Genomic DNA, 141629 nt, shown 5'->3' on the forward strand with positions numbered 1-141629 from the left:
CGTTTAGGAGTACATACATAGCACTATTCTACGGGTGCGAGCATGCATGTACTCGCTACCACCCTTTAAAAGGATGGGGAGATTGGGAACGTAGGCAGTTGACGAATACCAGGTCTGGGTTAGTAGTATAGGTGATGGCGGTAACGGTGGCGATGGTGGCGCAAGACTGGTGCTGGAGTTATTAGCACCCCGAAACCACCCTCAATTTAGGTGGCCCCCTTACAAATTAAAAATAAATCAAACCTCTGCGGTTTAGTTTAAACTAATATCTGATAAACATAAAATAATGGCGTCATTCTATTATAAAGCCCCTTACTTTTTTTACTGTAACTTAGAAAGCTCGTTAATAATTTTATCAATTCGTATGGACAGTTACGTCCAGACAACATTGTTACATGTAAGTATAGCCTACTATTGATATTAATATTGTTATGAACAAGATGAAATACTCAGAATTGGGCAAATTTTATTCGCGAATAACGGAATACAAATGTTCGATTGATTCGTAAACTAACTTTTATCTGCGTTTCATTCACAAATTAAAATCTATTAACGAGCTTTTTAAACGAATATTTGGACGAGCAAAGTCATGATCAAAAGGTAGTTTACGGTCAAATCCAACAATTTTGTTCGTTATTCAAAAATAAAATTTGCTCGACTCTGAAAAACCGTTAGTGGTGTACCGTTTGTTTTCGCATAAAGCCCGACCTAGATGATGGAGTTGGAAAGGGCGATGGTGGTGTGGCGACGGTAATACAGCGGCAATGGCAATGGTGGTAGTAGCTGCTGCAACGACGAAAGTAGCGACGACAAACAGCGGCAACGACGGCATTGGGGATTCAACAGAACTAGGGGAAGAGTGACTTAGATTGACGACGCAAAAGCGGGAGGTAGCAGGTAGGAGGTGAAGGTTGCAAGATATGGAAACGAAAAGAGATGATACGCGAGGACAGAGAGAGGCATCGGCCATCGAGGGGCCCTTTTCCCCACGAAAGAGACACGACAGACGAAGGGAGACGTTTAGGCTAGTGGGAGTGAGATACTCTCGACCTCGCACCATAATAGGGGTAACTGTAACGGGGCGCAAGCCCGGTATCATTGATTTAACATGCATCTATATTTTCATACACAAAGTCAAGTTTCTAGATCTTAAGAGTCCCAGGGACTTCACGGGTTCTTAAGGCGTTTCTCTTTTCTAAAGGTACAAGCGCATTTCGAACTTTTCAATTTCACCTTTCGGCGCATAGCTGATCAGACACTGATTGTAACACAATATGCGCATTTGCTTTTTAACCCTCTTGCCGTACGACGAACCTGACTCGTCGTGAGTTCTTTATATTAAGTTCTACAATAATGGAGCTACATGTGTCATTTGGTTCAATATATTACAATTAACACACCACATTTATGGGGTACCTATTCGTAAAACAAATCCGTTTTTTTTAACATTGCAAGTATAAAAAAATTCAAATAAAACTAAATAGTATACATTCGAGAATTTATAATTATAATAGTACGGCAAGTAGTTAATAGTTAGTGAAAGAGATTTTAGTCCTTTCGTTGTTTTAACGCAAATTTTCGTACAATATGTACGTACATGGATTGTATACAAAGTATAACTTAACTCTTTAAGACTTATATGTAACTTCCTTATTGTAGTAATGAAAACCCAATTGACAGTTATATATTTAATGTAAATAAAGCAATAACTTACAAAAATATGTTACCATTGTTTATAATTTAAAATTAGCCATCGTGTGGTATTTTTTAAAACATTCGCTAACTCTACAGCTCAAGCTTCTTTTTTCGTGTTTAACACATATAAAATGTTTCTCTATTTTTCCTTACAGTCTATGATTGAAGCATACTGCACAATCATCAATTTTTTTTCCAGTGTAATTTAAACACGATTGACTTGTTTTAATCACATTATATTACAAACATTGATAAAATAGTTGTTAGATAAACAAATATAAAATAAATAGTTGATAGATTCGAATCGATTCACACATGACTGCAAAGGGCTAACGGCTGCCCATATCGAAAATATGTATCATTGAAAGTACGATTGGCTTTAAAAGTTTGTTTGAACATCAAGCCCAATAACATTATCGAAGTTCTTGTAACAAAATGTGAAACTCCAGAACCTATTACGCATTAAGCAACGAAAAAATCTCCCAAATATTCAAATTTCCATTCTTAAATTTGTTTACTTGATCTTCTTGTCCTTTTTCCAGATCTCGTTTATTTATTTGAAAAATTGATGTAGTATATCTTACGTAACAATATAACACAAACATTCTTATATACTGGACTTATTAATCTTAAATATATACTGTTTTAGTATCATTATCATTATTGCTATTATTATTTATATCCGTACAACATGACGATTACTAATACTATTATTTTCGTCGCCGTCGCCATTATCATCAGCGTCGTTATTGTCAACGCTATCATTATCACCAATATTATTATTGTTGCTGCTATTAAGATTATAAAAAGTAAAAATACATGGAGATTTCATTTAATTAAAAAAGAATTCTGTCCTCCATCGTACAAATTTCCACTAAAAGATCTACACTGCCTGAGATATCATCTCGTTCACACGCATATTAATGATAGGGCGTAGCTCTTGTTGGGCATAATCTTCCGGCAATGGCAACTGGGAGACCAGTTGAAGTATCACTGTTGATTTACTTTCGTTAGATTGCAACAAACTTCTAGCTAGATGCAACGTTCTCTTTGCAATTTCCGCTTGACAAAGCCTAAAACAAAGTACAGTGGCTCGATGAATCATAATTGTCGCTCGAAGAATCGCTCATTAACACTGGATATTAACAAGAATAATGAGAAGAAGAAAAATGTTCTACCTATGCTTAGCAGTCGGACAGGGAAACTGATTAATCTTTAAGCAAAGGCTTGTCAACCGTGGTTTCAATAATTCCAATTTGTAACTTATTTCACGAGGATCAGCACCGTGTAACAGTGATTCGATATCCATAGTTATATCCATATATTCCCAAAGTAATTGTCCTTGACATGCCCATCCACTTATCGTACCGCTGCACTCTGGGGGATTCAACGGCTTCAACAAGTCACGTAGATACTCGTAATTCTCTGCGAAAGAATTTTTAAATTTACAATGATATTATACAAGTAAAACCTTTTTGGTAAAAGTACGTAGAAAATACATAAGTCCGTACCATTTATAATAGCGTCTGCGGCTAAATATTCGATAATAATCTCGTGGGCAGCATTCCATTGTTCGGCTTCAATGTAATAAGAAGCAGCTTTGTCGTATCTAGTAAAAAAAAAGTGAATAATGTAGAAATTTACTAGACGATGAATATAATCGACACGTGTAACCTATATACCGACCTTTTGGCTACGTAACTTTTCACAGCTTTGGCTTGATGAATCCAAATCGAAGGTATACCGAGCTCTTCCCTTAAAAATTTTTCACGTTCTTCCCTCACATGTTGTTCTTGCTTTCTCTTAGAAAGTTTTTCGTGCCCTTCCTTCGACAGTTGTTCCTCTTCGTTGTAATCAAGAATGTCGTCATCGTCTATTTCAACGTGACGTTCCAATAAATTCATTACAGCAGTCTTTCTTTTCTCAGAATCTCCTTTCAAATGTAACATTACAAATACGGCCCAATGCCAAAGTCCGTGCGCTTCTAATTGCGTTGCAAAGTTAACATGCGTTAAAGCGGCGACGTGCTCCGAGAGATGCGTGTAACCCAAAGCTAAAAGTACTTGCTGCATCAGCCAGCTGCAATCGAACGAAATTGTTTTAGAAAAATTTCACATACGTACGCCAAGTATGAACAGTGTAAAAAAGTGCAAATGGTTACCTAAGTCTGTAATCTAATGGATCAGATGTGTGCGCTGCCGGATTCAAAAGTTCTCCTAACGCGTGATTTCCAGTGCAAAATAATTTTAAAAGATGAAAACAGAGATCGTATATTGGTTTCCCGCCATTCAGTTCGAGTTCGTAATCGTTTCCTTTGTATTCAGGCGTAGGTGAAGCCGCATAAACATCCGTTGTCTTGTTTTCGTCGAAGGCTGCCTCGTACAGTTCTAATGCGTCTCTTATCGAAGCAACCGGGGATGAAAAATACCTGTACACAGATTGAATATGTATCAATTGTACAGGTTGATATTACTAAATTATTTTTAAAAACGAAACCAATACGATTACCACAAATGAACTGCTAATGCTCTCTTCCAATCCAAACCCTCGCAAACGTTGATGGAACCGTGTTTGCTGGACACCAGCGGTTCACCAGCGAAGAGTGCAAAAAGTTTCAATCGATCCACCGATATGCTCTCATCGGCACCGGCATCTTGCCATAATGCAATTTGTCGATTTATTAATGTTTTTGTAGGCATTCCACCGCATATTTGTGCCATCAGTAGAGCCAAGCAATGGTCCCCTACTTCTCGTGCGGCCTGGCACGCTTCCTCTAACTCGAATGCTTTGATTGATTCAATTCACCGACAAGCAGGAATAACAAAAAAACGAGAAACGACGTATTATAAATATTTGTTTGCAATTATTCTAAACACTTCTTATTCATTTAAAACTATATTCACTATTGTGGCAAGTAAAAATGTACGTTCGCTAGTATTTGTACACAATCGATATACATAATCGGTAACATACTCACCAGATAGTAGAAGCAGTATCTTTTCTTCGTTATTAATGTTTGCGGTATCCCAAACGAGAGTCTTTCGTATGACGTTTTTCAACCATTCTCCTATAGCTTCCCGTCGCGCTATCACAGTATGATGATCTGCCGGATTTTCTGAAACGCAATAAACGAAAAGATGAATATCTGATCAGTGTATGTATCTTTGTACGAAACGTGCGGCCATTAAAGTGTTAAGGGACGTCATGTTTAAAATCTAAAGCGTTAAAAAAGTTAAATTGTAGTTTAACAACCCGTACCAGGACAAGCGTTTATATCAGGCAGTGTCCCCCAAAGAGCCACACAGAGTTTCCAAACGCTAGCAACATACGCAGCAAAACTATCGACGGCAAATTGATCCGCGAATTCTTCGGCTAAGCTACAATGAGAGTGTAAAGCCAATCTCGCCTTATTAATATCCGTATCCACATCGAAGACTGGACAGTCTCCCTCTAGGTCCATTATACAGTGTGACAATTGTATTTTTAGATGACCCTCTATACTTTTCTTCAATACCATTTATGAAACATAAAAAGAAAGAACCGGATAATTAAAACCCATGAAAATCTTCGTTGCAGATGTACGTCTGAAAATAGTATTTCAAGTAAAAATTACCTCGAACGTCTGAACGCATTCTACGTTTGTCCAATTACCACCTAAAATTTGTATACGTTGGACAACTGCGGCGGAAGTTCTGTCTTCCGGCAAGCGACCGTACATGTAAGACCAAATCCGTTCGAAAGGGCTACGCAGATGTACTTCGGCCGCCTGTTTTTTCGTGCTCAATGTGAGTAGCGTTAATCCAGGTCCCCAGCTAGGTTTAAACATTCTTCCCATTTGTATACCTACGCACAAACATATATTACAAATTAACGGAGTAAAACGGGAAAAAGGCTTTTATTTGTTGGACAATATTATCGTTGCAATCATACAACCATCTACTTACCAGTATCAGCGACAGAGCGAGACTTAAGCTTATATATAATAGACTTCGAAAGTGGAATTACTTCGGAGTGCCATTTAAGAATTGTGGTCACTGGAACTATTTGAGGATCCGGGAAATGTTTTTCATAAATCGGCAATTTCATAGCAACGATATCCATCGATCGTTTCGATTTACTATCTGTAAAATAAATTCATTTGGAACTTGTGTAACGCGTGTATAGTATACGGCTTAACTTTGGTCCGACATTTCTTTTTCTATTGTAAAAAGCAAACGAGTTATTCGGACGACCTGTTTCATATCATCCAATTCTGTATGCGAGGGAATGATTGACACGATAAAAAACCCACCTGCCTTTGAAAGTATCGATTCTTCGTACTCGAAGGGTGGTATACGATGAATCGTCAAATTCGATCGCAATGTTGAATTGTAAACTGTTTTGTATTCTTGGTTCTCGTCCAAGTCCTGAGCAGTGTCGACAAAATATCGTATAGAATTTGTATGCCCAGGAAGATGCAAGACACGATTCGATTCTAAAATAAAAACACACCGCCGTAAATAAGAATATGTACGAATAAAAAAAATAAAAGAAAGAAGGACAGTTCGTCGTACGTCGTTCATAAACTTCGTTCATTTCCTCGTCGCTACCGTCGAAGAAATTGGCCTTCATAAGTTGCAATTTATGACTGTCTGTACCCGCGACACGAGCAGTTTCGCCGGTTGGGCTTACCGGTAATGCTGAAACAAGCATGTTTATCGAAAGAGAGTTAATCGAACCGGACTTAAGTCTTCGAGATCGTCTATTATTTTTTTTTTCTTTTACCTGTACCAGAATTTCGGTGAGCTTTCGCATCCGCGACAAAGTGAAGTTTGATGTTCTTCATTTTCGAATCGTTCGTTGTATCATTGATTACGGTGGCAACCTTCCCGTTCTAACAAAGAATCAGAAAAATAATGCTTGTGATAGTGCTTAGATAAGAGAAAAGACACGGGACTAGACTGTCACATCTTGAAATACAATGAATCCTGACAAAGTGTCACGAATTTTCTTTGGCATGGCGTCGCAAAGTTGTCCACATCAGTTTTTGAAACTGCTGGCTCAAAGTTAGTTATCGATGTTATCTCCGACATGGAACCAACGGTGACAGATTCAGTACGTGTAATTGAATCGACAATTACAACTATAATCGTCAATTTTTAATTATAATTGACAATTAAGTGTTTGTAATTACGAAAACCAATTACTCGCAACAATTGAAATCATCGTCTAAGGTTAATAAGGTGGCTAAAAGGTTAATAACCAACGCTGTTCGGGTTACTAATGATTTACCGAAATAGAAAAGTACAACTTTTATATTATTTTACTTTATTGTTGTAAATCTACTTTAATCGGACCGATAAGGTTCTTACAGCGTAAATAATATCGAAAATGATAAACTTTAATGATTTTCAATTAGTCAAATAATATATGTATAACTAGGAGACAAAAATGTGATAAAACAATCCGCGATCGTTATCGTATATGTATAAAACATCCAATAATCAAATATTAATCTTTTGACTGCTAACACCGTATTTGGTATGAAAAAGTAAATTCTTGTCTGCGAAGTCTGTAGACACAAGATTACAATAGCCCGGAAATCGAATTACTTTTACTGTAGTTCACCATTAGTATCGAAAGGATTAAAAAACAACTAACAATTTTACTCTTTTACGCTCAATTCTCGCTTCTTTTAATCGCTACGAAGCATACAGCGATCAATTTTCAGTTTCGATGCACTGCAGTCAATAGATCAGTTGTACCTAGCTCTATTTTCACCATTTGTTAATCACTCTTACTGTTCTAACTCTTGTTCCCAATATATACAAATTTTGCGATAATTATCATAACCACTTTGGATTAAATTTCATATACTTCTCTGTCATAGTGTCACTGCCCAGTTCCGAGTTAGTGACACTTTGACAGAATTCACTGTAAGCAATTGTGGAAACCTTACAGGAACTTTAGATTGATCCAACTTGTGCGCAGATTTCTGTTGTGCTGCTGCGGACAACTTTAGTCTCTTTGGATCGTTGACCGTACTCGCATTGTTGCTGTCGTCTTCGTCCGAATCACTTAAGCCGTACTTGGAGAAATGATCAACCTGAAACAAGGGCATACAATCTCGGTAAGAGAAGATTACTATAAAAATAAAGTACAGTAACGCACGGTTAACTCGTACAAGATTTGGGACCCGATAATGAAAGACACTCTCCTTTTCTGCTGAGTCAAGTTTCGTAGAGCTGAAGATGCTGAGTGGAAGGGATTGGGAAAGGCAAATCGTAAAAAAGTTAACCGTGCACATTTTAGTAAAAATTAATCTCCTGCGATTACCTTGAAAACCCACGAACCGGTCTCGGGTCGGTACTCGAGAAATTTAGTATCGTGTTTCGCGGATACTCTTCGTAACTTCTCCTCATATTTCATCGCAGCCAAACGAAGAGGGCTAGTTATTGTTTTATGCAGAGTCTTATCATGCGGCCATACTCGATCTAGTGTAACTTGTGCTTTACGATTTAATCCTTGCCCAACTGGTGGTTTTTTTTCGTCATCCGGATAAATGATAACTTCTTTATGACGAAAATGTACTGCAAATACAATTCTCTTATCAATCTTTCTCTCTATATTTCTATTATAATATCTAAACTCTTCGATATTATAAAAAAATAGAAAATACAATTCTGAAACTCACCGATTTCGTCTAAATTGAGACCGTAAATATCAAAGGAATCAGGAAAATATACGTTTCCATAACCCTCGCGACCAACCGTGAAATTCGGCACGACGCAGGTTTCTCCGCAAACATAATCCTCCAGCTTATCAAGTGCCGGAATTGTGTAATAACCCACGCGTTTCAGTGTCACTTTCGCCGCATTCATTTTCCAGTTCGAATTTTGTAGCGCCCAAAATGAACTATCGTCCAGTTCTTGGCTCGAATCTACAGAAAATTAAAAGAAACAAGGTAAGAATTGTCGAAGCTCGGTGTAGCAACTTGGACATTTTGTTTGAGAATTGTTATTTCATACTCGTATCGGTATTTTGGAGTGTATTATCCGTGCACGATTTATCGGCGAGAGAGTTGTTCTTCAAAGACGTATCCCCGGAATTGTTGACCTCCGAGTGTACTTGATTTGATAGATTACCATTTGAGTATGGACGCAATTCAGTGATAGTATTGTTCACCACTTCCTCGATGGACGCGTTTATCTCAGGAAACTGCGAACGCTGCTCGAATGATTCTTCGTTTGAATGATTTGTAGTTGCGTTTCGCGGAAGGCTCGATTTCAACCTACATGGCAAAGAATACTTCATTAACATACAATTTTATCGATAAAATAGTGGCACATGTACGCACCAAGTACACATAAAATAAAGGGTATAGCCGAAAAAGGGGGTCAAATGTGACATACGATGGATCCATCGATAGAGCATCAAAAAAAAACTTTCTGTGCCAAATTTCAACCCTCTATCTTGTTCGAAAGGGTAGTTATAGGGAAAATCCGGATTAGCGATTTTGTGCATATTTCCTCTATTTAATCGAGTACGAAAATTATGAAAAAAATCTGATGCATTGTAGTTACTAAGATACGTGTTTAAAAATTTGTTTCGATTTTTCGATTCTAGATTCTAGGTGTGAAAAATTAAAAGCGAAAAAACGCAGAAAATACCGATTTCGTGTTGAAGCTTTCGAGACACAAGATTTATATAATTACTGTAAATGCGTATTGTCATTGGTTATGTCCCTGAATTTTTTCAGATTTTTTGGTAGGATGCGCCGTAGTAGCAAAAATCAAAAACCGATTTTTTCAGCGTTCTTCGCGTGAGAAAGCAACTTATACTTTGAAGTTTTGTATTCTCTTTAATGGATAACTATATTCTATGGTTTTAAACAATTCTATGTTGAGTAGAACAGTGTATAGAATAAAACTGGAAATAGGCAGAAAATCGCTAATCCGGATTTTCCCTATAACTACCCTTCCAAACACGATAGAGGGTTGAAATTTGGCACAGAATGTTTTTTTTCTGATGTTCTATTGATGGATCCATCGTATGTCAAATTTGGTTCAAAGGCACATTTGACCCCCTTATTCGGCTATATCCTTTGGCATGCCTTGACGTAAAAAGCAATAAACCTACCAAGACGTAGATGATCTTCGATCGTTTGCTAATTGCCGATTATTATCTTGACTATGATTTTCTTTATCAACGGCTTCGATAGATGTATTCTCAACGTATGAATCTGTTCCATTAGTTCTTTCCTCCCCTTTGTCAGGGGATTGCACATTTTTCCCTGCAGGTTGTGAATTTTCTGCCGGTGACATTATCATCGAATTGGTTATAGACTTCGGACGTAACACCAAACGTTTCGCGTTTGGACGAGGTTGGAACGCTTCCGAAAGCGGATCCTCTTCTTCCAAACCTTCGAACATCGACTTCTACAAACATTTACGATACATTTGCAACAATTTACAATCCAAAAAATATTATTTTTTTCTCAATCAAGCTTTGTCGATCAGAACATGACGCGTAACACGTATTTGAATATTCAGAATGAACGATATAAACTTTACCACCTGGAATATCTCGCTTACCTTTGATAATTGAGCAGGAGTTACCACTTTAGTTTTGATTTTTGGAGATTTACTATCTGCTGTGACCTTGTACTGTGGACCGTTTAATATCTTAGAAGGCGCGTTCGCAGGTTTCAACAGCTCTTCCGTTTTGCCGGATGCCTGAAAAGATACCATACACATCGTACAACTTGAGAAACTTTGTTTCCCGTTTTGCATTAGAACAGTATTTACCGGTAAAAGGTTCTTCAACAACGGCGAATCGCCAAACGGCGCGGACACCAATGCCAGAATTTGTTGATGAACCGGTACTGTACCCGTGCTCTTCATTTGATTGTTCATGGCACTTTGAAACAAGGAAGAAGTGAAATATGAATTAAAATTATAAGATTGTTCGCAGAAAAAAAATTGCACAAATAAGTTCCGAAGCGTAAACAATAACATACGCTCCTAGAGACTACTGTAAAAGTAGAATTAATTTGAGTTTTACTGAGTAGTTAAGGGTTAAGTACTGTCCTCCGCTGACTTGAAGTCTCGCGGGACGGCACAGGAGCAAGGGGAGTCGGGCCGCCCATTTATCTATCTCGCTCCCTTACTCTCAGCCAGTCCACATGTGTGTGTGTGTGTAACTGCCGCGACGAATAGCGAGCTAGAGATCAATGTGTGCGTGGGAATACGTGTTGGAAATTTTGAAAGACCAACTCTACTCACTGCCGATTCTGGGGTAAGTGCCAAGAGGTCAAACTTAGTCCTCTTACTAGAAGGCACCCTCGCCATCCTCACTCCGTGGCCAGATCCTCAAGGAACAGAGTTCCTATTCTTTAAAGAGAAACAATGTCGGGTCACTTGCCTTTTCCTAACATACCCATGTTTCCTTTCAAACAATCAATCCTATGACGCCCGATAGCTGCGTGACTTCGAGTCACCAGCCATCGACAGGCATCTGGATTGTATCCTTGCAACCACAACGCCACACGCAGGCTATGTCCCTATCATAAATCGTTCGAAAACGAAATATCGTCGAGCTAATTGCCCTCGACGTCCCTTAAAAATAAACTGTCGCTAACACGTGTGTTAGAAGTTTTGCCCTTGATGGTTCTAGAGTAAGTCCCGTGCCGTTCCTCACAGTGCTCTTACCGGAAGGTCCCACGCCTTCCCCACTCCGTGGCCAGATCCTTCAGGACAAAGTCTTTAGTTTTTCCATAATCAATCAATGCCTAGACACGCGCTAGCTGGAGACCCAACGCGGTCGTTCGCTATCGCGTAGCCCGCCGCCAGGCCTGTTTAGTCTCATTCGCTCTTTAGGCCACATGTGCCCCAAAACTTTGTTATAAATCTATCGTAGACTGAGTGTCCTTTGATGGTCCTTACCTTCGACTCTCTTGGAAAATACATTTCCGCTAACACGTGTAACCCTTCTACTTCTCCCGCATTCCTTCCGCGAGACTTCAAGTCAGCGGAGGACTGTACACATTACGGCTAATCGAAAATAACAGACAAGGAAAGAATTGGACATTACCCGGCACCCAGTAACCCCATTCCAATGCCAGCTCCCACATTCGAATTGTTCCCAAAACTTGAAGATCCGAAGGGTACCGATGAATTGAATGCTGTGTTGGTTCCAGTATTGCCAAACAAACTAACTGGTTTCTGCTGACCAAACAAAGTAGAACCGCTGCCCAATGTCAAACCCGTATTCGTACCTACGAAATAAATATACATATACTTAGCATTGCATCAAAGATTGTTATAATATACTACGATCTTGTCAACTTCTACTGTTATAGTTATAACTACTGAGAACGTTTTGAAAAACAACGACATAAAAGAAAATGATTGTAATCGTTAAGTACAATAAAATCTCGATTTAACAGATTTCGTATTTAACGGACAAAATTTTACTGGTCCTTTTATCCACAAGTTACACAACGTTCGATTATTCCCTACGTTACTTAAAAACTAGATAATTTCTTGAAGACTGTGTCACCTTCACCTAACGCCTCCACAGTAAGCCGTGTCAATGTCATAACATATTAAAATAAACATGAAATATTTATAATAAATGATTCTGCTTCTGAATAAAACAAATATGGTTTCGGTAATTATTTAGATAATAGGCCATCACGCCGATTTCAATGATTGTGAAAAATGTAATCGGGAACGTAATTCTGAACAATTTTTTCTTATACAGTGAATAGTGAATAATCTTGATTAAGTACAGGATCATAAGATTCTCTACTTTTATTTATACCAAAATCGGCGGGGTGACCCATTTTATAAATAATTACCAGTTTCTTTGTTGTTAAAAAACAAACATAAAATTTGCAAATAATTTATCTTTGAACAATTCATAACGCCTGATACGTACAATAGTTGTACTATATCTACGTTATGTTTAGCAATTTTTAATGTAAAAACAGATTGTGTGACACTATTTTACAGACATTCGAATTTAACGAACAAGCTCTGTCCCCCAATTAATTCAATAAATCGAGGTTTTACCGTATAAATACAGTTAGTTCCACGGGATTCGTACCTCTCACTATTTTTAAAAGAAATTTTTTGAAATTAAACGCATAATATTTTGCAATCAATTTTTACATTATAAATAGATACACGTATAATGTTTATTTATACTAAATTTTAACAAAATTCAATAATTAACAATAAAAACATATTAATTTTAATCTACATAGCACATAACAGTCCACGAATGTATTCGTACTGTCGTTTACAATAGCTTCATTACGTTATACTAATTTTTTTCTTTCATACTTTATTGTTTCCACTGTCATGCAGTCATAAAATTCAAGAATTACTAGACATTTTAGTATACTATCACGAAAATTACGGACATTTACCTAACGTTGTTTTTCTTAAAATTGTATGTAATTTCTTTAATTCAATATCAATTATAGTCTTTATACAATTATATGCGAAGAAAAACATTCTTTATTGATTTTTGTGATGTTATATTTCCATACTAGTTTTAGTTCCAATCTATGTATCTCAGAAAATATATACAAACATTGTTTCTTAACTTTTGTCAGTAAGTGCATATGTCCACTTGCAATAAAAAACTGATCGCAAAATCTTAAATATAGCACTTAATTTCAACAAACTTCTTTTATACAGTAATGATGATTAACTTTACGTGTGCAGGATAGCATATATAATAGAACTGAACCCGAACATTATTTAACAAAGAATGAGAATGGTTGTAACAGGAGAAAGCGAGATGAACATAGTAAGTCTCACTTCCTTTCGTTTTACCAATTTTCTTTCCTTTTATGTTAGGTTAGGTTATGTTCAGCTCTGGACGTTGAGTGAAAAGGATTTGGAAAGGAAGTGGAATCGCGTCAAGTTAATCACGCATTACTGTAAACAGCGAGGATTTGAATACGTACGAGACTGACTGGAAGTATATAAACAATTTACCCAGTCCAGTGGAAGGCGCAGAAGCAGAACCAAAAGAGAATCCAGACGTCTGTCCTGCAGGTTTAAAACATGTATTAAACAATGAAGTACCAGAGTTTTGACCAGGAGTGAAACCTGTTGTAGCTCCAAAAGTCGATGCCGTAGTCGAACCGAAAGTAGGTGCTCCAAAACCTGCAGTTCCGGTAGGTTTAGCACCAAACAAGGTTGTGCCTGTATTGCTAGCGGGTGTTTGACCAAAGCTGGCGAAACCAGTACTGGATGACGTAGGCGGTGGATTGAAAGCCGATTTGTTCTGATTAAATAAACCAATATTCTGTAAATAAATAAATAAATACCTTAATGTTGTACATAAATTAAATATACATTAACATATAGTCCTTATTATTCTTATTTATTTTTACACTACCTGGTTCGGTTGCGTTGATCCGAACGTAGATCCGAAGCCAGTGTTCTGAGCTGTATTAATGCCACCAAAACTCGTACCGGCCGTCTGGTTAGTATTGCTGGTTGCAAAGAGTGGTGTCGGTGCCGCTGCTGTAGATAAAGATTATTTGTATTTTCTCAAAATAAACAACCAATGTATAAGTACGGAAACTTAAATGAATACTTTTATGTGACAAACAAAAAAAATTAATTTTTCTTTTATTCGTCACTTACAATGAATATTTAAAAAATGTAATACTTACTACCAAAGGGTTTGGCCTGTGTATTACTACCGAACAGACTTGTGCTCGGAGCAGAATTGAAAGCGAAACTATTTGTAGTTGTTGTCGATGGTGTCCCGAAGCTTGTCATTGGCTTTCCAAACAAACCACTTGACCCAGACTGAGTGGTCGTTCCAAAACCGCCACTTATTCCACCGAAACCTAATGCAAGTTTTAAACGAAAGCATTATAAAACAGAGAAACAATATACAAATATATTGTACTTTGCACAATCGTTCAAAATTTTAAATCGTTTAAGAATAATCTCACGAATACATAATAACTAATTCGTATTAGAGTAGTTTACCCGTCGTTGCAGTATTAGTACCTGCCCCTGCATTGCCGAAAGGTGAAGGTTGTGCAGGCGAACCAAAAATTCCTGTACTGGATCCTGAACAATTAAAAAGAAAAGAATCAACATACATGAGTGAGTAGCATGTAGTGTACAATCAATCTACACACAGGAGTTCCGAACGTTCTCGGGTATTCCGAGAAAAATTCTTTATTGTTTATCATTCACGTATATTACCTTTTCGTCCCACAGAATAATCCTCGAACCGTAATTCTTCGTACGATTTCGATTCGTACTCTTTCATCGATGCGATGCAATAGTGTCTTGCTGATATGCTATGAGATATACCATTTTTCGACATAGAATCCGTAGTGATGGTGGGAGTAAATTTAACGACAGTGCCGGTAACACTTGTGGTGGCGACATTTGTATTGCCGAATCCTTACGCAAAGAAAAATGAAAAAAAATCAATAAAGCGTACAGTTTCTTTTTCAACTGTACAACGATAATGAAAATTATTGCAGAAAAGAATATTTACCCGACGTCGTGCCAAACAAATTTGTATTTCCAGTGGTATTAGTTTGTCCAAAAGGAGTGGTCTGTTGAGTCGGTTGTTGCGGTTGCCCAAATAAATTTGGTCCAGATGTTGTGCCAAAGCTAAATCCAGCTGGCTTGTTTGACTGTCCAAAAGCTGAAGTTGCTGCATTTGTACCAAACAGACTTGTACTTGGAGTTTGTTGACTGCCAAATAGATTGGTATTTGTATTGGTTGTTCCAAAACCTGCGGAAAAAGTAGAAGAAAGTGTATTCATATACATGTTGTCTCTTTACAATAGTGTTTTCCAAAGTAAATAACTTAAACGTTTCTTTCTATTAGAGATCTCCGTTTCACGTGTATCTAAAATACTCATATACACGTGTTGTTTATGTATCTGTATTAAAATCCGTGTACTTTTAATACACGGGTATTAACATATCCGAGCAGACGGCGTTTGTAATATTTCGTAATATTGCGCAGTATTCTCGTCATACAATCGACATAAAATCAAGTGTTCGGATATAGCGCATCGTATGAATCATTGTAACTTCCTTCAACATTGTAACAAATGCACGAATGATGAATAAAATTTCATTTGCTATTCCTTACTCGATTAACGCCCAACACTGACAGATACACGTATACTTCGATTCTACGTGTATCTGTATATTAAATAGTACGGAAATTTTAACACATATATATTAACTACATATGCGTACACGTACATGTATGCATTAGATATACATTGAAGACTTTCTATGGATACATTGGATGATAGAGTTTAACGACTGTACGAGTGTTTTTCTTGTATCATTTCAAACCTATCGCATATCTGAGATACAGAGTTTTTGTAGGGAGGTGTCTTTTGATAAATTTGGAAATCATTGCTCCATGAGTAAAACTGTCCTTACAGCTATAACCATCTGTTTAAAAAAATAACTGGTAGATACTATGATTACACTTGAACGTTGGTTGCCATTTGTCATCCTTGGTCATTTAAAGAATTTAATCAAGTTGTAAATTGTAGCAAATTTAACAAATCCCAATCGTTCTCTATTTCGACCATATCAACAATTCTTTGAACTATGCTAATTTTGGAAATGAACAGTCAAGAATTTGACTAAACATCAAAGTACATGCATATCAAGCATTCATGGGAACAGACTCTACAAATTTGTATCCAAAAAAACAGTCGATGAATCGCTAGCTACCTCCAAAAGATGGCTGAGTAAATGCAGGTGGTGTTGTAGTATTGCCGAACAAGCCACCCGTGGTAGAGCCTGTTGGCTTTGAACTAAAGAGAGAAGTATTACTACTACCGAAGACTGGTGTTGCGCCACTGCCAAAACTCGTTGTAGCTATCGCTTTACCAAACGCTGACTGCCCAAATGGACTGGTTTGTGTTGCATTATTGAAACCGGCTAAAACAGAATACATGGTAAAATATATAAAACAAGAAAAAGAAGAAGAAATATTTTTATTTGCTTACCGAACGATGTATTTCCCGTTTGCCCAAACATGTTTAATGTTTAGATGGCTCCTATTTACTTTCAATACTTAATACCACCTAAAATATGAATATCGAATAAAAAAGAATTCATTCCTGCAGCTTACTTGTTACTTATTTCCAATAAAAATCAATGCTGTAAACAGTAAACGAGCTTCTAATATCCTCGTGCTTCTTATTATTCGCAACCTCAAATCGAGAAAAAGTAAGACGCAAAAACGCGCGATACGCATACATAATAACATAGGTCGTTATTTTTTAGAGCAACAACACGATTATGACGACGATTAAACGGTTGTCCGCGCACCGATATTCATTATAATTACGAATGACATTGTTGTCAATATTTTTGAAAACATACCTGTGGTCGTTCGTTGCATCCTTGTCGAAACAGTTCTTAACGAACTTCGCACCTTGCGAAATTTACTCCGATAGAAAATAATTACTTGACAAAGACAACCGCGTAAATGAAAATTTCGATCGCGTGTACCAACGACTTTTGACATAAAATAATACGAATAAACGTCGATTTATCGGTCCGAGCGATTAAAATAGTAATTTCCGATTACACTCGATACTTCGCTACAACACGAATCACATACGCAACATACGTAGTAAGATCGTAACTCTCGAAAGTCGATCGATACTCTGGCGGTGCCATCATATGTTTTTTTTCTAAAAATGAAATGTAGGGGACCCCAGTTAGAACGTTTGGAGATTGTTCTCAATTCTAATTGGCTAATTCATCGCTTGTTCAATAATTTTAGTATTCCGTTTGGGGAAAGCAATCTCTTTTGACTTGGGCAAATGTATTAGTAAATAAATCTATTATTTCAGTGCTGGTATACTTTAACCAACAAGATGAGCATGACCACTGCTTTTAATCAAAGTTAATTGTACACACAATTGCACGTTTCTATGTCATTTTCTTAAATTAATAATTATTATTAGTAAAAATTAGAAAAATGCCGTTTATGTACTGTTAAGACAGGAAAATCAAAAGTTAAACAAAGGATTACATACAAACAAAATGTTATGGACTAAATAGGCAAATAAGATCGGCCTTGTTATATACAGCTACCTTCACAAAAATTTGTCCTGCTTAAATTTTAATGTACAATCTGTAAGTTGTACGGTTAATGTAACATTTACATTTGTATACCTAAAATGTTTTTATTAAAAAGAAATTCTAATTCATGAATTAGAACAAATTTTTGTAAACCAACATCCTGACAAGCAAATCCGTAGGAGAAAGCTAGCTTACGAATTAAAATTTTCTATTTGTTATTTTCACCAATTTTTATGATTAGGGGTACATTGTATAGTAATTTCACCGTACAATGTTACAAAATAAAAAAACGTGGCAAACTGTCGAAAAATTAATTGTAGTATTTAAAAATTGTTATAAATAGTAACAATTGTACACGCGTGCATAAAGTATAGTATAATACATAGCGCATATATAAATATTTATTAGGTGAATATCACTCTGTTAGTAAATTCCTATCGTAGTCACGTGATCTGTTTACTCGACTCTATCTTTAAGTTGAACGGACAATAGATAGGTAGGTAGAATGCATTTGTTGGTAGAAATAATGGCTGACTAGTTCTGTTATCACACATAGAGGGAAACGATCGTATGGATTTCATTCACGATTCGAAGCAAACAAAGTTACGCTTTGCATTGTATTAAAGGCATCGATATAAAGATCTATGATTTTGATCGAAGCGAAATAGTTAGTAAGGAAGTTAACTAGTTAGTCGGAATCTGAAAGCTTATAAAGTTTGGAGGAAATTTGAAGTTATGTGTACGAACGGAAAAATGTGGAAAAAAATTTGGTAAAACACGAAGATTTATCGTGCGAATATTTATCAATCGTTCCAATGGAGAAACATTGCTTAAAGAAGGAAAAATACCTTCGGTCGCTATGCGACTTGGACAATGCATTTTGTTTTCCTTATTCGAATTGATTATACTTGGCCAATTACTTTTTGTGTTTCATTAAATTTTTGTATATTTTACTGAAAAATAATACCCAGCATCATGGTACATATACCAAGTGCATATACATACAATTTTTGGGCAAAGTCACCCACAGAAGTTGTTGAATTGACTTGTTTAATGCCAAATGGGGTTGTTATACCATTCGAAACTAATCGTAACATTACTTTGGCCGAAATAAAAGAGGTGAGTTGCATGTAACGATATATGATAAAAGTAATGATACGTTTCTTAATTGACACGAAGAAAGATAATTCTGAGTTGCATTAACAGAGCAAACTTATACATAGGATCTGTGGGACGAGGCCAGTAAATATCCCCTGCATGGCACGTTAAAAGATGCTCCGTCCTATGTATTTTCTTGCATCAATTCCAATGCAGAGGCAGAAGAATTACGAGATGAAACCAGACGCTTATGCGACATAAAACCATTTTGTTCTTTGCTTAAAGTTATAGAGCGAGAAGGTGTTAAAAGTGATAGGAATCTTGATTCTCAAATTGGTCTTCTAATTGGGAAAGGATTGCACGAGTTCGCAGCATTAAAAAATTCAGAAGTGAACGATTTTAGATGGAAAATGCGAGTATTAGGAGACGAGGTTGCAATGCCGAGGCGGAAGAAATCTTGGACAGATATAGTTCGTTCTCAATTTCCTACAAGATTAGCACCAACCGCTGCAATACCAAAAAATATTGAATGTCGATTGAAAGACGGAAATATTGTTCTTGTTACAAAATTTGAAAACACAGAGGTAAGATCATAGGTATATTAATTCATTAATACTTTTATTTTCATATACAAAGTAGTAAAAATATCTGTAAATACTAATAGCTACAACTGTACATTTAAAACTTGAAAGATCTAATCACAATCGAGTGTTCAATAGAACGCGAACGATTGTTGCTAATTATCAAAATCAAGCAATAACAGGATCCAGTCCTTGTTTGTATTCTTTTTAGAACATTTTTTCTTATCACTGTTACCGTCTCTAGCATGTTCAAATTCACATGATTCCTTTATTGTAGTGGTTTTATATTCTTTTATATCAGTGTCATTACCTTTTTATTTGTGCTTTGTTTGAACTGTTTCATTCTTAAGCAATGTATTCACCGTTTCAGAAGTTAATACTGGTAATTGGTTACAATTTTCGGGTTGTTTCGATTCAGGTTCGTCGGCTCTATCATTGTTCTGCAAATGCATTAAGTCCTCAAATTCTTTCAAGAGAATCTTACATTCTGTATTGTCTCTGCTGCCTAATTTTATTTCGGATTGTAGAAAACATAGTCGACCCTAAAAAATGAAACCACTGTTCAAAGTTACCTTTACAGACGCGAATTTCATAACAAAAGATAATTACCTCTAAAGAGGAAACTTTATATCGCCAGTATTGCAGTTGTTTGGCAATATTCAGTTTTGTTTCTTCTTGTATTAATAATTGCATAGAAAGATCTTCGATCTTTATACGAAGGTCGTTTGACTCCTTTGTTTTAGAATCCAGTAGCGATTGCAAGTACCTACAATTTTAAAGAAAACTTGTGAAAGTACCAATGAATGTTGTAATACTTCAAAAATCGACATTAGTCTTACGTAAAAGACGCGTCGGTACAATTCAGATGTTTTGCATCATCATTTTTCTTGATCTCAAATTTTAACTTGCTTTCAAGGTCTAATACCCTGTTTTTATATTTTTCAATCAACTCGTCTTTCTCAGTCAGGATATGATCTGTATCGGTTTCCCATTTTCTAAATGCTGAAACTTGTTTCGCTCTTAGCACTTTAATTTCTGCTACTTGTGACATACACATACGTTTTATTTGTATATACTTTTCATGTAACGTTTTCATTTTGCTCATTACATTTTGTCGACGATCTTCCACTTCCGCGAAAAGTGAATTGCCTATGAGTAAAAGCGTTAAGTGTCGTTAAACGTTAAATCTCGAAAAAATTAATGAATCAAATTATTTGTTCATACTCGCCTTTACATGAATTATGAGTAGGATAAATTTCAGTGGACTCTGCTGCTGCTCGTTTCAGTACAAGTTGTTCACGAACGTGTTCCAAAGCTTTGCTTTTTTCCGTTAATTGTTCTTTAACATCCTGTTCATACGATACATTTCATATTTTTATCCCTCATGCTGTTAAAAATACTAATATTTTTAAAAATTAAAATGTCATTGACTAGTTCCTTACTTGAAAGATATGCTGTAATTCATCGTATTGTGCTTTCAAATCATTAACCATTTCTTCCAAATGTTTGGATTTTTTTTCCTCTTCGTGCAACAGCACTGTAAGTTTCTCAACATGATTCTTAAGAGAGGCATTCTCCGTTTCAAGAGAAATATTCTTCAGATCGTCTACAATCGTCTCGCTTTCAATTTCTTTGTATCTATTAATGTTCTGGTGCAGTTTCTCAATTTCTGTCGTCTGATTCGTTAAATTTGATTCAAGACTCGAAATAATATTTTCGTATTCTTTAATGGCAACACGGTGTCTGGAAAGAAAAACAAAGAAGAAAATTGTTAAAGAAGGCTAACAGGTGTTTCTCAGAAAGTAATTTACTTTTCTTCCGCTTCAAAAATAAACTTTTCTTTTTCGGAGATTTGTCGATCAAGAGAACTTTCGAGCGTTTCGTTTATTTCTTGAACGTCGCGTAGCATTGTTTCGTTTAATTCCAGTTTCCGTTTCAAGTCATGAATTTCTTGACGACATTCTTCGTATTCAATTTTTAATAGACGATAACGCTCACTGATTCCTTCTGTATCTTCGGTGTATTCTTCATTAATTTCCTGTTTGACAAACTGTGGCGTCGACATTTTCAAAGGTTATGTTTCACTTTAGAATCTTAAGATTTCACTTGAAATCCTAAAGTACGACTTCATTCATATGTATTCTCAGACGATAACTTTTCTTCCGTTACCAGTTTTCCCTCTCTTGTTAAAAGGACAAAAAATCGACGGGAAAAAAAACAAATATTTGGCAAACATAACGTTCAACAGTGATGGGGAATTTCTTTTCCGCCTAGAATCACCACATAAGTTCTATGTTAACCCGCTGATTCTCCCACTAACACGCTACGGCTAAACGCCGAGTTAATTTTGTTTCACTTTCCCCTTAGGCGACGTGTCAATACATTTTTATTTAAAACGTTTGAATAAAATCCATTAAAAGAATGTAAAGATATGTTTTAGTATTATTCCTTAAATTTAATACTGTTGGTTCCTAGGAATTGACGCCACCTAAACAAAATGTAGTATCGATGCCTAGGGACCGACGAAGTGTTCAACACTACAACAATGCACGGTTGACTTTTCGAAAATTTGGGACCCAATAATATAAGTTATGCGTGCAGAGCAACGTATTTTGCCCTGCACGCATAATTATAATGATTATATAATTAATTATACTATATTATTACAATAATTATAATTATAACTAAATTATAGCAAGTTTCGTTTCCTTTCATTTTATCGGCTCCCTTTTTTTTTCCGAGACACTGAGTGGTAGCGATTAGGGGGAGGAGAAAAGGACGAATTGTGGAAAATTAACCATGCATTACTATATTGTTGAATAAAGAAATGAAAGAAAGAAATAATATAATTTTTGAACGAAAATAAAATTTAATTTTCATTATTTCAGACGGCCTTCACTTTTCAAATATCACATACCGCAACGCCATATGAGTTATTAGGAAATATTTTAACTAAACGAGCAAACACTTTAATGTCCGAGGGAAACTTGGAAGATTTTACTTTGAAGGTTTGCGGACAGGAAGAATATTTAATAGGAGATTATCCTTTAATACAGTTTAGTTACATTCAGGATTGTTTAGCAAAAGATGTTACTCCTACGTTGGTTACGTTAAGCAGAAGTAGCGTCTGTATTGATCAGGAAAATACTGTAGAGAATGCGGAGGCGGACGCTTTGCAACGTACGAGGCCTTCATTCTCTACGCTGACTCTGCGTAAAAAGGGTAAACATATATCTGCTTGGAAAATAGAGGAACCATTTGTTTTTATAGTTAATGGGATATCACGATTGAACTGCGATGCTGCTCATCGTACTGTCGAGGTACACACGTGCTATACCAAATAATTAATTTTTGCATCGATCGAGCCATAAGAGCACAACTTTGTTTCTTATTCTTCAACTTACATTTGTAATATTTGTTATATTATTCTTTTTCTGTTCTTCAGATTGGGCTTCAAGCTGGTCTTTTCCACGGCGGAAAATCTCTGTGCGAAAGTCAGAAGACCAAAGAAACTGTTGTTAGCTCTGATGGTAGTTGCGAGTGGAAAGAAACTTTAAGATTTGACATAAAGGTGCGAGATATACCACGAATGGCTAGGCTGTGCTTTGTTCTATATGAGATTAGTAAGACTGCAAAAGGACTTAAGAGTCGTAGATTGGTTAAAGACACCAAACAAGAATTTTTTATAAATCCATTATGTTGGGCTAATACAACTATATACGACTTTAAGTCTCAATTAAAAACCGGAGCAACGACTCTTTATACGTGGACGTATGCAGAGGATATGCAAAACGATGATCTCTTGCATCCTCTAGGAACAGTAGTGTCAAATCCTCACATAGATAGGGCTGCTGCTTTGATGTTAACGTTTCCAAAGTAAGTTCCGTAAAATGTCCCGTAACTTTTCGTTTCTTCCTTCCGTCTTCGAGTCATATTATTTTTATTGATACAATTTAGTTACGGAAAGGACAAGTCCGTTCTTTATCCAACTCCTGAGAAAATGGTCGAATATGCGAGAAAGTTGCGTGAATCGTCCGCCGAACGATCGATTCAAGAAGAACCAGATCAAGACACGGACGTCGGTAAGTTTCAACAACTCGAACAACTTCGATTATTAGCGGATAGAGATCCGTTGCACGAGCTTCACGAGCAAGAACGAAAGATAATGTGGACTTTAAGACATCATTGCCTTGTCGAAATTCCCACGCTTTTGGCCAAACTATTACACTGCGTGGAATGGAACGATCACAGGTGAAAATATAAATATTCGGTATAGCAAAAGGAACAGCTTGAACGAGAAAAAGAAGACTGTTTTAATCCAATTTTCATTTTTCGACATATACAGGGAAGTGGCTGAAGCGACGGCGTTGGTGCAACAGTGGCCCAAACTGCCTGTCGAAAAAGCACTCGAATTGTTGGATTATGCTTATGCCGACCAAAATGTTCGAAGTTTTGCCGTGCGTTGTTTAATGGACGTCAGTGACGAAGATTTAAGTCTATACTTATTGCAATTGGTGCAAGCATTGAAGCACGAAAATTACTTATCCTGTGATCTGACGGAGTTTTTGCTGAGACGCGCCCTTAACAATCGAAGGATTGGCCATTTTCTATTTTGGCATCTTAGGTTCGTGCAACGTACAGTGACTCGCAATAAAAATTGTATGCATGATTTTTAATGATCTTTCTTTTTTGTTTTCTAGATCAGAAATGCAAGTAGGCGCCGTATCCGTTCGGTTTGGTTTAATATTAGAAGCTTATTGTAGAGGAAGTCAGCAACACATGCGATCGCTATTCAAACAAATGGAATGCCTGGGTAAATTGAAATGTGCTTCCGAACTAATAAAACAAAAAAAAGACCATCGTAAAGCAGCGTTACAAGGTTTTCAAGAATTCATTCAAGAGCCTCACTGCCAAGAAGCACTTTCGAACGTTTTAAACCCCTTAGATCCAAGTTTTCGATGGAAACGCATTAAGTGAGTTCCATCTATATAATCGCAGTTGAAAAGTGTTTAATCATTATTTTCCATTGTGCATCGATAGTATAAATGGACCCTGATTCGTTCGATGAGTTAATTTTCGTAAATATTACGGTTTGCAGAATTGAGAAATGTAGAGTGATGGATAGTAAAATGCGACCGCTTTGGTTGGTTTTTGAAAATGCCGATCCGTTTGGCGACGATATTTATTTGATTCTCAAACACGGGGACGACTTGAGACAAGACATGCTTACGCTTCAAATGCTACGAATTATGGATAAATTGTGGAAGAGAGAGGGACTAGATCTGCGCATGAATCCTTATGGTTGTATATCGACAGAAAATAGAGTCGGAATGATCGAAGTGGTTCTAAACGCGGAAACGATTGCGAACATTCAAAAAGAAAAAGGCACGTTTTCGGCAACGGCCGCATTTAGGTATGATCGTAAACAAATTGCAATTTTTGCACGTTAGACGTAGAATCCCCCCCCTTCTGACGTTCGAAAACGTGTTTTCGTTTTGTTAAACTTTTTCTCGGTTATTTTATACAGACGAGGTTCTTTGCTCGCTTGGCTGAAAGATCATAATCATACTGAGGCGGCATTGAACAGAGCTATTGAGGAGTTTACGTTGAGTTGCGCGGGTTATTGCGTAGCTACGTATGTTCTCGGAATTGCGGATAGACATTCGGACAATATTATGGTGAAGAAAACTGGCCAGCTATTTCACGTCGATTTTGGCCATATACTTGGACATTTTAAAGAGAAATTTGGATTCAGGCGTGAACGCGTGCCATTTGTGTTGACTAATGATTTCGTGCATGTAATTAACAAAGGACAAACGAAGAAAGGTCAAGCAGTAGAGTTCCAACGATTCCAAAGTCATTGCGAGCAAGCATTCCTTGTCCTGCGCCAGCACGGAGGTCTAATATTATCTTTATTCGCTATGATGATATCGACGGGATTACCAGAGTTATCGTCGGAAAAAGATCTTAATTATTTAAGGGACACATTGGTACGTTGACCCCTTTTTTCTTGTTTTTTTTTTTTTTATAGTTTACCAATATTTCGATACATTTATAATTTTTGCCTCATAAGCTTTAAACGATACTTTGCAAATAGTAACTTCATCTCGGTTGAATGTATACTTTCCAAACACGTATACATATATGCATTCTTTGGAGCGAAAGGGTTAATATACTTATGTAAAATTTCTTGATACGATGAAAAACTTCATTGTTTGGATCTTTGGCGTTAGGTACTCGAGATGTCCGAAAGCAAGGCGCAACAGCATTTTAGAAGCAAGTTTGACGAAGCTCTCTGTAACTCGTGGAAAACTTCGTTAAATTGGGCGTCCCATAACATGTCGAAAAATAATAAAACGACATGAATGGAGTGGGATCGGATCGAATACAAATGACAACAAGAAAAAAGCCAGAACAAAAAGACGGAAGGCGGGCAAAATAAGACGGAAATGAATTTAACCAACATGCTGAACGAATATGCGCCGTTGCATCGTCATCACGTTTAAACAAATAAAATAAGAATCCGAATAGACAGGGATTTCTATGAGAAGAAAGAAGTAAAGAAAAAGAAGACTGATTTGCAATGGAGATCTATCGTTATTGGTCACTAACAGCAGTTGCCTTTTTCGTTGTCGTGTGGTAAAAACACGTGTACGGGCGCGCATACACGCACGATTATTCAAACACTCGCTTCACCTGCCCTTCCCTTCCTCCTCGCCATTCCTTCGTCATTTTTGGCAGAGACGAAAAACGAAAGCGAAATACGTATACGGTACATATCATTGGTCGACATTGCGGATTCTTGAAAAGAATATACGCGGACGTTCGTTTGCTAGAAATGTTTCGGGGCATGTTGCCCGCATTAGATGATCGCAGTGTCCTGGCTGTGCCGATATAGCAACTCTCCTAAAATCTTTCGATTGAAATCAGAAATGCTCGAAAGCTGACAAAAGAAAACAAAATGTGAGAGAATCCTAGGAATTTCAAAACCCTGAAATACTACTGTATTGATAACAATAAATGAAGTTATTCTTCATCATCTTTTTATTGCGTCACTTCCTTCTCGACGAATTTAAAAGCTTGCACTGAAACAAATTCTAATTTTTATTCATCTTTCGAGAATACGTACAAATTCTTTAAATACAAAGTAAAACATTGGCTCAAAAAGCAAACTTTTTCGAACATGTGATACGTGGTGACTGATAATATAATTATCTTTTAAGAAAACCCAATTTTGCATTAAACAGATCTTTTTAGAAGTTTTAAAAACTTCACATTGTTTTTAAGAAACTACAAATTTATTTTTATAATTGTTTATCCGGGATAGCGCGAACGCAGTCCCGACTAACAAAAATTCTACGCCCGAGATATCCACATTAGGGATATTCGCAGAGGTCAGCCCAACCGTAGTGCAATGGACGAGCCTCGCCCTGGAGGAACCGCCTTATTGATCACGGTAACCTCTACGCCAGGTAAGTATGTTTTCCTCCACTTCTCGGTGAGGGTTATAGTCTATAGCGAGTACTTTTAACTGCGAGAAATTCCTTCATCTCTTTTGCACCCTAGCGGCAATTTCGTATGATAGCTTTGATATACGTATGCCATTTGGAATAAGAGTGGGGAGTTGGACACCAGCAAGGTGGGGATAGATACGAGCGACCTCTTGATGTATCTAGATTAGATAATCTAGTATTAAATATTCAACAATAGTCAACATGGCACGTCAGCAGCAAAATGACGTTGACGAGCTTTTCAACGTGAAAAACAATTTTTATATTGGCAATTATCAGCAATGCATTAACGAAGCACAGAAAATTAAGGTTTGTTCTTTTCAAGAATATTTTCTACGAACGCTTTTGTTCTTAACCTTAAACTTTCCAGTAGATCCTGCTATTTTCAATCGACTTCATCTTTCGCGTTTCATTACTGTCATGTTGTTTCAATTTTTCTACGTTGATTCTTATTATCGAATCGTGTAAATTTTATATTTTCTTATATACAGCCTTCTTCATCGGAGGTGACAATAGAGAGAGATACATTCCTCTACCGTGCGTACATAGCACAACGAAAATTTCGCGTTGTGTTAGATGAAATTAATAGTTCGTCGCCGTCGGAACTGCAACCGCTTAAAATGTTAGCGAATTATTTTGCAAATCCCAGCAACAAAGAAACGATACTCTCGGACTTACAGCAGGCAACAAATCATATCAATTATGATAACCACAATCTTTTGATCGTCGCCGCGACCATTTATTACCATGAGAATAATTTGGATGCGGCCCTCACGGTGCTCCGCGATTCTGAATACCTGGAATGCCTAGCTCTGAAGCTAACGATTTATTTGAAAATGCATAGAGTAGATCTTGCAAAGAAAGTATTGAAAACTATGCAAGAACAAGACGATGATGCAACTTTAACCCAGCTGGCCCAAGCATGGTTGAACACAAGCACAGGTGCTGATAAATTGCAAGATGCCTATTATATTCTTCAGGTACATGATATTTTTTGTATTATAAACAATTTGTGTCATCAAATACTTTCTTTTAATGTTATTGTATCATTTCAGGAAATGATAGATAAATATGCAAGTACAAGTATCATGTTAAATGGACAAGCCACTTGTTTCATCGGGCAATCTAAATATGAAGAAGCTGAAACAATTCTACAAGAATCATTAGAAAAAGACAGTAATAATCCAGTCACTCTGATCAATATGGTTGTCCTTTCCCAACATTTGGGAAAGCCACCAGAAGTTGCCAATCGTTACTTGAGTCAATTAAAGGAATCACATGCAGAACACCCTTTCATTAAAGAATATACGCAGAAAGCTACAGAATTTGAAAGGCTTGCGATGCAATATTCTTCATATGCCTAAGTGGATTATGTTGTACTACATCATTCCATGGATCAAGTATTGCTAAAGGGTATGGTGCAAACAGTTACACCTCCGCTATTGACAGAAGAATGCTTGTTCCTCGTACATTTTTGTTCAGTTGACTTTATATGAAACAAAAACATTTTAAATAAACAAAAAGAATATTTTGGAAAAATATACAAAGTCTTAATAGAATACTTACAATAATTTGAAAAGAAGTGATATTAATAATTGCAAAAGAGGTGTCTGTAAATATGTGTAGTTGTTGTAACATATACATGAGTTTTTATAATAAGGTTTTCCATGATAGGAAGAATTAAAGTATTATTTAATTTTTTATTTAAATAAAATAATTTTACTGTTTCGATAATGTAATCGTAAAAAGCATAAAAATTCTATTAAATTTTTATTCTAAACATTTTCTCATATTCATAAATAAATAATACAAATTTTAAATTCATTTGTAAGTTAACTTTCATTTATGTTTCCTTCGTAAATTCACTTGTAAATTAGAATTTTGTTAACGGGCGAGCGAATCCGCAGCCAAAAAATAGTTTCCAAATGAATGTAAAATTATTCGTTATTCGTAAATACATTTTGCCCAACTCTGCTGTTATTACTGTTATATAGAGGAGAAACATAAAAGTTGATGTTTTTAGAAACTTTCGAATGCTAATAGAAGCACTGTACTAAAAAGAAGTTAAAATCTGATATAATATAAATAAATTCGTTGAACATAAAACTAAAGATTTACTAGAAGTTGAAAACGAAAGCGTGTTGAAGAATTCTGTCGTTCCTTATAAATTTATTCTCGTTTCATAGAACGATTTATGAAAATTTTCATCCTGTTTCGTTATGTTCGAACGAGTCAGAATTTTCGTTAGTTTAACTAATATTTAAGAATGTTATTCTGAAAAAACAATATATAGAAAGCGCCCATGTATTAGATTACCATTAAGGGACCGTGAAAAAAACAAGACTAAGAACGACTGGCGTAAATTGTCCACAATTGTTTTAATTCGTCGAAACGATAGGCAAATTTTCTCATGGCTCCTTCGGTAAGTTCCCGATCATCTGCCCGTCTCGCCATCTAGCATCGTGTTTCGTAAATGTTTAGTGTCAAGCCGAGAAACGTCTATTACGTCGAAGAATTCGAAAATTTAAACGGGTAGGTTTCGTAGTTAGTCGGAATGCGTTAAAAGTTACAAGATCCTCTCGCGAATCCCAAGGACGTGTTTGTCGTAAAATTAATACTCATTATAAAGGATCGCGAAAGAAAGTTATCAGTGGATTTCGGCGGGAGTACGACTGCGACCAGCACTATTTTAAACGTTCATCGTTCCTGTAATTATTCGAAAGCACCGAGGGAACGGGTCGCAGCTTCATCTCCTTTGGAAAAATATCACGTTAGATCGAACCTGATTCTCGCAACATGGCGACACGATATAGGTACATGATTATTTCCCGTTAACGTTGCTCGACACAACAATGCTTTCGGCGTTAACGTTTTCCGTTAAAGTATTTTGCATTTTGTTGTTCTCTGTCATCCACGTCGTGCGACAATTCGTACAATTTTCGAATTCTTTGCATGTGCTGTCTGGTGCGTTAACCGCGCGACAGGTAGACTTTTTTTCACGCGAAGTACATTTTGAACGTAACCGACCGACTTTTCCGTGTATATTTGTTACCGTGATCGTGTCGTGCAAGTAACGAGTTGAAAATAATGTTCTAATTATACGGTGTTGCGTTATCGGTTTAACGTAACCTAACTTTTACGAAGTCATTTGGTATGCAGAAACCGTAGACCCACCGACTTTGTTGAATCTCCGTTGACATTCAGAGGCTTTTATGTTATTTTCCAGGAACGCGCTTCATAAATTATAAAGCTGTACGAGCTACAGAACATTTTGGAAACGAGAATCGTACACTATCGAAAAGGCACAACGCCCGAACAAAAGTACTGTTTACCACTGGGATTGTACGGCAGTAAGCAACGATATAATCGGAGAAACAAGAACGCACGTATTGGAGATAATTTCGTTGTTGCAGGGAAATGAGATGCGGTGAACAAACAGATACATGGTTCATATTTAGTTCTCATGTCAAACTGTTATCGATTTATATATTATTTATTTAACAATTAATTAGGAATGTATCATAAGTTTTCCCTGTTATTTTTGATATTAACGAATGAAGTCGTATCTGCACCGTAAGAAATATAACAGGGAAGAAACGTTTGAGTATATTTACGATAGATGCAGAATTGTCAGTGTATTAATTTTATTTTGTACTTTGATGTAGTGTAAATTGATGTATATAATACTTGGTATATTCATACGTTATTGTACACGCGTTGATAGTAAAGCAGTTAAGGGTTATAGAGTTTCTTATAGATTTAAATAGTGAATTTTGTAGCATTCTGTTCATTTATATTGACTATGTATCACACTATGTATCCACCGCAAATAATGGCGCAGATAATGGGTGGCCAACAGGCAAACGGACAGTGTCCGCCAGTTCAAACACATGCAATGCACCTTCATGGTACAAGCGTGTTCCATCAGAACGAATATACAAAGTATCGCTTGGATACATGTACACAGAATAGACATCAAATGATACAGGTATATTTTCGTATCTGATAATTAGTATTTTGCTCGTTGTTTAAATTTTCTCAAGTACAAACAGTATTCTTGCAGACAGGATCTTATCCATTGGAATTATTACAATTAATGGGCGTCGAGCTACCTTCTTTGCGACGCGTAGAATACGTGCAGTCGAATAGCAGTGTACCTTCAGGAAATTGGCAGAGGTGTGCAAATACACCAAACAGTACGCCTATAATGCCCTCTCCGCATCATAATTTTAGACCAAACAACAACTGTTTGGTAAAAAAATCAAATTGGTATAGTAAAATTGGTAAAAGAAATTCGTTTAAAGATTCGTTCGGAAACAATGAAAAGTATGGCAGTGATAGTGGGTTCAGTTCTCGTTCTCCGACACCAAATAAGTATCAAATCGATAGTAGCCAAACGGAAAGTTCGGACGAACGAGATTCTACAAATTCTTCAATAGAACAAAATATGAAGTGCGTATTGTACGTTCAAAATGAAATGACGTAATCGTTTGATGTTCTAAATTAAGGAATTATTTTATTGTAGGAAACCGCACAAAGTACAGTCAGACAATGTTATAAATAATAGAATAATGCAATATAGCATAATTTCTGACACTCCTAGCCATCAGTTTTATCAGAATCAAAGACACGTTAATTGCTATTCCGCTACAATGGCTTCATCCAGGTTTCAATTACAAAATTATCAGAATAAAAGAAGATATCATTCAGGTACATTCGCGGTTACGACAAACGAATATGCTCGCACACTCGTTTTAGGAGCAAACTGTACTTTCAGGGAGGAATAGTCCACCACCTCAAAGATTACAACGAAGTAAAAAATATATGGGATTGGTATCACCAAATTATAGTTCATTCCCTACTTGTGGAATTGCCCCAGATCGATTTCTTGCTAGATCACATTTAGTCGAAGTAACCCACACGCCCGATGAACTATTGAATGGATCGATTTGGGATAATCTTTCGAGAGATGTTTGGGCCAAGTTTATGTTTAATCAACAGACTGAAACTGTTTATAGAAACAAAATGATGCTCTGGAGATATCTTTACGTTTATATTAAGGTACCATAATTTTTAATCATCTTTATAAACGTGAAAATAGTGGTAATATATACTTGTCTTTTCAACTAACAAAGAGTAAACAAATAGCCATACAACTTGGTTCAACTTTATTCTATATTAATTATTTGTTATTTATAAACGCAACTCGCTCGAAGTAATCAGTTTCAAAACGTTCAATGCATTTAGACTACATTTCCAAGATACGGATTATTTTTGGTCGGATCTACGATGAATGGTTTTGGATCAGATAACAGCGATGTTGACATGTGCCTTTTGGTAAGGCATACAGAAATGGATCAGAGAAACGAAGCTATTGGACATTTAGAGCAAATACTGAAATGTCTTAAAAGATGCGGTACGTGAAGTGTCGAATTCTCGTATACCTATGCTTGTCACGCATAATTAGAATTAATAAAACAATATTTCCATTATGACAGGTTTTATAGAACAGCTGGAACTTATACAAGCAAAGGTACCAATTCTGAAGTTCCACGATTCGATACAAAATTTAGAAGTTGATTTAAATTGTAACAATGCCGTCGGTATTCGGAACACTCATCTGCTCTACTGTTATTCTCAAAGTAAGATTACTGTCTACAAGGCGAGGCATTGGAGACAGATCATCAGAATAATTAGCTTATTTTTGTTAGACGAAAATGATTCGAACGAATCTTGCTTGGTTTCAAAGGGAACACGTCTTTTGAAATTGTGCAATAATCGTTTGATATGGTTTCGGTCTATTGCTACAAGTAAACGAGCAAATTAATTCAGACGATTTGCCTTAAGTTGCTCTTCCAAAAACATTTTAGATAAAAGAAAAATTCAACCCAGACCTAACTGCTCTAAATATATTTACAGTTGACTGGAGAGTGAGACCATTGGTACTTGTGATCAAACTTTGGGCTCAATCTCAGAATATTAATGATGCCAAAAACATGACCATATCGAGTTATTCTTTGGTTCTTATGGTTATTCACTTTTTGCAGTGTACGTGCATTCTTTTTCAGATCAACGATTGTTATTGACCTCGATGTGATTGCTATTGTTCGTTGCTTACAGGTGGTGTCAACCCACCCGTTTTACCTTGTTTACATTCTCTTTACAAGGGAAAATTTACACCGCACACGGACATACATTGCATAGATATCCTGGAAAAGTTGGACATTCCAGCTTCTGTACTTCGGCCTAAAAATTGGCAACCGTTGGGGGATCTGCTCGTAGAATTTTTTAGATATTACGTTATGTTTGAGTAAGTAAAAAAGAATAGCGTATATCGTGGTTTATTTCAGCTAACAGTATCGTACTAATGACATTTTAATCAGTTTCAATCAATACGCGATATCGGTGCGTTTGGCTAATAAAATACCGATAGAAGAATGTCGAAGGGCGCGGTCTTATAAAAATGATCCTCATCAGTGGAAGTATTTGTGCATCGAGGGTGAGTGTTTTAAATAACAGAAAATACCCGTTATAAAAGTGATTATGCAGCGTACGGCTGAACGTCGATTATCGAAACTGCTAGAGAGACAAATTCGTTTCGATAATTGATCCAGGAACTTACATACTTCCAAGGAGTATGCAAGACCTCAGGTCACCGATTTAATGGAAAAAAATTCAATAGTTCAGATATTTATAATTAATGACATCAGTATAATGTCTTCTTTTTTTTTATCTTTCAAATTAACCTCTTCCCGTACTATTTAACTCGACGAAATCCGGGCCCAAACGGTAGGCGTCAACGCGCGGTAAACAGACTGATTCTAAACTGCTTTGTAACTTTGAACACACATACGACATTTTAACAAAAATAATTTTTTATTCAATATGTGCATGTAGAATACAAAAGAAACAAAGTAGTTAGTATTATCTACAATCTTTTAGCTTTTCAAAACAAATTTAAGATTTGTGATATCATTATTATTTCGCTTGGTACAATTCTTTTTCATGTAGTCAGTTTTGCACCGCAACTAATTTTTAGTAAACATTTCAGATTTTGGTACACTTAATATTTCGTCCATAAACTTTCAACCTTGATAATTGCTTCAATACGTTTAGCTGCACTTAATACTACAGTTTTGCAATATTCTGGTGCAATAGAATCGCATCAATATAACGTTATGAAATCATTATCTAAAGATATAAAGAATAATATAATTTTCCAATTAAAATTGAAAATTGAAATTGTACATACAATACAGAGAAAATGTAATGAAGTCCCTGCATCTTTCCGTTAACTTAGGCTGTTCAAAATTATTATCTTGTCAGGATAAGAGAAGATTGACAAGATAAAACTGTTAGAAAGCGATGTTGAAAAGGAAATTAGTAAGTGGACATCTCGAAGAGCATTAAAAGAAGCCAATATTACAGCAATTAAGAAGAAACAAAAACCTATCAAAAAAAGAATGTTAAGGCCTGTCTGAATTTTTCAAGAAAACATTTAAGCTGGAATATGGAGCAATGGAAAAAAGTAATTATTTCCAGTGAATCAAAAATCAATCGAATTTCATTGGATGGATGTTGTTGGTGTTGGAAAAAGCAAGACGAACCTCTTATACCACGTCATGTGAAGCAAACAATGAAATTTCGTGGTGTCACTTGTAGTATGGGGGTGTATTACTGTGTGTGATATAGGATCACTACATCGAACAGAAGGTACGGTGAACCAGTATACGTATAAGGATATTTTAAAAAAGAATTTACCAGAAACAATTGAAAATATGCCAGTATCAGAGTTGATGTTGCATTCCAACATGACAACGCTCCTAGACATTGTGCGAACAGCGTGAAGAATTGACTGCAAAGTCAACTATTTCAAACCATGGAATGGCCTGCTCAAACGCCAGGCATAAACCCGATTGAAAATGTCTGGGCATACTTAAAAATGAAATTATAAAATAAATGTAATGCTCCCCCAATAACGATAACTGATTTGTGACATAGAGTGCAAGAACAATGGTATTCTATTACACCAGAGTATTACGAAAATGTAGTATTAAGTATGTCTAAACGTGTTGAAGCAATTATCAAGGTTAAAGTTTTATGAATGAAATATTAAATGTACCAAAATCCGAAATGTTTACTCAAAATTAGTTTCGGTGCAAAACTGACTACACGAAAAAGAATTGTACAAAACGAAATAATAATGATATCATAAATGTTCAATTTCTTTTGAAGAGCCAGAATATTGTAGATAATACTAAGTATTTTGTCTTCTTTGTATTCTATATGCAAATATTGAATAAAAAATTATTTTTGTTAAAATGTCGTTTGTGTGTTCAGTTTTGCTCCTTACTGTATAGGAATCGCGACCAATTCACGCGGCGTACTGATAGGAACTAAAACTCAATCACGATCGTCATTTGCTGTCCGCGAGTCTGGCTCGTGACATTCATGTTTGGGCCAAAATCTTCATTGCGAGTCAGACTCGTTAAAGTACGGGAAAGGATTAATTACCGTTCTTCCGCGAGAAGAAGGCACAGCGTGTTTACATCCCCACTCCTGTTGCAATCCACTAGCTCACAGGTATTGGTCGAAAACGATGACGAAGATCGGTGACAGCCAATCAGCGGACTGCAGCAAGAGTGGGGATGTAAACACGCTGTGCCTTTTTCTCGTGGAAGGACGATAGGTTTTACGTAGTTATAGAAAGTCAAATCTACTATTATACAAAGTTTCATTAAAATTGGTGGCTTCAAAGGAGTTGCGTTCTCCTTGTTAGACAATATTTGTGTGTTTATAGAACCATTCGATCTAACCAACACTGCAAGATCGGTTTACGATCCGGACGTATTTGCAAGGATCAAACATGTATTCGATTGTACGTACCAGAATTTGAAGGATCATCACGACTTGGCTAGAATATTCGTCAAGGTGGATTCTGCTTCGCCCTATATCGTAACGTAACCACGGTTTCCAGGCTAGTATAGAAGTACTTGTTATCTAGGATAATTTTATATTCGAGAGCAGTTTATTTTTGCAATCGGCCTCTTATCAACCATAATCGGAGGCATACTCGACTGATATATCCTTACCACCGATGTATGAGATGAAAAGTACAATGGGGTAGTCTTTTACGCTTATCTCGAGCTAACGAGCTCATAATCTTGTGATAATAAGCCTGTGCTGGTACGCACGACGGCTCACTTGTTCCGTTATAAGATCGAACATTTTTTCTCGTTTCGTTTCCGTTCTATTTACCTTTTTTTTTATATAAATGTGTAATGTCACTCATTACATAAATTTTTATGCGGAACGTAAATGCAACTTCGTAATCAAAAAAGAAAAAAAAATAGAAAAAAAAAATGTTAAACGATGTATTCGTAAATATTCGAAATTTAACTTTACACACGTATCGTAACATGTGCAATAGCGTTCGTAGATATGAGAGGGAGCCCTGAACGTAATTGAGAGTCGGGACCGTGATAAAACCGCGAGATTAAAACGCTTTTTCATCTTACGAACATCATTGATTACCTTATTCGGAATTTGTTCAATTTGATTTCGATGCGTGTTTTTCCAACTTTTTCTAATAACAATATGGTGCCTTACAATCGTCGGGCTACTTTAATCGAACTATTAAACATATGTAGCCCCTCGATTGAATATGATACATTGAAAAGAAAAAGATCTTAACAGAATTTCAGTTCCTCTTGACAATTACTTACGGTATAGATTAATATCTGCCTAAAACATCGAGGAAAATATCATCTGTATTTAAAAAATTGAAGAATGACGTGTCAATGAATTTTCGTTAGATCGCAAAAAGAGGTACTTATTCTTAATTGAAACTTGTAGTGACCTTAAAACTTATATTTAAAACGTACTCAAAAAAAGGAACGAAAAAAAAAAAAATTAAAAACGTTAAAAAGAAAAAAAAACAACTATCATTGTTCGAAACAAATAATAAAAGAAAATTTAAAAAAATTCTAATTCTATGTAAATCGACAACATCGAAATTCTCTTGAATTACACGTATCTCACTTAATAAATAAAGAAAAAGGGAAAAAAAAATAATCAAATAAAATTAGTTTATCGAAAGAATACAACGTATATTTTGTGGTGATCGAATTTGATTACCTATATCATGTGCCAAAGTAAGAAATTAATTTTGCCTTTACGTGAAAAGATTTTATAATATGTGAAGTCTGCTCGATCTGTATTTCAAAAGGAAAGCAGGCCAGTTTAACTATGCATTTGAACAATTCTTAAAATAGACTGAACAGTACTTGGTTATGTAATTAAATTTTTGCAATGTTATTTCCCGAAATAGTGATCTGCTAATGAAAGTTCCTAATTTAAAAAAAAAAAAAAATTTATCTGAAATCTCTAAGTTGATTTCGTTTTTAGTCTCGTTTCGACTAGTCTTCCGTGCGCTAGAAACATAATGTAATCTGTTAAATAATATTTAAAGTAATACTTAGAAAACAGGAGGCTGTGCTGACAGTATAAAAATTATTTAGTGCAATACTCAACCTTTAGGCCTGTAGAAATAAGTAGCAACGCCTGAATTATAATTCAGCTACAAAACTGTTGCTTCGTTAAAGATCATTTCCATAAATTTGTAAAAATTTGTTGGTTTCTAGATAGCGTTAATAACTTATATTATTCCAGAACAGGCCTAATATATTTTTCTAATTCATTATTTACTTATTTTTGTAACAAATGTAGAAGATGAAAAAATTAAGTACCTTCCTTCGCACAAACTGAAAATCTTGATTATCTCCCTCCCCCCCTTTTTTGTCAATTACTACGCACATGTAAGACTAAATTTTAATGTAATAATATCAAACTTTTGTAATTTTCATTTTGCCGTTAAATAAAAACTATTTATATACAGTAGTGCACAGTTCAATTTCAGCGATCTGTCTTCACTCTTCCCCCGCCATGTAGGCAAAACCTGATCTAAAGAAGGAAAGAGAATCGATTAAACGTAAAGAAGCGAAACGTGCACAGTAAGACAAAGATGCTACAAGAAAAATCATACAATAAAAAAACTTTTTACATTTCGCAATTTTCATTTTATCATTTTAGAAATCGTATCGATGCATCGCTGGAATTTTTGCATCGATAACGTTTTTATAAATATAACATAAATGTGTGGAATGTAACGTATCGTATATTGGATGATTATTTTTTGTCATGACAGCATCTCTTTGAATCTATTCTTTTTCTTCGTTACGTAAAATATATTAGGTTTCGAATTTGATGAAATTCAACCGTGCATTACTGTACGTACAAATTTTTTTCTATTAATCGACAATTTTATTTTAGTAGGTAAGACAATGATGAACCGATACTTCCTTCAAATTAAATTTATTCGTTCCATAAGATTTCACAATGAATTTCCATATTATATTCTGCAGTTAGCGGTGCGCGTTGGTCGGAAAGAAGAAAAGAAAACAATTTTCTGTTGTATAATAATGTTCTTTTTCTTTTTCGTCATTCTCAATTTATTCTGTGATCGTTTCATTACCGCGAGAAGCCAGCACAGACAGAAAGTAGAAAACAAAGTAGCAGGGGTGTAATATACGTACGAGGGTAAAAAGAAGAACGAAACAAAAAGGAAAGCGTCTGAATAAAAAAAAAATTAAAAAAAAAAAAAAATTAGTAGATAGAACGATACTTTGGTCAGTACATTAGAACGAGTAAAATACCTTGAACGCTAAACGGGACTACTCATATCATTACGGATGATGAATAACGTTCTTCGAAATTCAGACAATTTCTGTATATTTCAAGAGCTGCATCCAAAATGGTCTCGGCATGACTGTATCGTTAGTAGTCGGAATTAAGCTTCCTCCTCTTTTCCCCCGTATGCTCAGGGAAAAATCATTGTCCTCGATGTTATCAACGCACATTAAGTAATCTCTGTTTTACGAAATCTGTTCGTTAATGAGGTTCTTGTCGGTCATTTCGACTGGTACGTCCTACCAAAGAGAAACACAAACCGCCGAATCAAATTTGTTTCTCCATTATTATTGCGCTTTGTCGACCCCTGCGGTAAATAAAATATATACACGTATATGTACCGGTCTGACCAGAAAAATAGAAACTAATTAACGCGATCGGAATTAGGTCGGTAGGATTCCTTTATCGGGTCAGCGTGAAGTCAGTTTCACGCCAAGCCTATGAAGAAAATGGTATTCCCTCCTTCGTGATGATGCTTCGAGTGTCGGCCTCGTACCGTTACACGACAATTCCTTTCGGCGACATTTCCACCCGACCGATGTTTTTCGTCGGTAAAACAAATCCCGTGTTTATGTTACCCCCATCGTGTGATCCTGTTCTCGATGATCCTGTTCACGCGTTGTTGTCGCTTCATTCGTGGTTAACGATACAAAGGTTATGATCGAAAGTGGTGTACGGGCCGCCAAAAACGATTCCGGGATCCCATGGAGTCTCTATAGGCGTATTCGCTTTCATCCTTTTCTTTTTATTTTCCTTCGTTTTTTTTTTTCTCGACGTAGTCGTTCCCACGACTACAGTGGAGTCACAAAGGTATTTGAACGCTTGCAACGATAAACTCTAATCAACAAGATATATAAGTTAAATCGAATGTTCTTAATATTGTTCCGATCATAATACGATACGAGTATCGGAATTATACCATTGATAGTACTGTAAAATAACAGCCACAGCATTGAATCAACGAATATTTCTATGCTTCGCATTACAATTCGAACAGACCATTTTTAAATGCGAAAAACTGGCGTATCAATCGACATGTTAGCGAGCAACGAACGAATTGTTGTTTTTCTTTTACTCTATTATAGAAAAATAAACATTTGTTCTTAATCGATAAAACATTATTCGTTGTTGTTTATCTGGATAAAAATGCACTTTGAAAAGAAATTTATCATGTTTTCGTCTCGACGCCATCGAAGAATGGTTATAAATTTAATAGCCAATCGTCGCAAACAATTTAAGATTAATTTGAGTAATTGATTCCGACGAATAAATTTGTATCGCGTCAATTGAAGTTTCAAATCTGTCTGGTATGATAACGGTTGCACCGTGTATCGTAATCGTAACAATATTTCGAAATATTCAATGCAACTTACGTACCTTGTGTATTACAATCTGTGGCTGTAAGTGTTCGAACACTTTCGTGCGCCATTGCACCTTCGTTGGGAAATTGGAAAGACACGTAACGTGTATCGATATACCAATACATTCTGCGATCTCTTTCTCTCTCGTTATATTATTGCTGGCTGTGGATCGTTCGGTTCCGAAGGTCACGGATGCTTTCGTGCCACCTGTGCCTTTGATTTCCTTGTTCTTTTATTATTATTTTCGTAGAGAGAAGATTCGTGCAGTTGTGCGTTACAAATACTACGTTGGCACACTTGTCGAAATTTGGTCGAGTCACGAAGCGTTACATGTCCCGTATCTTCTTTTTTTTTACTATTATTATTATCATCGTCTTTTTTTTTTATTTTCCATAGTTTTGACATTTTTTTTGTTTGTTGTAATTATAGCGTCACTCGATCCCCGCGATAAAACGGTCCGTTCACGATAAGCGCGTGTCACGGTGAGTTGGTGGTGTGATTGTGTGTCGTCTCCCAGTCTTATCCCATTTTTTCCATTGGGCGTGTCGCCGCACACTGTTACATTCAGCGGTGTTGCCATCCGGTTCCTTCCCGTCTGAAACGTATTTTGGTTTTCTTTCTTGTCGTTTGGTTTTCCTCCCTTGGTTTTTTTTCTTTTTCTTTTTTTTGTCTCGTTTGTTCGATGTGACGGTTATCACGGCGACGAACTCCCTTTCCGTTTTGTTATTGCTGGTTGTTTGCTTTTATTTCGTTTGCTTTTTTTTTCCTTGCTTGCTTTAAAACCCTCTTTAACGCCGACGACTGCGTGCATAAATACCGTACTCGATCGCCTCGAGCCGTTTTACCGTTTCGCGCAGTTAGTGATTTGTGGTTTGTTGGTTGAAGAAGAATTGGTCGAACGAGCCTTCAGTCGCTCCCGCGACGCTGCATAGCAATTGCGTTGCTCAGCCGTACGGTCTCGGCTCAGTATGGCTGGGAGAACTGTCCCCCGGCTTGTGACTGCCCAGACTGATAGAAACCACTCCGATCGCCTTGGTAAGTCGAGTCCTGCGACAATAGACCGTCCATCTGCGACTGGAACTCCCCGACCGCGAACGAGTCCTGGGACAGCTCGGCCTGGCTCAATCCGGGTTGAGATAAACTGAATCCCGGCTGTGACATGCCCTGCGTGGTGCCTTGCGTCAGGGGCAGACCCGGCTGACTGTACGGTTGGGTGTTCTGCTCGGTTTGGCTCAGCTTGCCCATTCGCGGACCTTGCTTGTTCTTGGAAAGTACGGCGCCCCGACGATTACGTTGATTCTGTCTGGCCTGCAACGCCTGTTGATGCTGATTGTAGAATCTCGGCGGTACGTGTGCCATGTTCATGAACATGCCCACGGGCACCGGGACGTTGTTCATCGCCGCCTGTGCCCTTTCCGGGCTGATGTAGCTGATCGTGTCGTGCGTTCTGCTGAATATGTCTAGAGGCACGTTTCTCTGATAGTATGGATTGTGGTTCTGCGTGCCGTTTACCTGGGTGCCAGATCGATCGTACACGGAACCCGGTATCAGGGCCTCTCGCGCGTCGTACATCGACGTGGACATGAAGTGCGAACCAGGATTCGCTGCGTTGACGAGCTTCTTTGGTTTCGCGAACTGGATCATGGATTCTTTCAGGTTATTCAACGGACCCTCTACGAGTACCTTTTGTTCCTTGTAGAAACTGAGCAGATGGTTCCAGAGCGGTTGCTTGGACAATACTTTCGGATTACCCACGATGATGATTCCGTATTTGGCACGGGTCAACGCAACGTTCAAACGTCTCGGATCGTTGAGGAACCCGATACCCTGATGCTCGTTGGACCGTACGCACGACATGATTATTATGTCCTTTTCTCTGCCCTGGAACGCGTCCACGCTGGCCACTTCGATCTCTTGATACAGCTTCGAGTGCAACGAGCCTTGGTACTGCATGTATTGGACCAGATACGCCCTCTGTCCCTCGTACGGCGTGATCACGCCGATCTGTTCGGGCTTGACGCCGCAGCGCAAGAAACGTGTGGCTATCTTCTCGACGTTCGATGCCTCGGTTCGGTTCAAGTACGACGTACCGCTGCCGGCAATTTCCTCCTGTCCCTGGGTCACGTAGAAGAACATAGGCTTGTCGGGCGCGGGCCACGGAAAGTCGATCTTCAGCAGTTTCCTCTCGTCGGCGCACACGCCATTTTGTAACGAGCCCTCGTAGAAGAAGTTGGACGGGAAACGCGATAGATCGGGATGCATTCGGTATTGAACCTCCAATCGGAATGGTCTGATACCGAGAACGACCAGTCTCTCGAACAACGATTGCGACAAACCAGCTCTTGCGGCTTTCTTGCACATTACTACCGGGCCTAGTTGGCAGTGATCGCCGACGAGAATCAGCTGTTTCGCGCCAAGTACCACAGGCACCATGCACTCAGGTTCGGTGGCTTGCATGCTCTCGTCGATGAGGATCGAGTGGAATTTTAGTCTGTGCAGCCTCGGGTCACCGGCTCCCACGCAGGTGCAGCAAATCACGTCCGCTGCCTCCAACAGTTCTTTCTCCGCTGCCTTTTTCAACAGTCTGTATCGTTTCTCGTCGACGCTGGACAGTTCACCGGTCTCGTCCTTCAGCTGTTGCAGCTTCTGCAGCTCTGTGTTCGTTTCCATGTTCTTGATTTGATTGTGAAGAGCCAAAAAGCTCACCGGCGAATCGATAGCCTCGCGCGACTTGGCGCAAAGCCTAACCACCTTCAAATTTGACTTGTGTATCTTTTCCGTGAGCTGGTCCACGGCCGTGTTCGATGGAGCGCACACCAATACTGGTCCACCGTTCTGTTTCACCAGTTGGTATACTATGGTGGCGCTGGTTACGGTTTTACCCGTACCGGGCGGCCCTTGGATCAGGGACAACGGTCTCTGAACTGCGTGCTTCACGGCATATACTTGAGACCGATTCAAGTCGGGTAAGTTCGGGGCACTAAAGTGCTTCGGAAGGTGACAACGGAATAGCACTTCCTCCACTTCGTGTCCCAGTAATCTGTGATATATGTAAGCGGACACGGAAGTATCGTCCACCGCAAATTTCCGTAATGCTAATTGCATGCTACAATGGGAGAAAAGATTATGCGTTATACATTATTGGAGGTATATGGAACGTCTTACCTAAACCATCTAAATATCTCCTCCACAAAAATAAAAAAACTCGAGTCTAAAATACATAGCTTATTTGATAAAAACTTTATCAGTATTGGTGGAGATATTTAAGTGGCCTGGTATAGGTGAGACATCCTGTAGAAGTTATCGAATAATTTTCAATAGTAACAAAGAGTTCCTGAACAATATAGATATTTATGACGATGTGAAAAATCTCATTAAGTCAAAGTAACACCTTATTTTAAGATACGCGCGCGAAGACGTTAACGAAATTAATAAATGAAAAATGGCCACCGATTTGCCGATTTTGTTAGAGTTAAACGAAACTAGAAAAATCTATGATGACGTGATCTTCGTGTGACCTTGCTTTGCTGCTTTTTCTTAGTTTCTAATACTGTTCAATTATAAAGCCAGATAGAAAGCATAAAACATTTTATTTATTTAAAAAAAGTGTCTAGTACTAAGGGAACTCTCGATCTTCTTCAGTATTAATTTTCATTATTTCCTAATCGACACTTACCGGTCAAAACTGGTACTTTTCCAAATAAAGTCAACGACAAAGTTGCTCATACATTCCGTCGGAGCACCGGAATTATTTTTCAATTCGATGCCTACTTCCTCCCCGTAATTGTCAGGAATTTTTATCACGTGCCCAATACCTGACCAGGGCTTGTGAAGTTCACCCAAATATCGAAGTCTTAATTCATCCCCGTGCATCAGTTTCATATCGCCGTCAGTTTTCGCCAACATAAAATATGCGATCGTCTTTTTGTTCAGGCCAACATCCCACCGGACTTCGATGTTTTCTTGAGTTTGCGATTCCTTCAAACGTTTATCGTAATCTGCTTCGAGCTTTACCAAAGGACCGAATATGTTTTGATATTGGTATCCGTCTTCGTACCGCAAGAGCACTTGTTGCGGTTCTTCGTCCACTCCGGGCTTTTCAAGGTCTTGGAAAGTCGCGTCCACGTTATCGCGCCACAGTTCTTCCAATTTGTTAATCTGTTGAGCGGAAATCTGTCTGGCTCGTAATTGTTCCTGTTCGGACGGAATTTTTACCAACCACGCTAAGAAGCTACGATCCTCGATCAGTGGTTTCCATTGTTCTTGATCCCTAGTAAATTTAAAGAAAGCATTGAAAGTTACAAAACCTCATTATATTTCTGGTTTTCCTTTAACGCGTTGATTGCCATTGGTAGTAAAAGATTAAGTATAAAAAAATATAATACAATTTTCAGGTTTCAGCAACAGGTAACAGCACTATGGATCGAATCTTTGATCGATTTATGGACGTATAAATAACTTGGAAATAATTTTCTTTTTGAAAGATAAATAAAGTACAGACAACAGAGAATCAAAAAGACACGCTTACCAGTTCATGTCCTTCAAGGAACTTTGAGCCGCACAAGGTTGCCTGCAAAGTAACACAACAACGGAATCTGCCTTTGCTGGAATAAAGCCAAGAACAAAGACGTTCCTGACAGCACAAGAGTAACATTCCAGAACAGTTTCTCCCAATGGACCGTCTCTGTAAAGTAAAAAAATTATAGAATAGAAAATTATTGATAACAGTGTGTAGTAGTAAAACTATATAGAATAGAATGCAGTACCTGTGCAGAGTGACTTCCTTGTGTTTGGCTCGAACAAGGTGATTAATAATATGTGAACCAGATGTGTTTCCACGTCCGTTACAGAACCATTTACGACAAACGTTGCACATAACAACGCATGATGCTTCATGAATTCCACAGTATTTACATGCATGTTCAGGCAAGTCACGATTGTAATATGCCTCCTCTTCTTCTTCCTCAAACTGTAATTCGGCAAGACTCTGTGCTGTTCCAGATATCTTCAAATCCAAAGATGAGCCAACACTGGTTCCATTAACCTGAATAAGAATTGTACATATGGTAAACGTACTAGATATTAACAAACAAATTTTATATTGTTACTATTATGTTCAGCGTTGCCATTTCTTTTGTCAAGATAATACTCCCAAAACCATATTTTTAACGTTTTTTTAAGTAAACCGATATAGACCATTATCGTTAGCATTCCCATGTACAGTAAAACGCTAATTATAAAATAATGTAAGCACGAACTAAATATACAATTCTTGCAAATATTGAGTACATTATCTATATGAATAAACATGAGTTGTTCGTCTAATATAATCTACCGTTTGCCCGTAAAAATAAGTAAATACGAAACTAAAGCAATCATAATACGGGCCGATCGTCTTGCACAACAATGCGAAACAAAATTCTGCGCTTGGGTATCACCTAACCTCTTGGCGTCGAAAAAATCGTTGGAAAAAACCGATTACGAGGAACAGGAAACACGTTCACGATTCGTTGGGCATCGAAACGAAATCGTTTTTGGGACAAAGCTATCGCGGCCAAACGACACAGATTTCGAGAGAAAAAAATCCGAGTCACGAAAGCAAGGCGAAGGCGTGAACTTGCGCCAGCCCCACGTCGTACATTGGAATTTACAACGAGCACCGTAAACGAACAAGGTTAGGTGGTTGCGAGCCGCATGATTGCGAAAAATTGAAAGATCTCCGGACAACGGGCAATGAAGAAACGAAAACGCAGGGTAGGTTAGAAGTTGAGCTTAAGGGAACATATGACGAGTCAAAAAACCAACCTGTACAGGCTGGCTAGGTTGACTTTGTACAGCATCGTGCTGGGAGGCCTGAGTTTGACTCGGCGACGGTAACGTGAAGTCCGTGAAGTCGAATTCACTGCCCTGCGTATCGGCTCCGATCAAATCCGCTTCCTCCGTGTCGAGGAACGTTAGGGTCTGACTGCTAGGCCCGTACGCGTCGACGCTCATCCTGGTACGATACTCGTACGTCCTTTTCGTGTCCCGCGATGGATAGACTGCACCGCGGTTCGTGTAATCAGCGAACACCGTAGCCCGCGATAACGCCGCAGCTCGAGAACGCTCGCGAAACAAATCTTAAGGGTGAAACGGAAACCCCCAACGTGTACGAAGTGAACGGTTAACACTTTCGACGAAAGTGGCCCAGAGAATCCTACGCCATACTTTTTCTCGCGCAAGCCTCGCGCCCACCAACACCGACACGAGTTACACACAACTAACTTTTCTTCTTTGCGCTCGTCGCGTGTTACGTCATCAGCTGATCTCCAAGTGCGTCGAGAGAGAGAAGGTTGGAGACTCCGGCGATTTCCCCGCTCAAGATACGTCGATTGGCGGCTTTTTCGCGATTCGATCCTCCGTGCCGATTCCTCTTGAAAATATTTATCGGTCAGGAGTATACGATAACGGATACATTGGATCAGGCACAGTAGATGGCGACACCGATACACAAGAGTGAACCGTAGACCGTTGGCGGGAAAAGCACATACATATGCAGTATGCTAGGCACACGCCTGACCTTCCTTATAGAGGGAATTTTCTCTCATTTATACGATTTATTCAGAGTTGCATGATTTTTTTAAAGGAATTTATTCACAATTATACGAATTATGACGGATACTGTCTGACATGAGAGAGTTTGTTTAAAACAATAATGATAATGATGAAAAAATAACCTTACTTTTTTTTCCATCTTTACATCCTTCTTAATTCCATGCTATCCCAAATATAAGTGACATGGTGGTTAACGTGTTAAGACAAAATAAAGGGGCGAATACTTCGATGTCGTGTTTCACTCGACAACCCAATCATTGTAGTATTTTTTTTTTTATAAATTATCTAAATTCGACGATCGTTCGATCCAACTGAAGGGATTTTCAGGCGATGGGAAGAGAAGGAATATGAAAATTGTCTTACCGATTAATTTATTGTCGAGTTTTTGTCTATTTACGTGCATACATGAACGTAATAGTAATCAAAACCCTATAGCTACAATAAAAATAATAAATACAAAGTTTACTATATACAAAACACTTATCGATTCGATCTTCTATTAATTTTTCTGTATCATCTAGTAGCAGTTCGTGAATGTTCAATACAATTCGCGTTCGATTAAATTACTTTTATAATATTTATATCGAATTTATAATATATCTCTCAAAATAATACCTCCTTGACGCGCGCGCGCACACACACACACACACACTCAAATCGTGCAATATACACAATGAATCTCAATTCGCTTCCAAATATTTTGTGTATATTTTACTCACTCTGTTGCATCTGAAGTCGACCGTTATAGGTTAGTGTTATAAAAATGATTGCAGCAATTAATAAACTCTAATACTTAACATCATTGTACTACTGTTTAAATCCAACCACTGAGAAGAAATAGTAATCGAAATAAGCTAGTTTCATTTAATTATTAATGTTTCCAGATATACAACAATTTTACATCCAGACATACAACGGCGCGGAATATTCCACTTCCTAACGCAAATGCTTGAACTGTATCGTTTGACGCGGGAGATTGTTGTTGGTAAAAAAAATGACGCGTCTAATTGCGACATATAAAAATATTTATGAGATCAGTCTTGCTACGATACACCGATTACAACTAATCGATTTAGGTCTGCTCGATCGTGTATGTGTTTTGAACACGTTTGATCGTTCTTACAACGTGTAAAGCAAAGTTGGTCAATGTTACGTTGAATTCTTTCGACCGTGCAATTAATGATCACGATTGAGATATGAAATTAGTCGTTTCATCTTCAATTGGTTCGTCGATTGTGAGCAATAGATCGTAATGTACGTAATAATTTATCTCACGACGACTCTGTACGTCGAGTTACAACGATGGACGTATGGAGGCGCCATATTGTCGTTCCACACAGCCACGTTGTACGACACATATTTGCAACAACCCAACGCACTTTACAATTATCGTTCGAACCAATTGTAAACTACACAACCTACAATTTGTCTTAGTCACCTACGTACACGTTTTGCACTCCAAAATAACCCTTTTGCATCATATACAAGATGAATTTGATTTATAAAAGGGTGAATTTGATTTGCAATAAGATATATATGATCTGCAAAAGGGTTAATTTGGAGTGCAGAACCAGTATGGATAACGTGGCAGTCAAAGTATTAAATATCGTTGAGTTTCAAATAAAAATTATGGCGAAGGAGAATTAACGGTTAATTTCTTCAATTGGTAGAGTTAACTTCAGTTACAGATACTAATCGTTTCAGATTATTTCCGTCGTATAGCCGACGCCGATGGCAAATAATTCAAAACAAACTGTTCTTCTCTTCCAACCGAGTTTATCGCGGCTCTATAAATTTTTATATTTGAAGAACAGTATCACGATAAATAATAAACCATATTATTCCCCTAAAGTCCTAGAAACCTTGTACTCCGCATCGTTAGCAGCTCTTTTTTAGCTCCCTTTCATCACATTACAAAAATGGCACTTGTCTGTATTCTACCAAGGCCTCCATTCCTCATTGCTAAACTGTATTCGTTGCCTATGGTGGAGAAGAAGATGAATTCCAATGAAAATCTTCTTAGAATTGGTTTGAAAACCCTGGGTCATCGATCCTGAATCATGAGGTCCTACACAAACGGTCACCGACCGACGAAATATGTTCTTTCACAACTGCCGATCGTCTCACATTCGTGCCCAATAGACGTCGGAAGAAGAAGGTTCAACGAATCTATAGTCAGTATTGAGGGTTCGGTGAATTCCTCTGGAAACTGGTCTGCTGGTTCTGTTGTAACGGTCCCGCCGGGCTCGGTCTGCCTTGGTCACGGTACTGAGGCGGTCCAGGTGGTCCATTGGGCTGTCCAGATGGTCCAGGAGGTGGTCCGGGCACTTTGTTGTAGTTGCCTCGCGTAGATCCTTGGTAACTTCCGTACGCCGAGTCGTCGCTGCGCCTGGAAATATGTCCGTACATGCTTTCAGGTCTTCTGGAGTTGGCGGCACTGTCAGAGGTAGCAGTCAGCGTGCCGTTTTGGTGTTGCGGCTGTTGTTGTTGCTGTTGCTGCTGTTGTTGTTGCGGCGGTGGCTGTGATTGCTGCTGCTGTTGCTGCGGATGGTGATTCTGTCCCGAGGGCTGGACATTTGGTCCCGATTGGGGCGAGTTCTGACCACCCGGAGGAGGGGCAGGTGCGCGTCCGTATATACTAGATCCCGTGGACACGCCGTAGATCCCATTCTCGCGGGTGCTCAGACTCGTCGAGATCCCCCTGATTCCATAGATGCTCTGCGTGCATTGTTGCAGTTGATTTTGCATGTTCTGATTCGTGCTGTTGTGATTCTGCGTGCTCTGAGCCTGCCCGGTTGGCACTGTTTGCTGTTGACTGCTCTCTCTGGAGTTCTGCGACCCTGTTTGGCCGATTCTGATGGGGTACAGGCTCTGAGCGGGCACCAGAGGTCCTGGTTTCGGGATCATCAAACCGTCCCGAGTCCCGGTGGTGGACTTAGCGTACACGCTCTGCGAACGATTCAAATTCGCCCTGGTCAAGGGCGGGGATTTGCAATAGAGCGACTTAGTGCCACCGTAAATCGATTCGACGCGTTCCAGGGCGGACGGTGGTGCGCTGTAGATCGACGCAGATGCCCCGGCTACTGGACGATAAGTGGCGTACGCGCTAGGGAATTTCGGTCCGGACGGTTTGTCCAGATCATCGTACGTATCCTCGTCTGACCTCATCGACGAGTTGTCGCCATCGTCCATGTCGCGCGGATCTTTCGTCCGTCTCGGGCTCAGCACATACTCGTGCAACAGAGCAGCTACCGCGCTTCCGGACAACGGTCCCACCCAGTATACCCAGTGATTATCCCATCGGTTGGTCACGAACGCTGGACCCAGAGCTCGGGCAGGGTTCAGAAATGGACTCTAAAAATAAAACGGACGAAATTAGTTGTTATCAGTGCACGGGTCTCGAACACAATCAAGCCTTACTTAATAGAATCTCATCCATCCCTTTCTAAAAACGAGGAATATAATCACAGATCTCTGGCCACACAATATATTTGTAGTAAAGAATTTTTTTCTCAAAAGTGCGTAGGATTTCGGGGATATGTGTATTCACCAAAAATGATTGTAATTGATCCCCGCAATCGAAAATAATTTCTTCAGAACGATTTGAAATTTTTTAATTTAATTCTTTAATAACTTTTTAACGAAGCCTCAATCAAGAAATTGATATTCTTGATTTTCGTCTTATATGGGAAAAAATCAAAAACAATATCAGTCCCATAGGTTTAGTCGGAAGTCGATCAGCATTAACGAACGAGGACTCTCCTCGGCTCAGGGTACAAGGCGCCTGGCCGTTTAACGCGCATAACCGGTGGTTTCGCGTTCGTTTCTCTTTTTTTCGAGCCGCATTGTACACGTGTTCCGGAGCAGGTGGGATCAGGATCGGTTCTCCTCTCTTTTTTTTCATCAGTCTTACTCTGGCCCCGTCTCTGCGCTCTTTGGCAGCCTCTCTCGGTCTTTCTCATGGGCAACTGCAGGTGCTCTTTAAAGACGCAAACGTGGATCCGATTCGAAAAGAGATCGAGAGACGTTTTGGATGTAGACCGGTTGGGAGAACGAGGGAACTGTACAGGGGGATAAAGGGAATTCGTACTGGAGACAGGGAGGAAGAAAAAAGGTAGCTGCTTTTATAAACGCGCCGATATAATGATTTTTTTCAATGGTCAGTCCATACTATGATTGAACGTGATTCCAAGGAGAAGCAGCTTACCGAAACCAAGGTGGCCGCCGTGTATGCTGCGGCCAACATTCCGGCTGGTTTTGAGGTCATGGAGATTGATAGCGACGGTTTGGTTGATTCCGAGGTAAAATGGGCTAAGACGATCAGCACCGAAAGCGCAAGTTCCACCAAAAGCCTCTCGATGGCGCCCCCGAGGCGACCCGGGGACGTCAGGGTTTGTGTATTGGAAGGAGCAGACACTCTGCGAACAGAAAAAATTGTTAATGTTAAAAAAAGGACCTATTTATTGACAGCTGCCCAATCACTGTCGTCTTAAACTGTTTTATTTAACACTAGATTTACGGAACCTGTCAATTTGATAGATTTCATCTTTTATACTTAAAGTTACGATAGGAATGTATATTCTAATTAATAGAAAAACCGCGATAAAAGTAAAAAGAATTTTCAATGAAAATATGTGCAATCAATGTCCATAAATATAGCGTTAAAATACTTATAAAGTTATACGTTCAAAGAATCTAACATAACCTTACAAGCATAGGACAGTTGTAAGAATTTTAAGTCGATTGAAACAGGTAAAACAACGATTTTTGGATCAAATTGTTTTAGCAAAGTTTCGAATATAATAGATTGAGTTACAATGAAAAGGATTATTGATCGGTTTTCCGATAATCGAGCCTCGCATATGGCATTCGCCGTGACAGCGATATAATATACGATGATTTTCCTATTGAAAGTTACGCCAATAACGATACCAGGCATAAAAGCCCCCTGCGGCAAGTTGATCCCTGTGGTGTAATGTTTATATTAGCCGGTGCATCCTCGAGCCCCTGACACTCGCTGCCACGCCCCTCTCCTTTGGTCGTTTCTTTTGCATAAAACCTCGTTAATTTTCTCGGTTCGTATAATCATACGGGGTCACAGACAGGCGACCTTCCGTTTCGCCAGCATTGTCGGCCACGTTGGGCAGCGATTAAAGGTTAACAATGGTCACTTTGGGATTCGTGGTTTGGAATTTAAACGATTGAAAAATACACAGTATGTCGGAAAAATAATGGAACTTTTCAAATTTAATGAAAACTGCTGAAACAATGTGTAACCTGAAAGCTGTATATTTTCTCTACAAAATAAAAGCATCATTATTGGAATCGATTAACGGATTGTCAAGTTATAACGATTAAAGTGGCAGTACCTTTTGTCACTTCGTCGCAGAAACACGATGGATCAAAGAGCAAATATTAAATTTTGTTTCAAGTTCGGGAAAATTTTCACAGAAACATTTCAATTGATGAAAAAAGTTTATGTTGATGATTGTTTATCCCGTACACGTGTGTTCGAATGGTATAAACGATTCCAGAACGGTCGTGATGCTTTGGAATATGACCCAAAGCCAGGCCGGCCAGAAAAGAAAAATCGCGATGAGTTGGTGGAAAAAGTGCGTGAAATGATTACCTACGATGCGACTTCAAGTGTGAGATGGATGGCAGTGGTATTAAATACGACTAAAGACATGATTCGCGAAATTTTGACAAAGGACTTAAACAAACGGAAAGTCTGTGCTCGATTTGTTCCTCACGCATTAAATGAGGACTAACAGATTGCTCGCGTTGAACATTGCAATGATCTTATTAAAACAGCCAGACGGAATTGCACATTCCTGGAATCGATTGTGACTGGAGACGAGACTTGGTGATTAAACTACGATCCACAAACAAAGCGCCAAAGTGCAACGTGGAAGTCCCCAGACTCTCCGAAATCGAAAAAATTGCGATTCCAGAAGTCACGAGAGAAGACAATGTTGATCTGTTTTTATGATTCTAAAGGTATTATACTTTGGGAATTCGTTCCACAGGGTGAAAATGTCAATGGTGAATATTATCTGGGTGTTATGGAGCGTTTGTGGGAAAAAATCGTTCGAGTGAGGCCCGAATATCGAGCGCCAGGAAGTTCGTGAATTTTTGATGAAAAAACAGGTTTGTGTGCTCCAACATCCTCCGTATTCGTCGGATTTATCTCCATGTGATTATTTCCTATTCCCAAAACTCAAACTGGCCATCAAAGGAACGTTTTATGACAGTGTTACACAAGTCCAAGGCGCGGTGACAAGAGTCATTGAGGCGATTCCGCAAAATGATATAAAAAAATCTATGCTGACACTAGTCAAACGTACCCAGCGGTGTATTGATGCAGAAGGGATGTATTTTGAATAAAAAAAAATAATTTTGGCAAAATAGCTAATTTTCTTTTTTTAATTTAAAAAGTTCCGTTATTTTTCCGACATACTGTGCTGAAGTTATAGTCTGCTGAAATGAACCGCACGCAGGTATAATAACTGGACGCGAAACTTCAAAGCTGTTTTTCTCGAAACTACATTTTTCGGCACTGCGTATGTGATAACAAAATAACTATTCAAGATATCAACATGAAATTTATACAGTATCTTTAGAACTGGTCTCCCTATAGCTTGAACTAGAATAATTGCGATATATGCAATACTTTTTCTTTTATTAACAAAAAAGCAACCGAATATATGAAAATATTCAGTATTTTTTTGTAAAATAGCTGCCATTTTGCCATTTTTTGTTTTTTTGAAAAGATCCTAGTTCATGCTATAACCACACTCATCTATATTAAGAATATCGTTGGTTTTTGGATTTTGGATAACTTGTTCGCAAGATATCACATACGCAGTCGAGCACCGTTCGTAAAAACTGCTGTTTGTTGATCAACAAAAGCAGCGTAATCAATAGATACATATTATGCGTTGCAAAAATTCGTAAATATAGCTAAATATATAATAAATGTATCTACAAAATCAGAAATTAATCGCTCTTTAGTAGCCCGTAAAAAAAATCACAAAAAAACATATTTTTCGTACCTACAAGGTACAATGGCCCCTTAATAGAAGTATTGCTCTTTGTATGTATTAGAATGTAGTAAATATATAATTTTGTCCAAAAACGATAACAATCTCGAGAATCCGAATCCGTCCCTGGTAACAATACGCTGTTACGCTCTCAAATGACATAATCGTCGTTAAGTCCCGAAGAATCGATCCTGACGGACGACAGAACGCCGTTCGCTGAACAATAAAACAGAAAAAGAGAGAATAAAGATGTTGCTTATCACGGTGATGCTTGTAAAAGAAACGTGTGTTCTTTTTCTCTCGTTTTTACCCTCGACGCGACTACGGTTGTTCATGGACGGCTCAGTTAATCCCAATTGTGCGGTCATGATCTGCATTTCTGATTTCATCAATTCGCTCTCTCGCGACGCGCGTTCGCATAAGGCCTCTCGAGGACAGAACGAACGGGACAGGGGGGAAGCTTTCATTTGCATCGATCGTAGACCAAAGGAGGGGGAGAATTTTCGCTGATTGCACGACACTACGATAGGATTTTAGGGGCACACGTAGCGATCGTCCCACGCGAAACGGCTCGTGATCTGTCCAGGAGGGTCGAACTCTGTCCACAGGTGCATCATTGTTAATAGTTTCAGAAGTTGTCCGTCAAACAAATTGAAGGAAAACTGTTCGTAAAATTATTAAGACTGTTCTACTTTAATCAGACCGGTCAATTCTTGGAACTGACTTCGCGGAGTCACGCTTGTCCCGGGCAGGGTCAAGTGTGTTTATGTTTTTAAATCTACGGCGAGATATCGATCCGTCGCCTTATATCTCCTTCTCATTCGCACTCTCTAAAAGAAAGAGTTACGGAATTTCCTGGAAGATTAACCTCCGTCCAGCTTAGACCAGTTTCGGTCCCGAATGTCGACCAGTATGTATTCAAGACACTGTTACTACAGGATTTTTTAACAAGGTCACAGAACTTTTATTTGTCATAGCGAGTTAGATAAAATCCACATTACAACATTGCAAATAATTATTAAAATTCTATCGTTCTTATTGGAAAACCATGTACGTATAAATTGTTATAAACAAAGGTTTACTAACAATCCGAGTAAAGTTTTTTATTGTTGTCGGAATCACTCGCTGTATAAATACTTTTCACACCGTAGAAAATGTTTCGCGAAGTTACGCGACGTCATTTTGTCTTTCAGCGATTCTATTTGTTGCAATTTTCAAGCGTAGCTGGAGCAGCGCAACACGCTTGTCGCATGTTTTTCCGCTTTTGTTTTCCGCGCGGCCGAGACTGCAGAGGGTCGTGCAAAATGGGAATCTGGCCTGCACTCTGCGCGGTAAAAGGCAGATGAAAGAAGAAAGCGTTCGCTTTTCCGGGACGGAAAACGGGAAAAGGTACACAAAAAAAAAAAGAATAAAAAAATAGTACAGAATTCCGTAAACTCTGAAGCGTACCAGAGATTAAAGCCTTTGCCGTAGATCCGTGTCGACGTCGTTCATTGACGGTCGTTGGTTTTGATCGACACAAAATTCCCAGATGAAACTTGGCCTCGGAAGCTGAATATCCGCGGGAAGCTAGAAGGTTCGAGTCACCTTTCTCGGTGTCATCGTCACACGATATTTACTCCTCTCTCACGTACTCGAGGAGCCTTGGTCATCGAAGCGTGAAGCGTTCGATCACCGGAGAGAACGTTTAATTTTGCGTGTGTGCACTTGACTCGAGAGCAAGCCCGCGTGCAACCTGTGCCCCAAATTCGCACGGGGGTACGTGAACCCCACAGAAACAACCCCCAAGAGGCTCGAATGTAACAGGGAATAGGAGGAGGGGAATTCGCGAAGCTTTAAATAAATTTCAATTCGAGGGAGAAGGGGTGTGTATCACTTTCACCAGACCTCTGTCGTGTTTAACGAGCTATTGATACTTCCACCCACCGCCGCCACTTATGTGGGGTGAGCAGTGCGGTGCACCGACCTCCCCAGTCCCGTCCGACGACTTGGCGAACCGGACACCCTCCCCCTCCTCTTCACCCTTGTTCCCGAGCCGGCTCCCCTCTTTTCCAGCAAGGAAAACTGACACATGTGAGGCGCGCCGAGGCGAAGGCAACGAGAGATCCACACGTGATTCCATTATAAAGTCTCGCCCTGTGGGAAAGTTCGGATGCCCACGGATGGCTGTGGTTAAACCCGAAAATTAGGTTTTACGGTCAACCGCCGGGACAAACGATCGATTGTGGGAAGCTTCGCGAGAAGAGTAATGACGCTTGTTCGCGTGTCTGGACTTCTCATGTTCTCGCCGGGGTTATTCCGTGTCAAGTCGAACAGTTTTTATTAGAGATCAAGATTATCACTTCGGATTTTACCGACGTTTAAATATAGTTTTTAGTAACGTTTCAACCTATCTCAGAGGATCTTTTAAAATGTTTAATGTTTCAGTCGCAACGAAGATCTAAGAATACCTAACTAATATTATTCATTAGGTTATGTTTCCTTCTATAGCAACCCGGTAGGTAGCAGTCGGACTTGGGCAAATTTTATTCGACAATAAATCTGCGGATATAGTGAGCAGACCCTAGATCACATTCTGTGGGACTGCCCCCTGATGAAAGAGCAGAGGGAAAGTATGTTAAGAGACCTGAAACACAGCACCTGGAAATCACCTCACCGCATTCAAACATATCTGCAACAACCCAACATTAAGGCGCTCCTTATCATTGATGCGTTCCTACTCCACCATAGACTATCAATATAATCTAGGCATAAGTAGTAAAATAAATACAAATAACCTAAGACTGACTAGGTTAAATAGGTTAATACTTAAGATGTACATACATTCATAAGTGCAATTATAAAAAAAAAAAATGTATAGTCAATGTACCAACCAAAGGGACACATAAGCCTGAGAGGCTTAGCTGTCGTTAATAAAAAAAAAAATTCGACAATAAAGACAAAAAATAACTCGTTAAAGGATATTTTAAACCAAAAATCTTGTTCTATTACTTTGTCGTCACCTTCCATTTTTCTAGGGAGCTCACTAACGAGAAGACAGAATAAGATTGATTTCTGGGTATTTTTCTCGGGGTACCGTGCAGTTTCCTGCGCAACGTCTTACCGTCCATAGAAATCCGTCGCGACAATGCACAGGATTCTTTTAAAGGGTAAGACCGAAAGCAGGTCGGATCAGAATTCTATCCTCTTCGCTGAATGGAAAACGTCTGAAAGAAGAGGGGACAGGAAATGCGTACACCCACGAGGATCCGTTTCTGCGTTGCGACGAACGCGTCGAATTATTCTCTTTATTTTTGTTCCGACTTTAATACTGGTGATGTGCACGTAAGGGGAGGGGGGGAGCTGGCTGACAAATAATCACGAAAAAAACTCGAAACATCTTACTTACATGGAACTTACAAAATTCTTAAAATAGATCAAAAGTAGATATTCAAACTTGGAGCGATATAGATCAGAAAATAGATTTTCTTTGGACAATGAAAGGGGGGCTCAGCTCTTGTAGTCCCCTTCCCTTTATACCCAGCGCTGTGTACAGGGTGTTTGGCTACTAATGGTAATCTTTTAAAAGGGTGATTTTATAGGCAAAAATAAGGCACGGAAGTTGAATTATTAAAGAATATAGAAAGTTAACATTGATATGTTTCCAGATTCGAATACACTTTCTTCCACAGATAGGAATATACCTACAAACCAAACAATGGCAAGGTTATAAACGTTGGAAAATCTCTAATAGCTTTTAAATCCTTCGAGAAAATATCGGAAATATCAAGAATCGCCATAATTTCCACGGCTTGTTTCTTTTCCTCGACGTCTACATACAGTTAGGAACAAAAGTATTGGCACACCTGACTCTTCATTATAGAAACGCATATAAATCAAAGAAAAAACACAGAGTTAGGTTAATTCTTTTTAGTAATTACAACTATTAGGTTTATAGTTTGAGAATATTATAAATTTATTTATACTAATTTATTACAAAATAAAAAAGAATAATAAAATGCACATTAATGGCAGTTTTGAATGGAACAAAAGTATTGGCACGCTTACAAATAGATGGTATATTATTATGTATTTTATATAATTTAATATTTCGTGTGTAATCCCTTATTGTTTATAATGGCTTTCAATCTATTTGGCATGGAATGCACTAGTTTTTTTGTAATTTCGGGACTTATTTTATTCCATTCTGTCATCAATATTTCTTTCAATCGTTGTCTATTTGTTATATTATGTTTTTTAATACATTTTCCTAAATGAGCCCAGAGATGTTCGATCGGATTTAAATCTGGGGATTGCGGTGGGGTTGGTAAGGAATGTGGGGTATTAAAAACTATCCATTGCCGTACCAAATAAGCGGTATGCTTGGGGTCATTGTCCTGTTGAAAGACATATTGTCTCCCAAGATTTAATTTTTCCACGCTTTTTTTTAGATTATTTTTTAAGATATCTAAATAGACATATTTGTCCATTATATTATCAATAAAAACAAGCTCACCGACTCCACTTGAGCTCATGCAACCCCAGACCATCACTCCACCACCCCCGTGTTTAACAGTGTTCTGAATGTTCTTTGGGTCTAGTTCGGTATTAGATTGTCTCCAAACTAAAGTGCGTCCATCATTTTGAAAAATATTAAATTTAGACTCATCAGAAAAGAGCACTGTATCCCAAAACTCGTTTTCTTTATTAATGTAATCATTTGCAAACTTTAATCTTTTTTCTTGATTAATTTTACTTATAGTAGGCTTTCGTCTAGCAACTCGCGATCGGTATCCTACCTTGTTTAATATTCGTCGAATAGTTATTTTATGTACTTCTTTATTAAAACTTTCGTTTATATTTGCCGCTATTTCTGACGCAGAACTAGATGGTTTTCCTTTTACAATATTAATAATTTTTCTCTTTTCTCGTGCACTCAATTTTTCAGGTCGACCACATCGCGGAGCACTTACAAAATGTTCTGTGTTAGAAAACCGTTTAATAATACTTCTAATTGTAAAACGACTTCTATTAACTATATTTCCTATAGACGAGTATGAATGCCCCTCATTAAACAAATGTAAAATAATTTTTCGCTCAGCAACAGTCGTTTCTTTGCCTTTGCGCTCCATTTTGCACGTTTTCACGTTAGATTTTGTAAACAATTGAATAACGAGAAAACAAATAAATGCTATCGAAATCAGGGGGTTTCCCGAGAAGGAACAATGTACCAACCTTATAAAAATTTCATTCTAGATCCTAGACAAAAGCATTTTATTTCAATGTGCCAATACTTTTGTTTCATTGAAAACTGCCATTAATGTGCATTTTATCATTCTTTTTTGTTTTGCAATTAATTAGTATAAATATATTTGTAATATTCTCAAACTATAAACTTAATAGTTATAATTGATAAAAAGAGTTAATCTAATCCTGTGTTTTTTCTTTGATTTATATGCGTTTCTATAATAAAGAGTCAGGTGTGCCAATACTTTTGTTCCTAACTGTATGTCATTCCAGCCAAACGTATTCGTAGCGGATCGACGTCTTCGAAGACGGAAAACATCTGCCTCCATCGCGAGCCCTTCGATCCTGCCCGAAAGAGAATCATTTTTATGGGGTCCCAAAGCTTCTTTGTGACTGCGACTTACGCTACGATGCTCGAAAGGACCGCCGAGGATTCCTTTTGTGCAACATGTGGCTGGCACGTGTTTCCCCGTAGAAAGGCACGACGCACGATTTATATAGGATCTATACAGAGAAGGATCCGCAACGATCTTCGACCAGCTGCCCGGAGTTTCTTCCTTCGCCTAACAGGTCAATAGGATTCTTTCATCCTAGAATCGCCACTACGTATCCGTGAATAATCGTTATGGGTTCAGAACGTATATACGCATCAAAAATTTTGCTTATTGTTCGACACGAGTGCCGTCGTTCTATTTAGAATTCACCATGTGTTCGAAGTTTTTAAGGTTATGATGATTCAAATCTTTTCGAACATGATTCGAAGCTTCGATCTCTTGAAAGTCTTGAGTTTTAAAAGTCTTGAATATCTTGAGTTTTTAAGGCCTTGATTCCTGTTATTGCTTTAAATAAAACATAGTAAATAAGAGGTCGCTAATTGGTTAGTAATAGGGCCACTTATGCCGATCGAAGCATGTAGATCGAAGAAAGTAGATCGAGAATAAATGTTGTAGGAATTCGATGTGTTAATATTTGTATCAAATTCTTGAACGTTGAGTATAAGCGAAGAAAATAGCGAACTGGTTAAAGCTGCATCCTTCACCTATCCACGTCAGGAAGCTAATTCCGTCCGGCGCTAACAGCCGTGCTACGCGTGCATCTAATCGTACACCCTGCGATCAAGGAACGGGAAGATTCTCGAGACCGAACACGTGGTTGCGACCATCTGTTGGCATCCTGCTTCGTCCGACCCAACCTAAATCGGCCCTTTTCGGACCAGAGGTTCCTTTCTTCTGCGCCGAACACCAACGGTGTTCGACCATCGATTCTTCTGTATCCTTCTTCTTTTTATTAAAGAACGCCAATAACGATCGAGCGATGCATATGGCTGGACTCAAAAATCCAAAAACGCACAACGAAGGGTAATATATTAGGTGACCCCGTATCTGCCAGCTCGAGCGATGTTTTTTGTTATAAATCATATTAAGATTGAATAATTAGTCAGAGCTTCGACGCATCTGTAACGTAGAAACCAGGCTACAAACGGTTCTAAAAGAAATATTATAAACAGATTGGAACACTTCGTCATGTTTCTCACGAGATTCTATGCCAGTAAAGTGCCGGTTTGAGGCTGGTTTACACAACTTTTTCCATCGAGTGGTCACGAAGTGTGCACGGCGGAGGCGTAAATTTTCCCAGCGCCGTAACAAGCTCAAATATTTAGTTTAAAACGACCAAACTCCCTCGAGCCAGAGCTTCAAGAAGCGACTGAGAAAGACGGGGACGGAACGCAACAACAGCCCCCCTCCATATGTTCTTCGCTTTTTTTGTCCCTGGTGACAGTTTATTTTTACCGACGCGAAGAGGTGTGCGCGACTCGGCCCACTAGATGCCGCAGAATATCGCATTCGATATTTCCCGAACGCCTGAAATAACGTTACGAAGGAGGATGGGGAGTCGAAGAGGACCCCGGCGAACGGCTGAAGCTGTAAAAGCGGGAATCGCGATGCTCGGCTGCTTTTGTGCGGACGACGGTAAAAGGTACTCCCAAGAGCAGGTAAAACATTCCACCGAAAACGGTTCTACCCGACCCACCTGGCTTTCACGTTGCATTTTCGACTGAATAACAGTTTCTCTCCGCTCGCATCGGTATATATTTGAGGTTATGTTCGAAAACAGCCTTCGATCGTACGAGCATCCTAAGCGAAACTAGTAGAACAAAACTTTTTTATGAAAAGAAGAGCTAAAATTATATTTACATTCTGTTCCAGAAAATATTAGGAGATCCTGCCAAAACCGTGTTTAGACGGAACATCTTTGAAGAAAATTCGTAGAGACGACCTATGGTCCTCGGTCCATTCATAACGGTTCTCGAAATCCCGGCTTAAGGATCCAATATCGAGGAGCTTTCCGAGAAAGCTTGGGTTATTGCGTATCGACTACGAACATCTCCCTCTGCCCAACTGTAATATTTCTTACTTCGAACGAAGAACGTTGATCGTCGTAATTTCAAGCTCAATATTTTATCGACGTATGATGTCAAAATATTATTCAAAATTTCATTTATTGTATAAATTTCTTGTGTCCGGAGGGGTGAAATTCACAGAAAGAAAGACGTCCAACGCGTGTCCTAAAAGTTTCGATATAATCTGAGACTCTCCTTGTTGGATCTCGGGGCAGAAGAGTCTGCGTCACGGGCGGTTCCGAGGGCAGGAAACGCGCGGCGGTGGCTGCTCCTTCGCTGGACATCCGGCCCGCCACGCGCACCGCGTGTGTCTTGTCGACGTCACAACACACCTGCTTCCTCACAGCTGTTTCCTCGGTCCGTGGTGGCAAACTCCCCTTGACAAATAAGTTTATACCACAGCGTCGTTATCCCCTGGACTAATGTTATTTCGTCGTGGAATCTCGGCCGGCCTCAACGCTCCGTGATCTTTTGCTTCAATTTCGCGAACGATGGAAAAAGGTGGGCGCGTCCGTTGGCTACGTCCAGACGCGTAATTTTAGAGCCGGAGATACCGATCTTATAGACGCGACCATATACTTACGGACACTTGAAGAATTCAAGTTTTATATGCGGCATTGAAAATAGTAGTTAATCGGAAATTTCTTGTATACGTAGTAAGTGTGAACCCCTCGCTTTAGATAATAGTAGAACTCTTACGTATTTTCGTATGGTATTCAAATTTTAAAATTTTCATTATTTAATGTAGTATTTTCAGCAGACCTGTACCTAACCTTCAATTAGTGACGTGTATATACATGTATTATGTCCGATAAAGTGTCTTTCGTTTCGTGTCGTGACATCGTTAAGACCTTCGGGTGAAGTGTAATGGGGAAATCTTGTAGCCACAGTAAATTCTTTACGGATAGTTACACTCTCGCGGTTTCTGATCCTTCCATAATCTCCCACCCCCCTCTCGCCGTTCTGGCGTGGGTTCGTTTTACGATTTATCGGCTCGGTTCTTTTCCCTTTTTCCCTTTCTTTTTTTCTTTATTTATATTCCGGGGAATAGGCCGAAGTGTCGCTATGGGAGCAACGAAACCCTCGGGGGTGAGATGCAAGGATATACGTGTTTTACAAACGCCACTGTTGCCTGACCTAGTCGCAACAGATGCAAGAATACGCCGACAGAGCTTTCTCCCTTTCTCTACCGTCGGACGCTCGGTCTGTCCTTTTGCTTCCGCGGCGTAGTTTTTTCTTTATGGGGAAAGGGGGGCAAAGTCCCCAGAGACGTTCCTGGAAGGGATGACGAACTCGGTCTGGTTAACTAGAGTATTGTTCGATTATTATTTCGGTACATATCGCGCACTTGTTGTCTCTTTGTGCGGTCATATGGTGGCTCGAGGGTGATTTCACCCTGGCGATGACGGATCTGTCACTGGTAGATGCCTCAACGATATCCAACTTGGATTTGTTTAACGTTTCGCGTGCCAGGAGCGAGGCTCAGCAAATAATATCGACGTTAAACCCCGTTTTTGAGAATAAAGAGAGGGCGAAAGAAAATTATTATTGGATTAAGACACAAATACTGTAAACATTTGTTTCTATTAATATTCGTTTGGTGACATTCCAAACCTAACCCCCAACATCAAAAAAATGACGTGCCTTGTTTTCTAAAATTTCTTATCACTTTGATTGAAGTATATAAACGATTAATTTTATAAAATGCATTTCTTGTTCTTCTATTCTAAACAGTATTATTAAATTTAAATTTTTCGTCGAAACAATAATCGCCACACGCCGCGTCGATCTTTTCTTTTTAGGTTAAGCTCTGCTTTCGCTAGGGAAAACGTCGTAACTCTTCCAAACGGTAATGGACGGATAATGACGTTTCGGGGTGCAGGGTTCCTGCTTTTTTCTGACTCGAGAATATCGATGAAATTGTTTGGGGGAACAGTCGATCCGTTATAGGGGCGTTATTTCATTCTACGACCCCTGTATAATATTTGGGGAGGAGGGGTACAGGAGCTTCGATACAACCTGCGCGAACCTGTGACCTCGGACAGGTTGAATAATTCGAAAGCAACATTTTAAAAACAGTGACGGCATATCTAGACTCTTTCAAAGGCGAAATTATGAAAATTAATCCGGTTAATTTTTAAATTAATCCAAATACGGTCATGAGAGTGAAAAAAATTAAGACACAGCTATTAACTTTTAAGGAAGAACATCTAAAGTGGCGAATGTACATTTTGCCCATGACAAAATTGTCAACAAAGCGTTTGAACATTTTGAGATGCATCAAGAACAAAATTTCGTGTTTTAACGACAGAAGGTGGATTCGTGCAAGAAAGAAAGTGTGTTTTTGGACAGTAAATTTCTAAAAAAGAAAAAGAAAAATCTGAACGTCAAAGGGTTAAACGTCGTTGAATAAAATGTTACTTTAGCGTTTGTAGAAATGAGGCCCCTCGAAAGGCAAACCTAACCTCTGCTCGATTACGTGCTTGGTTGCATTGTTTCAATTTCTGGATATTCCTAACCTTCGAGATACTATCTGGTCGAACCGTTCCAGTTGAATCGGGACGTCGCAGACGATAATTTCGTGGCGAGCAAGTGGCGGGCAAAAGCGAGACAAGGAGGAAACAAGAAGAGCGAGCAACGCCGAAGAGGAGACGATAGGAGAAAGGGAGGACAATGATCCTCGGAAACGCAGGGAAACATCTGCTCGGCTCCGGATCACGGCATGTCCTCCTTCAATGAACCGATCGCGTCGTGAAACTTGTCCCACCTCATAGGTGGCGTGCATAGGTATTCATTATCTTCGTCTTCGCTTCGCTCGTACGGTCCTTTCCCCGCCTCTCCCACCGCGCGATCTTTTTTGGTCCACGAAACATCTGCGGCAGCTGCGAGGCGGTGGCCTGTCGCAGGAATCGAGGAACGAGGCAGGTGCTCACCTTCGAAGAAGCTTCTCTCTTCCTCCCCTCCCCCGCCCCTACCAATTACGCGTGCCTTTTTCTGCCGTCTCTCCCACTCTTCTCACAGATTTCTTCGTTCCTCCCGTCCAACCTCTCCCCTCTCGTCTCTTCTTGCCGGCTACACGCGCATTCGACCGCTGGTCTTTTGGACGCTCTGGCCTCTCTTTCGCCTTCATTGATAGGTGGGTACCCGTTGAACGGGCAGGAACAATTAAACGGTCTAATTTAACCCATTTGGCCGATTCATATAATCCGTTGTCGAACACGGAACAGTTCAGTTCGAATAAAAAATAAATATAAAAATTATAAACTGTCCATTATGAATAGTTCCGTGTTTCTGGCGAACTATCGCGGAAGCTTTTATTTGCCCGGCTATTTTTTACGCCCTGTACATTGCTACCAACTTCGTAGATACATTATGTTTCGAGGTTAGACGTAAAGCTGCCCGAACTTTCGAATGAATCCAAGTTATCGACCGCCGGTGTCGTTTATTTTCGCGGGAATCGTACTTTATAAATCGCGTGTGCCTGCTGGCAACGACACGCATCGCCTCCTACTTTCGTCGATATTAGCGTCTCTATTATTAATTCATAAAGCTCCTATGGTCCATAATTCCTGGTGAACCGAGTTCCTGGTCCGATCATCGTGCACGATACGTGAGATACGGTGAAGAAGCGCTCTCGAGAATCGCCCGCGGCTGCGTGGAACTCTCGTGCACGTGCCTCGATTTCGCCCGTGGCTAAAAGATCGCCACGGTGGCGAGAGAAAAATGAAAAAAAGAAGGGAACGACCGACGACTCCCCGAGTACCATCACCCGTATCAATACATCCGTATCTCGAGTAGGGACGTTGAATTTTTGAAGGTATCGATTATTGCTTCCAATCGGAAAACAATATTTTTTTATTGGATAGATTGTTCTCGACAGTTTGCACGTAATAGTATTGGAAACTTGCGAGAACATTGGAGAAACTGCGAAAAAAGCTTTAAGAACCACGCGTCCTTCTTGGATTCCATTATCTGACAGCTGCCTTCTCGGGACGCCTATCTTCCTTTTCTCTCCGTATCGAACGTCTTCCGTGTACCGAAGGACCGTGTTCTATGTACGGACTGCCTTTTTCCCCCCATCAAGAGTCCGTTTTAACGTAACACGAAGTTACGACTTTTAATGACGTCGCATTGTCGTCGTCAAAAATTAACAACTTAACTCTTTAGGCCACGCTGGGATTAAAAGTGTTCCACCTTTTTGATGCACCGTAATGCATGGTGGGACATTTTTAGTCCCACCTCGAAGTACTGCAATAGCTGCATGCGCATAGGTTTATATTTCGTCTTATTTAGGTAAAGCACTTGGTAATACCTTCAACAAATGTTACAAATGTATTCACTTGTGTTGGCAACATTCAACATGCCAATACAGGTTCATCAATTGTTGCAAGCGGAAGGTTTATTGCGACAATCTTTTTTTATGTTTTTACATTATGTGATACCTTTATTAATAAAAATATACCAATTTCGTTTAATTTAAAATGCAATAAAATTTCTATGCAACATGGGTCTATTTTATTATCTGAAATCCTGTGCCGCAAAGAGTTAAACAATATATTTCTGAACAACAAAACCACTTTTCCCCGATAAAAATGTTTCAATAAAGCCAAACACGTATGTATAAATTTGTATAACCTGCACGCGTGATTTTCAGTGTTGGGTTCGAAACGTTGAAAAAGTTAACCGTGGATCGCTGTATAACAGTTTTTAAAGAAAATCACTTACCCGTAGAGCATCGCAGCGCCAGCTATGCCGCCTCCGCATTGTGCAGCGATGTACAGAGCAGCACGAAGCAGCGAGATCCGTCGACACAAAGCGAAAGACACCGAGACAGCTGGATTCACGTGGCCACCTGCGTGTCGAGCATTTTATCATTTTATTATGAGTTTACCAATCTGTACACCCGACGCATAAAAGCAACAACAATTACAGAATATTCTCTCGACTCGACAGTATAGCAGAACCCACGAATTTCGTTCATTGCATTGTTTTTAGAAGATTTAAAACGAACCACGCCATCGGTGACTCACACTGGAACGTTAAGCCATTTGATATTTAGGTTATGTGTAACTAGAACTAGCGATGGGATTTGGAACGCTTCGAATCTATATATTGGCGAAAAAATCGAATTATGTACTTCGAATCCGATTCAAAGCCTCAAGTCGTGATCGTCTTTGGAAGTTTTCATCCGTAAGTTCAATCAGCCTTATTTTCGTGCAGTGGTCGAAGAAAGCATGTTATCCACCTCGCACGTGTTCATTTACCGACTTGTTACTCACAGAATCGATGTTCGCGGTTTAGGTTTCTTTACAGAATTTATCACACCGTTTTTATATTTTCTGGATCACCAGCTTCTTTCAAGAATTCGTTACAAAAATTAGCACCTAATACAGATCTCACTACATTTGTTTAAATGTATGTATTATTATTCGTTTTATTGTGTTTTGATTTTCACATTTACTCTTTAGTTACTTACTTTGAAGTACAAATTAATAAATTCACTATCTTTATATAACATTTCTTTCTTCTTTTGACCTCTAGATTAAGTTCTTATAGTTTGGCGAAGAAATCACGGGACACTCTATATATATATACAGACTTGTAAAACAAAGGCATTTAACAATAATAATAATGTAGCTCTTTAAACATCTCGAGTTGAGGCCACAGCAGGGTTGATGTCGCCATCCAGGCGTTAAAGTCGGAGGGCACATTCTTGTTACAGATCATAATCGGTCTGTACAGGGTGATTCAAGAAACTGGGTCGGGCTGTAGCTCCAAACAAGGATAAAGAATATTGTATGAAATAAATATTGTACGTAGTAACGTGGACTACTATTTAAAAAAATTAACGTGACCTTTAAATACCCTCCACTACTCTACCTACAAAAACCTTTTACACTAAACAATGTCCCTCCCTTTATATCAAGCAACTTTTATACCAACGATTTTCAGTTAAATGAACCACACTGTATATGAAAGCGATGAAAAACACAATGTTCGACTTCCAAATAATACTAGAAATGATGTTCGATGTTAAACACTAATTATGAAACAGGGTGCTATTAATATTAAAGAGTAGAGAGATTGGAAATACTAGAAATTTTCTCACGTTTTGCTTTTGGAACGAAAAGTTAAAAAACTACACGACCAAAAACTTTTGCACGTTACGGTGTCTCAGTTTCTGGAATGGCCCTGTAAGTAGACTCAGACGCGCGGCTCCATTCGTTAATTAAGCGTATTCGTCGGGAGGGAAGGAATAAATGCGATCGTGTTTCGCGTGGACTGCAACAAAACGTTAAGAGACTACGCGGGCGGGTATAATGTACACCAAGTATACTTGCCACACGTTCCGATAAACCCGCCGCGCGCTATATTTCCATCGACCGCTATAATCGGTTAACGAGCCAATCGAGAGAGACCATGAGGGCCGCCTGTAAACGACGCGGCAGAGATCTCTAACGATTTTCTTATCCAAATAGTCGTTTAAAAACCATCGTCGATTGTACATTTTTTCGTTCAAAAACGTTCCAACATCTCAAACAGGAGTCATAAACGTGATAATTCTGGTAATCGAGGTTCTACCGTACTCGTGACTGCATTTAATTTAACCCCTCTAGCGATAGATTGGAATTTCGATTATTCAGAACATTTTTCGTGACTCTTAAATTTTGCGGATTGGTCTCACAGTCCTGACTACTTAAAGACACATACGTTTCCTAGTATAGGGAACGAGATACGCAATTTTATTTATTAAACAATCGTATCCGAACAAAACGAGGGCTCGGGCGTGACATCTGTGCTATAGATTCCTTAGCAAAGGATACTTACCGCTAATATGACCGAAGATCATCGAGATCGCGGCGATCGCGAATCCGGATGCAACCGCGGTGGCCAGGACGCAGAGTCCGCTTCCGGAGACCACAGAAGACGCGGCCGCGCCGGACACGACGAAGCTGAAGAGGAAGGTGGCGAAACACTCGACGGCCACCGCTCTCCAAAGTTCCAGACTGCGAGCCTCGATCGACATAGGCGCCTTTCTCTCAGTCAGCTCGGCATTGTTCTCCTTTAGCGCGGAGATCCTCGTCAGGAGGGTCACGATGTGAGCATCCAGCTCGCGCGATAGCGACTCCGTGGTCATTCTTCGACAATTTAGCCTGAACGAAGCTCGATAGAGAAATTCGGTTTGCCGCGTGCGTTGTCGTCGTTCTCTTTTATCTTTTTATTTTTCAACTGCCGTTCAAAGCATATTTTTTCAACCGTATCACTGTCGGAGTGCACCTCGAAACCGTACAAAGTCTCCTCGTCACTGGTTTGTAAACCGCACACTTCCACGGACGTTCGAATAGTTCGCGAGGCGAATCGCGCGATGGTCGACGCGAGAGCGTGGAACACGAGATTCGTCGTGTCGCAAAGGGAGTAAGACGCAGCAGGGCCGATGTTGCCAGAATGGCAACGCGCTCTCGAGTGACAAGCCGATCCTCGGACGAAACAAGTGGGCCCCGGACTCCGGCGACCGCCTGCACCACTGCGCCGCCCCCACCCTTCGACCTCCATCGGTGACCGGTGCATCTGTGCCTGCAGCTTGAGGAACACGAGCGCCGACTGTGAGCCGGGGATGTGGTTACTCCCCCACCCCTACGACCCCAAACAAAGAGACTGCCAAGGGAGGACTTTCTATCCATGGCGAAATCGACAGGTAGCACATATTATTTTGTTAATTGTTAATTAAATGAATTTCAAGGTTATGTTATAGCAGGTACAGTCAGCCCCATAAGTATTCATGGCCTCACTACTTATAAAAAAATTTATCCAAACCACGTGTTGCTTTCAAGATTTTATGCTAAGGTCAAGGTCATCGGAGCTACAACCTACCAAATTCGATGGCTCTTATTGGTAGAAATCCTTTTCATTCCCATCGCTGCCTTCAAGAACAAAAACAGAATTATTCTCAAAACGTTATCGTCGCATCTCGTATGCAAAAGTTAGGCGTATTGAACATTTACACGAATTGTGATTGAAGTAATTACGTTTATCGCAGGATGTCTGTCTTATTCCCACGAGCTCAGACTATTTCAGTTCCCACAAAAAAGGGATGTACGCACGACGGGACACGGACAACGAGCATAATAGCGTCCATTTAAATCAACATGGCGCGAACGTCGAACAAGCACGGATGGTGCTGAAAATCGCGTTCAACTTTGCCTTTCCTCTTAACTCCGCGTTTTTCAAAGTAACGAAATGAAATTAATTTCTGCTTAATGATCGTTATCGGAAAAATGTTAAGAAATAACTGTTATCGTGGACGTACTTTCCAAGAGACTTTTCTAATTTCATAGGCACCATCGCAACTCTCGTTTACCTTTGTTCTGAGAAGTCGACCCCGCTGTGTCATGCGTGACGATTCCAAAAGAGGATAATGCAACAGCCCGATGTAATTAAACACCGTCGGCTCTTTACTGGGACTGTACGCGCATGTAAGTAAAGTCGAGCGGGGAATGGGTAATAAATCCACCAATTGCTGTAAATTGGAGAACTCGCACGAGGGAGGACCGACGGATAAAAAAGCTTTTACTTTGTCCTCTTACTGGCCAGCCTGGAGAAGTTCATCGGATCACGCGCTGCAAAGCGGGTGGTTGTCTCTATTAGCGCACCATTAAGCGAACATGCTCGCTCATGGACTAAATATTAAATAACGCAACTTAAAATTCAACTGGACAAAATTAATATTAATTTTTCGAACCTTTTATTCAGGTCCAAACATTTATTCAAAATCAAAGTATCATATTTTATAGAGTTGTAATCGAAATAAAGATTGGTGAGATTCTCCCGATGAAAATGAATCCAAACATGGCATGTTCCAGTTTATATCTATTTTCGGATATTCAAAGTCATTAGTAGAAAATCTCGTCCGATTTATATGGTGTTTGGTATCATTTTTATCAGGAAAGTCTCACCAATCCATCGATACTATTATTTTAAAGGTGAAATGAAAAATGTAGGAATTTTTATTTTTATGATTGAATGATTCATCGCAGTACATGGCGGTGTTCCTTTGAAGTACTTGAACTTAATCATCGTTGTTCGACAGTTTATTTCTTTTTCACTTACTCTCACTATACCTATTCCCCTTCCTTATCGAGTGACTCAATCTCGAAACGATTCCTGGAGTAAAACCACTACACTACCTTGCTTCGCGAGATATTCAACACTAACCACCGATTTGCTTAAATTTAAACGAACATTACTATACGTACATAGCCGACAAAATAAGACTTTGTAATAGGCTTTGAATATATGTTTTCATACACAATCTAAGTAATTTCAACAAGTAAACGCAAATAAAAGTAAAATGCATTTTTCTAACCTTTAAAATTTTCCTAACCCAGATCTAACCTCGTAAAACTTTGGTTCCTTATCGTTGGACCACAATATTAAGTCTACAATATTTTCATCAACTGTAATATAATATTTTCGTGAAAATGGTATCAAAATTTACTAGTGTACAAAGTTTGAGTTAAATCGATGGCTCAAAAATCTTGCACTCTCCCTGTTAGTAGTATTATTATCCTTATTAACATCACGGTTCTGAAATAAAATCTGCGTGGGTCCAAATGGACCCGGCGTCCGCTGAGCGAAGATTAAACATGTCTTCCTCTTTAAGTGGTAATCTAGAGTTAAAGCCAATTTCTTGTACATAACCTACATAAAGACGAATAGTGGCTGGAGGCGATCGTAATCGAAAGAAGGATTATTCAGCAGCGAAAGCGAAGTACAGTATCATTGATTATCGCGTTATTCACGATCCGACACGCAATCAATTTCGACGATTCTCGATAACCAGTTTGTTCTTAATTTATAACGAGTTTTAAATGCACCAGCGTTTGAAACTCATATCGATACAGTTGATCAACAATAAAAAACATTTCGTCGAAACGGATACAAAATAAATAAAAATGATAAATTTAACTCCCATGCCAAGAGACGAAAAATTCCAACGATACGATTGCGATGAACATCACTGATCTAATCTTTGTCAAGTAAAATCATTCTGAGATAAGCGTGGCCATCGCACGAGTAATCTATTACAAAATATATAAGGTGTACAAACTGTTACCATGTACGATTTATTCTTGCTCACAAAATCTAAACCTACATACATTATAACAATTTTCAAGAGCTGATTTACAGATATTTACGATCATAGGAAAAGCGATGATTTTATTTATTAATTAATGCTATCCGAATAGTTTTCTCAATGATTGAAGATACTCACGATAAAGAGAACACCCTATAGATCGCGTTCCACGATCGTTTCAGCAAGTATTTATTAGCGCGTGGGCGACCGATCACAGCGCGTATTTGCACGCGAGTGTAACATTACCGTTCAGTGGTCGCCGGACGCTAGACCGGGCAACATTTCTCTCGTAAACAATTTTTACGAACTGATCCATCCTTCGTGCAGTGAACCCGATCTCGATCGCTACAAGCACGCTCGTACGCTCGCCTAAAATGCTGCGAGTGATTCCTTGCAATACACGGAAACGAAATCGACACGACATCTTATCAGCACGATTAATCGTCTAAAGTTAGTGCCCGATAGATTAACCAGTGTGTAACATAGTAGACGAACGCCGTTTCTTCGCTTTAACACTTGGCCACATTAGCTATACATGAGTATATGAGTGACAGGATTTTTCACTAAGGAACTAAATAAATTAATTCTCATGAAAACGAATAAGATTCGTGAATTTTGGCGAGGTGACAAAAATAAGTGATAGGGCAAATGTAAAATTGCGTAGTTACGATCGTTCAACGCGAGAACCGACAACGTTCCGAATAATTGAAATTATAAGAATACAAAAGCAAATATCGAGTCCTCGAGTTGGAAAGATTTAGGGAGAGCGACGATCGTTTTCAAACGTGACAGGCTACCCGGGGTGTTGGCCCGATCGTGATCCTCGTCGATTTCGTAAGCGCACGTGTAACAACTTCACCAATCCCGCCTTCGACGTTCTCTTTTTACAAGCAATCGTGCACCAACTACTCTTACCAGCGCGTATATCTTTCCTCAATGAACGGTGCACGTCTACTCGTAAAAGTTTTACTTTCGTAGGCGCCTTTCGCTTTTCCCTGGTTGGTCGAGAGTTTCCTGGAAGACCGAGTTCCCTGGTTTTACGCGCGCGTGGGGAAGTGTCACGCGTCCACACACGAACAGACCACACCTGCCTTCTTGGTCAGTTGTAGAGAAACGCCACAGTCTGCACGCGGTAAGATGGCCGTGTACAGGTCGCGCTCGTTGTTTTACCGCGTCTGTCTTTATCTGTGCCTCCTTACGGTTGTGATACTGTGTCAGGAACAACTACCGCCTGGTAGACGGTACTATGGCCGCGACGGTGTGTATGTGCCACCGAACGGCTCGGATCACCGAACAGACACTTATATTTATAAAGATAGAAGGTACGGGTACCGTCCCAGTTACCTGGATCCTGTTTACAGAGTACCCGTCAAAGCGACGGAGAATCAATTTCATTACCAGGTAAGCCGAACAAACGGATAACATAATGCACCGAACATCCTAAGAAAATTAGTGACAATGCAGAACTACGTACGAGTCGTTCGAGAAAATATTGGGTCGCCCCGTGCGTAACGTACGAGGGTCGATTAATACTTAAGATCTTCGATCCCATAAAATATGTATCTGACAAGTGAAATTAATGAAACTAATCTGAAAACGAAGTAAATTTATTGTACTTAAAACGTACATATTTATTTTTCTACGTAATCATCATTTAATACAACATTTTTTTAAACATTCCGGTGCACTCTCGAATTGCATATAACAATCTGAATTTTGATACTCGATGGAAAATGTTGACTTTCGGTGGTACCTTTTTCAACTTCGGGAACAACCAGAACTCTGATAGTGCCCACCCAAATGGAATTATACAGAGAGTGTAACATTCCAGAGTTAAAAATTGTATTACCGATCGTTGTTTGGTATGCGACTCGTATGTCGAACTTATAATTAATGACACTTATGCAATGATGTTACACAGGAAATTGAACATTTGCCTGTTCAGACTAAATACTCGAGACATGATCAAATATAGGTTAGAATTTATTTGTATCATCATTAATCGCACAATGGCGTTGTTAAAGACCTTTATTATCAATCAACCCTCGTAGCTTTCTTCGGTACATTCGGATAAAGATATAGTCGATCATGAAAATATTTGGACAACAGTGGTTCTCAGACAATGGTAGACAAAACCCTGACAATGACTGAAAATGACTGGAAACAACGTTATTTGTAAAACAAGATCATTTACGTTAACTAATATCTTTATAAACGAAACGAATATTACAACTAATTTTTTATTTAAATCGAAATAATACAATTTCACTAGAACAAAACTGTAAGACACTGTTTTCAAAAATGAAGAATATGTATATGATTAAATAAAATTATCACATTTCTTTTATGTTAATAATGAACAGACACCCTTTATTTTGTACTATTTTGATCATTCGGTCCTACGTATAGCATGATGCAATGAACGAAAGAAAAGTACATTAAAACTGCAAATTGTTATCACATTTTAGGACACAACTTCCAGACTTCCTTTGCCTGGAATACTAGGTGGTTGGAGGGAGGATCTACAAGGTAAAGAGCGTCCTGATTCCAAGAATTTGGATAGAGACGTGACTGTTTCTACAACTTATGGACAGGTCCAAGGATTCAAAGTTTATTTGTACGACGATCCGCAAGCAAAGCACAGACCTTGGAGTTTACCAGTTGAAAGAGTTACAAAACATGTTAATGTATTTTTGGGTATTCCTTATGCCTTGCCACCTATAAGGGAAGGTCGTTTCAAGCCACCCAGACCTCACAGAGGTTGGCAATTGTTGCAAGCAGTCGATTGGGGGCCAGCATGCCCTCAACCCAGCATGTACACCGGTGCTACTAAAGGAATCAAGGATGTAGACGAAGACTGTTTATATTTAAATGTTTTTACACCATATATTGGTTCTGGATTGGCTCAACCGTATGCAGTAATGTTTTATATTCATGGCGGTGAATTTACTCATGGAGCTAGTAACTTATTTCCTGCTCATATGTTGGCTGCATTTTACAACGTAGTAGTCGTATCGATTAATTATCGATTAGGAGCATTAGGATTTTTAAGCACAGGAGATGAAAATAGTCCTGGAAACTATGGAATTTTGGACCAAGCTATGGCGCTACGATGGGTATACGATAATATTAGAGCTTTCAATGGTAATCCCGATGCAATAACACTTTTTGGACCTGATGTCGGTGCAGCGAGCGCTGGTTTGCTAATGGCCGCGCCTAGAACCAGTGAAATGGTATCCAAAGTGATAGCTCAATCAGGTTCTGCATTGGCAGATTGGGCAGTTATAATAGACAAATACAGAGCGCAAAATACGTCCAGAGTATACGCTGAAATGTTGGGTTGTAGCAAAGAAAGCAGTTGGAAATTAGTACAGTGTTTGAAAGACGGTCGATCCTTTCTTGAATTGGGTAATTCCGAATTGAAACCGCATATTGGAATGTTTCCGTGGGCTCCGGTGTTAGATGTTAATTTCACTGTACCTAGCGATAATTGGTACGAAGACTGGAGAGTATCCGACTGGCGTTTCTTTGCGGAAACACCCGAGGAAAGTATTAAAAATTACAGATTCAAACAGAACTTGGCGTACATGGCCGGCGTAACTACTCAAGAGGCAGCGTATATTATACGTACGTAATTCTTAATTCCTCTGGCGCATTTACGTTGCAATTACTCATTTTTTTATTGTTTTTTTTTTTTAATTTCAGATAACAACATCACGTTAGCAAGGAATCAATATATAATAGATCCAGAATTATTCGATCAAAAAATTTGGGAACTCGTTCTTCGGTACAATTACACCCTCAATCCTCAAGGCGTTTACGAAGCTATAAAGTATATGTATACGTATTGGCCGGACCCACAAAATATTACACACATTCGCGATCAGTATATCAACGTAAGTTTCACAAACTGTGATTATAATCGCATTTTTGCATATAAATAATGTCACGATATGTATCTAGCTGCTATCAGATTTCCATTATGTGGCTCCCTTTGACAAAATTGCGAAGCTGTTGGTGGAGAAACGTGTGCCTACTTATTTGTACGTGTTAAATACAACCATAGAAGCGTTAAAACTACCGCAGTGGCGTAGAGTGCCTCATAATACTGAACTTCTTTGGCTGACAGGCGCACCATTCATGGATATTGGTAAGCATAGAATATTTCAACCTCTTTTCCAGATATTGTATAATCTGCTAAGTATCCTTTTAGAATTTTTCCCCCAAAAATGGAAATTGAAACGAGACATGTGGACGGACAACGATCGCAACATGAGTCACTTCTTTATGCTGGCATATTCAAATTTTGCAACCTATGGGTACGTTTGTTAATTAGAGACGTGTGGGTAACCGATACACCCAACAATCTCGGATAAACTGATGCTTTCGGGCTGATTTGTGCTATTCGAGATTTTTTAAATGGAGATCGTACTACTGATCATGTTACAGAACTCCTACACCATCGCAAATTCTGGGATTACACTTCGACGTTGCTAGGCACGGACAACTGCGCTACCTGAATATTAATACTACTTTTAACAGTTCAATCTTATTCAACTATCGACAAACCGAAAGTGCCTTTTGGTCTGTTTACTTGCCAACTGTTATCGGTCGTTTAGTGCCTACGTATCCTCCTGTTACCGAAGTAAAGGCATTATATATATATGTATACATGTATGTATATACAGGGTGTTCGGCCACGCCTCGGAAAAATTTTAATGGGAGATTCTAGAAGCCAAAATAAGACGAAAATCAAGAATACCAATTTGTTAATGGAGGTTTCGTTAAAAAGTTATTAACATTTAAAGTTCCGCCCGTACTGAATTTTTTTCTTGAAAATGTGCAAAATTTCGGGGGTATGTCTATTCACCAAAAATGATTGTAATTGAACCCCGCAACCGAAAATAATTTTTCCAGAACGATTTAAAATTTTTGAATTTAATTGTTAATAACTTTTTAACGAAGCCTCCATCAACATATTGGTATTCTTGATTTTCGTTTTATTTTGGCCTCTAGAATCTTCCATTAAAATTTTTTCTAGAAGTGGCCGAACACCCTGTATATCTATTAAACGGAAATTGAAAATTTGTTTATCTATTTTGATTCTATGTTCATTGCAGTATTGGTGGGAACCAAAGCAACCTCTGCAAATCGCGTTCTGGTCAATTTCTACGGCATGCCTACTGTTGATTGTACTTTCTGTAGTATGCTGTATGCTTTGGCGCAATGCCAAAAGGTAAGAAAAGGTAAACAGAACCAAAGCTCTTGCTACATTTATCTGTAGTGCATGCGGGAGATGGTTCTGGTTTTACAATCGAATTACATGAATTTTATCTGGGGATTTATGGGTCTAATCCGTTTAAAAATTCATGCAAGAATTTTATGTATTAATCGTACTTCTGTTTATAATTCACGCAGCAAAACCAAGGCTGCCAGAATATACGCAGGTAATTCAAGCACTGATCGTATGGTGTCTGGTATATCATTGTGTAATTAGTTGCACAGCTTCTAAATTTTAACAGATCGTTTCTCTAACAAAATCATAAAGTATGTAGCTTTGTAGAATATTCATTTTTTCTTCGGATAGGGCCCTGAAATTCCATTTCGTCTTGGATCCCATGAAGGTATAATACGTCGCTGCCAAAATTTTTGGCAAGCACATTTATGATACATTTCAGCTACATATTCTATTACTTCGTTTTTTTATGTGACACACAACGCACTATAGAAGTGAATTTTTGTCACTCGAAAGGCTGCAATATCTTCACTTAGCAGTTATATTTCACCGTTTAGTTTTTACACTTATCGGGAAATAAGATAAAGGGCTTGTTTATTGACACTTTAAACTGTTCTACTTTTATTCTATTTACTGTTAGTTTTGGTAAATTTCTTTACTGTATCTTATGGTTACGTTTTCAGACAATCTGATCACTACTATAGCGGGGACATCTTAATGGTACGAGATGACGAACCTTCGGAGGGAATCGAGAATCTGACGCGCGCTTCGAAAGAAAACATTTATGAATATCGCGACGCGCCGACGGTGAAATCCAGAACGCCGCGGCAAAACGAGGTAAAGCTTCAGGATCGATTGGCACAAAACCGGAAGTTCAGTTCGACACCGTCGCTGCGAAGCAATTCAAACATCTCCCTGAAGGATATGCGTTCCGACGGATTCGTAACGAGTTCGCCCAACGGCCATCCGAAGTTGAGCAAAGCTATGAGTCAATCCACGCTGTCTAAAAGCAAAAGCAAGACCCAGCTAGTTCAAGGTGTCCCGCAGACAGCTGTATAATAATAACTTTTCATTGTGTACCTTCCCACCATGATTGCCTTATTTATTTAAAAACGCAGCTTTCAAAGATTTTCAACGAATTATAAATCTAGTTGGCACTGACGAACAATAACACTGCCCAACACGAATTTTGTTCTGCGATATATACCGGATGTTTTTAACAAATCTGGAAGCAGAATTGTTCTACATTGCGGAGCATAACAAAAAGAAATCGCCTATTATAATATTACGACAGGTTAAGGAACGCCCCGTGTATCCGGGATCGGACAAATGCAAACACGACTGAATTTAATATTTTAAGGTTCAGTTAAATATTTAATCCGTCCATGGAAATGTCGTTGTTGCACGTATGTAGATACTTTTATTTTTATGTACCACTGTACATATTAATACTTATTTTGTACCATTTTTATATTGATTTTATTCTTATAAGGATCGACGTTGTGCCTTGTAGGATATATCGGACATCATACGCCACAATAGTAATATATTACACGATTTATATCTTTTGTTCACCATAAAAGAGATAACTATGATATATCTAAACAGTATATGTGTACACACTATCGTTTATAGTATTATTAGAGAACACGCCGTAGTTGTAGTCGAACCGATCTCATTATTATCGTTGTCACAATTCCATTGACATAGGTTCAACATTCGAGCCATTCACAGTATCTGATTATAGAGATATATATTGTTATATCTTGCAAGAGATTTTATATATATATATTTTTTTTAGCGTATAAGATTCATTTCGTACTGAAAGAATTTAATTGCATTTAACGTTAAGTCGCGAAATACGTATTATAAATATTACAGTATCAAAGAACACCATTAAATAAGTTTTTATAAATAAAATACATTTTATAAGCAAATTCGAGGTCTTTGATCATTCGTTACCAAACGAGGGGCTCGTTTATATTGCGGCAACGTTCATTGTTTTGCGTAACTGATTAGGCGTCAGAATGATAGCATATTTTAGGCTTTTATGAATAGCCATGACCGTAAATGATAATTCCAATTCTCTACGAATTAATGGCCAAAAAAACGAAGAAAGATGGGCCCGAAAAAGGTATTAAGCAATGAGTTCGAACGCGTTAGTGTTTCCAATTTGTCGAGAATTCTCATCAAAATTAAAACCATATTGCAAAATTTATATTTCGGTGGCAAAACGTTATCGTTCAACAAAAATTGTTGTAAATTACTTGCCTTCTTTTCAGCGAATTCAAAAATATGAAATTCCTTTGTCAATGTCCGAAATTTGATTTCTAATTGGTTTTACAATTTTAAATTGGTTTACTTACTCGTATTTTGAACCACACACAGAAACGTTCGGCCAAAGGCAAGGGGCGAGTAGACCGCGAGGAGCAAACTAAATACAAATTCGATCCTCTGGGCCTGGAAATTAAGTATCCTGGAACAGCGATATTGCTTTTACAATGCCAAGAGCAGCCTATACTTTTAGCTGCTGCTGCAGCACTCTCGAAATATGGCAGCAAATCGCAGGGAAATCTGGAAATCCTATTCGACCTTGAGATCGTTTCGAACGTAATCCCGTTGATCGATCACGATGATCTATTTACTCGAAGGTTACTCGATTTCTAACCTACAAATTTATCTTACGAGAAACAAACGTTGATTAGCTTTCGATTGGCTACAAGTTCTAATGATTTAATCATTTTTTAATGTATCGCCACAACGCGTAGATTCGCTGCAAAACTATTGGCAGAGATGGTGTTTATTCCCAATGTCTGTAATTTTCTGTTGGACTCCAACCATTACATTCCACACTTCGTAAGAGTTCTGATCAACGATCAGGACGTATTCATGCAAGAATTCTCCTCTGGGATATTAGCAGAAGCGTCAAGGTACATGTTCGGCGCAGCACAATTGTTGAAACAATGCCCAGACATGGACTTTCTGTTCGAGAGGCTTCAGTCCCCGGATCCCGACGTGAAGAAGAACAATCTGGAGATTGTGTACAATCTGTTGCAAGATTCAACGGGAGCGAAAGCGATCACGGAGACAAAGGTTTGTTTGAAAGACCAATTGTGCAAGTAATTTTGTAAATTCAAAGTCTGAAACTTGCTAATTCGTCGATGAAACTTTTTTAATAAAACTTTCAATGTCGTAGTTTCATCGTTAAAAGTAAAAAAGTTTCATTGTTGCATTAGTATTGTATATTGTTCCACCGATATTCGAGCTCAAATGAGGTTATGTGATTCAACCATCACGCAACGCGGCGCGTCAAAGGGAATCCCCCTCTGTGGGGAGGAATGAATAACAGACAATTATACTGTAGAATCTACAGTGTAGATTGCTTTTTTCAGCTATCCAACTTTCATTCACTTTCAGAATTTCAGTTTTAATCTTCTGTACGACCTCTTCGATTCATCTTATCGTCAAATCCAAAGCTTAGCGTTGAATGTGGTGGGCGATTTGGTCAGCAGAAATCAGGACGATCGCTTGCAGGAACTCTTCAGACGATCGAACGGTCTTCAGGCTTTACTAAAGTTCTTAAATGTAAGATTCGATCTCGTTCGTTCCCGTATCACTTGATAGTACGTCTTTCCTAATTTAGAACGAAGAATGCGTAGACCTCCATTCGGAAGCACTCAGAATTCTCTGTTTGGCTTCCGATAATCCAGCAACGATCGAATTACTCGACAATATCGGCGGCATTAAACGGCTTTTGAAATACATAGAAGACACACCGAGCTCGAAATTTTTCATGGAGGCTCTTGCTGTTGCTGTTCGCTTGTCGCATACACCGTTGGGCAGAAAAGTAACGTGTATTGTTTATCGAACTGGAGGGAGGAGTGCGTAGATGAAATTTTGTAGTATTTAGCAAGCGCAGGAGTAATATTTTTCTTGTACTGTTTTAATTCTACTACTTATCACGGATGTAGAAATTGTCTTCTAAATAGGTACTTGTGGGGCTCATTCGCCTCCCGTTTTACGGTCCTAAATTCATACGTAAAGTTTTCCGGTTTAACCCTGAAATACTCTGTATATACATTTGGAAGGTCAGTCGAACGCTTGTGAGAAGAACGATCCCTCTCGTGGCGAGTATGAGAGGCGATGGACCCCATATACTGTTTAACGCTTGCACCTATGACTGATTCACTGTTCTATTCACTTGGAAGGCCCTGCACACGTACGGGATTGTTGATCATTTATTGGCAACATTGGTAGGCAACATGCACCCTGATATCTACGAGATGGGTTGCCACGGTATTGGCATGATGACACTTCACAACGAAGCAGCTAAAGAACTGACTGCAAGCAATTGCGCGAAAAACATTTTAGGTATTTTAGAGGCTGACATTTTCTTCTAACGATCATCTACTTTGCTAATTCGAAAAAGATTTACAGACATATTGAAAAATGAGAATTTGAAGTGGACTGCGAGGCAAGCAGCCATGTTCGCCCTGAATCAGTTACTAAAATGCAACATCGAGAACTGTCATGATTTTTTGAACATTCATGGGCAGGTAGATAAACGTCTTAGGCAATCACGATCGTTCGAACGACTCTACGACCCTCTTTTAAATACAGAATATTTTGATGGCCTCTTAGAATTATCTTATATGGCTGATGAAACAAACTACGGGGAAAGTACCAGTAGAAATCCTTGTTGGTGCTGTAGAGTGTCTAACAACGATCGCAAGAAACCAATCATTAAGAAATGTAATCGTTAATGGGGACACGATAGACACAATATGCGCAACTTTCGAAGTAAACGTCTGGCATTAATTTTACAAGACAAACAAATGTCGAATAACAGCTGCCGTAGATGTATACCAACACTATTATGGTATCCCATAAGTTTTTTAAAATTCAGAGTATCGCTTAAAATGTTGTAAGAACTTACTTTCAAAAGAACATACAAAAATGACCGCTATAATGACTCCTTAAGAGTTATTTAATTTCCGAGTACAGATCTGACGTACAGACTTGCTATCCTATGTACATATGTCCGTCTTTCTTGGCGTTCGTTCGACAACTGACAAAGTGAGTCAAAATTCGCCATTTTGTGGTGCCAGTAGCGCTACGCCGTTATCACAAATCGCGATTTAAGTATAATAATTGCTACAATATTAGCCCTTTGCACTCCACTGGCAGCGCTATGGCGACAAACATAATCCGTACCATAGCTCAATTCGAGTTTCATTTATGATAACACAAATTGAATTTAGGAAATATATGAATAAAATTTTAATTATAAGTATTTATACATTTTTGTGGGAGAAAAGAATATTTTTTTGTTTTTAGAAGTCACGTTACAAAATTGTTATTGGCATTGCTACTTGTTCATATTAATAAGGACTGTCAGAGTGCAAAGGACTAGTTCAAGTTCAAGCACAATATACGACACAAACTTATGGGATAATACAAAAATATTCAAACTAAAAGGTGTTGATTATCGGTTATCAGTTGGCGTGTCCGTCGATGAGCGAGTATAAAATCGCCTGCTGCAACGCTTTGTCCATTCTGTGCGTTAATAAAATTGGAAGGTCCGCTTTCCTGAAGGCCCACGGTCCGCGCAGATTATATAATTTATTATGTGACGTAAAGTCGATCCCGATAAGAAACGCAGCCGTTCAGCTTATTCAGTTGTTATGTACGGATCCGATTCTGGCGGACACATTCGTTCAGGCCAGATATTTAAACTTGTAAGTTCACTTTGCAAACTGTAATATTTATACGGAACGGGAAAATGTGATTTCAGGACTGAATAGTTCGACAAACGAACCCTTACGAACAAGAACGAAAAACACGAACTAAATGTGAACACGATGTCTTGGAAATTCGCCGGTTGCTATCCTCGTCAGTTCTCGGAACTAGCTTCTCGCTTGTCCCAGCAACAGACTGTGTTTACGTTTTTTATATCTACCGTGAGATATCGATCAAGTTTCGAGGCCAGTTTCGAGTTACGACCCCAAACGTTGGCCAGTATTCAAGCTCTTTAGAATATTAGTTTTGCTGATTTTTATTAAAGCTACTTTTCCACTGATAAATTTCGATTGCATAAATTCAAACTGCATATCTGTAACCAACATTCGGCTTGACGAAAATATTGTTTGCAATCGATGTCTCGTTACAAGGAATCGTTTGGCATCCAATTCAGCCCCAAATCCTGCAAAGTCCAAAAACCAAGTATCTGCGATCTAATCGTTACAAATAATCGATGAAAACGATGTTTTAGCATGATAAAGAACCGATCGAGCGCAAGAGCCATTCCTTCATGGGACACGTGCATAGAGGCGCTCTTCGACTCGCACCTGCCGATCAAGTTTGCTTTCACTGGACGACTTTCACTGCACGACATTACCCAAAATGGATTTTACGTTCTCCGAAGGAACGTTTGCCCGTACGACACCATCCATAACCTTTACGTTATACTTACAAGAAGAATGCCAGACCTTCGAGTCGTGCCTCGATATTATTACTCCTAACTTTTTCTAGGTCTACTTTTTCTTCTATAACACGTTTTGATGTACAATAATCGTAAACAAAATTGTCACAAAGAATCATAGCTTCTATAAACCTGGGATTTAATCGTTTACAATGAAAAATCCTAATACTTGAAAAAATTGTAAACAATGCTACTAATTTTGCTCGCTTTATCTCATCGTCGATCAGGTTTCCAATACTGGACGATATCTTTCGGTTCAAATTCTGTCCGCTGGAGCCCATTTACGTAGTGAACAGTGTTCGGGACCATCGATCAGGCTCTCAGGAATCATCACTGAATCGATCGGTCTCGGAAGGTGAAAATCTTCACTTACTTGCAGCGTTTGATCGACGCATATCACGTTTTCTCTCTCTCTCATAGAATCCGCTTTCGCGAACGTAGAAGATCTTAACCGCGGTGGAAGATTCTTGTCCGGCACGATCGAGACCTTAACGACGAATTCGAAGTACGATCGTCTCCAATGCGACACTTGCCTTTACGATTACGTACAACTATTCAAGTGCAAGCTTTTCGCCGCGGAGTCCAAAAGCGTGTAAGTTTTCACAATGGTGGCCGAACATCCCTGTATACCAGACAGTCTCTGTCTTTTATTTTGAACTTTAAAATTGATTTATACAAGTTCTAGTTTCAAGAATTACGTAAACAGAGTACATCCAATCTTGTAACGGAATTTTGAAATTATGATGTTAACGTACGTTTCAATGCAGAACGGAAACGAAACCAGGATTGGCGAACGTGAGTTTCGTGGCTTCGCGCGCAAAGATGTTAGCGAAATTCGTCGCTAGGCAAATGTCTGGACCGGATCCTTTGATCGGATGCGTGGACCATCAGCTGGAAATACATTTGAAGGAAATCAAACGCTCCATAGAGACTAGCGTGATACCATTGGGATTATTGCGTGTCGGTTCTTACCTTGAAAGAGCTTTGCTTTTTAAAGTGATCGCGGATAGGGTACATCTGCCGGCTGCTTTGGTGCGGGGAGAATACGGAAAAGCTTGGATCGAAATAGCGGTGCCTCAGGTAAAATGTTAAATCGTCTCGAGGTTTTGCACAATAGTTAATAGCTTCATCGCGAAGTCAACATATTTTTACATTCGTTAGATATTCGTAAAATAAAATTTAATGGGTATACGTGTGGGGTCACCTCCCGTACTCGCCACCAGAGGGCTATGATCTTGTCTCTCTCGCAAGCGCTCGACCGACCTTCCATTTCTACATGTACCATGTATTCTCGAGAAGAAGGCACAGCGTGTTTACATCCCCACTTCTGTTACAGTCCGCTGGCTCGCCTACGGATCACAAGCAGGGATCGGTATTGGCCGAAGACGGTGACGAAGATCAACGACGAGTCGTAGCGAGACCGAATGAGACAGAATAATGGCAGCATCGGCGTAGTCTTCCAATGGAAACGTTAGCTATTAACGAACAGAATGATTTCCTCCCTGTTTAGATATTACCATTGATTCGATAAGTCCTCGAAGAAATTGTAATGTAAGAAAACGTAAATGTTATGCTAGTTCTAATTTTAACGTGATTACTTTTTGTGTAAATTGTAATTAAGTAAAGTTTATCTAGATAAAAATGAGCTCAAGCGGATTTATATTATTTATAATAAATACAAATTAATTCTTTTTGCTATAAATGAATTTCAAAATATTAATGATTATTAAAGATATTAAATTAAATTCATTTTTTCATTACGAAAAACTTATCGAATCAATGGTAATATTTAAACAGGAAGGAAATCATTCTGTTCGTTAATAGTTAACATTTCCATTGGAAGACTACGCCGATGCTGCCATTATTCTGTCTCATTCGGTCTCGCTACGACTCGTCGTTGATCTTCGCCACCGTCTTCGGCCAATAGCGATCCCTACCTGCGATCCGTAGGCGAGTCTGCGGACTGCAACAGGAGTGGGGATGTAAACACGCTGTGCCTTCTCGTGGACACATAGTACACTCGTCGACCGACTTCCTAATATCCTCTCTCCTTTCCTTTCCCGACTTGCAATTAGATCGTACGTCAAAGGGACGAATGATCTTCATTTTTAATGACTGCACAGGTGGTAGGACCGGTCGAAGACGTTACGTTCGACGCTTACATCGACAGAGACGCTTCTTGTCCAGAGTTCGTAACATTGCAATCTCTGCAAACGACTTTGCATAAGGAAGATCCAGGCGACGAAGCCGTTTCGGTTCACGATTGCGAAACTGTTTTCCCCACGAAGCTAATGAAGCCTAATTTTATCGTCGACCTGATGGATTCGCCTGGAAACCTAATCCCAATAGGCTGTCATCGGGCTAAATTGTTGTACTACGAGACGCCGCAGCCGATTTGCAAGAAAGTATGCCCATGATTGACGCAGGATCGTGGATTAATAACAGAAAGTCTGTGCAAAGTATTTATTTTCGTTTAGATAAATCTATCACAAAATCGATTTGTTGAATCTCACTCTTTCTCTCTCTCTCTCTCTCTCTCTCTCTCTCTCTCTCTCTCTCTCTCTCTCTCTCTCTTTGGATTGTAAAAAGTCGACGATAGCTTACAAAATTATTCAGTAACAAAATACAAATATGTTATTTACACTAGTAACGCGTTCGTGGATGGAAACAGTATCGTAATTGATTAAGTCAACGCGTGTCTATTTCCACTGAACCGTACGACACAACTGAAGAAGCCAGTTTACAGTGTCGCTGAAATAAATTACTTTCCGATAAAGTACATTCGTTAACACATTGACTGCGAAGAAAATTTGATTAAAACGCTATGCTTGCAAATTCGTATTTACGGAGACTATTTTCTTCATTACGACGCGTGTAATATTTTTACGAACTTTCTATCGTTGCTCTTAATTGACCTGTGTATTAATCTAAAATCAGTAGGCGGAACTTGAACGTATTCGTAGTTAATAAATCACTTTCTCCTTAGTGGATTATTATTTACTTCCTAATTAGAAAAAAGACCGTACGTTGGTGCCCGTAATACTTGCTATACACATACAGTGCTGGACATAAGTATTGGCACAGTACTTAATTACATAGACAAATATTTATTTCTACTAAACAAAATTGAGCGACTTATTTCGCTCAGAAGATATTAAGCTGTTCTAGTTTGGCGGTAATAAGATAATCCTGTTGAGTTTTCAATAAAAAAATTAAACGATTTTATTGAAAAATGGCCGACCTTCTAAAAGTTGATAGCCACGGGCGCCGGTTGAATTTGCTACGATGTCGTTCATAAATAGCAGTCACTGTGTTAAAACGTTCTGCCAACTTCGCATCGCGATCTAATCGCGATAAATTCAACGAATTGCAAATTTGAATCACTGGGACGTGAAAAACGGTAATGTTTTAGCGTCTCCGAGTCTCACCAGCCCCAGGAAGCTCTTCTCCGCTTCGAGGAGGGCATACCTTGACGAACTACCCACTTCCTTCAATACCAAAATGTCATTTTTGTTCAAACGCGTCACCTGGGCCGAGAAGCAAGACTGACTGAAGTCCTTATCCCTGCCCGAATTATAATTCTAGAAAATAAAATTTTCGTTTCTTTCTACCAAGGTCCATTTATATTCGCGTGGGCGAGCCCGGGGAACGAAACGGTAAAATAATGTTTATTTTTGTTATTTAATTCTGAAATCTAATATTAAACACTTTTAGGAATCATCTAATCTTTTCTGTTCGTTAATAAATACTTATTAAGTTGATTAGTTATTTAACCCTGTAATACAAGGAAAATATTTTATTCATGGGGGGAGCGCATATTGTGATTAAGAAAATATTTCTATCAAGTATTCTTATTAATTAACACGTTCACTGGCTGTGACCTGTATACGGGTCACGGGCACCATGCTTTTGGATACGCCGCTAATAGACCAGACAGTGAACGTGTTAATCAAGACATTTCGCTTACCATGCACTGCAAGATCGGTCGATTGTTCACCTCCAAGTGAAATCCAGCCTCGAAGTGCTCGTCCATGTAATGAATCTGCGCGTACACCAGGTACAAGCCGTCTTTACTTATCACGAGACTTCCGTTGTCTTTCATGTCGAAGTGTTGATCCATGCGAAGACCCTCCACCCAATCGCTCGCTCGCCACGCCTTGAACACCCTGTCCTCGTGGCGGACTCTCGAGCTTCCGGTGTCGTTCCTCCTCCTCCCTATCAGGTGTTTATCGGCCCCGTAATGGGCGGCCAAGATTTGTCTCGAACCGTGCAAGTTCTTTCGAAGCCTACGAGGGGACTTCTTCGACTGACGTTCCACGCTTCGGCCTTCCGAATCGTTCCCATCGGCGACAAGAGAACCACGAACGTCGTCCAAGACCGAGTGGGTGTAATATTTCTTCGGAGGATGCCTGCCCCGAACATCGACCGACCTGAACAAGACAAAGAAGCGGAAACGCTCGAGTCACGTTCTCCTCTTACACGCTGTCCGCGACCACTTAACGACGGTTAACCGAGACGTGTGCAAGCGCGATATACTGCTTCAAACTGTCTACGTAATTCGGTGGTCCTTAAGTTTTTTTTTTCAATTTACATTAATTGATATTATTCCTTTTAGTGCCGAGCGAAAAACGGATGCCTATGCGAAGAATACCGAGCCAATTTCACGAATTTGCTATGGTTAGAGAAAAAGCTCGTTAAAACCAAACTAAAAATGATATTTAAAAGCAGCATATTACGAAATAAAGAAAGAATAAAGTAATGGCAATTGCATTTCAATATTCATTGCAAGTCATATAAATAACATAATTATAAAATATGATAAAAAATATAGAAACAAGTTTCTCTTCTACAAACAATATTTACACGTAAGAATAATCATTGTTTGATCACAGTTTTATGTAGGTCACGTAGTATAAAGTATAAGTATTTGATTTTCAATGATTTTTTAATAAATAACCAATTCAAAATATGATATAATTACAAAGATATATGAAAAAATAACAAGCAATGCATATTAGAGACTGTTTCAGAGTTTACTACTCTGTAAACAATTTTAAGATATAAATTTAGATTTTTTTTGCAAATATATGTTCCTCGATGTCCACAAATTCAGATAAACCAAAAATCATTACAATACCTTAGTTCCAGTGTTCGGCCATCCCTGAGAAAAATTTTAATGGAGAATTCTAGAGGCCAAAATAAGACGAAAATCAAGAATACCAATTTGTTGATGGAGGCTCCATTAAAAAGGTATTAACGTTTAAAGTTCCGCCTGTACTGAATTTTTTTCTCGAAAATGCGCAGGATTTCGGGGGTATGTCTATTCACCAGAAATGATAGTGATTGACCTCCGCAACTGAAAATAAATTTTCCAGAACGATTTGAAATTTTTTAATTTAATTGTTAATAACTTTTTAACGAGGCCTCAGTCAAGAAACTGATGTTCTTTATTTTCGTCTTATTTTGGCCTCTAGAATCTCCTATTAAAATTTTTCCCAGAGTTGGCCGAACACCCTGTATAATATGACGACTCCAGAATATACGTTTCCGCGACAAAGTAGCGTTGAGTTGCTGGTTCGCCCGAACAAAAAAGGTGTTTGGTGCTGGGGTTGAACCCAAAAATAATTTTTTAAATGCTTTTGCAATTAAATTAGACCCTTTATAATGTTTTATAAATTTTTTTTGAGACAGAGCTATCTCCCGATGCGTAGAATAAGGCACCATCGCATATGCAATGATATATACTTTTCGCAAGTGTAACGAACGACGATATATCGTCGTTCGGCACTAAAAAGATTAAGCTATTGAATTTCTAATAATAGTGCAGTAATAATAATAATAATGATAATGATAATAGTATACACCTAGTATAAGAAAAGCCTAAAAAGTATAATCAGAGAAAAGTCCCCGAGTGCAAAAAGTCAAACGAAGTACACAACTCACGTGTCATGTTTGTCTCCAACAGTCTTGTCCTCCGAACTCTCACGCGAGCTGGAACCAGACGCGATTAGTCTCCTCGAGCCGTGTTTGTGCTCACCAATGGAACGTTTGCGTTTAAAAAACGCCCTCCATTCCAAAAGGCGATCCCTCGAATTATCCGCGCTAGGAACGTCTCGTTTCTGTTTAGTGTTGTTCTTCTGCGCCTCGACCTTGTCCTCGGTAACTTTTTTCGCGCGTTCCTCCAGGTGTCGCTCCTTCTCGTCGTTCTTATGGTTTTCTCGCACGTTTTTCTTCAATTCCTGGCGATGTCTGGCCTCAGTCTCACGCACCGCTTCCAACAATTCCAACAATCCCATCATAGCCTTGTCGGAGCTCGGCTCAGGTGGAGTCGGTACAGGCGCGATCGTCGACAAAGAATCGGGGATGTCGGACGATCGTGCACTGTACGTGGATGGCGTGTGGTAATCGAGCAAATAATCGTGAGACGACGAACTATCGTCGTCGGTATAGTCATCGGTATCGTATTCCGTGTTGTCGATGTCCATCTCGCCGTCGGCGCTGTCGTCGTCACTGGAATCACCTTTGTACAACTATGGGGAAATGATTTATAGTAATAAACTAACGCTTTCGAATCAACGGAGATCTGTTAACACGTTGAGCGCCACGCGTATTTCTAAGACAATCCCGTTCAGGCCACGCAATTTCGGAAATTAGCAGTCCATCTTACAAGTTGTGACAAAGAAAACATTCCACCGAGCAGAATTGCAAGAAGATCCAAAAAAGAACACAAACTCCAAAGAAAATCGGGAAAAGTCTCTGAAGTTCGAAAGTACTGTAAATTATGTTATGACAAAAATGTAAGAAAAGATGGTAGAGAGATGGCAAGGAGAAAGACCAAGCGTGTTGTAACATTTTGTAATACTTGTGAAGGAGAACCATTTTTATGTTTGCCATGTTACAATGAATCCCATTAATCCTGTAATGATACCAAATTAAGTAAATTTTCTGTAATTCCGTAATAGTGTAAATTTTATAGTTCTCATGTTACACGCTGTCAGCCACCGATGGGTGACGCGGCCTAAACGGAAAGTCTAGTGTCAGCCACCGATGGCTGACATGGCGCTCAACGTGTTAAAAAAGACTAAGAACTATAACAATTTATTATGTTTCTATTCAAAGCATAGCTAGGAATTAATTGACAGTTTTTATAAGTCTAGCGTAGCAAATCACTGGTTGAAACAGTCGATGTGCGTCAGTGTAGCGCGAACGATACTTCTAAACATTATAATTTCACGGTGAATCGCATAATTCACGATAACGTTCATACATCAAGCGACATTTTCCACGTGCAAGTTTATCTGGGTCATCGAACTGTTTTGTAATCAAACGCAGACACGTGACCTGCGTTTATCTCTGACCTCTAGTGTCATTCGTCCCGAGTGATGACTCTATTTTTCTGTTTGTTATGAAAGATCGTTGTGTAGAAAGTAACGCGCGGCTATCTTGTAATTAATACCTATCTTGAGCCTCGGCACGTGACCGCGATTCAAACACATCGCGTACTTTGATCTAACGTCTACCATCGATCCCGACGAACTTTGAAATTATTCTTCTTCGCTGCACGATTCGATTCGTGAATACTTTTATATTGTATTCGTTTATTCTATGTCTTTGTCGCACAAAATATACCGAGATTTGGCACAGCTAAGTATTGTACTAAACCTAACCTCGAGGTTCATGTACTGGCTAGGGCTGATTCCAGAATGATAAAGAAACACACGCATTCGCCTTCTTTCTTTAATCCCCGAAGCTGTCCGAAGCGTCCAAGTTCACATACGCGTGCCTGTGCATTAGTATGTGTAAATGGAGGGGCAGTTCTCTGATAGAACCGGTCCGCCGCATCATCTCGGAAATATTGGCGCCACGTGCCTTCTTGAGTGCACAAAAGCTGCGCGTGAAGAATGGCCCGAGACCTAAATGCATCCCGATACACGTAACGTCATTTACAATCGAATGCATAACCTCGTAACGTGTGCTCTGTCTCTATCGTTCTGATCGTAACAATTCATACTTCACACCTCCAACACGCTAACACGTAGTTCATTCACTTCAACGTTTACCCACTCTCGCAATCGTGACCGTTAACGATGCAAATTACCATCAAGTTATTGATATAAATTGATGTCTGAGCGGCTGATGAATCAGCCAATGGAACGTTTTATAACGACGACCGTCCCAGGTTCTACGACGTCCCTTGCCAATAGTAGATCGCCCAGAGAGCAAATAGACAGGCATTTCCATCTTTGAGGAAATTCTTTCCGCTAACAAAGTTTGGAACTTTGGTCTGCCTAACATTTGGGCCAAAGGACACGTTATATTATATTTTATTCTTACTTTCGACTTTCTACCTCAGGGTTTTCGTTTGGAATTAATCGTTATGCACTATTTGGCGACCGAGCCCACACAAACCCTCACTTAAACCCTCTACTTTCTCTGAGTCTTCCCGCGTTTCTGAATATCTCTTCGTTTGCTATCTATATTTCTTTCCTTTTTATCTTTTTCCTTGCTGTGTCAGCTATCGATAAACTTTGTAATGCGTGCAAATGTACATATATTGTATACATGGTTAAACATATAAATCGAGGAAACGTTAGTAACCGTATATATTCATAACCTCAAATCTTATTTGTATTTAATATTATCACTTAGTTTATTGAACAATTTGATTTCTTAAAAGATTAAGGGTCAACAAAATTTTGAATAGTAACGGCTCACCTGCTCTTCGAAAGCTCTCAGCCCGTCCAAGAGATCCTCCTCTAGAAACCGATGCTTCAGACTATCGACATCGCGTTTCAGCTCTTGGATCTCACCCGCGTTAACCAATGAGCAACGCAGTCTCCACGTTTCCAGGCCCAGACACAGGAAAGCGATCACCAGAGCAGCAACACTCAGTATAGTGTTCCTATTAGGCCGGAAACGGTGCTTGTTAAAGCCTTGCTCCAGCTCGGACTGCGAAATGCTCAGGTTCTCTCTAGAGAAACGTAAGAAGGAGCGTGTTTCCTCCTTCATGTGTACGTCGTTCATCAGCTTCTGTTTAATCTTCGCAACTTTCGTCTCACCTTCGGGCAACACAGTAGTCATTTCGACCGGAATAAACACGCACGACGTTCGATCGAAAATCCCTCAAACGACACGTCGAATTTCGTTCGAAAACACCGTCGAGCGCAGGTATTTTATTCTCTGGTAAGATTATTCTGCTCGAAAAGTACGAGAATCGAGTTTGTTTACGTTCACGACGCCCATCGCTGGAATCAGAAATTCTCACGACTCGTGGTCGCTTGTCGATTCGTGATCGACGCTCATCGCGTCTTGGAAGAGTGTTTCGCCGATGTCATCTGCCCTTTGGCATCTCTTCGTCCCCCACTCGTATGACACAATCGTTAAACGGAACAGCAGCGACTGCGAGAACGATTTCGATTCAAGGTTTCTTTATTCTCGTTCGGGTTCAGTGTCACGGAAGAAACACGACGATAGTCTCACACCGAATCCAACGTAAATATTCTCCGTTTAATCGCGGTAGCCGATTGTTCACCTGCTTGCACAATTTCCTAGGCTCGCGACGAATCAAGACGTTAAATGTCCCGCATACTGAGCTCCTGGCCCTCTTTAAAACCAGTCCGGTAGGTTTTTTCCCCTTCGGAGAACTGGGAGCAGGACCGCAGCCAAGAATATTGAAGGTTCGACCCTTTTAGCCCCTTACCTCTGTCCGTCAACCCCTCCAACCAATTGTTCCTAGTATCCTTCTCCTTTTCTTATTCGCCCGTTGCTCTGTGCGACGTGCATGCAATTTTGTTTGGCCTTTTTCTATTCTATCAATACACTGACGAAATTTAGTAGCAATTGGAATTCGAGAAAAAACGACGTTGTTCGACTTAATCGATAGCGCTGGACAGAGATTGTTGGAACGTTCGTATAATAAATCGAATAAGAGCGGAACGGACGGATGCACCGTTTTGTATCTCGCGTCTCGTGCAACTCGGACACCAGGAGGAAAAGAAGAAGCGACCAGCGTATCCCAAAGACACGAACGTACTGACTTGGTCGCACGGAACGCGTTCGTGTTTATCACAGCAGCGCCTCGCTTCTGAGTCTCGTCAGTGGCGTGAATTCGGTGATCTGTCGCAAAGATGTATTGCATTGAACGAAAAGTTCGTGCATTTTTATCCTAAACAAATTCGACAGTATCGTTTTTTTTAAAATCATAATTTCCATTAGATTTTATTACTTTTTCCCATGACTCTCCCATTACTTATTCCTTTTCTATCGACGAAATATAAAGAACTTATCGTTAAGCATTCGTTTGCTTGTTACAATTGTTGGCAATAAACTTCTGAATTAATGGTCTGATTTGATTTGTTTCACGGATCATGTTCCGTGTTATTTGATATCATATTTATAGACACACAATATCGTATTCAGTTGCAAATTAATCGAGTTTCTTGGGCAACGATACGGTACCAGAGACGGGCAACATTTTCTTCGAATAATATATGTACATATACTCGTAGATAACCTACAAAACTGGGTTGAAACCTGATTTTTAGATTTGCGACACTCGAATATGAAACTCTCGAAATTCAGAATTCTTAGTGTTTTTCTTTTTCTTTCTACGAAGTACCTATTTCGTCAAGAATTAAGATATTACTAAATTTTTTTGTTAGAAAAAAAATACGAAGAGGTATCAATTAAAATAAGTTTCAAATTTCGACACAAACTTGATTGTATCAATATTAATTAATTAGAAATAAATTTATATGTATCGAATATAACGACAGAAAAAGCAACACAAATCTTCAATATCCTGAAGTTTGACGTAATTTTCAAGAAATTCCACGAATGGAATTTGCACGTCTGTTGAAACTCTACGACCAAAAATTTGAAATTTCGTATCTAGAGAATAGCACGATGAAAGAAATGACACGTACTTTCGAATATCTGCAATCGCGACGTAATTTCTAATGTATAAATAATTTATTATATACATGTGTGGATAACTCTTTTATTTAAAAATCATCATTTTGTTTGCCTTTTAAATAGGGCGGTATATTTTATTTATTTTCTAACAGAGACTTGTAATTAATGGAATAATCTACAATTCAAGGTTGACCAAGATTGTTCAAGGCTAGCAGTCAACTTCGACTCTGGTATTTATGCATATTCAAAAGACCATCAGATTTGTTAATAATGTAAACGGTACACGAATTTTTATTTAGCCAAGTAAAGTCACGGGAAAAAATCTAATAATGCGTACAGAGAATAGTTAGCATGACGCAAACAGATCAGCAAATAGATCGGCGTCCTTGTCACGCCATCTTCGATTACACCTGCTACGAGAAAAGGATTATCGTGCAACGAATGCCCATAAAAATCAATCCACAACCACGAACCGTTGCTTTTCCCGCCAAGACACAAGTGCTTGTTTCACACTGCCAACTAGAGGTGCAACTAGATATTTATCGAGGGGGCGTTGTTTTCTTAAACAAAATAGTAAATGTATTGTTAGCAGGACATAACGCTAAGAAGACTTTTGAGAGCGGTTTGAACAAAAAATTTGTTAACTAACGAAATGGCTCTCGCTGTTAGATTTCTTTGTCGGGAGACATTTTCCTGTCTTACGATTTTCGACGAAGCGATGTTTCTTGGAGAAATTCCATTCCGTCTGTTCTCACGGGACCGTTTCGCAGGGAGTGAGAGTTCCAGGACTAACCTCGTATCAAATTCGGGCTGCTCTGAACGTCAACCGAAAGCATTCCGAATCGGAGATAGCTTCCGGTGCAAGAACAATAACATAACACGAGCGCTGACATCAGTGACGATAAAATTCCAAGTCGCTGGATCTTTTCGTGGAACGCCCGCGATCGGTGAGAAACATGGTTAACGGTGGCCATTCAAACATCCTCGTTTCTAGAGTTACAGCATACATTACGACGCAATATTAACATGTTCCGTACCACGTGTACCACCGGTGGTACACTCAGACATATTTATTTAATGCGTTGAAAATATATGTTTGTGACAAATTTAATTCTGTAAAAAAATATTTCTACTAATAGATTGCGGCACTATACAAAATGCAGTATAGAACAAAGCACATAAGTTTGTTTAATTGTTATATTTACAATAATTAACCTCTTCACGCCATTGGCCACATATGTGGGCGCATTTGTTTTTTTTTTTTATAATTATAGTTACTGTCAATAATAAATAGACCCAAAAAAAAGAAAAAAAAAATCGTCCCTGAAGAAGTTAATAATTATATACAGGGTGGTCCACGCAATTGTTTCAAGTCATAACTCCGTTATTATTGCATTTACGAAAAAATGCCAAAGGATAATGGTTGATTTTGTTAAAGCAAGAGATACATAAAAACGGCTTTTTCGGGCAATCGCTACAAAACGTCATTACTCTTATAGTTTTTTGTCTTGCTGTTTCAGTACCAAATTGTTTTACATTTTATTTATAGCAAGAACTGCAACGTTGTCTAACTATCCTCGCTTTGCCCTCTTGCTTTTTAATTTCATGTCCTTTTCTAGAGTTTGCCGCAATTTCAGAAGACAAGTTGTTGTTTTCATCCTCACAGTAACATAAATAATTAGCTAATCGTTTTCTATATTCTACTATTGATATAGGATTCCGTTGCTGAGTATTATACAGGGTGTTCGACTACTCCTGGGAAAAATTTTAATGGGAGATTCTAGAGGCCAAAATAAGATGAGAATCAAGAATATCAATTTCTTGACTGAGGCTTCATTAGAAAGTTATTACAAAATTAAATTAAAAAATTTCAAATCATTCTGAAAAAATTATTTTTGCTTGCGGGGTTCAATTACAATCATTTTTGGTGAATACACATACCCTCGAAATCCTAACCAGTTTCGAGAAAAAAATTCAGTACAGGCGGAACTTTAAAGGTTAATAACTTTTTAACGAAGCCTCCATCAACAAATTAGTATTCTTGATTTTCATCTTATTTTGGCCCCTAGAATCTCCGATTAAAGTTTTTCCCAGGGATGGCTGAACACCCTGTATAACATCTAAGCATTTACAACTGACGTGTTTAAGAGAAGCTCAAATACTAGTTTTTTATACCATTTGACAGTTTTGCGTAATGGACTACTATATGCTGTCATTTGATCAGAAATATCAACGCAACTCTTGGCTTCATTGTAATCAATCACAAGTTTCGGTTTTACGATATCATATCCTTTTTTTCTAACAATAGCTGTCTCTGCAGAATATTTTATTTGCCTCGTTTTTTATTTAAAACAAATTCGAATGCAGTAGGTTTTTTACTAGTCGAGATGTTTCAAACAGACTGACTTTTACAGTTGAACTGATCGCACAAGTGGTACTTACACGTCGTGATAACTACTCTAAACAAGGTAACTGCTTATCGATTGATGATATAATGAAATATTGTATGATAATATCACAGACGAGGTATACGACCTCGTCAGTGATAACTAGACTGCGGATGTTTATGCATTTATGGGAAATTTTAATCCTCAAAAAACTACAGAATGCATTTAATATGCAAAAATATAAGAAATACTTAAAGTAAGATACGAATTATTATATTTAGGGGTTGAGACAGCCCTCTGCGAAGCTTCCGTTTCATTAATTCTATTAATAAAAATGTGAATTTGCATAAAGATCCGCAGTCTAGTGATAACATATCAATCTTTAGTCGAAATATCAAATGACCTGAACGACAAGTCAGGCAAAAAGGGCATGGCACGGCACATGTTAACAAGCATATGAAAGCACGTAATTTAACCTGTAGGAAGGCGATTAAACGGATCGGATCAAACGAATGAATTAACACGTTCGAAAGTAACAATTTCATTCACGATATACGGCTTATTTAAAAAACAGTCGAGGACGTTGCAGTAATTGTGGTTAGGTTGCCACGTGCAGTCGAGGCACTCGAACGTGCCGTATAACGTTGTAAATCGGGCAAAATAGGAATACTTTTGATATCTAAATCGATTTACGTAATATGGCGCGTCAGAGACAATACGATGACGTTAGAATATACTGTATATACATTACATTACGTTTAAGGGAACGATGTGTTCGAGACAAGTAATCGTACGAATAACAAAAGGATATCTTTCCTTTTCTATTGGGTCAGATTTCGTTTAGCTCGCGACGCCGTGTGGAAGGGTTAATGTTAACCGTGCATTGCTATACAGGGTGTTCGGCCACCCCTGGAAAAAATTTTAATGGGGACTTCTGGACTTCAAGTATACCAATTTGTCGATGGAGGCTTCGTTAAAAAGTTATTAACGTTTAAAGTTCCGCCAGTACTGAATTTTTTTCTCGAAAATGCGCAGGATTTCGGGGGTATGTCTATTCACCAAAAATGATTGTAATTGACCTCCGCAACCGAAAATAATTTTTCCAAAACGATTTGAAATTTTTTAATTCAATTGTTAATAACTTTTTAACGGAGCCTTAATCAACAAAATGGTATTCTTGATTTTCGTCATATTTTGGCCTCTAGAATCCCCCATTAAAATTTTTTCCACAGGTGGCCGAACACCCTGTACATGTATTTCTGAAACTGTAGAATCACGACGCAAACGCGATCCGATGGGGCGCGGTAGCGGTTCCTTATTTACTTAACAGTTTCGACTTTTTATCCTCGATCGCACGTCACTTCCAAGAATGCTGCACTTGATTTTCCCGTAATGGGCGCTCCTTCGAGCGTCAAGTTTCCATCGTCGAACATCTTTACTCCTTTAGTACGCAGACTCGTCGAACTACGCATATTTATAGAATTCATAGAAACAGACTTCGGTAAAATTCGAGAAGAATCGCTACGGTGCAATTAGCTTTCAAAGTACAATGGAATACCATTTGTCGGAACGAACGGGTGTCTTGAGTTGGCACGCGTGTTTATAGCGCACCGAAATTTCTTCCCTTCCTTTTTGTTGCATTACATATCGTGTCTATATTTAGCCACATAGTTCCGTCGCTCTGAATTGGTGCAGTGGCGTCGATCGATGTTTTGCGAACCCGTCATCGCATCTGCCACATTACCTTCGATGTATCTGGTTCGTATTATCTCGTTGAAGTAAGTCTAAAGTGTAGCTACTTTAAAACGATCGTTACTCATGCGAGAAAATTGACGCAGGTTATTGCTCGTAGCATCGCCTATGATAATACGTGGGTGTTGTCAGAGGTTGACATTGTTTGTCTGTTGACCTACCATATGCCATAACAATTGTTTCTCGGAAAGTTGTACAAATTTGAAAATTTATGTACTTTACAAGTTTACGACAAAGACTTTTCTTTATGTTATTAATTTTGTTCTGTATTTGTATATACCCAAGATATTCTAAATAACGATATACATAAAAAACAAGTGGTACAATTTTTGTAGCAGTTATAAATGTTCATGTACGTAACTGACGAACTCGCAAGAAAGTCGTGGAAACGACGAGTAGGCAGCGCCCACGAAACTGCGGAGAAAGGCTGAATTAAATAATTGGCAGCAAGCTAGCGCCGCACGCTTCGTGTTCATAAAACCGTAAATTGATTCAGATCACGAATTTTCGTCTTCCTACACGGTCGTCACACGAGAAGCCACGATTGCACCGTTTAAAGTACGCGCAGGAGCCATTATCGCGCGCGATGACTAATTACGATCGCAATTGTGGAATTTCTGATAATGAGACGTTCGTTGCGAAAGCAACGTGCAGGCATTCGACGTTCATGGGCGTGTAAACTACTTCACGAAATCGTTATGAGAAATTTCACATTTTGTAAATTATATTTATTATTTTCCTCTCTATTTACTAGTCTAATCCGACCGCGATAATTCTTCTGCAAGAAGTAACCTCAAATGTTTGGTTAAAATTGAATAAATGGTTTGTTCATCCTTTTATTCAAATAAAATTTTTTTCGTTTTCGATAGACACGTTTTTACTCGAAACGAAATCCCAGCCACTCGAGCTCTTCAGCGCTGTTTCAAACACTTGACATTCGCGCCTAACGTATGATAAGTTTATTTGTGCCCAACACACTCGAGATGTTCGTGCTACGCTACATTTATAATACACGCCACGTGCAGCTCGGAAGCGATCGGAATTGCATATTTAGTTTAGACCGTTATAGGAGAATGGATATTCTACAAGGCTGTGCGTTGCAAGCAAAATTATTATCAAGATCAATGGTATATTTTTTCAAGAATTAGATAAAATAATTAGTAGAATTCATTCTACGATTCAGAAAATTATAAACGATGCGAAGGAATGGTTCGTTTGTCGATAAATTTTTTTTAATTGAAATGGTTCGTCAAAGAAACCTTACGTATCGAAAGCAAATCGACAGAAACGCTCGTCTATGTGTTAAATTATAATATTTTTTTTATAACAGAAATAAAACAATTTTATAAATTCTATACATTAGTTTTCTGTTTTCTATTACCCCTTAATTGTTTCTTAACATTTCATTAATATTACTATCAAAATTTTTGCAATTTTTGTTCAAAATAGTAGTGTTTTTACAGAAATTTCATTCGCTGTATTCGTCGATCAAGTACTTTCCAAGATACTTACAATTTGCTCATCTCTAGTTGCAAGAAGTTTCGAATAGGGGAAGATAACGTTCGATGATGGTTCACGATGTTCTTTATCGCGACGATATATACACAAAGTTATCGCCCGTTTATATCAATGCGTTGTAGATCGAAGTTACCAAGAAATCGCGAACAGGAGAATTCGTCCGCTCCTGCGAACGTGGAGTTGAACGAAGCGAAAGAGAGAAAGGCGAGCATAGTTTCTTGCCGCCTTAATGTTGGCAGCGCTCGCGCCAAGAGCCGCCAAACCGGTCGAGCAGAGCCGTCGAGACGCCGAGAGACGTTTGGGCTGCGTGGTGCCTGGGTAAACAAAAGATGGTACGAAACGGCGTCGTGTAACGCGACTCGTGACTGTAAAAGGTGTCCCGACGGCGACGCTGCCGAGAGTCAACGCGACAATCGATTTGCAAATCGATTATCCTCACCTGTTGCACTTTCGCGGTCGCCTCTGTTGGAGAACCGAGAGAAATGTCAGTCAGGTAAGTAAAAGTTCTATTAAGTCTGATCATCGAGCATGCACGCAGAAATATAACGTGTCTTTCATTACGATTCTTGTCGGGTTCTGTATTTTACTTACTTTAGTCTAAAAAAAAAAAACAACAACAAAGATTCGTTCTGTACGAAGCACAAGAAATAAGAATTTATGAAGGCACTGCCAAGGAATTTGATCGGGGCCCGATAAAATTACAAATTTCAGTTTCAATCGTGACATAGATTTTGTGTTTCTTTGTTTGGCGCCTGTGATACATCTACGCGCGAACGATCATAATCGAGTCAGCAAAGTTGCATGGTATGACGAATTGAATCGGCTTTATATGCACTTCCTATTTTCGAAATCGTTTAGTCGACCGTGAAGCCTCTTTTCGATTAGTGTATCGTGATCGAGAACGCAATTCCATTACTGTCTTCACATCCTTTCTCTTAGTTTCGTGTAAGCCGCTTCGAACACGTGGCAAACGATCGATCAAAGAATAACTTGTCGGCTACTTTAACAACTATTGGTAAATGTGACAATTTTTTTTTCTCTTTAGAATTTCAAAAAAATGCGCCGCTCTAATTTAACCCTTTTACTCTTGATTTGTTCGTGTGTTTCTCTCAAATGTTATTTATCTTATGATAGAGATGTATTAAATACAGTAATGTACGGTTAACTTACACTAAAATCGGCACGGTTAACTTTCCATGATTCATTCTCCCCCAATTCCTTTCGGTTAGCATCTCGAGCTCGACAAAACCTGAAAAAGAGATGCCATAAGAAAATTAATAGTTATGCGATAAGACGAATTTCAATTTTCTGTACTTTTCATCAAAATGTACCGGTAGTAAAAAAATAGAACTAAGGTGTTCCACCTTCCAAAACGAATTTTAACCTAAATGTCTACGAATCGCCGAAACAGAGATGCAGGAAACGTTGTTGTATGTTACAGAGCGTCCGCGATGTGATAAAATTTTTAAACTAGTCTACAGCGATTGGTCGATACGATCGATGGCCACGAAAATCAAAATGGAACATGTACGAAGCTACATCGATCCGCAAATCGGTAATCCTTCGAAAAACACGACGAACCTTATCGAGTGGAACGTAGATATGAATGTGACCATTTCGAATGTGAAGAAATCAAAGTTGTTCCAAAGATCGCGCGGTATCGTTCTCTTTTTTTTGGTGATTATTTTCGCAGTTACCCTATCGCACCTCAGAAAGGAAGTGCGTGCTTTGCAGGCGCAGGTAAGGCCACGCGTACCCTACTAGTGAGCATCGCGACGCGAATCCTATGCAGAAATAAATGTTTCTAGATGCAATCTGTGAACGTGAACTTACTAGTACTGATGTCCAAGTACGACAGGCTGAACAGAAGCTTCAATCGAGCATGGAGTCAACGATCGGACAAGATTCATCAGCACAGGAACATGCACGACGTGAAACGGCTCCTGGATGGATCGACGTCCATCTCGAAAGTCGTCGAAATATTCGACGACGTTCGTAACGCAAACAATCGAAGCACGTACACTTATAACCCCGTTGCCCCGTATTTAAATTCGAACAAAAATTCGAAAGACAAATACTTGTCCAGGGACGACGTTCATGGTACGAATAATGAAAACGATATACCGATTACGAAACCGTTGACAGATGTAGACGACTACGACGATAACTTCGACAAGGATGAAACTAATTTACGGATCGAAAGAGCGGTACTGACGATAGAAAAGCAAAATACTACGAGCACGCAAATTAATACAAACCGGGACGTAGATGTTTCACACGATAACGACGATGACGATGACTACAACGATCACGAGTTAGATATATGGAAAGAACCTCGTACTGGAAGGGCAAGAAGGGACGAGAGAAGAGGTAAAAAACGGAGAAAGAACAAAAGGCGGCCCAAACGTAGTCACAGGCGATTGGGTATCTAGCATTATTCAGTTAGCATGCGTATTCCAATCGACAGGAAATTCAACATTGCAGAGAAGATTATTCGATTTTAACCTGAACCTTTTCTTGGCGTTCTTCTCATCAGGGATTGAAAAGGTTCTAAAAATAATTGTCTCAAATTTCGATATATCACCGCAATTGAATCAAAATCGATATTATAACAATTTTCAATCCCTGTTCTTAACCCCCTCCTATCGCATTGAATAAATGCTTCCTAGCTAAAAACACGAGTTTTTTTCACCGAAGAATTTTTTATTACGATGACCGTTAATTACAATTTTTGATGCCAAAACGATTATGCTTGGAAGATTGTTTTTATTAAGAATTACAGTCCAATTGATATCTTGTTATCGATGTTTATCCATAACATGTTACATAACTTTTTTTTTCATAAGTCAAAAAACAATTCGGTCTCTAGAGGGTTAAGATAATGAATATTAGATGAATCTTTCGTAAAAATTATACCAATGTGAAGATTTTACATTCGAATAGAAAAGAACAGGTTAAGTTTGGATTTCTCTTATATGTATGCAGAGTGGTCCATCCTAAACAGAATATCAGATTATCTTTTACACTATTTCTTCTACGATTTTATGCATACCTGTTATAATAGAAAGTTCTGTTTCTGGTGAACCCTCTATTATATTGCTTGCAGATTACTCTGCCAAGTCTTAATTATTTGTGCAAGCGATAACATGTATTTGATTAGTTAATGATATTACGATAATAGTAAAAAAATACAGAAACTATAAATATGTTTTCCATGTTAATCAGGACCACTGGTGGCAACGTTTGTTGGGGCGATTCCTGAGCAGCATGTCACAGACACAGGTATACACATAGAAACGTATTACTTGGATTAATAATTAAATGAATTCTTGCAAGGCAAAAAAATGCTTGGCTTTGTACAGTAACAAATAGTTTCGTTGTCGTAACACAGTAATAAAACACTATAAGTTCAGTTTACGAAAAGTATGCGGTTGGCAAACTGTTAATTTAGATCGAATGATAAGATTTCGCTTCACAGTTTACATTGGTCCGTGGGTCAAAAGCACAAAAAACGATACTCAGTTCAGTCTGACCAAATTCCATTTAGTCGAAGATAAAAAGTCCATAGAAGTTACAGCGACCGGTTTATACATGATTTCTGCACAGGTAACAATATTAATTTTTCTTCGATTTTAACCGTTCGTTCTATTCTGTTATTATTTTCGTTCTGATGTGCTTTTGAATTGTTTTCCCGTAATTTACGACACGTTCGTTGCAGATTTTTTATTTTGGCGAACCGACGAATTATTCATACTGGATACTTTTAAGTTCAGAAGGCAAATCTAGAACACAAAAACTCGTCAAATGTTCAACATCGTCTTCGACAACGGCCACGGAAGTGTCGTGTTATACTAGCGTAATCACACAATTACAAAGAGGCGACAGAGTTCACATACAACAGCAGGAGAAAGACAGGTAAAATTTCGATGCGAAGTTGACTAGTACAAATTGATCTATAGCTTTGCTTCAACTCTTTTAGATTAATCAATATGCGAGAAGGGCACAGTTACGTACAACTCGTACTTTTGTCCAACAATATTCGTAAAAAACGTCTACGATGAAACAATAACGATACAAATATAAGCTGAAATTGTGCCATGAATAATTTACGCAAAAATGATTACCATTTACTTTAATTCAGGGACTTGCTATGATTTTCATACCGGTATTGTGCTAGCAAAGCTATACTGAAACCGAAATAAATACCGGTATTATTTCGTCAGAAGGTAGTAAAAATGGTAGTATTTATTTTGGTTTTGGTATTAAAGTAATTTTAATACTATATCGGTTTCGATATAAAAGGCTGGTAACATGATTATGCAAAACTAAGCAAAAATCTGTGAAGGTGATGATCCTCTCAATCCTTTTGACATTAACATTGACTATAGTCATCTATCGTTCCACTCTCGTAGTATTCTACCGATGACTATAGTCACGTTAAAATTTTACACATATTACTAAACAATTTTTTAAATTTGATTATCCCACCATGTATGTACTAAGATTTTACATTTATAGACGATACAATTTGAACAAGAAACTAATAATTTAATTATAAGTATCAGATCTCAACGAATTTATCGATGTATAGGTATGTGACCTTAAAAAATCGCTTGTTATGTATATAAGTTTTATGAAAATGATAAAATTAAAAAATCATGCAGTTACTTTTTGCGAAAATATTGTTTTTTAAATCCGATGAAAATTTCTTGTAAAAATAACTTTCGAATACGAAAACACCAGCCTCTCTTTTTCTTTCATTTCTCTTCCCGTAAGCGAATCTCAGATTTGATGTACAGTCGTTTTAAGAATGCATAATGGATAAGAACTGTACAAAAGAATAATGTTGGATTGTAAATAAATTAAATGGTGCTCATTTTCTTTAGTATGTTCTGGACTTTATTAGGAATTAATTGAAATTTACACCGACATTATACCTTTGTACATTTAGCGTTTAGTTTAAGAACGAAAAAACAATTGACGATGTGATGTTATGTTTTAAGAGTCAATAAGATTTAATGCAAGTTAATGCGTCATTACACAATGCCAAGATATAACGTTTTCGTGTTGTTACAATATTATTAGGATCGAGGCCATATTGTTGAAAAACTATTTTAAGAAGATTGTAAAAGTAAAGACGTCGCATAGAATATATTTTTCAGTTTTCTTTTTTTTTTTTACATTTTTCATTTGTTTACACTTATATTTCGATGTTAATGTCAAACACAAAATATAAATAAACGAAGCAGAAAAATTTTCACACAATACTTGATGAATTTTAGATCACGAAGATTATTCCGAATGATTTATAGAAATCGTACCTTTCTTTTTCATTCGTAAAAATATATTCTTTAATCGCAGATTATATCACAGTTGTTTTTCGAACTTGTGGATCTTATAAATTCAGTCTTTTCGAACGTAAGTTACTACCTTTCTACGAATTTCTCCGTTCGAAATGTAAAAAAGTCACTGGAATCCTCTTGAAAAACAACGTCGATGCCAGTCATGTGGCAGATGTTGCTCGGCTTCATTCAATGGTTGCATGACGGCACAGTTGTTATCAACCTACAGAAATTAATAATAAGAAATTAGAAAATAGTAACAGATAACAAAAGCAATAAAATCTTACGGATACCTTAACAGCTATTGCCTAATGCGCTTATATTCAATACTTCAATCGTTATTATGCATTGTTATTACTTAAAAACATTCTTTAGACTTTTCATATAGGTATTCAGTACATTTCTTCCCTGTTCTTTCATTTTCTCTTTGATTAAGGTTACGATAGATTGTACTCGGTTTTTTATCGAATTGATATTCACTTTTAAAAAATTTTAAATAGTATCTGTTTTCGATCGTGACCTCATTTGTTAATTGTTACGATATGCAATACTGCAGGTATCGCGTGTATAAAGCGGTTCAAAGGTTATGAAAGGAAAGATTTATGTTATTTGTCAAAGATATACCAGATATATATTGTGTACCTAAATTATGTAAAAGCTAAAAAATTCTATTGATTGTTTGTATCCCTATTGAAAGCAATATATTTTGAATTGGTTGTTGAAATTGCCTTCTAACATTTTTCAATGATTCCACTTTACACTCGATAGATGCAGATCTATATGTAGAATTTATCCTTGCTAACATTTGTTTTGTAATAAGTTGATAGGTTCTTTTTTTTTTTATAAAAAAAAAAACGGATAGATTTATATTTACTCACCTGAATATGGGTTGAGGTTTACTCGAACATTTGTATTTTTTTTTTTTTTGTTTTTTTAAATATATACGAGCGTAATACATGTTAGCATAGGTTCTAATTTGTTAACTCTTGCGTGCTTTTCCATGATTACTTAACATTTGTTCGCATTTTTCTTTAAAACGTGTTTTCTCTGTTTGCATATACACATATATATGTGTACATATGCACGTGGCGTGACTGAATTTTGTACACAACAGATACATATATATACTGACGCTTATTATTTACATCGAAAAAGAATTGTGACAATGTTTCGAATGAAAAAAATTAGGTGCACCATAAAAAAGATCAAATACTATTTAGTACAGATCGACTCTTTAGAAAATTAAATTAAAGGATTCTAATTAATAAAAAGTACTATGATACTCTCAGAGTTGGGCATTATTCGAACTGGTTTCGAATAAATATTTGTCTCGGACATATCTTCTTTTCGAATACATTCTATTTGATCGAATATTTTATCCGCAGTAATAATTATTTCGTTATCCACAACGAATTACTGTTACTATTTATTCGAATAATTTTGCAACCTTTACTCGAATAACATTGGCCAACAGTAAATATGTATTTTTCACTTAAGTAGTCGACTCTAGTCCCTATTTCGATACTACTTAAGAAAATGAAAGTTACATTAACCTATTGGGTCTAATTTTTCATGTCACCAAAAAAAGAGGATATCCTCTCGGGTTTACATTCTGGATAGCCGTAGTACGATAATAGAACTACGAGTGGAGAGGAAGCTAAATTCCTAAACTAGTTAAGAAAAGAGTCACGGTGCAAATAATGATAAAAGAAAACTTCAATTTTAGGGGCGCTATATTAAATATGCTCAGACATTTATGCATTAATAATTATTTTTCATGTTTATCCGTTATCCGTCACCCAAATAAAATTTTGCCCAACTCTGGATACTCTAAAAGAAACATTTTTTTTTTTTCTAGATTTCATTTAAATATTTCGGTACCTGTGCCATCGGTCAATAATAAACTTTTTATCTTACAGTCGTCATTTATTCGTATAATATTGTATGTTTATCAGAGTCGGTATCTCCTTGCTGGTAATGGAGGGAAGGTATTCTCTCTCTTTCTTTCATTCTGTTCCCTAAGTATCTCAGGTTGTTGCTACGCCTGTGAAATAAACTTAGTTTTTGTCAAGTTTTTCATACACCTAGAATTGTCCACCAATAGTTTCTTACACAAGAATTTCATTCTGGACAGATATATATATATATATACTTTTCGAACAAACTATATACAAGAAAACAAAAAAAAACGTATAGTTTCTTCTTTGCTTTTTCAACGAAACAACAATCACGAAAGAATACGCCTCGATAAATGTCGAGAATCGTTTCTTTAATAAAATCTCATACCTACGTAAATTGTACGAAATACAGATTTGTGCTCTTTTTAAAACGGTTGAAATCGTTTAAACGCACGTCTGGTTCCTACGGCAGTTGCTGGTTTTCATATATTTAATCGCTAGTTTTCGCTAAGTTTCATTTCAAGTTCAAGTCCATATACTCTTGTATGTTGAAGGTGAGGAAATAATAAATGTAAAAAAGTATTATTGTTTTTTCTTTCTTTATGATTTTTTGTTTCAATGTTCGTTTTCATTTAAATCGTTACTCTATTACTTACAATATTTAATCGATTTACTATATCACTATGCTGATGACATACGACAATGAGTTTAGTACAGTTTAGATAATCATATAGTTATTCATATAATAAAACGAAATACTGGGTCTCATTGTCTGCCCTACATAATGGTGCTTCTACTCTAATGTACACAATTGGCTGGGACAAGTTTATTTAGCTACGTTTATGCATGTTCGATCTTTGGACAATAACACTATTTTTCAATCTGATACAAACAACTAACCGTTCTCGTGAATCGTTAGAGCATTTTCTTTTGATTGTCTCTGCCAGTGTGACATTTCTACCAATATGTATTTGCTGTTCGAACACCTTTCTTTAAGGTAAGCCTCCTACACGTCGTGTTATGAAAAATTTCTTTTTAGGGTTCTCTCCAAGATACCAACATAAAACACACAAAAAATACTTTGTGTCACCTCTAAAGCAGAGCGTTGGCGCGTCGTTCGCGCCGACCTGCGCGCCATAATTAAAATATACGAAATGAAACGTCGCAACGATAAGACTTGTTTTTTTTTATTGCATCATAAAAAATTATTTCAGAATGTCATTAGAATCCGATAATCGCACCATCAACGCATAAAAGAGCAATACGTTCCGATACAAGTTAACGTCTCTTTCTCGATTTATGTTAAATGTATAAACAAAACACACCACAAAATACAATTACTTTTTACTTCCTTTTACACAAGGACGTACGACATATCGTTTTTGTATTTCTCATTTTGTTTCTCTTTCTCTCTATACACCTAGAATTCTTTAGCAATAATTGAGCTGCGTTCGCAATAATCGACTGTTCAAAATGACTTTACAAATAGTGTAAACATCTTTGTATCTTTGCTATTACAATGAAGACGATTAATACGATTTAACGTTAATCATTTCACAATCGCAGATTATAGCTTGAAAATGTACTGTACACCAAAAACTAAACTTAATCCTAAACGAAGTTTATTAGACAAACATGACGAAGTAGATGCTATACTGCTAGTCAAGTATAAAACGCTCTTGTCATTTATACTTTGATCGTGATTAAACGATAGGTATATGATGCGCCTTCAAGCGCAATTTATAACGAATCTTTTTTTTTATTCTTTCTTTACCCTTGGGCGCGACAAATATAGGATTAAAATTATCGAAATCTCGTTACGGTGCATTCTGTACTTCTCTTCCTTTTCCTCCATAATGTAAAAGTCGCTCTCTTCGTTCAATTATTATCTATACTATTTGTGTGATAAAGACAAATTTACATTTGTCCGACATTTTCACGCGCCGGGAACGACTCTTTTAAATTTGGAAAAGTGTGGATCTAATATATAAATTTAAATAGTTGAACGTGTAATTTAATAACGTCGCTGAGACTGGGCGTTTTGGTAACCAGCACTGCCACCTGCAAACAACCATAGCTCCTCCGTTCAATCATTTCGTAAGTATAATTTCGTTATTTGATTCTGTATTTTAATTCTACGCTTACATACACGTTAACTGTTGCATAAAAATTTATGAATATGCACACGTTATATATTCACCTTTATTTTTTTTGGGCGCATCTTAAAGTTTCTTTTTTCTTTTTTTTTCAACTATCATGCAATTTAAATTTTGTGTACTGTTCTTAAGCTTGTTTTCGATCTAATGTAAGTATAAGTTTAAACCAAAATTATTTTTAATAGAAACATCTGTGTCTAATAATCGTTGATAACTCTCATTTTTTGTTCGAATCTGCATAGTTCTTATCACCGAAAATTATGAATTTTCTCTCTGCACTTTTGTAGTTTCTTTTTATAAAAATATAGTAAAAATAAACCTGCGCTAACCGATAAACTTTTGCATTTAACGTTAAAACGTCTTTTGCATTTGTTTCTCGTGAACTCGTAAATTGAAAATTTTTCGTACGAACTTCGTTCTCGTCTTTTCAATTATTTCAGTTTCATTGCGTTAACGAATACAACCGTTCTTTTCAACGGTATGTTAGGATACTGGTCCCAAATTAGGAATGTTCGATTCTGTAATCAATTTTAATTTGAAAACTCATTTTTTTTTTTTTTAAATTATCCATTACAATTCGCATATACTTTTTAATCGCACCTCCATATTTATATTTAACACGCTACAAAACAAGGAATGGAAATTGTGAATTGATTACTACCATTTAGTCACCACACTCGTTCAATGGTAGTGAGTTTAAAAATAGTAAATATTACTCGGCTGCAATTGCAACCATAACATTGCCTGTTTTTAAAAATAAGCAATTCTGCTGGAACAATAATTCTCTACCATTAGCAAATACAACGATGCTTAATCGTGGATAAATAATCTCACTTATTAGACTGTCTCAAAAGTTCGAGCATAAAGAACTAGAAACTCCATTTAAAAAGTCAAATCGATTTTAAGAATCGACACTCGTCTTGAAACGATCGATTTTAGCATCGAACATCCCTATTTTAATTGTCTTATTCACGACAAAAACCTGTCTTTTAGATGTTAAGAATTCTTTTGGATTATGAATTGTACTTACCATAATCCTGTTTTCCATATACACCGTCCTGACTCGCATAATCTGTAAGTATAACAGACAAGGATTATAAATCTGTGAACTGTAGATGCTTCATAGTGAAGGATGTATGACTTGGACGAGAAAGATCTGTAATCTAATAAATTTAGAATTATAGTCATACGTTTACCTCCGCGAAAGTAAAGATTTAAACGTTATTGGATTTTTTTTTTAATTTTTTTCAGGTGTAAAAATACTCATGACGTAGTGTCGGTCTGAGGTGAAGTATGGCAGGAGGCAGTGCTGCAGTGCTGGTGTCTGGATGAAAATTAGCCATTAATGTCCACGCTTCCTCGTGTCTTACAAACTTCTGTGTTCTAATGCCAGCAATTGTAAAATGCAACTCATTCGAACCACAAGAAGATTCAAATGTACAACTTTTCTTTTTTTTTTTAAACAAACAAAAGAATTCTTAGTTGTGTTTGGTGTGATCAATAACTGTGACGAAACACTAAATAACACTGGGCAAATAAATTGTAAACAATAGTTCATATTCTTTATGATTAAGCTATTTTTCTATTTATTTATGTATAGTGAAATAGGAAATAACGAAAGAAAATTAATGAAATTATATGGATTTTAATTATTTCCTAAGATTCTAGTGCTAGCACTTTGTTTCATTTGAGTATAACGTCTGTACGACGAAATATACATGTACATTCCGTACTAGAAAGTCCTACAATTATTTACTGTTTCGTCGTTTGAACAAAGAAAATAAAAATAAGACTCTAATTTTATTCGTGCATGCTTTACGAAAATAAATCCAATTCCCCAAATGGCAAAGCATTTTTCTTGTCTCTTTCTTTTCGAAATGATACCGAGGTCAGGATTAACAAAATGTGGTGTAAAGTGTGGTGTCGAACGAAAAAACTAACCATAAGGTTGCGTCGAGTAACCACTCCTGTTGGTCATAGAAGCGGTATTAGACGATTGGTCATCATAAGGATTAACAGGGGCATAAATCGAACCCCCGCACCCTGCTACTGTCACCACTGCCTCCTGCTGATAAATGGCTGTGCATGCAGTATTATCACATTAATTAAATTACGATTTTCAACGAACGAGTCCGACCTCTTTTTACTTTACTCGCAATAGGGTTATGGAATGTTAACGCTTTTAAATGACAATGATGGAAATTGGACAATTTTGAGTCTACCTGGCAACGGAATTTCTTTACAGGATATATTTGAAAATGTCAACGACGAAAATTCGCTTATTTCTTATAACGTGATAAGTACATTATGGACTTTTCAAGGCCTATAGAAACAAATCCAGTGAGAAATTTTCGTTGCCAGACAGGCCCCAAAATTGGTAAATTTCCATCATTGTCCTTTGTTTCATAAACATCGCTTATAATAGCTCCGTTCGAAAACACTTAAACCATGCAAATTTCGCCACCTTGTATTATTCATACAATACCAACCTGATGGCGGTGCTTTGCCATAACTATAGGGATCACCGGCACTGAAAGCTCCTGCAGCAGGTACAGTAGGTGCTCCACCGTACCTATTATCAGCGGCTGCCGATGGTGGATAGCCCTGGATAAAAACACCACTTACTTTATACGTATTCCATTAATCCCAAATTTCGTGTAAACCGTACACGATTAAACAGGGTGTCCGGCCATCCCTGGGAAAAATTTGAATGGGAGATTCTAGAGGCCAAAATAAGACGAAAATCAAGAATATCAATTTCTTGACTGAGGCTTCAATAAAAAGTTATTACAAAATTAAATTACAAAATTTCAAATCGTTCTGGAAAAATAATTTTTGGTTGCAGGGGCCTATTACAAACATTTTTGGTCAATAGATAAACCCCTAAAATCCTGCGCATTTTCGATAAAAAAAATTCAGTACGGGCGGAACTTTAAACGTTAATAACTTTTTAACGAAGCCTTCATCGACAAATTGGTATACTTGATTTTCGTCTTATTTTGGTCTCCAGAAGTCCCCATTAAAATTTTTCCCAGGGGTGGCTGAACACCCTGTATTGTAAAAAACGGAAGTATTTGATCAAATGAAATGCTTAAGTAAATAATAAATAACATATGAATAATTTATGAATACTCTAAACACCAAAATCTATCGAATTAAACAAAGACCAGGAAGGAACTTGCGTAAATGTTTCTTATTATTCGTATACGAATGTAAACGACATTATCGACATATAAAATAAGTACAAAGAACGAATAACACACAATTTAAATTGTTAATTATTAACATTTTTAAATAATTTTCGAAGAAAGTCTTCATTGGTAGAAACGGCCAAGTAAACTAATCTATGCTCAAAGTTTCGTTCCCACAATCGTTAACGCTATTTTACCATTATTATATTTAATTCTAAGTTAATTATATTTAAAATTTTAAGTTACAATTATTTTCTAAATTGAATCACTTTTCTTCGATAATTTTATTTTACAAACAAGATAATTGCAATGAATAATAAAAGGAAATAATAGCTTGCTTATACAATTATTAAAACTCATTTCAGTGAAACACTATTACTTTAAATGTTTGATCCTGTCGATGGATTCTCAATTGGGAAATATTAATCCTTTATGGCCGATGTTTACATATACTAGATTATATATACTTTAACTGTTTTGGACCTACAACAGGAAATTCTTTAGAAACCCTGCCATATTAATTTATACATTAGACAAAGTAATTTTTAGATATACAATAGATTTCTGCATTTTCTCAACGTTCATATTCCAAAATGTCTGCCAACAATAAGTTAATATCGATCACAGTTACAATCCTACCATGGATAAAATAGAAAACACTTTAATAAAAATAAGAAATTAAAGACAATAATAATAATTCACCATTTCTTAAACAATCCTAATTCAAAAATGTACGAATTTTTAGTTTGTAACATTTATTACGAATTATGTTATTTCTGTTTAATTATTATATAGAATGTCCAATAATTATGGTACAACCGAGAAGTGGGCAATATTTCATGCAAAAACAAATTATGGAAGAAACAACTTTAAAAATCTTATCAGACATGCATGCTACTAAGTTTCATCTTTGCAGATCCACGAATAGGCGAATATAAAGCTTGTCTGTGTATTTATCGTAGAATTGGAATCGAGACGCGATAACTTGTCGATCAGAGAGACAAGATTGAGTCGAGGTTACATCTTTAGCTTGTTTGCCTTCGTATATTTCAAGGACAAAAATGGAGGACAATGAGAGAGCAATACTGCATATGTATTCCTAATTGTATTATATTTATAAACGTCTTAAATGATAAATGCTTTATCATTATTCATGAAATCATCTTAATTATACACATTTTATTTTAAAAATTTGGTTAGATTGAGCTTTACACTTACTAGGAACGTCCGAGAATGTTCCCAGCCCCTCTGCCCCCTCCATGATTTTGATGAAACGTGGCATGTTCTTAGAGCTACCAAAAATAAGGGCTACGTATTCTTTTTTTTTTGCTGTGGTAACTAAGTTTAAGTAGAGTAACTATCTTCCAAAATTTCATTACATACGCTATCTTGAAAACTATTCGAGATAAAGGGAAGTTTTTTAATCCTTTCGATACTAATGACGACTATAGTCACCCACAATTGATCACCTGCTCTACCTTATCAGGGAGTTAATCATTAAAGTTTCATACATATTATTAAACAATTTTTTTTGTTACGTTCTCTCTTCGGTAAAATGTATGTTCAGTTTTGTGTTAAAAAATTTGTATACCTTATTTTTGGACATTCTGCAAGCGCAAAAAGTCTTATCAAAATCAGAGAGGGGGAAGCACTTCGCGAATGTTACTTCTTAATCTAAAGCACGCAAATTGTACAGATTTTCAAAGATGTTTTTCTCGCCAATATATAACGGAAGGTTACAACAGAAATTTTCATCTCTACTTCGAATTTGTTTCTGCACAAAAAAGATACTAATTCCCCGATTGCGCTACGAGATACACTTGTTATAAAATGGTACGAGATACGCTTTTAGGTTTTCTTGTTAAACCGTATTCAGTATTTATGGAACATGGAATTATATTCTTTTTCTACAAATTTAATTTAAAGATAACGACATTTATTTTGTAGAAAGAGGAATTCAAGAAACGACGATCTTACATCTCCACTACATATCGAGAATACTTCTTTGCCGTAGTCCATAAATACATGTTTTATTGTAAATAGTTTTTTTCTTATTTCGAACATGTAAGAGTTCCGTTATTATACACGTGTCCAACATATATATTTGTAACTTGTTCATTTCCATTTCTGTGTATATTGTTTAAAATGTTACAATTTGAATTTCTCTCATTAATGTTTCATAATTTGATTATTATCGCAGAAATGCTTTTACCGAAGAAGGCTGAAATTACTGCCGAAAATATTACATTATTATAGACATATAAAGCTTGCCCTAAGACTAAAATGAGTTTTAATGATTGCAATAAAGGCATGTTATGTAATAAAAATTATACTTACCGCTGTTTGGCCGTAATCTGGTGGTTGCTGATAACTTTCGTAGCCTTGATACGATGACTGGGTGTAATTCTGTGATCCATAACCGCCGCCATATCCCACTGCTTGTTGTTGTTGTGGCTGCTGTTGTCCTCCACCGTAGGCACTACTAGTACCACCGTATCCACCTTGACTGCGTCGTAGTATTTCAGAGGTTGCAAATTTAATGTTTGCTATTTTCGATCTTTTACAAAACAAATTTAATCGTAAAGGTAATAACTACCTGGGTGCTTGAGTTGCATAGCCGTTCGCGGGTTGTGAAGACGGTTGATCGAATCTCGGTCTTTTGGAAGGTCCACTGGATCCTGGTGGTCCACCCCCGCGTTTCGATGGACCGCCACGTCCGCTGCCTCTGCTTCCACGATCGCCAAAACCTCCCCTACCTCCTGGACCACCCCTACCCGATCCACCTCTGAAAATAATAAACGAAACGAATAGTATCTATTACTTGGCTCAGAGTATATTTGCATGGCCTAAACAACGTTCAAGTTATAACGTCAACGTCATAAATACGTCGTGTCAATGCTAGTTATAATATCAAGTCATTTGGTAAAGAGTTTCGGTGCTATAATGTAGCACTTAGGACAATAACTGTATTCTGAAATTCTCGTATTCCAAACTCGAAGAAATTTAAATGATTCTTCTTAACTTTTAATAACTTGCAAGTGAGCATAGTGCATTAATTTGTACCAAAGAAATTAAAACTATAGATAAATTTTCAAAAATTTAGTCGAGTAAAGGGTATAGCCGAATAAGGGGGTCAAATGTGCCCTTGAACCAAATGTGACATAGGATGGATCCATCGATAGAGCATCAAGAAAAAACGTTCTGTGCCATATTTTAACCCTCTATCTTGTTTGAAAGGGTAGTTATTGAGAAAATTCGGATTAACGAATTTCTGCCTATTTCCCTTATTTAATCGAGTACAAAAATTATGAAAAAAAATCTATTGCATTGTGGTTATTGAGATACGTGTTTGAGAATTTTTTTCGATTTTTCGATTCCAAATCCTAGGTGTGAAAAATTGAAAACGCAAAAAAACACAGAAAAATACGGATTTCGTATTGAAGCTTTCGAGACACTAGATTTCTATAATTACTGTAAATGCGTATTGTCATTGGTTATCTCCCTGAATTTTTTCAGATTTTTTGGTAGGGTGCGCCGTAGTAGCAAAAATCAAAAACCGATTTTTTCGACGTTTTTCGCGTGAAAAAGCATCTTATACTTTGAATTTTTGTATTCTCTTTAATAGATAACTATATTGTATTGTTTTAAACATTTCTATGTTGAGCAGAACAGTGTATACAAGAAGAAAAGCAAAAATAAGTCACGGAAAAAAAGTGCTATGCGCGATATATTGAGAAGTATCCACGATATTTTCAAGAGCCGCGATGGTGCAGTAAATAAGATGCTTGACTGTGAGACTGCTGCAAACTTTTTGACGCGCGTTCGCGCCCTGCTAATGTACATTTTTTTTATTATACTAATTTTGTTTTTTTTTTCCAATTTCTAACTAAACGACAGTGAAAAACTATTTGTTTATTAATATTTAAAAAATATTTTCACCTAAAATATACCCAAAAACAATTATGGAGCAGTTTCTATTCCATCATTTCTCTAGTATTTGCTTAAATATCCCACTGTTTAATTTGTTCTACGTTAAATGAATATACGTAGTTAGTTTTAAAATCGCAAACCTTTAATAAGTTTGAATAGTGGAAGAAGATTCTTGAATAAAAAGAGATACTGCGAAGAAGCAATGAAGCCACCTGAGTCTTGGGTTAAGCATTACGCATCACCTTTGTTGAAATGTGGACATGTGTAACGGAACTGGATAATAAGGGAACAATTTCTCGTCTAAAATAAGTAATTTAGACTGCCAATAATAAATATTTTTAAATATTAATAAACAAATAGTTTCTCACTGTCGTTTAGTTAGAAATTGAAAAAAAAAAACAAAATTAGTATAATAAAAAAAATGTACATTAGCAGGGCGCGAACGGGCGTCAAAAAGTTTGCAGCAGTCTCACAGTCAAGCATCTTACTTACTGCACCATCGCGGCTCTTGAAAATACCGTTGATACTTCTCAATATATCGCGCATAGCACTTTTTTTCCGTGACTTATTTTTGCTTTTCTTCTTGTATACACAGTTCTGCTCAACATAGAAATGTTTAAAACAATACAATATAGATATCTATTAAAGAGAATACAAAAATTCAAAGTATAAGATGCTTTTTCACGCGAAAAACGTCGAAAAAATCGGTTTTTGATTTTTGCTACTACGGCGCACCCTACCAAAAAATCTGAAAAAATTCAGGGAGATAACCAATGACAATACGCATTTACAGTAATTATAGAAATCTAGTGTCTCGAAAGCTTCAATACGAAATCCGTATTTTTCTGTGTTTTTTTGCGTTTTCAATTTTTCACACCTAGGATTTGGAATCGAAAAATCGGAAAAAATTCTCAAACACGTATCTCAATAACCACAATGCAGTAGATTTTTTTCATAATTTTTGTACTCGATTAAATAGGGGAAATAGGCAGAAATTCGTTAATCCGAATTTTCTCAATAACTACCCTTTCAAACAAGATAGGGGGTTAAAATTTGGCACAGAACGTTTTTTCTTGATGCTCTATCGATGGATCCATCGTATGTCAAATGTGCTCCCAAACCGAATGGAACGAGCCACGGGTCATTCGATAGCAAAAAATAAAAACCCTGTGTGCAAATTTTTAACTTGAAATCTCGACCGTGGGGGTAGTAATGGGGTGAAAACGAAAATCATGTTTTTGTACAATTTCTCTTGACCTATTGAGTAAAAAAATGTAAAAAAATTCAAAGACATTTCGGGTACCGGGGCACATACTTTGGGAGATTATCAGATTTTTTGATTGAAGAACCAGGTAGTGAAAAATAAAAAACAGCAGAAAATGCCGAAAAATGCCGATTATGTATTGAAGGAGGCCCGGAACTACTTTTAAACTTTTACAGTAAACAGGTATTACTATTACTATTATTCTCAATTTTTTTCAAATTTTTCATTTTGGTGCGCCGCAGTGAAAAAAAATAAAAATCGAGTTTTTCCTCATTTTCTGCGTGTTAGAGTAACTTACACGTTGAATTTTTATGCATCCTTCAATATATAAGTGTTTTGTAGACTGTTTAATGTTTCTACACTAAGCAGAATTACATAACAATTGAAACAAATAAAATAAAGCCAACCGTTGAGCGCAATATATCCTAGAAAATCAACGATATTTTCAACGGCGTCGATGGCACAGCGTTAGAGTGTCCGACTGCTGAACCGCTGGAAGTTCTTTTACCGTAGGTTCGAGTCTCTCTTCTGGACTTAGTATTTTTTTTTTCAAATTCTAACTATATAACAATGCTTTATATTTATTTAGAAATGTTCTGAAAGCATTTTACAAATATTTTAACCTGAAATATGTATAAATATAGTTTTGGAGTGTTTTTTGCGTTTTTATTTTTTTTGTCAACCACGATTATTGTTTAACATCTCTTACACTGAAATTAATGTGAAATGTTAGTTTTCAAATCTCTTACCTTTGACTATTGTGAATGGATCGGAGCAGAAGATTGTATATTGGCTTACTATTACTTCTTCTCGCCCTTCGATCAAGCAGATCTTTCCTTCTCGTTCTCTTTCTTCGATAAATATGAATGTTTGCTGCGGCTTTAGTATCTAACGTAGGCATGTAAGGGTTATTATCCTTTCCTTACTGCTGGTTTTAAAGGTAATGGAAACATTTGTAGGACCAACCTCTACGGACGATGCCAAGTAATTATGTATAAATCCCATCGCATACAGTAGCTTGAACTGAGTAATTAAAAAATACATTGTGAAACCCGAACGCGACAATCACCCATTGACCTGAACGGTCTGGGCCCTCACCCAACGAACCTTTATTTCCTTCGTAATGCAGGTAGGACAATTAATCATTTTTCCCCGTGGTTTCCATCGAGCAATGATACTTCATTCAAAAATAAGTATGAAACGATCAAACTGGTACTTAAAAATGGGTTTATTAGAAAAAAGTATCATTGGCAGAGAGTGGGTTAATAGATTTGGCGTGGAATGGCCCTCACATGTCTACGTTAGATACTGAAGCCATAGCAAACATTCATATTTATCAAAGAAAGAGAAAAAGAAGGAAAGATCTGCTTGATTGAAGGGCGAGAAGAAGTAATAGTAAGTCAATATACAATCTTCTGCTCCGATCCATTCACAATAGTTAAAGGTAAGAGATTTGAAAACTAACATTTCACATTAATTTCAGTGTAAGAGATGTTAAACAATAATCGTGGTTGACAAAAAAAATAAAAACGCAAAAAACACTCCAAAACTAAATTTATACATATTTTAGGTTAAAATATTTGTAAAATGCTTTCAGAACATTTCTAAATAAATATAAAGCATTGTTATATAGTTAGAATTTGAAAAAAAAAATACTAAGTCCAGAAGAGAGACTCGAACCTACGGTAAAAGAACTTCCAGCGGTTCAGCAGTCGGACACTCTAACGCTGTGCCATCGACGCCGTTGAAAATATCGTTGATTTTCTAGGATATATTGCGCTCAACGGTTGGCTTTATTTTATTTGTTTCAATTGTTATGTAATTCTGCTTAGTGTAGAAACATTAAACAGTCTACAAAACACTTATATATTGAAGGATGCATAAAAATTCAACGTGTAAGTTACTCTAACACGCAGAAAATGAGGAAAAACTCGTTTTTATTTTTTTTCACTGCGGCGCACCAAAATGAAAAATCTGAAAAAAATTGAGAATAATAGTAATAGTAATACCTGTTTACTGTAAAAGTTTAAAAGTAGTTCCGGGCCTCCTTCAATACATAATCGGCATTTTTCGGCATTTTTTGCTGTTTTTTATTTTTCACTACCTGGTTCTTCAATCAAAAAATCTGAAAATCTCCCAAAGTATGTGCCCCGGTACCCGAAATGTCTCCGAATTTTGTTACATTTTTTTACTCAATAGGTCAAGAGAAATTGTACAAAAACATGATTTTCGTTTTCACCCCATTACTACCCCCACGGTCGAGATTTCAAGTTAAAAATTTGCACACAGGGGTTTTTTTTTTGCTATCGAATGACCCGTGGCTCGTTCCATTCGGTTTGGGGGCACATTTGATCCCTTTATTCGGCTATACCCTTTTATTAGAAATTAGGAATCGGTCATTTTGACTGTTTCAATAGTTCTAGTGTTAAGGCTACTGTAAAGTTTTAAAAACACGTTGTAGGTTTGAAAATCCGTCCAGTCGAAGTGACCGCTATAGCAGTTAATTATAAATCGAAGTCTTGTAAGAATAGTCCCTTATGTGTACAACATAACTGTAATTATAAACTATACCTGGAGCCTCTGTCCATCCTTCCTCGTCCTAAGAAATTACTACTGCTTCCGCGACTGTCGCCCCTGCCAAAATCACCCCTCCCTCTATTACGAAAACCGCTGCTCCCTCCTCTGCTACCGCCACGTGGTGGACCTCCCATTCCTGGTGGTCCACTACCACCAGGTCCACTGGACATTCCTCCTTCTGGTGGACCCCTGAAACGACAAAATATACGACGCAAGTTAGTGTATAACTACACACACGTGCTTTGGTTCAAGATTCATTTATGGTAACACAAACCGAATTAATAAAACAAATGAATGGAATTAAATAAAGCGTAGGAATTTCATTAATAAATTGTATTACTACACTACCCATGGTTATGTTTATTAAAAATCAAAACTGAATTTTTAAGCAAAATCGACAGGGGGTAGGTGCTGAAATTTTGGGGCGAAATTGAAAAGTTTCAAATCATTCTGGAAAAACTGTTTTAGGTTGCAGGGGTCAATTACAATCATTTTTAGTGAATAGACATACCCCCGAAATCCTATGCACTTTCGAGAAAAAAATTCGAGTAGGTGTCTATAAATTTCTCGGTGAAAAGAAAAAATTTCAAATCGTTCTGGAAAAATTATTTTCGATTGCGGGGGTCAATTACAATAATTTTTGGTGAATAGACATACCCTCGAAATCCTACGTACTTTCGAGAAAAAAATTCATTACCGTAAATATAATCTGTGGCCAGAAATGTTGACCGGAAATTTCATGCGTATCTTTAAAACGTCATAACTTTCGAACGGATTGAAGGATTTTAATGTTTCAAAATATAATAAGCTAGTTCTAACAAATCGACTGTAATGAATTGTCATAATTTTGTTCAAGGTGTTATTTAAAATAATTAATTAATATAATAAGCGATTGCTTTAATATACTATACCCAAGTGGAAAATGTCTTCCACGGGCCCTGACAGGAGGTCCACCTCTACCCCTCATTCCAGGTGGTCCACCTCTCATACCACCTCCTGGTCCACTACCACGACCTCCGCGCATCATGCCTCCTCCTCTCGGTGGTCCACCTCTATTGAAACACAAATGCTTTAGATTACGTTTCATTTTCATAAATATGATAAAAGCTTAAATTTATTTTTCCGCAGCAATGTCGGAATTAAGGCAGACATAATTCAAACAACGGTTGAATTTACATAATTACATCTATAAATAAAGATAAAGTTACAATCATGCACAAATTTTTCTATGTATGGTTAAGTAAAATTACATATTTTGAGGTGATCTATGATGTAATTATTATTAATAATAATTATATATACCTTCCTCTATCTCCAAAACCACCACGTCCCCTCATAGGACCTCCTGGACCACCACGGCTACGAAACCCAGCTCTGCTAGCTAAAGATCCTTCCATTTATAATTATGTCTGAAATTTTAAAGAAAAGTTTTAATTTTTGTTGCTAAAAATGAAGTTTAAAAACAAAGAATAAAAATAAATGTAGATGAATCGTTTAATAATTAAATATTCTTTGAAAATACATGTGGTTGAAGAAAAGCTATTATTTTGTAGTGTTCCAGAGTTTTTATTAAAGAAGACAGATTAAAGAAAAACAATGCATGGCACAAGGTATATCGTTACAGATTATTTGTATTGCACATAAACCAACTATGTCAATGTTTTCAGATACTATACACATACAATACATAGTTTTGAATAATAAAGCGAAATTAATACGTGTATACGTGTTTTCTACGAATTTTTATAACAAATTCATGTAATTCATAGCGCAAAGAAAGTATACACTCCGACCATTCCTACTTTTATAAAACCATGAGAGCATCGAAGAAACATTTCCTCTATCATCGTACTTTGCTTTAAGATTAAGAAACAGGGTACACTACCGAACTTTTCCATTTTAACTTAACAAAGAGTCACACTACATCGCACATTCTATATCTTGCTGTATGACGCTACGTGAAACGATCAAGCTAGCCAGCGTTGTTTTTCTCTATGTGTTATTTTCGTAATAAATTAAAAAACACGGATACATCGAACAATGAATTCAAACAACGATAATGATTTCTTGCCATCGAACATTACTTACGATTTATTTGTCGGCAAACAATCCGTTCGTAAATGAGGAACGCGCCAATCTTAGACAAGCCAACAAGGAAAATGGACGCCGGTTCCCGGAAAGAGGAGCATCGACCATCGCCACTCAAATTACCACAACGCCATTACCGGATATCCTCTTTGTTAAGGAATATTTTCACGAAACCTCGCAACTTTACCAAATAATACCAACACTTTTGTATAAAAAATCATATTTAATTTAATTCGGATGAAACGAAAATTATGAATACATATACATTATATTTACAAGCGTGTAAAACAAAATCTTTCGTGTGTGATGCATTGTTTTGAATTCCTATATTAAACGGTACAACAATATTACTACGCAACACTAAACAATATAAACTTTCATATTAAATCAACGATTTTCAACCTACATTAACTGCTATGTATCTAATAATACGTAAAAGAAATATGTCCACCCCATTTTCTGAAAGTCTTCATTTATTCGTAATATCTTAGAATAAAGTAACGTTTAAAAAATTATTTAAAATTTAGAACAATAATTGGTTATTTGTTTTATTTTTTATATTTGTTCATCAATTTCTGTTTGTTAAGATACATTTTCACGTGGCAATAAATTGTCGTGACTGTATAGTAGTTTTTTGATTACGTTTATGCAGTCGGGTACTATATAACATTTAATTACTTTCAAAATGACATACAATAAACTAATTTGAATATCTGTTCGTATAATTTATGACACGATAAAGCTTGTTACCGAAAAATCAAAATTGTCACGTTATTGTCATAACAGTGACCACGACAACCATGACGATAAAACCATAATGTTTCACAGTGAAACTTTCACCTCTGACTTTCACTGTCACGATACTAGCGACACCCGACGCCAAATCTAAAGTTGATTTAATTTTTTAGTAATATTTTTCTCTAACATTTCTTCCTACTTTGTATAGGAATAACGAATCTGGGGAAATTATGACGCCATTATTCAACACAGCGATTTTATATATTTACGTCCAGATACTTCGACACAGCTGTTGTGTATGATTCAACTGATCTCTTCTACGGTTAGAAACCTAACCATTATGACGGCACATTGGGACAATTCCCCAGCTCAACAGCACCATCTATGTTACTGGCGGTAGCCACTGGTCAGAGATGCCAGAAAAGCACCGCCGGGTGCACACGCACACATGCCAGATACGCGTACGTGAGCTCGTGGAGTTTCGGAAAGTCGACAAAGGCAAACTGACGCATGCCCTCTTTCTCGATTCTCCGAAGCCGCCCGAAGTAATTTCGGATCGCCTCGTGGGAGTCGAGAGAGAAAGGCTCACATTTGCCTTCTCGCTCTAAACAACTGAAATCCGACCTCCCGTCAACGGCATACGATTTGGATTCTCGAGCCGAGATTCTCGACTGCCCAGGCATTTTTACTTTCCGACCTATGTAGGCGCACATAAGCAAAGTACCCATAATGAAAAAAAAATTTTGTAAAATTTATTTTACGGAAATACACGTTTTAAGACCTCCTGATCATATTTTAATTATTGAAAAAAAAGACATTTTTTTTTATTCCCATGTATGAGCACACATATGTATATTATTAATACGATTTTTGAAAATCAAAATACTTTAAGATTGAAAATTAATAAATTAAAATGAGATTCCACTCTTTACCAGTATTGTGCACGCTGTGGTATTTTTCAATAAGAAGAGTTCTTACTTTTATAACATAAACAAAACAGTAGAATTAATAATTGCAGAAATTAATTAATAATGATTTTCCTCGATTGTTTTGAAATAACCGTATCAATTGGTTATGACGAACTAAATAGAACTAACTAGAAACAAAGGAAAAGTGATCCCGTTTGCCAGTTTAATACAAAGTATGGGTTGTATCTTAAATTTTAAAAGCACATAGTCGAATATTTTTAAAGGTACAAAACATAGCGTTTCATTGTAGAACAGTAACATAAGTTAGCAGGTAATGTCATAAAACTGTTTTTCCCAGCTATATCCCTTTTTACCTGAAGTATAAGGTAAAAAGTACGAGCTACAAGGTACGACTATCCGAAAATCGTTCACATTTTATCAATGTAAATGAAGCGGCCTTTCCATCAGAGTTAAATACAAAATTTTGTAATTTCTGTGAAAACAAAACTTTCAGTAAATGTACGTGGTGCTTGAAATTTTTATGTTTTGACTGTTTTTGTGAAAAGTACCATCCAGATTCATGTACTTCGTACATTGAAAATAACATATGTTAAATACAATTTAAAAAAAAAAATATTCGAAGTGTAGCAACGATTTGAATATTCGCGCAATTAGAAAAGAAATGCGTGCGCGCGCGCGAGAGAAGGAAAGAAAGAGAGAGCGTGTGCGCGAGGTGTATAAATAATCCGCGAGCGAGCGGGCTCGTTCTTCTTCTTCTTCTTCTTCTTCTTCCTGTTTTCTCCTCGCTTCGGCAGTCGATTGTATCAATAAAATATTTTAGTGTTTTGTTAAAACGTACCCCGACAGAAGGTCAGACAAAAATATAATGTCACATTTAGTGTACGATTAAAATATGATTGAAAAAATAAAAAAAAAGGATTTGTTTTGGAAGGGTTTGAACCTGCAGAGTAGAAGAAGCTCGGAACTTGCAGGCAAATACCTTGTCATTCACGCCACGCTCGTTATTGAATGTATTTCTATTTCTGAAGATAAGGATCTGTAATAACTTTAATAATATCTCAAAGTAAAACCTAACCCAAAATCGGGTACCATTCCAACTTTTCCTTGTTAGAACCGAGTTTTCAATTTGTCTTAGCGAAAATCGTAATCACATTTTGCACATTATTCTAAAACATTTGTGGTATTCGTTTTCAATGCGATTTAAGTAAGCATGTAATGTATAAGATTTCATTTAATTTTTTCTTTTCTAGAGAAGATAGAGAAAAAGTTTATATAATTTTTTTTATATAAAATTTAATTCGTCCTAAGATTTATATGAAACATTTAAAAGATTTTTTATACATTATGCCTATATATCGGAACAACTATGAAACAAGAGGTATAATCTGTAAGGAGTGTATGTGTGTGGCTAGGAGAACCGTTATCGTTTGCGTCGATAGGAGTGTTTAGTCTAAGCTAGAGTAGGTATCGAGTGAGGTGTTTAGGTTTAAGCTGAAATACGTTTTAGAGACTGCGTCTCGAACGTGCGTTTTGTTTAGATCATTATTATAAGATAGGAATAAGGAAGGGTCGACTTTGACTGCAGGAACGTCACTCTGTATCGAACGTTAGTCGAGAGCAATCACAGTTTTACGTTTATGATCTTTTACGTTTACGTTTTATGTCTTTCTTTTATGTTCTTTATGTTAAATAGTTAGTAAATATTAAATAATATAATTACATCGTTACGATTAGTGTTCACGTATTTGAATCCGTCCACACGCCTTTGAAATGAGAACATAAAACTTAAATGTAAAGTTTCATTTAAATTCATTCAGCTATTTATATTCAATCGTATTAATAATATACATATGTGTGCTCATACATGGGAATAAAAAAAAATGTCTTTTTTTTCAATAATTAAAATATGATCAGGAGGTCTTAAAACGTGTATTTCCGTAAAATAAATTTTACAAAATTTTTTTTTCATTATGGGTACTTTGCTTATGTGCGCCTACATAGGTCGGAAAGTAAAAATGCCTGGGCAGTCGAGAATCTCGGCTCGAGAATCCAAATCGTATGCCGTTGACGGGAGGTCGGATTTCAGTTGTTTAGAGCGAGAAGGCAAATGTGAGCCTTTCTCTCTCGACTCCCACGAGGCGATCCGAAATTACTTCGGGCGGCTTCGGAGAATCGAGAAAGAGGGCATGCGTCAGTTTGCCTTTGTCGACTTTCCGAAACTCCACGAGCTCACGTACGCGTATCTGGCATGTGTGCGTGTGCACCCGGCGGTGCTTTTCTGGCATCTCTGGTCCCGAGGTCGCGGTTTAGGGAAAAAGGACGGTGGGTTGGTGCCCGTGGAGCGCTGACCGGTCTGCTCGGCGAGGCGCGCAAAAGTCAAAACTACTAAGTATGTTCGAAAATAGTTTGGCATTCGTCTTCGTCCCGACTTTTTTGAGCCCCATCCATCCGGATCGTCTTCGATCGATGATCCACCCTCGAACCGAGTGGTGGTGGAGGTTACGCGGCCATGTTGGAGCGGGCGCGCGTGAGAGAGAGCGTGGGAGTCGAGAGAGAAAACGAGGCTAGCAGCCTAAGCAACCCTTAAGAAAATTTATGACCCTTGTGAAAGTAAACGAAACTCGAAGCGAAGTGTCGCGAGGCCCTGCTGTGTGTCAAGACCATTGAAACTCTTAACGGAAATAGCTAATTTGTCACGGTCCGTAATAAAATAAAGGAAAGAACGACGGAAAACTAAGATTCGACGTGATCTTTAGAAAATAAACTAAGTATCTGAAAAGAAGTGCCTTCCTTTCTCTCTACCTTCCCCAGCTTGATCGCCCACGTTGAAAAACATACAATCGTATTGTTTATTACAATACGCTGGTCCGTTTGGATTTCGCTCCTCACTAAAACGCAGTTACATGACTCTGCACTCGACGGTGAATAATCGGGTTACAATTAATTCCCGTTGTAGCACTATGTGCATTAAACCTACGTTCACGTGATAGCGTAACACGTGTGTTTTTGTAGATCCTCTAGTACTTTAAACTTTTGCATTATTCTGTGCACCATAGGGAATAAATATATGTATAGTTGGTTACTATAAACAGACAAGTCGCGATTGGTCATGAGCCTGGGATTTAAATATTGAAATCCGTTGCTTGTCTTCTGTGACACAAAATTGCAGTTTGTATTTCGGGAGAACGTTAGCCAAATATACATCTTCTTGTGAAGCGCAAAATTAATGTGCAAGCAATCCTGACTGGAACGCGAAGTTTTACGCTTTACGTGCCACCGAAATATAAACGAAAAAAATATAGTTCGAGATGTCGAAAGAAGAGAAAGAATGCGTTATTCCGAGCGTGATAGTCGACGTAAACTCGGGGAGAAGTTATATTAAAGGTCGATTTTTCGGAAAGGTATGCACGTATTTTTTTAATTTTTTGTACATCTTTGTTAAACTTCACTACTGGTACTTTTACATATATACCACAACCTATAGCACTTGTTGCTTCAGCTATTTCGAACCAATTTAGAAATTCTTTGCATAAAATGTATTTTGTAAAGAATAGATTTTAATACCTTGTTGTCTCGCATTAACGCTAATAATATATTTAAGGAACACTAAACTAAATTTAGCAAACAAAGTTTAGTGTTCCTTAAATTTTGCACGCCAGTGTATATACAATGTAAATGCTTGAAACAGTATTATTTGAGTTCATTGCATATACGATAGGTTGACAAAAATTTTAATATACTACATTTGCATGTACAATTATTAAGGCATGCATTTGAAAAATTATTGCACGAATTTTAATTTTTTCCAATTTGTATAAAATATTTTATGTTCACTATAAGCAGTTCCTTATATTATTTTGTAGGGTGGGTTCGCAAAGTGCTATGAAATCAAAGAATCGAAGACACATCGTGTGTTTGCTGGGAAAATTGTGCCAAAATCGCAAATTACTAAAAGCAATCACAGAGAAAAAATGACACAAGAAATCTCTATTCATCGAAATTTGAAGCACCAAAATGTTGTTGGGTTTTATAGTTTTTTCGATGATCCTCTGAACGTGTATATAATTTTAGAATTGTGTCGCAAAAGGGTAAATGGTTTTTGAGACTTATTAACGCTGTTCAACACAAATTTCGTTTTCTTATAACCACTAGGTGATTCTTGTAGAACTCCGTTTTCCAAACTCAAGTCTGGAAATGGAATTGCTGTATCATTCTCAGTTTTGAAAAAACACGAGTTTTTGTAAAAACGCCCAATTTTGGGCAAAAACGAGGTATTACGCGAAAATTAAAAACATCAGCAAGTTCCACTTAGGCTTAAAAAATAGAGGAGAAATTCATGAATATGCTATCTCGGCTCGGCAGTGCCGTAGCTACATACAAGCAGAACGCCAGGCAAGACGTAAGCATTTCTAAATGTGTTTGTGGAAACGCTGCAGGTAATTCTTCACTTTATACATTTCATTTTTGATCCACAATCTGGTCATAACAACAAAAACTTTGTTGGTTCATAAACAATAAAATGTGCTTATTTCTTTATGGCTTCATATTAAAAAAAATCATTCATATACATACAATGAACATCGAAATTGTTTAGAAATGCAAATGATCGAAAAATGTTTTTTACAAATCCGCAAACAGATTAAAAAATCAAATATGATTAACATATACAGGAACTGGGAGCCTAAGGTACTATCGATGGTGCGTCGATTATGGCTAGCTACGGCACTGTCGAGTTGTGGTAGGCTAACGATGGCTACGCGGCGGCAAAATGCTGCGCATGCGTTGCCAACGAACATTTTCTCGGCTTATGACTTTTGAAAACGGCTTCTACACTTCTGTTGGACAGTTTCTTCCTCAGAAATGTCTGCAGAATCAGATCCTGTGTATAGTTTTCGTGTCACATAAAGAACTCTTCGTAAATATGCAAAAGTATTGTGTAGAAAGTACATACCTCGACACTTCTTTAAACTTTGGCGATCATTTACAACCGATCAAAAGCACAAAATATTATAACTATCGATGTCAGCATATTCAGGAATCTCTCCTCTATATTTTAAGACTAAGTGGACCTTTCTGATATTTTTAGTTTTCGCGTAATACCTCGGTTTTGCCCAAAATTGGGCGTTTTTACAAAAACTCGTGTTTTTCGGAAACTGAGGGTGAGACAACAATTCCGTTTCCAGATTCGTGTTTAGGAAATGAAGTTCTATAAGAATTACCTAGTGGATATTGAAAAACAGAAAAAAAAATTTTATTTGTAAAACAGTGTAATTAACATCTTTTCAAAACAATGTATGTATTATTAAAGTAGCCGTTATACTTTACAGTCAATGATGGAATTGCACAAACGCAGAAAAGCTCTGACAGAGTGTGAGACTAGATATTATATGAAGCAAATTTTAGATGGTGTGCATTACTTGCATCAAAATAAGATAATTCATAGAGATCTAAAATTGGGTAATTTATTTTTAAGCGACGATCTGCAAGTTAAAATAGGTGATTTTGGATTGGCCACTAGATTAGAGCACGACGGCGAACGGAAGAAGTAATAGCTCTGTTCTTTTCTGTAAATATTTAAATCATTGTATCCGAATCATTACTTCTTTCTTTGTTAACAGGACAGTCTGTGGTACCCCTAATTATATAGCGCCAGAAATTTTAACCAAATCTGGCCACTCGTATGAAGTCGATGTATGGAGTATCGGATGTATAATGTATACTTTGCTTGTGGGCAAACCTCCGTTTGAAACTTCTAGTTTAAGGGAAACCTATGCTAGAATTAAACAAGTTCAGTACATTATTCCCGAACACATCAATACAATTGCTATGAATATGATCTCTAATATGTTGCAAGGAAATCCATCTAAACGTCCAACCGTAGGCAAATTAATAAAAGACCGGTTCTTTACTTGCGGTAAATGTCATCAAATTTTTTTTAATTATTAAGACGTTATCATCGGGACAAAGTATGGTATTAATCGACATAACTATCAATCGATTTATTCTATTATCAGTCAGTCGATTAACGATCACTCACTTCACTTTCGAATTGTAAATTGTTACTTGGATCAGAGTTTGTCCAATTCTGCATTAGAAAGTCATGCTAATAATTATTTTAAAATGTGCCGCAGGTTACATGCCGCAGAGCTTACCGCTGTCATGTTTAACTATGGCGCCTCGATTAGATATGTTAGAGATGCATAATCAACGTAAACCATTGACTGAAATGAATACTAATGTAGAAGCAGAAGGACCGAACTTCGTATTTAGAGTACCTAATAGTCCGGCACGCAAAGTAAAGCCTGCGGATGGAGCGAGCGAAATGCAAAAAATGAATCCCGATATTAAAACGATGCTTCAGACGTTAAGAGAACAGCTGTCTGCGGTACTAAAGGCTAAGCCAAATAGGGAAATGGCAGAATCGGAAGGTACACTCATCCAGGGATTGAGCATTATTATCTCATTTTGCATGGATATCATTCTTTCTAGTGACGGAAATTATTTCCTGACGCAAAATATTCAAGACCGTATCAGATTTTTACAGAAATCCCCAGGCATGAATTTCATCCCCCTTTCAGCTTCCTATTTATTAAAATACGTATTTAGTACTAGTAGCGTTCTACAAAGTGTAATTAGAGCCGTTTGCACACATACTGGTGCCGGTTCCGATGATGATTACTATGTAATTAAATGGAGTCTTTTACACACAAGAAGATCCAACTCCGATTTTGTCGGTGTGTGTGCAAATGGCGTTATTACATTAATTTAATTCGTATAAATACATCTAATTTAAATTGCACAGATGAAATGACGGATCCTGCGGCGCAGCCTGTAGTATGGATAAGTAAATGGGTTGATTATTCAGATAAATATGGTTTTGGATATCAGCTTTCCGACGATGGGGTGGGTGTAATGTACAACGACGGCACTCGGCTGATAATGCTAGCAAATTGTTTCAATATACATTACATAAACCGTGAAGGAAACGAGTTGTACTACACTGTTAGGGAATATCCACCTGAACTGGAAAAGAAGATGAAACTTCTAAACTTCTTTTTGAAATACATGAAGGAGTATTTAATGAAAGCTGGAAGTTCGTTTGCTGTGAAACCGAGCGATGCTATGTCCAGAATACCTTACATACATCAGTGGTTTAGAACGCAGAGTGCTGTGGTTATGCAGTTGACTAATGGAACAGTGCAAGTAAGTAAAACGAACAATAAATATACACGACTACACGAAAGTATTTGAACGATAACATATTTAAAATTAAAATGAGCACAGATCGTATTGTATAGTGGTTATTTTGAAATTGTCGCATATACATATTGTGTACGAGGAACACGTAAAGATAAAATATACAAATTTCACTGAAATCAAGTAACATGTCCAGGCGACATTAATTCTTTCCTATTCAAGGGAAAAAGGCTTTTCTTTAGCGATCCATTCTTTAAAATTGTCTGTTTCATTTCAGATCAACTTCTTAGATCACACAAAAATTATCATGTGCCCGCTAATGGCAGCTGTTACATACATAGACGAGGACAAGAATTTCAAAACCTATAAATTCCAAACCATACAAGAAAATGGATGCTGCAAAGGATTGGCCAAAAATTTGGCATACGCTCACGAAAAGCTAATGTTAATGTTATCGAATCCACAAGTTCGATAATCATTGCTATAAATTCGATTGGTTAGGTAAAAAGAGAAAGACTACTTGTTACAATATATTTTAGAAGTATTACACTTTTTTTAATAAGGGTCATGTCTTTATATTTGGAAAATAACGACAACACCTAAATAGTTATTTTATGTTTATTTTATTTTGTAGAAACGTATAAAAATTTTGCTAGGTGTTTTTATTGTAACAGCCCATCTAAACATCTAAGAATCATGTGAAAGTGGTTTAATAGAATTACGCGAAGGCTTTTAACGTTACAGAGGAAGTGCTCTTCTGTTTTTTTTTTTTTTATCACAGTAGACGATTAGATGATGGTAGTAGTCCTTTGTGTAATGACTCTTTGACATAATTTTTACGGATAAACAGACATTAAATTTAAGTACTCTGCCATGCTATACGTTACTCCATATAAATACTACTACGTAAAGAGCGAGAGTTCGTGACATTTTTGTCATCGTGCCTCAATGGAGTAGTGCAATTTAACATGTGTCTATTTATCGATATTTGAGCGAGAGAGTGAGAGAGAGAACAAAAGAAAGAGAGATAGTGTGAGAGAGAAACAACTGACCAGTAATTTTCTGAATTGAAACAGATCTGAAAATGTTTTCATTTAGTTTTTATATATTCTTGATAGACCAACGTTCGGGTCTGATGGTATATGTAAAATACGTGCATGCGAATCGTGCATTAGCGAAACGTACTGAAATTTAATATGCTCTTGGCCGTGCGAGAGAATAAAATGAAAATCGGAATAAATTAATGATGTCGGAACAAATGACAATATTTATAAGACTTAAAATTCATACTATAAAGACTAACAAATTAACAATTACAAATAAACAAATGTACATACACACAAACAGTCTGCAGTACTATACATAAAACGTCGTATAAGCATTTAATGTAACGATTGTAATGATAGTATTATTTTTGTAAGTAGCCCGCGACATCGTTTTGAAGATGAAATAAATTGTTTTCATACGAAACTATTTTTGTAATATATTTTTTAAATATTAAAAACAATATAAGGAACATTCCTAGCAAACTGACCGTTCATCAATCGGGGTGAGTTATACATCATTCGATTCGTCTAATTCAGTACATTGTTGATATGCATTTCTTTATCTGTGGAAATTCGTTATTTTTTTATAAACTGGTTGTAAAGTTACAATAAAAAAAGTAAGGTTAAGTATATTTTTTGACAGGTTCACACGTAGAAACAAGTGACTATCGTTGCTATGTTCATGTTACAAATTATAAATGATTGATCGAATTTGATAATGCTAGATTGTCAAATGGGAATTTGTAGAACATGTATGCATCAAAATCTTTTTTTACGCATAGACTTTGCGAGTTGGTCAGGTAGACAGTATGTGCAGCAACAACTAAAAAATCTCTTCCCCCGCCCATATAACACAGACCTGCTCAGACAGTACTTACAGGTAGACAGTATAAATCCCCCTCCTCCACCCATATAACCCAGACCTACTCAGATAATACTTACAGGTAGACAGTACATGCAGCAACACTAAAAAATGTTGTCACCCCCCTCTGACATTGTTTACAGGTAGACAATATAATAAATTACTATTCTATGTAGTGCGTTGACAGTATCTGTCAATCCAACTAAACGTAGAAGACTTAATATAAAGATATTTGCAAAGCAAAGAACGTGGTTTTCTAAAAACAAACTCAGCTACAGATGTCTTAAAATTAACATATATGCTAACATATATTTAGGAGCAATGTCATATTATTATATAACTAAAATTAAATAAAAATACTGCACAGCAATTGGAAGGGTAGAGAAGATTGTAGAAATTGATGAATCAACATTTTGTTGTAGAAAATATCACAGAGGCCATTTGAAAATTAATCACAGCGTCAATTTTGAAGATCCCATTACTGATGCTTACACAAATTACATTGAAACCATTTGGAGGCATGCCACACATTTTTTAATGTTTTTTATAACATATAATACTATCAATATTTTATATTTTCAAGAAAAGTAATTTCATTGGATACCTGATCCATTACGTATTTAATAAATGTACCTAACAGGAAAATGGTGATTTATTCAATGAAATATTAGTAGAAATAGTAGAAATTTCATTCAATACATGTTTAACAAATTAGCATTTGACTACCTGACATTTTGAACGCAGTAACGACAGTCACTTGTTTCCACCTGTGAACCTGTCAAAATATACTTAACCCTACTTTTTTACTATAACTTTACGACAAGTTTATAAAAAAAATAATGAACTTCCGCAAATAACGAAATGCATATTAATAATGTACTGAATTAGACAAATCGAATGATGTATAACTCACCTCGATCGGTGAACGGTCCGTTTGCTAGGAATATACCCAATATAATATGTTGCTTTGCAAGTTTCTCAAAATTATGTTTAGGTATTTGGTATCCTTATGTCGCGGACTGTACTCGTAGAATAAATAAATTTTCATGGTTCTGACAGTCACATTAGGTTATGCGCGAAACTGTTTAAGGTTAGGTTTTTACGCGTGCCCGACGCACACCATAACTTACATTGCACCGACGCACGTTGCTACTTTTTATACATTTTCAATTTTACCGAAGTGAATGGTAGTAAATTGCCACTTGAATGGAACATTTTATCGAGCGACAAATTCTCGGTCGTCGATGCCTACGGCCGCAGAGAATCATAAGAAAAACACACCGATATCGTAAATAAATATACGCGGGAGAGTAGAAAATAGCGACAATTGCAATTGATAATATCGAAGAAATAAATACAATTCTACATATCTGCACATCGTTCGTATTAATGTTCGAACAAGAATGTGTTGGTACGTCGCTAGAGCGAAGAGCCAAGCAAGGAAAGCCGAGAACTGGTATTCAGTAGTGGTGCAGGCTTTGCGCTGAACACGCATCTGTTGTTCGGTTTCTTCGTGCGTGTTCCTCTCTTGTCGCAAGACATTAAATTCTATCCGCTACAGCATGTGACACGCGTACGCGACACATATTCTCGCATACAAACTGCACAGAAGCACAGAAAGTGAGTACAGACTAGTTTACTGTTAAAATGTTTCGAGTTAGCTATTCGTTACGTGTTTAACGTCGAGGCTACTGTGCATGCTGCTCGCTACGTCGCGGCACGCTTACCCCCTTGAGCTCAAAATATATCTATTAGATATCGTTTTGGAAATGCACACAACGATCGTTCAAAAAACTCACAACTGTAAGCTTAAAAACACACAATCGGAGTTTGCTTTACCGACGAAACAAATACAGTATCAATAAACGCAATGAACAAATCGAGAAAATCAACAAATATCGCGTCATTAAACGATTATCACGTGCTTTCTGCGAAATTCTTGAATACGTATACTGTTTAGAAGCATGTTGATCTAATTTTTCAGTACCATCGTGTCCTCTCAAGTACGGAAAAATGCCATAGTTCTATTTATAATTAGAAATAGCATTTCAGTCTATTACCTTGGACAATGGTATTCAAATAGCGTAATTAATTTTCGACAAATTCACGATATCGAGAGCGCCTCTACGCAGGTATGAAAGAGGCAAAGTTAAATGTAAACATTTCAATATATAACTCGAGCTATAACAGTATCGCTATGTAATGAGAAATATTTTTGTTAAGCTACGAACGATTTTAAAGAATCATCGTAGATGTATAAACATTGTTGCTTGGTGTTAACCAACTAACAAGCAAAATTCTTATCCGGATGATAATTTCAATTATACAATTGCGCAACGAACGGAAATGTAATTGTCCATAAATAAATTGTTATACGTTGGTCTTATTGGTTATCTGTTGTTCGAATAAAATGTTCGCCTTCGTTAATTGATCCGTGAAATGAACAGCATATTATTTCGAGTGTATCCAGACTGCTTGTTAATTATACTGTTATTCTCGCACGCGACAAGTAGAGTTGAGAAGGACTGATGTATTACGCTGAACCGTTATGAATCACGTGCCGTCAACAATTGACTCTTTCTCAGCATCTGCTCTCGATAACAATTTCGCGTAACGTTGTTTGATGGAAACCCATTAGCCGGACACTGCGTTACACAACTAGAAGACTTGTTTCACGACTGTTGAATAGCGACCATGGTTAATAATTAAATAGAGTAACTCGTTTAATAATGTATTTTTAGACGGCTGACGGTTGAAGAATTTGAATCGAAAACGCTCGTTGAGACACGCGAAGAATAATCGCGTTGCTGCTCATTCTCTTTGTGCGTTTCTTGTTGTGGCTTCGCAGCGATCGCTCGATGATTTCAGGTTAACTTCTCGTTGCATAACGTTTCAATCGTTTCGAAAGAACCTACCTGCGTCTAAGTTTGAGGTACATCCGTTTTCTATATTTATAATTACGACTATGGTCGGTTCCGAAAAGTTTTCGGCCGCTCTGCTGGAAATTTTAATTCTAAACCGATCGATAAAGCTAGGCAATTCCATTGCTCGTTTACAGTTACAAAATTCAGCGGCGCGTCCACGAGTCACAGCCAAAATCATAGGTCACAAAATGAAAAAGTATTTCGTCCATCAAAGAAGTTTATTGCAAAATCTTCTTGGTTTCGTAATTCGTTTGTTCTACGTGAATAGAAACGGAAAAAATCAAAAATTCTGTAAAGTATCTGTAAGCGACCGAGAAACCCGATACACACGCTTCCGTGCTGAATTCACGAATGTTGTAATCCAATATCTGCCGTTTTTGTGTACGTAATACGTGTGCTTAATTGGTTGAAACCAGAAGAATACTTGAGAATGATGGTTCGTTTACTTTTGTCACAATTTGTTTCACGATAGTTCGTGTACACATCCGTTCGCATCGAATGGAAACATGAACTGTTCATAACATTACCAGATAGATTTCGCCGAAGGTGTCATAGTATACTATCTTTTCTGTTTCATTATGGTAACAATCGTGCGTCAATATTACAAGTTTATATTTCTCCTTTTTCTTTCAATTCTTTTTTTAAAACGTTTGAATTAAATGAACGTGAACTTGAAACATACACTCGCTTTTAACTTCATTCCACTATCTTACTTTTATTTGCCCGTGGAAACAGACGAATTTCGAGAAGCTTTGTAGAACCGATAAGAGAATAATAAATATCATACCACCTTGAAAATCCACGCAATTCGCGTAAAAGGAAAGATGAAATGTTGAACAGGTAACGCTCATCGGTAACAGTTACCGGTCACAGTATCTTCATTTTGAAAAAAGAATGGGAGCTAGTGACTTGGTCAGCCAAGGAATCACAACACGCGGTAACTTTTTGTCGGTACAAGGGTCGCTTGGTTATTGACCGAGGATTAGCTTCTCTCTAAATTCCACCATTTTGCTTATTGACAAAGCTATTCTTCCGAAAGTATGCTTCATACTTTCTTTTGGCAAAATTCGAATCGGAGCTTGATCAGCGAATTTACAACGCATACGATGGTCAATAAAGTCAAATAACGGTCCCCATATGCTACGGAACACCCTATATGTACCTTCTATTTCCATTCGTAACCATTCTCTTCATCTGTCTGTCGCAAAATTAATGTTCGAAACGTACTACGCGAGATTACATAAGTTTAATGACACCTTGTTTCTTACGGAAAGTTCATAGAAATCTAGCTGAATAATCGTGACAACCGTAGTTTCTGTCGACTTGGCAACCTTGTGTATGTACCATGAACCAATGACGAGCACCGTTCCGTGTACAATTCGTGGTAGTGCATACAAAAAGATTTATTCACGGCGATAAGAATTAACGTTTTAGAACTGGTTGGTTCTCTCCGGTTTGCTCGGCCGTCGACGACTTTTCGATTATTGTTTCTTTTCTCTTTTTCACGTTGATACGAACGTACGCAGACAATTGGTCAACAGCATTACTGCTGAATCACGGGCGTCACGAAGGATTGCTAGCAACGCTTCATCTTCGTCATCGATGATATGCATAAGCACAATTAATAAAGGATAAACCAAAAATAAAGCAACGATCATTTAAAACCGAAGCCCGACAGTTTTTGCGCGAAATTAACGCGGAAGACAGACTCGAAATATGCAACGATGCGACATAATTTAAGAAAATGAGAATCGTTGGAAAAAACCGACGATATAATTTTCTGCATAATCTCGAAAAGACAAGCTACTATTAGTACCTATCAACTACTATTCTTCAGATACGAGTTAATTTTTGAAGGTTATGGCATATTTAAGATAACTTGTGCTGCTAGTCTTCTATGGACTCATTCAGCTTTTCTCAGACCTCTACCAAGTATAGTTTGAATTAGAATATATATAGAAGAAATAATTTTGAATGATATCGGTACAATTACGAATAAAATTGTCTACGTCTAACAATATCGTATGACTATATTCACATATTACTGAATATTTTTATAACTACTATTGCAACGTGACATCTCAATAAACTTTGTTATTAATCGCAGTATTGTAGAAACGATAAGTGTTTAAATTAAATCGTGTTATTGCGAAGTTCACGAAACGTTAATTTTAGATGTTCCCCATCGAAACGATAATGAAGTTTCCAACGAACCCGTAATCGTTATTGTTATTCAAAGTATTCTAATAGCGTTGCGAACTATCCGCGTAAGCTCGTATCAACACGCTTTTATAGACACACTGCCTTTTATCTCTTTGATTGGGCGTGTTTGAACAATCAAAGACGTTTCCTGATGAATTATAAAGGAGCGTGTGGTTGCGACAAAATGTTTAACTAAGCTTATTAAAATTTCGCTCGACGATTATGCAAACGGAATCTTACGAAATCGAATAATCAACCGTGAATGTAATAATTCCTATCTATAGTCGGTGAAGTTTTTCGTTTCGAGCCGATTATGTATTTCTTTTTTTTTTTTTTATTTGTTTCTTTTTTACTTCCTAGAACGGGCAACAATCAACTATATTTTAATGACTTCGTGACGGAATATTAAGTATTTTTATGTTTTCCATTTTTAAAGCTGACACACTAATTGTTGGTTCAGTTGCGATCACGATCAGGAATAGTAATTTTGACGTTTCCATTTGCGTCTATTGACACCAAAAATTCTAATGCGGTGCAAAATTTGTATTAAACAAAGTGACCATAGTAACGTGAATGTAATACTTGTCATTATATTGCACGTATTACGTACAAATATTTCAAATGTCAATACTTAAAAGTTAATATTTAAAAACCGACTATCGTTTTCACGCAGCGTTATCGAGGTATTTGATCTTTCGCTGTGCAGTTCATTTTTTAGGTATCTCTTATCGAACTGAATAACAATCGCTTCAACGTTTCTTTTTTTACAGCTGCAGTGTTATAATGACTTCCTTAAACGGGTTTATTTTTTAAAAAAAGCTTGTCGATATTATATAACTTGGTTTTGCTAATTTTTTGACAAGAAGCATAATATTTAAGAAAACTGCAGAACACGTGGATTGATCTGTATAAATATCTTTGTCCATCTCATTATACTCACAGCGATTCTATACTGCTTTCTTTAATTCAGTACTTTGCAAAGTGTGCATTAGCAATTCAAGTAGATAACTCTTATCGAAGCATTTTTTTTTTTATTGCGAACTGTATCTATTGATTTTCATGGTCTCGATGCACTCGCTTTGACTACGCGATTTTGAAGGTCGTAAAATTATTCACAGCGACCCACTGCCATATATTAAAAACTTGTGAAATATCTAGTACGAAAGAGACATATCAAATCTGGAAAGGTCTGATCGCATTAATAATTTAACTTATCGTCGACAAACATGTGTAACACGGTGTCAGAGGATTGTATGAGTACGCCGTTGTTTGAGGAATGACAACGCACTGTAGGAGATAAAGAAGAGAAATCGAGACTAACTTCGAACGTGATGCGATATTTTTGTTTTAAATACAGGTGCTGGGCCGATGCAAGTCTTATTCTGGTGCTCGACGCCGTCAAGGAGGAGAGGCAAAAGGGTCTCCGTATCAGAATCAGAAAGCCACGTTTAGATGGGACCAACGTCGAAGAAGATTCTGTGATACCTATCGAGATTAATCCTTTATCTGTGCCGTGGTGTAAATTTTCAAGTGATAGGGCAATTAACGCGCTAATATAAGAATAGTTTACGTTTCTTAATTTTCTCGCGAGTGCACGTGATTTCCGAGGACGATCGATTAAACGGTTTTCTGATTCTGTGATCAAAAGTGTCGTACCGATCTTGTAATCGCTCAAAGGCGAGTTAATGCAGCGCACCGTGGAAAATGGAATCGAGCAACGTCAAGTCAAACTCTAACCCCCGAGAAAAGGCCAACTTTGTGTCGGTCTTGTTGTGGTGGTAAGTTCTCTCGACTTCCTCTTACCGATTGAGTAAGCCAAATTTCTTTATCTCCGTTTTATTGATAGCGATAGGCTGTTCGAAATTGTTCGAAACTTTTAAGATACTTGATAGATAGTTTGACGGTTATTCACTATAATACAAAGATACTATTGTCATTCATAGTCAGCATCACCATCTAATGACCTGTGAATACCGATTTTTCGACGCTTGTAATAATTGTTTTGTGTTTTATACAAAAGAACGGTTTCTACTTTTTAAATACTTGTTTACTGATGTCGAGTTGAAGATTCGTTTCGTGAGATGAGATTTATTTAAACACGCTTCCACTTACAATCACGTAATTAAAAGAATAAATATAGGTTACTAGGCACTACCGTTACGAGTAATCGCGGCAAAACTGCTTTATCATCGGTTGGTAGAATTACCAGTGACAGGTGAACCGTTAAATAACATTTCGTTAATTCTTACGTTGATGCATTTGTTACTGTAATGTAACTGTTATCTTTCTGTAACAAATGGCGACTAAAAATTTGCAGTCTCATAAATGAGCATTAATTTATTTATACATTTCAACTTTCAGATTTCAGTCATCTTTGGTATCTTAAATATTATATTTTACTTTTTTCGAAGGCATTTTTAAATTGAATGTTATCGCTTCAAGCAAAAACGTAATGGGAGAAAATTTCTTTTTATTTCTTTAACACGCAGGTGGACTATAGGCTTGTTCAAGACAGGCTACAAAAAAGTTTTGCAAACGGACGATTTATACGATCCCTTGAAGACCGACCGATCGAACGTTCTTGGGGATAGGCTAGAAAAGTTGGTATTAAATTCGAAATGTTATCATTCAAGAAATGAAAACACTAAAAACAATGTCAAGCATTTAAAATGTTTTATTTTTAGACAATGGAACGTCGAAGTAGACAAGTCGAAGAAGGGCAAATATCGGCCCAGTCTATTGAAGGCCATTTTTCGCACCTTCCTATGGGAATACTTCTTACTTGGTCTCATGCAAATACTGAACGAATTTATATTACGGTATGCACACTTTTTCGCTGAATACGGAGTTCAGGTCTCATTTTTGTGTAAATAATGAATATCGTTATATCTAGATAAACCGTTTATCCTTGAATTTACGAATCAAAATTTCATCCGTATTTCACGAATAAAAATTTATCGACAAAGAAATTATTCATCAGCACATCAAAATCTATCGGATGACAAAAAGATAAATAACGTGAATTTATATCAGCGTGATATTCTTCACTATTATGCTAATTTACATTGTAGATTAGGCGCACCGATACTATTGGGTGGACTTTTGCGATACTTCCAGAGGAACGCCACCGAATCGTACGAGACTGCACTCTTGTACGCGGGTGGGATCTGTTTAGCAACGGCTATAAACGTTATTACGTTTAACCAAGCGATCTTCGGTGCGTTTCATGTTGGCGCAAGAATCAGAGTCGCCGCTTGTTCTGTTGTTTATCGAAAGGTAATAGATGGCAGGTCTCCGAGTATCAGTGACGATTACAGTAATGTACGTTTAACTTTTAATATCAATGCATTTCGGAGATTCTTCTGATTAAAACAAGTCCAAACACCGCATAAATCAGATTACTTTTAACTAATATAACATACATATACAGGGTGTTCGGCCATCACTAAGAAAAATTTTAATGGGAGATTCTAGAGGCCAACATAAGACGAAAATCAAGAATAC

At 37.6% G+C, this 141629-nt stretch overlaps 13 protein-coding genes and 1 non-coding gene across 24 annotated transcripts in view; 7 read left to right on the forward strand and 7 right to left on the reverse strand.

Moving 5' to 3' along the window:
- Window positions 1-1890: 1890 nt before the first annotated feature.
- Window positions 1891-17339, reverse strand: LOC122402535 (nuclear pore complex protein Nup98-Nup96). 5 transcript variants are annotated; one of them, XM_043405406.1, is made up of 31 exons: window positions 17088-17339; window positions 16709-16786; window positions 16431-16640; window positions 15220-15462; window positions 14919-15122; window positions 14697-14780; window positions 14372-14551; window positions 14092-14219; window positions 13800-13998; window positions 13686-13739; window positions 11767-11950; window positions 10482-10593; window positions 10269-10409; window positions 9814-10112; window positions 8703-8965; window positions 8369-8614; window positions 8011-8264; window positions 7634-7780; window positions 6460-6568; window positions 6249-6374; window positions 5987-6169; window positions 5640-5816; window positions 5309-5538; window positions 4954-5200; window positions 4673-4810; window positions 4204-4480; window positions 3857-4123; window positions 3382-3774; window positions 3207-3304; window positions 2874-3120; window positions 1891-2768 (listed from the first exon to the last, which is right to left on the reverse strand). In XM_043405406.1, exons 2-31 carry the CDS (start codon window positions 16737-16739, stop codon window positions 2579-2581), a joined length of 5661 nt encoding a protein of 1886 aa, XP_043261341.1. In that variant the 5' UTR covers window positions 16740-16786; window positions 17088-17339; the 3' UTR covers window positions 1891-2578. The 5 variants fall into 5 exon arrangements, with proteins under 5 accessions (XP_043261341.1, XP_043261340.1, XP_043261342.1 ...); XM_043405405.1 differs by having other exon boundaries at window positions 13686-13998; window positions 14718-14780; XM_043405407.1 differs by lacking the exon at window positions 13686-13739 and having other exon boundaries at window positions 13776-13998.
- Window positions 17340-18359: 1020 nt separating this feature from the next.
- LOC122402559 (phosphatidylinositol 4,5-bisphosphate 3-kinase catalytic subunit delta isoform) lies at window positions 18360-26487 on the forward strand. The gene is made up of 10 exons (XM_043405450.1): window positions 18360-18914; window positions 19019-19477; window positions 22363-22794; window positions 22920-23350; window positions 23432-23725; window positions 23820-24098; window positions 24175-24447; window positions 24573-24887; window positions 25002-25464; window positions 25708-26487. The coding sequence occupies exons 1-10, from the start codon at window positions 18771-18773 to the stop codon at window positions 25837-25839; spliced, it is 3222 nt and encodes a 1073-aa protein (XP_043261385.1). The 5' UTR covers window positions 18360-18770; the 3' UTR covers window positions 25840-26487.
- On the reverse strand, window positions 19671-21941 carry LOC122402560 (protein Spindly-like). Its single transcript, XM_043405451.1, has 6 exons — window positions 21286-21941; window positions 20917-21217; window positions 20703-20823; window positions 20314-20623; window positions 20084-20240; window positions 19671-20016 (listed from the first exon to the last, which is right to left on the reverse strand). The coding sequence occupies exons 1-6, from the start codon at window positions 21537-21539 to the stop codon at window positions 19789-19791; spliced, it is 1371 nt and encodes a 456-aa protein (XP_043261386.1). The 5' UTR covers window positions 21540-21941; the 3' UTR covers window positions 19671-19788.
- A 305-nt stretch (window positions 26488-26792) lies between the features above and the next one.
- On the reverse strand, window positions 26793-26954 carry LOC122402600. The gene has a single exon (XR_006259527.1). It is a non-coding gene; the product is annotated as a U1 spliceosomal RNA (small nuclear RNA).
- A 212-nt stretch (window positions 26955-27166) lies between these two features.
- LOC122402519 (coatomer subunit epsilon) lies at window positions 27167-28610 on the forward strand. Its single transcript, XM_043405375.1, has 3 exons — window positions 27167-27294; window positions 27477-27965; window positions 28041-28610. The coding sequence occupies exons 1-3, from the start codon at window positions 27190-27192 to the stop codon at window positions 28347-28349; spliced, it is 903 nt and encodes a 300-aa protein (XP_043261310.1). The 5' UTR covers window positions 27167-27189; the 3' UTR covers window positions 28350-28610.
- Window positions 28611-29478: 868 nt separating this feature from the next.
- Window positions 29479-38322, forward strand: LOC122402562 (poly(A) RNA polymerase gld-2 homolog A-like). 2 transcript variants are annotated; one of them, XM_043405454.1, is made up of 11 exons: window positions 30074-30136; window positions 30212-30973; window positions 31049-31437; window positions 31511-31695; window positions 31763-32046; window positions 32233-32401; window positions 32484-32627; window positions 32905-33033; window positions 33106-33295; window positions 33369-33484; window positions 35744-38322. In XM_043405454.1, the coding sequence occupies exons 2-11, from the start codon at window positions 30788-30790 to the stop codon at window positions 35947-35949; spliced, it is 1998 nt and encodes a 665-aa protein (XP_043261389.1). In that variant the 5' UTR covers window positions 30074-30136; window positions 30212-30787; the 3' UTR covers window positions 35950-38322. The 2 variants fall into 2 exon arrangements, with proteins under 2 accessions (XP_043261390.1, XP_043261389.1); XM_043405455.1 differs by lacking the exons at window positions 30074-30136; window positions 35744-38322 and adding an exon at window positions 29479-29798 and having other exon boundaries at window positions 33369-34835.
- Window positions 38323-40324: 2002 nt separating this feature from the next.
- On the reverse strand, window positions 40325-46429 carry LOC122402561 (regulator of nonsense transcripts 1 homolog). Of its 2 annotated transcripts, none has more exons than XM_043405453.1 (5): window positions 45930-46429; window positions 44861-45138; window positions 44623-44778; window positions 43771-44364; window positions 40325-43200 (listed from the first exon to the last, which is right to left on the reverse strand). In XM_043405453.1, exons 1-5 carry the CDS (start codon window positions 46086-46088, stop codon window positions 41058-41060), a joined length of 3330 nt encoding a protein of 1109 aa, XP_043261388.1. In that variant the 5' UTR covers window positions 46089-46429; the 3' UTR covers window positions 40325-41057. The 2 variants fall into 2 exon arrangements, with proteins under 2 accessions (XP_043261388.1, XP_043261387.1); XM_043405452.1 differs by having other exon boundaries at window positions 45900-46428.
- Window positions 46430-48863: 2434 nt separating this feature from the next.
- LOC122402490 (neurogenic protein big brain) lies at window positions 48864-68496 on the reverse strand. Its single transcript, XM_043405313.1, has 4 exons — window positions 68187-68496; window positions 66084-66210; window positions 50896-51106; window positions 48864-50042 (listed from the first exon to the last, which is right to left on the reverse strand). The coding sequence occupies exons 1-4, from the start codon at window positions 68494-68496 to the stop codon at window positions 48864-48866; spliced, it is 1827 nt and encodes a 608-aa protein (XP_043261248.1).
- A 4134-nt stretch (window positions 68497-72630) lies between these two features.
- LOC122402589 (cholinesterase) lies at window positions 72631-78203 on the forward strand. Its single transcript, XM_043405514.1, has 8 exons — window positions 72631-72894; window positions 73962-75120; window positions 75199-75389; window positions 75457-75643; window positions 75707-75812; window positions 75943-76138; window positions 76614-76729; window positions 77413-78203. The coding sequence occupies exons 1-8, from the start codon at window positions 72631-72633 to the stop codon at window positions 77786-77788; spliced, it is 2595 nt and encodes an 864-aa protein (XP_043261449.1). The 3' UTR covers window positions 77789-78203.
- Window positions 78204-85276: 7073 nt separating this feature from the next.
- On the reverse strand, window positions 85277-93227 carry LOC122402527. The gene is made up of 4 exons (XM_043405393.1): window positions 91926-93227; window positions 89154-89740; window positions 87178-87640; window positions 85277-86791 (listed from the first exon to the last, which is right to left on the reverse strand). The coding sequence occupies exons 1-4, from the start codon at window positions 92289-92291 to the stop codon at window positions 86591-86593; spliced, it is 1617 nt and encodes a 538-aa protein (XP_043261328.1). The 5' UTR covers window positions 92292-93227; the 3' UTR covers window positions 85277-86590.
- Window positions 93228-99777: 6550 nt separating this feature from the next.
- Window positions 99778-105346, forward strand: LOC122402525. 3 transcript variants are annotated; one of them, XM_043405388.1, is made up of 7 exons: window positions 99778-100274; window positions 101223-101521; window positions 101590-102205; window positions 103007-103063; window positions 103260-103387; window positions 103500-103696; window positions 103761-105346. In XM_043405388.1, the coding sequence occupies exons 1-7, from the start codon at window positions 99842-99844 to the stop codon at window positions 103840-103842; spliced, it is 1812 nt and encodes a 603-aa protein (XP_043261323.1). In that variant the 5' UTR covers window positions 99778-99841; the 3' UTR covers window positions 103843-105346. The 3 variants fall into 3 exon arrangements, with proteins under 3 accessions (XP_043261323.1, XP_043261324.1, XP_043261326.1); XM_043405389.1 differs by having other exon boundaries at window positions 101590-102151; XM_043405391.1 differs by having other exon boundaries at window positions 101590-101881.
- On the reverse strand, window positions 100952-122922 carry LOC122402528 (glycine-rich cell wall structural protein 1.0-like). Of its 3 annotated transcripts, none has more exons than XR_006259519.1 (10): window positions 122228-122912; window positions 121442-121548; window positions 121051-121191; window positions 120134-120328; window positions 114965-115153; window positions 114706-114874; window positions 111667-111781; window positions 110208-110249; window positions 105212-105346; window positions 100952-101030 (listed from the first exon to the last, which is right to left on the reverse strand). XR_006259519.1 is itself a non-coding variant. In XM_043405394.1 (10 exons), exons 2-10 carry the CDS (start codon window positions 121534-121536, stop codon window positions 109036-109038), a joined length of 1131 nt encoding a protein of 376 aa, XP_043261329.1. In that variant the 5' UTR covers window positions 121537-121548; window positions 122228-122922; the 3' UTR covers window positions 105356-109035. The 3 variants fall into 3 exon arrangements, 2 of the variants coding, with proteins under 2 accessions (XP_043261329.1, XP_043261330.1); XM_043405394.1 differs by lacking the exons at window positions 100952-101030; window positions 105212-105346 and adding exons at window positions 105356-109082; window positions 111119-111256 and having other exon boundaries at window positions 122228-122922; XM_043405395.1 differs by lacking the exons at window positions 100952-101030; window positions 105212-105346 and adding an exon at window positions 105356-109082 and having other exon boundaries at window positions 122228-122650.
- A 4128-nt stretch (window positions 122923-127050) lies between these two features.
- On the forward strand, window positions 127051-132353 carry LOC122402526 (serine/threonine-protein kinase PLK1). The gene is made up of 7 exons (XM_043405392.1): window positions 127051-127295; window positions 127758-127982; window positions 129222-129439; window positions 129513-129808; window positions 130026-130322; window positions 130697-131097; window positions 131369-132353. The coding sequence occupies exons 1-7, from the start codon at window positions 127203-127205 to the stop codon at window positions 131564-131566; spliced, it is 1728 nt and encodes a 575-aa protein (XP_043261327.1). The 5' UTR covers window positions 127051-127202; the 3' UTR covers window positions 131567-132353.
- A 2072-nt stretch (window positions 132354-134425) lies between these two features.
- Window positions 134426-141629, forward strand: part of LOC122402590 — a 24574-nt gene continuing 17370 nt past the window's right edge. The window contains exons 1-5 of the mRNA XM_043405515.1: window positions 134426-134619; window positions 139483-139903; window positions 140615-140725; window positions 140810-140944; window positions 141197-141401. Of these exons, the coding sequence (XP_043261450.1) occupies window positions 139830-139903; window positions 140615-140725; window positions 140810-140944; window positions 141197-141401 (525 nt within the window). The 5' untranslated portion in view covers window positions 134426-134619; window positions 139483-139829. The remainder of the gene's footprint in view (window positions 134620-139482; window positions 139904-140614; window positions 140726-140809; window positions 140945-141196; window positions 141402-141629) is intronic.

Source organism: Colletes gigas, unplaced genomic scaffold (genome assembly GCF_013123115.1).
Source record: "Colletes gigas isolate AHSC1104 unplaced genomic scaffold, ASM1312311v1 Colletes_gigas_Sc00037, whole genome shotgun sequence".
Lineage (NCBI taxonomy): Eukaryota > Metazoa > Arthropoda > Insecta > Hymenoptera > Colletidae > Colletes > Colletes gigas.

What these genes read in the sequence shown, in the direction of transcription:
- LOC122402560 (XM_043405451.1), bottom strand. Translation starts at nt 21,539, where the DNA reads ATGTCGACGCCACAGTTTGTCAAACAGGAAATTAATGAAGAATACACC. An exon ending in ATTTTTGAAGCGGAAGAAAA is followed by an intron (nt 21,218 to 21,285) that starts GTAAATTACTTT and finishes TTTTCTTTCCAG; the next exon opens with ACACCGTGTTGCCATTAAAG. An exon ending in TGTACCGACGCGTCTTTTAC is followed by an intron (nt 20,241 to 20,313) that starts GTAAGACTAATG and finishes TTAAAATTGTAG; the next exon opens with GTACTTGCAATCGCTACTGG.
- LOC122402528 (XM_043405394.1), bottom strand. Translation starts at nt 121,536, where the DNA reads ATGGAAGGATCTTTAGCTAGCAGAGCTGGGTTTCGTAGCCGTGGTGGT. An exon ending in AGGATGGACAGAGGCTCCAG is followed by an intron (nt 115,154 to 120,133) that starts GTATAGTTTATA and finishes TATTATTTTCAG; the next exon opens with AGGTGGATCGGGTAGGGGTG. An exon ending in ATATGGAAAACAGGATTATG is followed by an intron (nt 109,083 to 110,207) that starts GTAAGTACAATT and finishes GGTTGTTTGCAG; the next exon opens with GTGGCAGTGCTGGTTACCAA.
- LOC122402526 (XM_043405392.1), top strand. Translation starts at nt 127,203, where the DNA reads ATGTCGAAAGAAGAGAAAGAATGCGTTATTCCGAGCGTGATAGTCGAC. An exon ending in CACGACGGCGAACGGAAGAA is followed by an intron (nt 129,440 to 129,512) that starts GTAATAGCTCTG and finishes CTTTGTTAACAG; the next exon opens with GACAGTCTGTGGTACCCCTA. An exon ending in GGAAATGGCAGAATCGGAAG is followed by an intron (nt 130,323 to 130,696) that starts GTACACTCATCC and finishes TAAATTGCACAG; the next exon opens with ATGAAATGACGGATCCTGCG.
- LOC122402527 (XM_043405393.1), bottom strand. Translation starts at nt 92,291, where the DNA reads ATGACTACTGTGTTGCCCGAAGGTGAGACGAAAGTTGCGAAGATTAAA. An exon ending in TGAGAGCTTTCGAAGAGCAG is followed by an intron (nt 89,741 to 91,925) that starts GTGAGCCGTTAC and finishes ATTTCCCCATAG; the next exon opens with TTGTACAAAGGTGATTCCAG. An exon ending in GACCGATCTTGCAGTGCATG is followed by an intron (nt 86,792 to 87,177) that starts GTAAGCGAAATG and finishes TTTATTTTCTAG; the next exon opens with AATTATAATTCGGGCAGGGA.
- LOC122402589 (XM_043405514.1), top strand. Translation starts at nt 72,631, where the DNA reads ATGGCCGTGTACAGGTCGCGCTCGTTGTTTTACCGCGTCTGTCTTTAT. An exon ending in CGCACCATTCATGGATATTG is followed by an intron (nt 75,644 to 75,706) that starts GTAAGCATAGAA and finishes GTATCCTTTTAG; the next exon opens with AATTTTTCCCCCAAAAATGG. An exon ending in TCAAATTTTGCAACCTATGG is followed by an intron (nt 75,813 to 75,942) that starts GTACGTTTGTTA and finishes ATCATGTTACAG; the next exon opens with AACTCCTACACCATCGCAAA.
- LOC122402562 (XM_043405454.1), top strand. Translation starts at nt 30,788, where the DNA reads ATGTATCACACTATGTATCCACCGCAAATAATGGCGCAGATAATGGGT. An exon ending in ATAGACATCAAATGATACAG is followed by an intron (nt 30,974 to 31,048) that starts GTATATTTTCGT and finishes GTATTCTTGCAG; the next exon opens with ACAGGATCTTATCCATTGGA. An exon ending in GAAATGTCTTAAAAGATGCG is followed by an intron (nt 32,402 to 32,483) that starts GTACGTGAAGTG and finishes CCATTATGACAG; the next exon opens with GTTTTATAGAACAGCTGGAA.
- LOC122402535 (XM_043405403.1), bottom strand. Translation starts at nt 16,739, where the DNA reads ATGTTTGGGCAAACGGGAAATACATCGTTCG. An exon ending in TGTTGAAGAACCTTTTACCG is followed by an intron (nt 10,410 to 10,481) that starts GTAAATACTGTT and finishes GTATCTTTTCAG; the next exon opens with GCATCCGGCAAAACGGAAGA. An exon ending in GATACTGCTTCTACTATCTG is followed by an intron (nt 4,481 to 4,672) that starts GTGAGTATGTTA and finishes AATCAATCAAAG; the next exon opens with CATTCGAGTTAGAGGAAGCG.
- LOC122402559 (XM_043405450.1), top strand. Translation starts at nt 18,771, where the DNA reads ATGGTACATATACCAAGTGCATATACATACAATTTTTGGGCAAAGTCA. An exon ending in TTTCTATTTTGGCATCTTAG is followed by an intron (nt 24,099 to 24,174) that starts GTTCGTGCAACG and finishes TTTGTTTTCTAG; the next exon opens with ATCAGAAATGCAAGTAGGCG. An exon ending in TCGGCAACGGCCGCATTTAG is followed by an intron (nt 24,888 to 25,001) that starts GTATGATCGTAA and finishes TATTTTATACAG; the next exon opens with ACGAGGTTCTTTGCTCGCTT.
- LOC122402561 (XM_043405452.1), bottom strand. Translation starts at nt 46,088, where the DNA reads ATGAGCGTCGACGCGTACGGGCCTAGCAGTCAGACCCTAACGTTCCTC. An exon ending in AACCTAGCCAGCCTGTACAG is followed by an intron (nt 45,139 to 45,899) that starts GTTGGTTTTTTG and finishes ATTCTTATTCAG; the next exon opens with GTTAATGGAACCAGTGTTGG. An exon ending in TCCTTGAAGGACATGAACTG is followed by an intron (nt 44,365 to 44,622) that starts GTAAGCGTGTCT and finishes TAAATTTACTAG; the next exon opens with GGATCAAGAACAATGGAAAC.
- LOC122402525 (XM_043405388.1), top strand. Translation starts at nt 99,842, where the DNA reads ATGTTCTTTATCGCGACGATATATACACAAAGTTATCGCCCGTTTATA. An exon ending in GCAGCATGTCACAGACACAG is followed by an intron (nt 103,064 to 103,259) that starts GTATACACATAG and finishes TTCGCTTCACAG; the next exon opens with TTTACATTGGTCCGTGGGTC. An exon ending in TATACATGATTTCTGCACAG is followed by an intron (nt 103,388 to 103,499) that starts GTAACAATATTA and finishes CGTTCGTTGCAG; the next exon opens with ATTTTTTATTTTGGCGAACC.
- LOC122402490 (XM_043405313.1), bottom strand. Translation starts at nt 68,496, where the DNA reads ATGACCACGGAGTCGCTATCGCGCGAGCTGGATGCTCACATCGTGACC. An exon ending in GGCGCTGCGATGCTCTACGG is followed by an intron (nt 51,107 to 66,083) that starts GTAAGTGATTTT and finishes TTCTGTTCGCAG; the next exon opens with AGTGTCTGCTCCTTCCAATA. An exon ending in CGGCGGCCACCTTGGTTTCG is followed by an intron (nt 50,043 to 50,895) that starts GTAAGCTGCTTC and finishes TTTTATTTTTAG; the next exon opens with AGTCCATTTCTGAACCCTGC.
- LOC122402519 (XM_043405375.1), top strand. Translation starts at nt 27,190, where the DNA reads ATGGCACGTCAGCAGCAAAATGACGTTGACGAGCTTTTCAACGTGAAA. An exon ending in ACGAAGCACAGAAAATTAAG is followed by an intron (nt 27,295 to 27,476) that starts GTTTGTTCTTTT and finishes TCTTATATACAG; the next exon opens with CCTTCTTCATCGGAGGTGAC. An exon ending in ATGCCTATTATATTCTTCAG is followed by an intron (nt 27,966 to 28,040) that starts GTACATGATATT and finishes GTATCATTTCAG; the next exon opens with GAAATGATAGATAAATATGC.